Source organism: Aethalodelphis obliquidens, unplaced genomic scaffold, assembly GCF_003676395.1.
Source record: "Aethalodelphis obliquidens isolate GAN/ISIS:26980383/991018 unplaced genomic scaffold, ASM367639v1 scaffold38, whole genome shotgun sequence".
In the NCBI taxonomy this organism is placed as follows: Eukaryota; Metazoa; Chordata; class Mammalia; order Artiodactyla; family Delphinidae; genus Aethalodelphis; species Aethalodelphis obliquidens.
In genome coordinates, this window is record NW_020837982.1 from 9,799,015 (window position 1) to 9,922,981 (window position 123,967).

Consider the following 123,967-nt stretch of genomic DNA (forward strand, 5'->3'; position numbering starts at 1 on the left):
GACTTTAACATTTCAGGGGTAATATTCGAGGGGTCAACTCTGTCATTCCTAGGAAGTGGTGGAATCATGTTCCTCCATTTTTCCTGAACAGTAACAATTTGGGCTAGATGGCCAGTAAAGACCCCTAATGTTATGTGATCCACTAGTGGGGAGGAAGGAAGGAAAGGAAAAAGGGATAGTGGAGAATTAAGGCCTGAAACAGCTTTTATGATTTAACTCAGTACACTGAAACTTCTCAATGAATAGTTCATAAAAGTGCCTCATCCTTTTTGACCAACTGTTTAAATAAAAATCAGTAAAAGGACAGAGGAGGTTCTGTCCATTCATTTGATCTGAGAACTTGGGGTACAGACTGAGAACAATAAGTCTGACTTCAGCTTTTCCACAGAAGGCTTTCATGCTTTGCAGATCATTCCATACAGTGAACACTTTGATGTCGGAGGAGGTGAGAACTCCGACTAAAGGTCTTCTGACATTCTTGGCACTCGTAAGGCTTCTCTCCAGTGTGAATTCTCTGATGTATGATAAGTTGGGAATGCTGGCTGAATGTTTTCTCACACTCATTACATTCATAAGGTTTCTCTCCAATGTGAATTTTCTGGTGGAGAAGCAGCTCAGAGTTATCCCAAAAGGTTCTGGCACATTCATTACACTGATGAGATTTCTCTCCAGTATGAATTCTCTGGTGGACAATAAGGTGAGAGGTCCGCCTAAAAGCCTTTCCACACTCAAAGCATTCATAGGGTTTCTCTCCAGTGTGAATTCTCTCATGTCTAAGAAGTTCTGAGTTTCCCCTAAAGGCCTTCCCGCATTCCTTACATACGTAGGGCTTCTCACCAGTATGAATTCTAATATGTCTAATAATCTCTGAGTTCTGGCCAAAAGTTTTCCCACATTCATTACATTCATACGGTTTGTCTCCTGTATGAATTCTTTGATGCCGGATGAGCTCAGAACTCTGACCGAAGCCTTTCCCACATTCATTACACAGATAGGGTTTTTCTCCAGTATGAATTTTCTGGTGTCTAATGAGGCCTGAGCTATGCTTGAAGGCTTTGCCACACTCATTGCATTCATGATATCTTTCTTCAGTATGAATTCTCTGATGCTGAATAAGCTGTGAGCTAACCCTAAAGGTCTTCCCACATTCATTACATTCATATGGTTTCTCCCCAGTGTGGATTCTCTGATGTAGAATAAGGGCTGAATTCTGACTGAAGGCTTTACCACATTCTTCACATTTATAAGGTCTCTCTCCAGTGTGAATTCTGTGATGGTGGATGAGATGTGAACTCTGAATGAAGGCCTTTCCACATTCATTACAAGCAAAGGGCTTCTCTCCAGCATGAATTCTCAGGTGCCTTCGAAGGCTTGAGTTAGTTCCAAATGTTTTTCCACATTCTTTGCATTCAAAGGGTTTCTCTCCACTATGAACTCTCATATGCTGAATAAGATGTGAGTTTTGATTAAAGGCTTTCCCACATTCTTTACATGTATGAGGCTTTTCTCCCAGAGAATTTCTATGTGTTTTATTAGGTCCTAAATTCTCTATGAAGTTTTGGCCAGAAGCAGCAAATGTGCTAACTGCCTCTGCTGTAGTATCTCCCTGGTACGTGATCAGGTTTGAGCTAGGATTGTAGGCTCGCTCACTTTCATTATTCTCATGGTCTTTCTCACTTGAGGGTGATTTCTTAAAGATAATCAACCCTGATGCAAAGTCTCTCTCCTCAGGGGACACCTGCTCCAGAACCTCTTCTGTGGACTCTCTGGAATGCTCCTCCAATATGTCTTCTTCACATGCTGCTCCAAACTCGTGACCCTGATAAACCACCTTTGGAAGTTTTTCTAATATTGCCCCATGTGGTTCAGATTCTTCAGAAATTTCTTCCTTGGGAATTACCTCCTTGTTCTCAGTCCCCATCTCACAATCTGAAATGAGAGAGGGTAAGTCTGTGAAGTGGCTGTATCACAGCTAAATGAAGCCAATACTAGGAAGTATGGAGCTTGACATGGTTCTGACAGCACCCAAAAGCACTCTCTGTATCTGGTGAGATTACAGGACGCTGCTGAAGAGAAGAGAAAGATTTAGGATTATGGTGGACATGCTACACAAAGAGCAGACGCTGACTGAGAAGAGAGGGAAATTATCAGAGGAAGAGATTTAAGGAGAGAATAGGAAATGGATGGTAAGAAGATGCTGATAAAAGTTCCATAATATTAACAGTGAATTGAGGCAGAACCTGAGGTTGGTAATAAAAACATTTAAGGAAAATTGTGGCCATATTAATAGATGGTATATGGAAAAGGTTGGGAAAGGGACAAAAATGACTAATATAACCTTTGGGTTTATAGAGGAAGAAACCAGAAATAAGTAGCAAGAAGAAATATCTTTAGCCCAGTTCTGTGGTGCTCACCAGCTCTAGAGAATAGGGGATTGTATATGTTGTAGGCATTACGTATTCAAAAGGTTAATGTGACTTAGCTATAACAGGGACAGAAGGAACCACCCTTGGCTCCCGTATATTTGGATAAAGTATGGTTCTAGCTTAATTTTCTCCAGATGGTTACTAAATTGTATCAATACCTAATTTTCCCTACTAATTTGAAATGCCTCCTATACCACAGTCTAAAGTTCCATATATATCTGGGTCAATTTCCAGGCTCCATTCAGTTCTATTGATCTATTCCCTCTCTAACACCAAACTGTTCAACCTACTGTAGCTTTAAATTTTTTAATATGTTAGAGAAAGTGCTCACTTGTTAATCTTCTTTTCAAATATTCCTGTCTATTCTATTTTTCCAAATAAATTTTAGTATAATTTTGTAAAATTTCCAAACTTACCCTGATGTTTTTATATCCATCACGTTTCTGTATGTCTTCTCTTTTAGTGAGTTTTTCTTATATTTTCTAACTGGTTGTTATTATGTGTGTGTGTGTGTGTGTGTGTGTGTGTGTGTGTGTGTGTGTGTGTATACACATATATATACACATACATATAGCAATGCTGTTGATTTTTACTTATTAATATTGTAATTGGTCCCTTTATACAATTTTCTTAGCACTTTTTTTTTTAGTTTTTTAAAAATTTATTTTATTTATTTTTGGCTGCACTGGGACTTCGTTGCTGTGCGTGGGCTTTCTCTAGTTGCGGCAAGCAGGGGCTACTCTTCGCTGCGGTGCGCAGGTTTCTCAATGCAGTGGCTTCTCTTGTTGCAGAGCACGGGCTCTAGGTGTGCGGGCTTCAGTAGTTGTGGCACGTGGGCTCAGTAGTTGTGGCTCGCAGGCTCTAGAGCACAGGCTCAGTAGTTGTGGCGCACGGCTTAGTTGCTCCGTGGCATGTGGGATCTTCCTGGACCAGGGCTCGAACCCGTGTCCCCTGCATTGGCAGGCGGATTCTTAACCACTGCGCCACCAAGGAAGCCCCTCTTAGCACTTTTATAAATCTTAAAGCCTATACTTTTTTAAAACTTCTAAAAGGCTGTGGCAAGGATTTTTAGTTGTCTATCCCAATCTCCACTCTTCCCCACGTCATCAGCAACAGAATAATGAATTTATTTTTGTAGCAATGAGGCTGCCTAAAGAAATATATTCTCAGCCTTCTTTGCAGCTAGATTTGGCCATGTAACTAGCTTCTGGCCAATGAGACAGTAAAATGCAAATGACAGCATGAGGGACTTCTGGGATATCTCCTTAAAAGTAAGGGGATACATTTCTTCACCCTCTTCTGTGCTGTGCCTGGGGCATGAAGTGACAGCTGAAGTGCCCTCCTGGACCATGAGTTCACCAGCATACCTTACAGTGGGACAAGAACAGGAAGGCACCTGGGTCCCTGATGACTCTGTGGAGCTGCCATACTTGCCCTGGAACGCCTGCCTCTGGACTTCTTTTATCTAACAGAGAAAAAAGCTTTTTCCTTGCTTAAGCTATTATGGTTTTTTAATTTATGAAGCCAAACTTGCTCCTAATTGGTACAATGGCCCCAAGGATTTAGCTGTCCCCTCACAGAAGATCCAAATGCTGGGGAAATGAGCCCAGCTTCTGTTCAGGTATTAAGCAACCGGGAGCTAATATTGAAGAGGAGAGGCCCTTTGCCTAGAGCAGTGCATCTGTGCACCACAGCAAATCTGAGCAACACAATCCTCCCATCAATAAAAGTGTTAATTGCAGAAGGTGATTCTCAAGGGGGAATGGGGCAGCTATGGGACTTCATCCTTACATTGCAGGGTCATGGAATGGTTTTTAAGCCAAGGAATGACACAGTTCATGGTCAGATTAGCATTTCAGGTAGACATACACAAGTGGCCATTTAGTGGCTGAACCAGAAAGCAGCAGACAAGGACATAAAGGAGATCAGTTAGAAGTCTGATGCAGTCATCAAGGCAAAGGGTGATGAGATCTAACTAGGGTAATAGTGGTAGTGTGAATGAAGAGGAAACAGACTAGAGAAGTGCTTGAGAGGACAAATTGTCTAAGACTTGGGGTATGATTGGATATAGGTGTAAGGAAGGTGTAATTAGATGGAGAGTGATACCACCAAGGTTGGGTATATTGAGGAGCAGCTACGTTAGGGGAAAGATGATAAATGAGCTGTGTTTTGGACAAGATGAGTTTCAACACATCCATACAGAAGTACCAAGGAATCAGTCAAAATATATTGGTCTAAAGCTTAGAGCAGTCAGGACTAAAGATACAGACTTGAGAGTACTCAGCATAGACAATAATGACTATAGTTGTGACAACTGTCAGATACTGAAGACAGAAACCTAGAAAGCCAAGGCCAACATTGAAGAGTACTCCAGTTAACTTCCATGTTCCCCTCCAGATCTTTCAACTTTTCTTCACCCTGTTCTCTGCCCCAGAAGGTAACCTATATAGCACTCATCAAGGGGCCCTCTGGCTTCCAGTTGTGTTCCACCAATGGGGAGCCCTAGCAGGAGGCTGGAAGGAGGGAGGACAGTGAGGTCAGAGTATTTATCCTCCTGGTTCCTTCCTATGAGATCACCTTGGGTTCATGGTGTCCCTCAATTGAAGTTCATTACTCCTCTCAAGGAATCATCCTACCCAGTTGTCTCTGTGGGCTCCAGGCCCTCCCCTACCTCTTGCCTCTTCTGGCCTAGGGCTGGTGACTACTCTGCTATTGCCAATCCCAGCTTTCCTCAGTATCCTGCCTACACCTACATCTTTTATATTAACTTCTTTGCAAATAAACCCTTCTCAAATTATCCTAATTTGAGCGAAGTACCTGTTTCCTGTTAGGACCCTAATGATAAAGGGGTAGGTAGAGGAAGAGAAGCCTGCCAAGAAGAGAAAGAATGGTTAGTGAAGTAGGAGAAGAACCAGAAAAAGTGTCATATAAGTCACCAAGGCAATGGCAGAGGGAATTACAAAGCGTCACACACAGTTGATAGATCCAGTAGGATAAGAACTGGAAAACGTCTGCTGGGACAATTAGATGGTCACAGATGACATGTAAAAACAGAGTCAATGGAATGACAGAAGCAGAAGCCAGGTGGCAGTGGACTGATTAATTAATTTGCTGCTTCTTTCAAAAAATCTGGGTGAAAGGAGAGGACCAAGATGGGCAGTAGTGTAAAAGGTCAAAGAAAGTCAAAGAAGAATTTTCTCTGATGGTAGAGATTTGAACATGTTTATATTAGAAAGGATGGTGCCAGTAGAGAGAAAGGTTAAGAGGGAAGAAAAGATGAGATTACTGAAGAAATGAAGATCCTGAGAGGCAGGAGAGACTGGGGTCAAGTGGTGAGGGAAGGGGAAAGGGGTGATTTTGGGGTGCCCTTTGTACTGCCCCTTTTCTCTGCCCAGCCTCCAGTCATCCACAGGATCATACCCTCTGGCCTCCCTAATCACTCAGGGGTGCAGCCCTGGTAAGCCCTCTTTCCTGACACCTGGAAGGAACCTGATCTCCTACTGAAATCCTGAAGTGTTGGAAGCTCTTTGCGCTACCCCTAAAAATGACCTGGAATCTTCTTCAACTTTCCCCCACTCAGTGCCTTCTCTAATTTTCCCCTGGAATAAGGGCAGGCACACAAAAACTGGATTTCTCCTTTTCACTGAAATTTTTGAAAATTATAGATAATGTGTACCTATGTAACTGTAAGAATCCATTGTAGAGAATTCAGCTATCTTCATCCATGGTACTATTTGAGTTAGAAAGCACTGTCTTAAATAAATTTCTCTCTAATGCTCGGCCAGGAACAAGTTCTACAAGCTGGTACTTCAGTCCCTATCTACTTCTGACCCCCTCGCTGGCCTTTCCTTTTCACCAGCATCTCTCCTATAGTTACTTCTTTTCCAACATCAAGCTCCGTACAAAGTCAGCATTCATAAAACCCACATCTGTCCCACACCATATGGAAAATCACGTGTCCACAGTAAAACAAGATGCAAGACATAGAAGTTAGGTATGTATATCTATCCCCAACTTCAACACCTGGTTCAAAATTCTAGTCCAGAAAGTCTTCCCCAACTAAAATTTGCCCCCTCTGACTATTCTTTTACTTTGCATTCCACCAGTGACACGATATTAATGCCATTTGTTAAATATTGTTTTGTTTAATAGACACCTTCTCATACACAAATCAATGCCATCCTCCTTTTTATTTTCTTTGGATGCACTGTGCGGCATGCAGGATCTTAGTTCCCTGACCAGAGATCAAACCCATGCCCCCTACAGTGGAATCACAGAGTTCTAACCACTGGACCACCAGGGAAGTCCCAAAGCCATTCTCCTTTTGGTTGATTTTCCAGAGGCACAGATACACATTAGACCTCATCCTCATATGGAAACACTCTATTACTCATAGCATAAATTTAAATTTCCAAACATAATTTCTTATGTTTGTCATTTCTTCACTTTTCTAAATTTGAAATTAGTTGTTTCTGGAGAGAGATAAGATGGATGTGCCATCTTAGGAGTAGGATGACCACTCTTGGTCCTCAGTCTGGGGGATGACAAGCATCTACTGGGTCTCCATAGTTCAGAATAGGGTCTTCAACTCTGCAGATCTGGAATTTTTTTTTCAATGCACTCAGAAATCCTCATTCACAAAATACTGATGCATAAACCAAATATCCACCTATTAATTAACCATGAGAAATAAAACTTCAAAAGGACCATACTGTCTACATGAGAAGCCACCACATAAAACCCAAAAAATTGTTTAGTTGGCTTACAATCACAGCAGGAAGATTTTTTTTTTTTTAATGAATGATGCTTAAATAATGATTCTTGGCCTGGAATTAGGTTAGATGAAGAAACGTCAACTGGAAAATCTCTAAAAATACTAACTTCCAGGTCCCACATCAGACCTCTCAGAGTCAGAATCTCCAGGAGTAGGCAAAGGAATGTGTATTTTTAACAAGTGCCCAGGTGATTCTGATGCCCTATCAGGTTTGGGAACCACTGTGTTAGACAGTCTGAGTGACTGGAGTTATCTAACTCTCAGTCTGGTGCATCCATCTCTACCAAGGTCTGGTCCACCAAGCAGATCAACACATGTGCAAAGCAGCAGGATTACAGATAACACTGCCAGTTCTTGCTCTGCATTCTTTTTTCCTGCCCTCCAACTTGACCCCTCCCCCAACCCTACCCTGAACTTCTGGGAGCAGACAGGGAATATAATACAACTGATTAGGTCACATTTCCATTACGCTTATCAGACTGACCCTAGTTACTGTGACTGGACCTGAGTTTGCCCAAACTGCCTAAATCAGAGTTTACAGCAATCTCTTAGGATAGCAATATCACTTAGTCCTCTAAACTTATCTGCCAAAAACATATTGTGATTTTTAGTAAAAAATCATTGAATAATCTATCAGCTGACAGCCTGATTAGGTCTTTTTTAAATGTTGTTAAAAGCAAAGATTGGAAAAAATTAAAAAATTTAAAAAAAGCAAAGATTGGGACTTGAGGTATAAAAGGTCCAAGAATCATTTACTCCCTCAGTAAATTGTCCCCCTGTGTGGCACTCCAGAGGTTTTCCCACCCCAGAGTGATATGCTATAGTAAAATTAAGGAGGGCATGGGTGAGAGGTATGTCTTTCTTCTGTAAAGGAGGAAAAGAGCAATTGTGAAAAAGGAGGTGGAAAAGAGAAATCTATAGGCCACAGGTCCACTCTCAAGCACACTGGTGGTAGGCAAGGGTACAGACTTAAGTCAAGGATCTAGAGACTGATGTCCTTTCAACAATCCACGCACTTACAGATGTTACAGAAAATGTTTGTGGACTCCCTCAATATATGTCATTTGAAGACTACTGCACTTAACAGCATTCTGGGCAGAGCATGGGGTGAGCAAAGCCTCAGAGACTTAGGAAGTACAGGAGGAATAAGAAAAGGAACAGAAAGAACATTCTGACCTCAATGTAGCATGTGCAGAGTTGGGGTAAAGAAGGAGAGAAGATAAGTGAGGACGCACTAAACTTCTGGGGAGTAATGAAAGCTCTTACTATGTGCCAAGCAACTTACACACATTCTCTTGTTACACCCTTACAACCTCTTGCTGAGACAAGTATGCTGGAGGCATCAGTGTAGAGAGGAGTGAAATCAGCCCATCGGAGTGCTTTCCTGACTTTCTCCATCAACACTTTTGACAGCCCCAGAGCAGGCTGGGAATCTGGGGACACGTGTGGTGGAAGAATGAGAAAGTGAGGGACTTGAGGTTGTTAGCCAGGACACAGTTGAGATGACCAAGTGAGACAAGGAGACAAATGAAGTGGGGGAAGGAGGGAAGAGTGGAGGTTACAGACAGGGTGAAGGATGTGGTGAGCATACGGATCCAAGGGCAGGAATCCTGCCAACTGGCATGACGTTTAATTTTGAAATGTCAAAATTTATAACATACCAAAAGTAACATCCTTTGCAACTATTCAAATTCATGATGAAAAAATGATGAAACATTTTGGATGTCAACTTACAAACACGTAAGGGGATACACAAAGCTTTTCAAATTATTTTATGGGATATTTGAGCAAAAAAGTTTGCAGTGGCCTCGCACTCTTTGCAGGAGATCTGACCTCACCCAAGAGCTCCAGGAGTGAGCTCCAAATGAGTTAACCCAGTTAAGTTAATACCATTCCCCTTGCCAGTAACTGTTCAGAACAGTAGGGATTGTTTCAGGAATGGACAAATGCTTTCATCTGGGTCAATGATACTCTGAGGAAGTTTGCTGGGAACTTCTGGGAATAGTTTCCTGCCGTCCTGAGAGAACCACAGTAGAGACTTCTACATATTGTTGCCTGGAACCGCTGCTGCCATTTCACTACCAGCTGTGGATGAAGGCAGGACAAGCTGAGACAATTGAGGGGAAATGGAGCCAGCAGGGCCACTAGATTCAGTCATTCCTGAAACCACTTTACCTCTTGACTTCCAATTATGAGAGCTTATACACTAGTATTTTTTAGGCCAGCTTGAATTGTATCCTGTGACTTATAGACAAAAGCATCTTAATTCATAAAAATACTTTCCCTTAACTTCTGAAAGGTCAGATCCTACTAAATACTCAGTATCCAGTACAAGGATCACCTCCTCCCCAAAGTCTTCACTTACACCTGCAGGAAGGAGGTTATCTCTTGGTCCTCTGAATCAGCATTTCACTCACCTCTTTCTTTGTACTACAGTTATCATGTCGCTTCCTGTTCACTGCTCTCCAATGGCTACAGAATAAAAACTTCTTAACATGGCTCATCATGCCTTCCTGGTCAGGTCCCTGTCTCCCTTCCCATCTCCTGTCCCATGCTCTCCAATGACAGGTGGGAGCTGCAGTCATGCTCAGGGTGCTGCAGTTCAAACACTTCTTATTCTTTAAAGATTCTCTGCCTTTGAGAACAGGTTATTCCCACTTCCTGGAATACTACTGCCCACCTTTTACACTTAACAAACATCTACAAGACTCAGCTCAGACACAGAGAGTCCTCTCTGTCTTCTTCTCTGTCCCTAAGACTCCTTCACCTTGTTGCAGCTACCTCATTGTACTGTTACTCTATTTTCATCTCTGCTTCCTTCTTCAGACCATGAACAAGGATGATGTTCTATTCATCTTGATATTCCCAGCGCCAAGCACATTTCGGGTACCTGCTAAATATCTGTTAAATGAATTTGTGTAAATATCTTATTTACATAACTAATCTGTGACACCCTTGAGGACTATCTGGATAGTTCATTCATTTTGTATCTAAAGAGCCTAGATCGGTGTCTGACACATAGCTGACGTCAATAACTATTTGTAAAAATAAGTTCCTTCTGCCAATCTGGATGACACTTAATTTAAAGCACTGTTATCCTCTTTTCCTCTGTCCTCCTGGTTTCCACAATCAAAAGGCTCTATTAACTCTGCACTGAAATCTGTCTCCTTTCCGTAACTAACCCTCTTAAACCAATATCCGGCCCTGGGCACAGTCTGCCAGGAGGCCTGAAGTTTATGACACTGCCCGCCATTTCGTCCCCGCAGCTTACTTGGGGATGGAATGTCAGAGGAAACCACAGCTCCCATCATCCCCCACGTAAGGACACCCCCGCGGAAGGGGGTGTCCCTGCTGCTCCTGTGCCCGCGGCTGACAGGCAGGGAACCAGGACGGAGACGGACCCTGGCCGCGTCCAGGGTATGTGCCGGTGGGGACCCGGTGCGGGGTGGGGAGACCATAAAGTCCAAGGTCACAGAGCGAACCCGAGTCAGGCACGGGCCTAAACGTCGGGTTTTCGCGGGGCTCGTGGGCCAGGGGTTCGGGAGCGCAGCACCCTCCACCCCCGGCTGGGACAGAATGAGGTCTCACCTCAGGCAGCTACCGCCCCACACACGCTCCCCTCAGGCTCCCCGCGCTGCTCCGCCCGCTGCCTCAGAACCCGCAGCTGTTGTCTGGGTTTCACTGGCTATGGGCATCAGCCACTTCCGGTACCCGGGCGGCACTCCAGCCAATCAACGCGCGCCGCACTCCCAGGAGGAACAGGTGGTCGGCAGGCCGGGGTCTCCTCACCCTTTCCAGGCTTGCTTTGCGCCGGTTCTCGCGCTCACCCTAGCCCCATCTCGCCGCTGCCCTGCCACACCACCTCTCTGAAATGGCCCTGTGCGCCTGGCGATGCCCCACTTCAGCCCCAGGATCACTGACGAGCTAGGTCCTCCGAGTTTCCTAGAAAGGCTCCAAGGACGCACTTCCGCCCTGGGATCGGCCGCTCTGCGCGCTGCTGTCGCTCCCCAAGCATTGATCTGTACTTGAGAAATTGAAAGTTGGCTTCGCTTTCTCACCGGGCAGAGATCACGCGCCCCCCTGCATCCCTTATCCCGTCACTCCCTCCCTTGAACTACACGAGTCTGGTAAACACAGACCCCTACATCCTAGGAACAGGCCAGTCATCTGCTGGGGGCGAAGGGAGACCCGCTCTTGAAGTCAAGGAGGGCTTACTGGAGGGAGTGATGTCTGGGCTGAAATCTGAAGGTTGAGCGGGAATTACCCGGGTCAAGAGTGAAGGGGACAGCGGTTCCGGCAATGGGAACGGCATTCTCCCCTAGCCTCCTTATTTCTTGAACAGCTTGACCCTTCTCAACTCAGCACCTTTGTGCTTGTTACTTCCTCTGCTTCTTGTTATTCAGGTCTCACTTCAAAGGTAACTCCATAGGAGAAGCCTTCCATCCTATCTAATGTTGCCTCAAACTATGATACCCCTCCCAAATATCAGTTACAGGGAAGGACTATGATTGGCCTTGTTTAGGTCTGGTGCTCACCCCTGGACTAATCATTGTATTCAGGGGAAAGGGATAGTAGGTTTAGCCAAATCTGGGTCACTTGTCTGCCTCAATTGTGGGGGCAGTCTTCTGTGTTTGCCTCACCATAATCCTATGGAACGGGGAAGGGAGTGACTACTCACAGAAAGTGATATTAGGTATATATCTAGTACACAACCTATCAGGAAAAAAAAGAAAAAAGAAAGAAAGGGGAAAAGAAAGCTTTTGCTTGAGTTCATGGGATTAGGCCCTAGACTATAGAGTCCATCACTTTAGCCATTCTCACACCAATATCCTTAACTCCTTTGCCCTACTGTCTGCAACTGCATTGGAAGTTTGTTAACCCTGGATCAGTTGAAATGTCCATTTTCCTTGCCCAGGCCGCTGACAGCTGGTGGGGAAAATCGTACATTTTGGAGAAGAACCCCAAAATAAATTTATGGTCTCCACTTCCCAGAGGTCTTTCACTTCTGCCTAGAAATCATCTTGTTTCCCTAGTCAGCTTGTCTACCATTTTCATGATTGCTGTTTCAGCCTTCTTCATTCTGCTTGAACCTCTGTCCAAGCCATGACCCACCATCACAATCACTGCCACCTGCATTCATCCCAAGGAAAGATGTCCATACTACGAGAGTATCCTGCCACAGACCAAGAATGGGAGACATTTGGTTCTACTGTATTTGTCTAGTACACCTACATTAACAGTCTTCTGTCTCAAGAACCTAGATCAGTAATTCTCAATCTTGGCTGCACATTGGAATCACCTGGGGAGCTTTTTTTTAAGTATGTTTTTATTAGTGAGCAGTATTCAATTATTTGAATACACCACATTTTTTTAATCTATTCACTTATTAATGTTCAGGTGGTTTCTTGTTTATGGCTATTACAAAGTTGCTAAGAACATTCATGTACACTTCTTTATATGCACAGATGCATAAGCTTTTATTTCTCTTGGATAGCTGCCTAGGAGTGGAATGGCTGTATCATATGGTAAGCACATATTTAACTCTTAAAGAATCCAGCAAACCATTTTCTAAAGTGGATGCACATTTTACATTTTCACCAGCAGTGTATGAGTCTTTTTCCTCCACATCCTCGCCAACACTTGATCTGATCAGTTCTTTTTTTCTTTTTCTTTTTAAATTGAGCATTACAATAGAGATCTAGTGGCCTCTTATAGTGGTTTTACTTTGTGTTTCCTTACTGACTAATTCACCTGGGGATCTTTAAAAATATTGATGTCTGGTGCCACCCACACAGATTCTGTTGAAAATGATATGAGATATAGTCTGGGCTTTATTGTTTTGTTTATTTCCCAAGCAATTCCAATATGCAGCCAGCAAGGTTGGAAACCAATAGCTTAGGTCAGTGATTCAAAAAGTGTGGTGTCTGAATCAGCAGCATCTGGAATGATGGTTAGAAATGCAAATTCTCAGGCCCCACCCACAGATCTCCTGAATGAGAAACTCTGGAATTAGAGCTGAACAATCTGTGTTTTAACAAGCATTTCAGGAGTTCTAATGCACTCTAAAGTTTGGGTATCACTGGTGCAGACATTAACAGTGCTTCATTTGATCAGCCCCTGTACGTGGGTTAAACAGGAAAAAGATAGGCTGTATCCTCCTGGATATTCCCCTGCCTACCATCTGCTTCATTACACTAGCCAATTTAGGGGCCATCTGGAGTAATGGGGACCTACCAAGGGAAGGAGGCCAAGGCATATGGTCCACAAATACCATTCTCATGCCCAGTGTGTATGAGGATGTGTATGACTAGGTAGGGGCTGATGTTTCACTGTCTCCTAACAGGTTCAGGACTTCCATCGAATTGAGTCTTATTACAGGTAAGTATGAGAAGTTTTGCTCCTTTTGAAAAAAATGGCAGGTAGGAACGTTGGCCGCCCTCTTGAATTCACACAGAGACAGGTACATGGAAAATAAAAGCCATACTGCTCTTGCTCGACCTTGTCCCTTCTATCCGTGGAAGATGTGGGAAGGAGGGCTACCAGTACTGGCTACTCTCCTATCTTATACTTCAAAACCGTGTCATTTCTCAGATTAGTTTACAGCTCTGATGTGGACCTAAGTACTGATCATAATTATATTTTCTGTTGTCTATGGACCATATTCCAAACTACTACCAAAATATTAGTAACAGCACTCAGTGTCCCCTGAGATTTAAATAACATTGTGAATGTAAGTCATTGTTAGGATTCTGGAAGAAATGACCAAAAGCACCAACCCTGCAAACTTTCAGGTCTTTCAAAACCCTTCTCTCCCAGGTGAATAACCCTGGGCCAGGACACAAGGACACTGGCTTGGATAGCTTTCTCTTCCTGTAAACTTCTCTTACCAACTCCCCACATCACCTCTCTCCTTGATCCTGCCTTCCTTTCCTTTCAACTGCACCAACCTCATAGTACATCCTACAGACCAAAATCTCACTCAGCATGACACAAATGCATCTAGCCTTATGTGACCTAACCATTTCCTACAAACATACCTTTCCCCCCATATAGACAGAGCGTTCCTTGAGAGCCAGCACTCTGTTACATGTCCCAGAGAGGTGCTGGCTGTGCTGGGCCCATGTTTAGTAGAAACAGGCTGACCTGAAATATTCATATCTCACCTCCACACACTAAAGCAACTGGCTGAAGCTGAGTCGAGGCTCAGTTAAGTCTTCAGGGAATCCCCTGGCAGTCCAGCGGTTCGGACTCCACGCTTCCACTGCAGGAGGCACAGGTTAGATCCCTGGTGGGGGAACTAAGATCCCTCAAGCTTTGCAGCAAGACAAAAAAAACACAAAGTCTTCAGTGTTCCCCTTGCACCTCCAGCTATGAAGATGCAAGGAAGTAAAACAAAAAGGCAACTTCCTTTTCTAGAGTTACAATTACCCCAAGGAGCTCAGGGCAACCGATTCTGAGCCTGATCCAGCAAGGTCATGTTATCACTGAGCCAAGACAGCAGATCCTTCTTGGGCAAGTTCTAAACCTAAGAGCGTCCTCCAGGGTCCTTGTAAGGTCCATGTCTCTCTCTCAGGTGAAACCATGGCCCCTTTCACATGGGATAAAATGCAGCAACACCTGAAAACCTTACTCTCCCAGTACCTGCTCCATGGTTCAGTGCCAGGTGGAGAGACAGAGAAGAGAAGGCTGCCCTGGCAGAGGGGTCAGTGCTGGGCTTTGAGGAAGGCAAGCCGGAGGTGGTGGGAGGGGATGCACTGGAAATAGACAACAGCAGAATGTACAAGGGAGCAAGTGATCAGAGGACAAACCAGGAGCCCCAGGGTACAAGGTTCCTCCCCAGGGCTCTGGAGTCTTCACAAGGTCAGCAAGATAATGAGCCCACTGCCACCAGGGTTAAGACATGACTGAGCCCTGACAGTGCCCCTGCCCACCGAGCCTGCCTAGAGCCTGCTTATCACAACACTTCAGGAAACTGCTACTAAGTAGTCTGAATTCCCATATGAGTAGAAATTATTTGCCATCCAGGCCAAGGCAGTCCTACATGAATATTTCTGAGGCTCTATTTTGAGAAACAACATGGGAGGAAAATCAAGTCCAAGTGTCTCCCACCATCACAGGGACATATAAGTTTCCAATGTGACTAGTGAACCTGAAGGAGGCCAGAATGACTCCTCACTCTGTCTTCATGGTTTTGTTTTCCCAGCTCAAGATACAACCCCTAAAAATCATGGATGATATTCGGAAAAGATGAAAACTCTAACTCGAAAAGATACATGCACCCCAACGTTCATAGCAACACTATTTGCAATAGCCAAGACATGGAAGCAACCTAAATGTCCATCAACAGATGAATGGGTAAAGAAGATGTGGTGTATAAGAGACATTGGAATACTTCTCAGTCATAAAAAAGAATGAAATAATGCCATTTGCAGCAACATGGATGGACCTCGAGATTATCATTCTAAGTGAAGTAAGTCAGAGAAAGACAAATCTCATATGATATCACTTATATGTGGAATCTAAAAAAATGATATAAATGAACTTATTTACAAAACGGAAAGGCTCACAGACACAGGAAACAACTTATGGTTACCAAAGGGGGAAGGTGGGTGGGGAGGGATAAATTAGGAGTTTAGGATTCACAGATACATACTGCTATATATAAAATAAACAAAAAGGACCTACTGTATAGCACAGGGAACTATATTTAGTATCTTGTCATAATCTATAATGGAAACAAATTTGAAAGAGAATATATATATATATATATATCTGAATCACTTTGCTGTACACTGGAAACTAACACAACACTGTAAACCAACTATACTTCAATTTTAACAAAATCTTGGATGCAATATTCAGTCCTTCAGCAAGATCCCTTCTCTATGATGCAACCTTTCTCTCAGGCTAATGCAATCCATTTGCCATCTCCCATGCTCTGTTTATTTGCTGTTCATAGTGTATTTTCTCTTACGCCACATGCCTACCCACAATGCTGCCCTTGGGTCCACTGCCACTGAAATCCATAGCTGTGATGACACCTCAGGGTCTTTCTCAAGCAAAAGGATCCCTCTGTCTCTGAGGCTTAATTCTGCTGCCAACACCCACACGTCTTCTCTCTAGATTTATCTCGGGCTTGTTGCCTTCCTCCCTCGTTCAAACTCTCTCTGCAGTAGTGAGTCATTCAAATGATCCTTAACCTCACTACATTAATGCCATCCGTATATGATATCATGGTGTACAGATCTTATTCAAGTGGGCAAAATACAAGCTTTGAGGCATGGTTTAAAAGAACGATAAATCCAAACCTTACAAATACCTAACAGTTTACAAAGCCCTCTCATATAAACTAGCCATGATCAGGGTCTCTGGAAGCTTAGGCTATCTATGGCAACTGTAGAAAAGTCTTTCACAGGTGATGGTGACCCAAAGGATTCAGCGACTTGTCCAGGTTTACTCAGGTCAGAAGAGGGGAGGGGGCTTCCCTGGTGGCACAGTGGTTAAGAATCCGCCTGCCAATGCAGGGGACATGGGTTTGAGCCCTGGTCCAGGAAGATCCCACATGCCGCGCAGCAACTAAGCCCATGTGCCACAACTACTGAGCCTGCGCTCTAGGGCCCGTGAGCCACAACTACTGAGCCCATGTGCCTAGAGCCCATGCTCCGCAACGAGCCCCTACTCCGCAATGAGCAGCCACTGCAATGAGAAGCCCGTGCGCTGCAACGAAGAGTAGCCCCTGCTGGCCACGCAACTAGAGAAAGCCCACACGCACTCAGCAACGAAGATCCAACGCAGCCAAAAATAAATAAATTAAAAAAAAAAAAAAGACGAGGGGAGACTAGATTAGCACCCACATCTTCAGACTCTCCTCACTCCAATCTGGCTGCCCTCCTAAAGTCCCACTGAATACACATCTACCTCCATCTCTTCATGGGGCTCGGTTTTGTCCAGGCCTGTTTTGGCACTATTTTGACCAAGAGTCAGCTGCAGAGAGGAAATTTCAAATGTGACATCCAGAAAAATCCACATCTGCCTTACATGTACATAAAGTATCTCCCATCTACTGGAATAAAATCCTGCATGATGAGGGTGTTTGGGTTACTTATCTGGCTTCCCTACTTCAAGACCCGGTTCCAAAAAATCACATCCACAAAGACTTCCCTGATTCCTCTCTTCTCATTTCAGTCGCTCCTCCACTGTCCTCCTGACCCCTGGCATTTGGGCTAATTTGACCTTTTGGATCTTGTATTCTCTTGTAAGACTATTTGTCATCTCCCCACCTAGTGATAAAAACCCAACCTGCCCTCTGGGATTTTGCCCAGAGCACAGCGCTGAGCAGAGACAGTCTGTACATGTTGACTGAGAAATGTTTACCTGGAAAAGTCTTCTGTGATTAAACTGAATTTTAACAATGGCCTCAAGGAGCAGTACCTTAACCCAGAAGAGTAATGGCAGGAACTGGGGGCACAGGATAAAGCTGGTTACAAGAGCAAATATAGCCAGCTGGCTTTGCAAAGCTCCTTATATCCCACTAGATCAGTAGTTATCATGGGATTGGTAACTTTTTCACAGGGTGATAAGGAACATTAGCTGACCCTAGCGTCCACAAGTTCTACCGAATATAGGAGGGTCAGTGAACCAAAATGTAGCAACCAGATGGATCAACCATAAAGCTTTGTTAATTTCATTCTTTAATTTTGGATAGGGCCACCCCTGGATAAGCAACAATCAATCTTATAAAATTATACATTCTAGATAGTCAAACTAGACCTTTCCTTAATCATGATTGAGTATGTAATTTGACCTACCGTGCTGGACCCCAAGGGAGGACACACTGATTCAGGCAGTATCTTTGGTGCCAAGATGTTGAAAGAATCTGGGATTGTTTCCAGCACTAGAGGGCAACTGTTGAAAGTCTCCAGAGCCCAGAGGGAAAAGCAGCATCCCTGGAGGAGATGGACAAACAACCTTAAATTAGGCAAATACGTCACACCTCCCATCATCCTAACAAATACTGCTTAATATGAGATGTGGGTTGTTAGGATGAAAGAAGAAAGGGGCTGAACCTGGAGGAGACTGGGATTCATGGAGAGGGACATAAATGATTATATTAGGTCTCATCAAAATCGGGGGATTCCCTTCCCTTGACAAGGCCTAAGTGTGAAATTACGTGAGACAATGTACATTTCAACCCCTCAGAGACCAGTCAAAGGTCTATCCTGCTCCTTTAGAATAGCACGCTCAACAACAGTGCGCTATGTCCAGGTATGGCTACATTTGTTTCAGCCCTCAGCTTGTGGGACTAGCCTTCCACCCTAACACCATCCAACAGATGAATTGTTTTATATCCTGAGATATAGAACGTCTACCTTGTGGGGAGGAGAGCCAAAGAGCTTTGCCTAAAGCCAGGCATTTGCTTCAAAGGGGGAGGTGTTCTGACTTCTGAGATCAGCAGCAGAAACCACATCCATGCAAAGCTCCATGACCTCCTTTGAAGCAGGTTTAATGAGCAGATCCTTTCCTATTCTTTGGTAGCAACATTAAACCACAAAATGTCATAATTTTAGGGAATAAAAAAAAATCCCAGGCTGCTCTGTAGACCAAATATTTCAGAATTTCTGGAGGTGAGGTGGAAACGTCAGCAAAGCTCCCTTGGGGGGATTCCAAAGTGCCCCAACTTAAGAATCCCTGGTTAGACTATTGGGGAGCCACCTGGATCTGGGACCAAGTTGGCTTCTCTGGAGTTCAGGTGCTCCAGGCAGGTGTAGATGCCTGAGTGAAAGTGGCCTCCTGACAGGAAGGAGGAAGAGGGGCAGGCGTGCCCTTTAAAGGGTCAGGTCCCAGCTCCTGCTTTGGAGAGGTGAAAAGAGTATTGGATTAAGCATCACAAGACCTGGATTCCGGTTCTGGCTCTGCCATTTAGCATTTCCGGGACCTCCATAAGTGACTTAACCTCTTGGCTTCCTTATCTGAAAATGGGCAGACGTGCCACGTCTGCCCGTGATATGCCTGATGAGAAAACCACCAAGTACAGAGCTGACAGTTTTAGGCAAGAAATTAGTTTCTGGAGACATCACATAATTTAAGGCAATTTCCCCAAAAGGAATAAAGATAAAGTGAGCTGGTGTCATCACGTAGCTCATAAACCTATAATCAATGAATATGTTTTGCTTTAAGGCTATGTTTATGATGTATACAATTTCACAAGGTACTCTCTCCTAAACATATAGGATCAAGTGGCATAGCAGTTCTTGAAACTTTTCTACGGAGTTTTATTACATTTCACTTTCATTTTTCAATGCTAACATTAGCACCATTACACAATAAGTACAAGGGTGAGGTTACAGAATGCAAAAACATTTAAAATTATAACAGTACATTTTTGCCACCTTTGTAATTCTTTGTTTTACCTTTTTTTTTTTTTTTTTTTGGCCGCACTGTGTGGCTTGCAGGTATCTTATTTCCCAGACCAAGGATCGAACCCAGGCCCCCACAGTGAAAGCAGCAAGTCCTAACCACTGGACCACCAGGGAATTTCTTTGTTTTATTTATTTTAAATAAACTTTTTAAAATATAAATTTATTTATTTTTGGCTGTGTTGGATCTTCGTTGCTGTGCGTGGGCTTTCTCTAGTTGCGACGAGCGGGGGCTACTTTTTGTTGCAGTGTGCAGGCTTCTCATTGCGGTGGCTTCTCTTGTTGTGGAGCACGGTCTCTAGGCATGCGAGCTTCAGTAGTTGTGGCGCGTGGGCTCAGTAGTTGTGGCACACGGACTTAGTTGCTCCGCGGCATATGGGATATTCCCGGACCAGGGCTCCAACCGGTGTCCCCTGCATCGGCAGGTGGATTCTTAACCACTGCGCCACCAGGGAAGCCCTTAAATAAACTTTCAACTTTAGAACAGTTTTAGATTTATAGAAAAATTGCAGAGGTATTACAGAGAGTCCCATATGCCCCACACCCAAGTTCCCATATTAACATCTTTTTATGTATTATTTATTTATTCATTTATTTATTTTTGGCTGTGTTGGGTCTTCGTTGCTGCACTGGGCCTTTTCTCTAGTTGCGGCGAGCAGGGGCTACTCTTCGTTGCGGTGCTCGGGCTTCTCACTGCTGTGGCTTCTCTTGTTGAGGAGCACAGGCTCTAGGCACGTGGGCTCAGTAGTTGTGGCACACGGGCTTAGTTGCTCCACAGCATGTGGGATCTTCCTGGACCAGGGCTTGAACCCATGTCCCCACATTGGCAGGAAGATTCTTAACCAGTGCACCACCAGGGAAGTCCTCCCACATTAACATCTTACCTGAGAATGGTACATATGTTACAATTAAGGAACCAGTTGAGCCACTGTTATTAACTAACATCCATATCTTATTCATATTTCCCTAGTTTTTACCTAACGTCCTTTTCCCATGCCAGGATCCCATCCAGAACACCACATTGCTTTTATTTATCATGCCTCTGTAGGCTCCTCTTGGCTGTGCAGTACATTTAAAAATAACAGCTCAATCCACATCACCACAGGAGGTGCAGAAGCAAATCAAAACAACTGCCAAGTTCTCATAATACTCACAAAGGAGGCGGTCATTTGTTTACCGGTTCATTAGTGTGAACAGTATCCAATTTCCTTCATGAGCTTTCAAATTGTGAATCCCAAAATTTTGTTTTAATTGGAGGGGATTGGCTTTATTTTGCTCTTTGTGTATTAAATGGATTTTATATCACATGCTTTCAAATTACTCAACATCTCATAAAATGCATCCAATAACACCACACAGATATAAGGCAGTTCCCTTACTGAGCAGAAGACAGATTCCATATTGTGGGGCCCACCTCAGGAGACTGTGCTTTTGAACGCCTAGGACGGGGTCAGAGCTATCTGTATTTTAATTCCAAGGTGGTTAAGTCTCCACGTTCCCAACGTAGGGGGCTCGGGTTCAATCCCTAGTTAGGGAGCTAAGATCGCACATGCCTCATGGACAAAAAAAAAAAGAAAAAGAAAAAGAAAAAAAAAGTCACCTTAATCCTAAGGAACATCCTTTCGATTTTTTTTTTTTTTTTTTTTTTTTTTTTGGCTGCATCGCGCGCTTGTGGGATCTTGGTTCCCCGACCAGGGATCAAACCCGTGCCAGGGAATTCCCAGCCTTTCAATTTAAATTCAGTATCCGAGTAACACAGCCAGCCTGGACGCTAAAATTCACACTCAAGAGAATGAATGATGAATATTTCAGTGAACATGTGCCAAGACACATAAGTATACAGGCATCCTTCAGCCTACATGCAGGAGCTGCTCCTAAATTTCATTTTTAGATTAGTTATTGAAACCAGAAATACATTTATTTACCTTCAGAACATTGTTATGACTATTGGATAAGTTTTCCTAACAACCCACAAAAATGTATTTATCCATTAACACAATGATACATTTAAAAGTGCTTTCCAGGGACTTCCCTGGTGGCTCAGTGGATAAGACTCCACACGCCCAGTGCAGGGGGCCTGGGTTCAATTGCTGGTCAGGGAACTAGACCCCACATACCACAACTAAGGAGCCCGCATGCTGCAACTAAGGAGCCCGCGAGCCACAACTAAGGAGCCAGCCTGCTGAAACTAAGACCCAGTGCAACCAAATAAATTAAATAAATAAATATTAAAAGTGCTTTCCAGGGCTTCCCTGGTGGCGCAGTGGCTGAGAGTCCGCCTGCCGACGCAGGGAACACGGGTTCGTGCCCCGGTCCGGGAGGATTCCACATGCCGCGGAGCGGCTGGGCCCGTAAGCCATGGCCGCTGAGCCTGCGCGTCCGGAGCCTCTGCTCCCCAGCGGGAGAGGCCACAAGGGTGAGAGGCCCGCGTACTGCAAAAAAAAAAAAAAAAAAAGTGCTTTCCAGGGTTCAGAACGACTGGTAAAGCATGGACTTAGAGAGAGCCCTGCACTCTACTTACTGGCTCTGCATACTTGGGAAAATGACTTCAGCTTTGCACCTCAGTGACCTCACCTGTAAAATGGGATAATATTAGTACATAGGGCTCTTGGGAGAATTAAGTGAGATAATGCACAAAAAACACTTAGCATATGCCAGGCACTAGAACGTATGCAATGGCAGTTACCAATGCAGCAACTGCTGGTGCAAATAAAGAGAGGAGAGATTTTCGGGGATGAAGACGCAGTGTCCTCAATGGGCGTCAGGTGGCGCCACAAGCCTAAAAACCAAGTCCAGCCGTGCCTGGGAAAGTAGATGAGTGAAAAAGTTGAATCTCAGAGCACCTGTCAACCTGACATAGCTGCCACTTTGAATAGATGTGGTGTCTTAAGTCAGGTGTTAACATTTTAATGGACCCATAAAATTCAAAACATAGACCGTTCCCCTCATCCAGATTCTTTCGAGTTATTCCTATATCAAGGGACATGTTGAAACATGCATTACTGTATGTATATTACTTAATATAAAAGTAATATCATAACCGGCATCCCGAATAAGACAAGCCATTTCTGTTGGCAAATATGGCATTGAAACAATGGCCCTGGTGGAGAAAGAAAAGAGGAGAATGTAACAAACATTCGTGACAACTGTGGCGGAGATGGGAGGTTGCCTATCCCAATATCACCCACCCCTCCTAGAACCCCGCAGATTTAGCGGGGCGCATAGCTTCTTGCAATAAAGGGTACAATTCCTAGTTCTCCTTGAGCTGGTGTGGACGTGTGGCTAAGCCCTGGCCTGTGGGACGTGAATGGGAAGGGCAGCTTGTAGGAAATTTCCTTGAGAGACAGATGGCAAGTACCTTCCTCCATTCCCTGCCTGCAACATGGTTTTGATGCCAGCAACTCCACCTTGTACCTGAAGCCTGGGGCTGCACCCTACGGATGATCCCAAGAGACTATGAGGGCTCCATAGGAACTCTGAATTGTCTATCTCTGGCCTTTTATGTGAGAGAAAAATAAATTTAAATCACGAGTAAGCCATTTTATTTGGGGTCTTTGGTACTCATAGCCAAACACCATCCAACTGATACTCCATGTAAGAACCCTGGTTTTGTTTTTAAAGAATACTTTCGTATTTTAAAAATATATGGATAAGGGACTTCCCTCGTGGAGCAGTGGTTAAGAATCCGCCTGCCAATATAGGGGACACAGGTTCGATCTCTGGTCTGGGAAGATCCCACATGCCGTGGAGCAACTAAGCCCATGTGCCACAACTGCTGAGCCTGCGCTCTAGAGCCCATGAGTCACAACTACTGAAGCCCGCGCACCTTAGAGCCCACACTGCACAACAAGAGAAGCCACCGCAAGGAGAAGCCTGCGCACCTCAACGAAGAGTAGCCCCCACTCACCACAACTAGAGAATAAAGACTGCATGCAGCAACGAAGACCCAATGCAGCCATAAATAAATAAATAAGCAAACAAAAGATGGGGGAACAACCTAGCATAAAATATATATATATATGGATAAAAAGAATGGAAGATGAATGGAGAAGACGGTGACAGAGATGTGAAGACAACTCTCAAACTTTTAAGACTGAGAAAGAGAAGGGGAAATGTGGACAATAATAAAGTAACAAATATCACTGATTTGAGTCTTCTTTCCGTGCAGTCTGAGAAGGAGAAGGGAAAATCCAGAGTGGGAAGACTAAGTGAAGACCCGCAAAGCTCCTGCTGTTGAAACAGCTGGGCTCTCCCACTAGCTGTTTGAATTAGTCACCAAACTAGTAACCAGTGGGGCTTAATCAAGGCCAAAGGTTTCTGAGATGAGAGAGTAACAAGTGGAGGTGAAGTTTAAGGTACTAATCACTCAATAAATCCTTATTGAGTCACCATGGACAGGCACTTTTCCAACAAGTAGTTGGAAAATATATATTTACAGAGACTTTCTGGGATGGTGGTAAGGACTATTAGATAATACACCGTACTTACGTATTTAGTAGTAGTCATTTCCCCTGGGAAAAGGGATGCTTTGAGAGTAAAGACCAGAAGCCCATTAAATGGAGAAGTCACAGATGGGTTCCTCCAGATAGCCAAAAACAAACAAGGCCCGTTGCCTTGCCTCTAGTCCAGAGACATCTTTTGTTTGATATTTGGTGGAATTCGTCTTGGGCTGCTAGATTTAGCAACATATAGACAACTATAGCTGCTTGTGCTCTTTTTGATTTGCTTTTTTTTTTTGGAACCTTTATCTTTGGGTACTTATAATTGGTTTAAAAATAAAGTTCTGTGACTGAGTTGTTTTTGTTTTTTTGGCAACGCACCATGCGGGATCTTATTTCCCAGACCAGGGATCGATCCTGCGCCCCCTGCAGTGGAAGCATGGAGTCTTAACCACTGAGCCACCGGGGAAGTCCCTGAGAATTTTTTTGAAAAAGTAGAAGTCCTTCAAGCTGCCTTGGATCCAAAACAATCTGAAGTCTTCCTGTTCTGCTCTTCCTGGGTTCTCCTACAAGAATATCTATGTTAGGAGTCCCCAAGACCACCTTCAGATTTGATGATTTGCTAGAATGACTCACCAAACTCAGAAAGCTGGTTTATTACAGTGAAAGGATGCAGATTAAAATTAGCAAAGAGGAAAAGGGCATAGGGTGGAGTTCAGGAGAGAGCGGACACAAACTTGTTTCTCCTTTTCCTGGGGAATCACATGGACAGTGCTTAATTCTCCCAGCAACAATGTGTGACAACCCATACAAAGTGTTGCCAACCAGGGAAGCTCATCCAAGCACTGGAGTTCAGGATTTCTGTTGGGGGGTCAGTCATGTAAGCATGGAAATCCTATGTGACTGACCTTAGCTGTTCAGTCTCCAGCCCAGATGTGGCCCAAAGCCTCTAGGCATACAAAAACAGGTGTTCACCATGCATCACATTGTTAGCATAAACTATCTGGTATGGCCCAAGGCCTCAGATATACGAAGATACTTTTAGCAGGCAAGATATTCTAGGCTCAAAGGTTATCCCCCCAGGAGCTGGTTAAGGGTCAGTCGTGAAAATCTTGGGAATGTGCAGAGTTTGTGCAGCCCAGATCTGCTGAGTTCTCCCTCTATTTTTACAATAAAGCCATAAAAATTAATAATAATAATAATCCACCTAACATCTTTATAATAAAGAACCATTACATGAGCTAGCTTCTGAAAACCTCCTTGGAAAGAGACCAATCAAAGCATATTTCTAACAGCAATGTGTCTAGCGTGGCAGCACTCAGTAAGTGAGTCAATGAATATAGGGAGGGCCAATACCGGTGCCTCTGGAGATGTGAGATCTGTGTCTTAGAGCTGCCCAGTTTTTCCAGCTGTGGCTCTGTGCCTAAGCCCACTCCTACAGCTCTTTCCCTTGGCTAGCTTCCTCCCAAGTGTTTCCTTCATTTTTCCTTCCATCCCTTTCTCTCTCCTCCAGCTGTTCCAAGACCCCCAAGATCCAGATTTCCATTCAGTCCCCTCCAACCAACGCATCCAGGCTCTAGGGCTTCCCTCCAGGGCCAGGAGTAGGCTGAGGCAAGTGAGGCACAAGGCCACAGTATTTAAGGTGGCATCACTCTTAGGGTCATGCAAGAGAGCAAGTGCCTTTGTAAATTCTGTACCCCAGGCATTCGCTCTCGTCCTGGCACCACATTTTGTCTTGAAAGAGTCTCTGCACGGGAACCTGTATCCCTCAGTTTTGTGTGGGCAGGTATGAGAAGAAACACAGAAACCAGGCCCTGGGAAAGAGTCAAGCATTAATTCATATGAGCATGAATGCATCTTCATTTCCTCCTCTTTAATATACACCATCCCAATGGGTAATTCAATCAACATTAAATACCAGAAAATAACTTTAATGCCAGTATCCACTTGTCTCATCTTTACCAGGGCCCCTCTACTCTTCAACAGTTTCAAAGGCATAAGGGCTCTTTTACCACAGCACCCTGGAATCTTTCTTCCCAGTATAAACTACTTGGTAGGAGAAAATTTGCCAGGACCCTTCAATTCAAGGCCTTCTTGCATTTCCCTGATTCCAGGTAGGAAATTACTACAAGAGCTATCAGGAGCTTTGACCCTTATTGACAAGGACGTCTGAGCTACTTACATGGCATGACAAGTCAGAATGTTTCCATTAATTTCCAAGAATTGCAACCAGTGCTTTTCCAACTGATGTGGCACTTCTGATGATATAGAAAGAGGAACTGTAGACAAACTTACTTCCAGGTTTACCGTTTGATCCATTATTCGCATAAGAAATACATGAACCACGGCAGTGCATACAGAAATCAGCTAGCAGCTTCGTGTCACAAAATAAATACACAGAGACATTCCAATTGCTCAAGTTTTTATCATCTCTTTTTTTCACAAAGCAGATTCTCAGGTACAAGTCTAGCTGAGGGTATCCTCACATTCATTGCATTCATAGGATTCTTCCCTGAAATGAATTCTTAGATGTTGCTGTAAAGCTTGACCTAGGTCAGAGAACATTTCCACATTTATTACAGCCAGTTTCTCTCCCATATGAATTCTCCGGGTTTCAACTATAACCGAAGGCCTTCCAGCACTTATGATGTTATTCACAGGGTTTCTCTCCAGAATGAATTCTTTGATGTTGAATAAGACTCAAGAGCTGATTAAAGGTTTTACCACATTCAATAAATTATAGGGTTTCTCTCATGAGTAGACTCAGTGATGCAGAATAAGATGTGGGCTCTGAGGAATGGCTTTCCTGCAGTCATTACATTTACAAGGTTTCTCTCCTAACATGAAGTCTCTGAACTGGTAAGGCTGAATTATATCTAAATGTTTCCCCACACTCCTTACATTCGTAAGATTTTTTTCCAGTGTGAATTCATTGATGTTCAATGAGACCTAAGCTGTAGCTGAGGGTTCTTCCACACTCAGTGTACTCATAGGGGTTTCTCTCAAATGAATTTTCTGATGATGAACAATGTATGAACTCTTCCAGAAACTTTCCCCACACTCACTACATTCCTATGGCGTATTTCCACTGTGAATTCTCTTGATGTTGAGCAAGTCAAGATAGCCACCTAAAAAAGTTTCCCCACATTCCTTACATTCCTAAGGTTTTTTCCACTATGAATTCAATAATACCTAACGAATTCCATTTTCCCTTTGAAAACTCTGGTATTCATTAGGCTTATATGATTTTTCTCCAGTATGAATTACTCTATATGGAGTATGGTGTACATTTTTCAGCCACTCATGTCACATTTTCACCTAACTCATTGGTAAAGATTAAAAACAAAACCCTCATAAAACTTTGTTGGTGAGGCGGGGTGGGGACATGAGCCCTTGTTCACTGCTGGAAGAATGCCAATTGGTACAAATTCCAGGGAGAGCAAATTTTCCCGAATGAAAAATGCATGCACCTTTGACTGAACAATTCTAAGAATGTGTTCTACAGATAGGCTTTATTGTGTGTAAAATCACAATTGTACAAAGTTATTCAGTGCAACATTGTTCATAATAGCAAATGGTTTGAAACAGTCTAAATGGATCCACAGGGAAGTGGTTAAACAAATTATGATACATACATAAAATGGGATACCTTGTAGCCACGACTAAGAATGAGGAAGCTCTTTATAAACCAATATGAAACTATCTTAAAAATAAGGTTCCGAATAGTCTTTACTGAACATTACCATTTGTGTAACCAAAAACACAAACAAAAACAAAGGAAGGAGGCTTCCCTGGTGGCGCAGTGGTTGAGGGTCCGCCTGCCGATGCAGGGGACGCAGGTTCGTGCCCCAGTCTGGGAAGATCCCACATGCCACGGAGCAGCTGGGCCCGTGAGCCATGGCCGCTGAGCCTGCGCGTCTGGAGCCTGTGCTCCGCAACGGGAGAGGCCACAGCAGTGAGAGGCCCGCGTACCGCAAAAAAAAAAAAAAAAACAAAGGAAGGAAAACCCCACAAACCTGATTGTATATGCACAGCCTATCTCTAAAAGGATGGAGATCCTTATTCTAGGGAGAAAAATTTCATTCTGATGCCCTTTTGTTTTGTTTTCTGTACCACACAAATGTACTGGTTATTTTAAAAATTAAATTGAAAAAACCCTGGAATCTAGAAAAGAGACAGATGAAGAGATGTGAATTCAGGCGGGCGATAAGGTTATGATAGAACAAGGAAGTCAAGAGAGTTCATTATTTAAAACTGTAATCTGTTGCAGTTTCTAGTTCCACATGTACAAAGCTTGGAAATTGCCACTCCATCCTAACAACAAGTAAAAAGCTAAACAAGCTGAAAAATCAAAAACTCTCCTAAGATCCATAAGAGAAGTGAGTTCACAGGGCAAACAACTGCCCCCCAAAATTGGAGAGACAGGCAAATACAGAGAATCAAAACATACTGGAGCAGAAACCTCCACTGGAACCATTGCTGGGCTAGGGAAGCCGCAACTGAAATTGATGAATTACTGGAGGCAATTCTGAGAGTGTGAACAAGTCTTAAGGGTTAAAAACTCTAGGGGTGGGACTTCCCTGATGGCGCAGTTGTTAAGAATCCGCTTGCCAATGCAGGGGACATGGGTTCAAACCCTGGTCCAGGAAAATCCCACATGCCGCGGAGCACACAACTACTGAGCCTGCACCACAACTACTGAAGCCCACGCGTCTAGAACCCATGCTCTGCAACAAGAGAAGCCACTGCAATGAGAAGCCCGTGCACCGCAACAAAGAGTAGCCCCTGCTCATCGCAACTAGAGAAAGCCCGCACACAGCAATGAAGACCCAACACAGCCAAAAGTAAATAAATAAAATTAATAAATTTTAAAAAAAAAGAAAGAAAAAAATCTCAAGAGAATTTTAAAAATATTTTGAACTGAATGAAAATTAAAACACAACTTATCAAAATTTATAGGATGCAGTGAAAGCAGTGCTTAGAGGGAAATTTATAGCATTGAACGAATATATTAGAAAAGAAGATCTAAAATCAATCATCTAAGCTTCCACCTTAGAAAACTAGAAAAAGAAGAGCAAATTAAATCTAAAGTAAGAGAAGAAATGAACTAATAAAAATTAGAGCAGAGGGACTTCCTTGGTGGTCCCGTGGTTAAGAATCTGCCTTCCAATGCAGGGGACATGGGTTCAATCTCTGGTCGGGGAACTAAGATCCCACACACCTTGGGGCAACTAAGCCCGCGTGCCACAAACTACAGAGCCCACATGCTCTGGAGCCTGTGCACCACAACTAGACAGAAGCCTGCACACCGCAACAAAGAGCCTGCCTGCTGAACGAAGATCCCAAATGATGCAACTAAGACCTGACGCAGCCATAAATAAATTAATTAATTAAATATTTTTTAAAAAATTAGAGCAGAGGGACTTCCCTGGTGGTGCAGTGTTTAAGAATCCACCTGCCAGTGCAGGGGACATGGGTTCGATCCCTGATCAGGGAAGATCCCACATGCCATGAAGCAACTAAGCCTGTGCACCACAGCTACTGAGTCCACGTGCCTAGAGCCCATGCTCTGCAACAAGAGAAGTCACCACAATGAGAAGCCCACGCACCACAACGAAGAATAGCCCCCGCTGGCCACAACTAGAGAAAGCCCACATGCAATAACAAAGGCCCAACACAGTCAAAAAAAAAAAAAAATTAGAGCAGATATCAATAAAATTGAAAACAGGAAATCAATAGAGAAAATCAATGAAACAAAAGCTGATTCTTTTTTTTTTAATTTAATTAATTAATTAATTTACTTATTTATTTTGGCTGCTTTGCGTCTGCATTGCTGCACCCGGGCTTTTCTCTAGTTGTGGCAAGCAGGGGCTACTCTTCATTGTGGTGCACAGGCTCTAGGTATGCGGGCTTCAGTAGTTGTGGCACAAGGGCTCAGTAGTTGTGGCTCGCGGGCTCTAGAGCACAGGCCCGGTAGTTGTTGCACATAGGCTTAGTTGATCTGTGGCATGTGGGATCTTCCTGGACCAGGGCTCGAACCTGTGTCCCCTGCATTGGCAGGTGGATTCTTAACCACTGCACCACCAGGGAAGCCCCTGATTCTTTAAAAAGATCAATAAAGGGAAATCCCTGGTGGTCTAGTGGTTAGGGCTCTGCACTTCCACTGCAGGGGGCATAGGTTCTACCTCTGGTCAGGGTACTATGATTCTGCATGCCACGTGGCACAGCCAAAAAAAATTAAAAAGTAAAAAATAAAAAACAGTAAAAAGATCAATAAAATTGACAAGGCTCTAGCCAGGCTGACTAAGAAAAAAAGAGTGTTCTGCTAATAACAGAAGTAAAAAAGGGGACATCACTACAAAGCTTATGGACATTAAAAGGATAAGAAAGGAATACTATGTACAACCCTATTCCCACAAATTTGATAACTTAGATAAAATGAATCAATTTCTTGAAAGGCACAATATGCCAAAACTCACCCAAGAAGAACAGAAATAGGCCTGTTTCTATTAAAGAAATTGAATCAATAATTAATAACCTTCCAAAACAGAAAGTAGTTTGGGTTCATTGGTGAATTCTACCAAATATTTAAGGAAGAGCTTACACCAGTTCTCCACAATTTCTTTCAAAAGATAGAAGCAGAGGGAATACTTCCTATCTCATTCTATGAGGCCAGAATCACGTTAATAGCAAAAACAGACAAAGAAAAGAGAACTACAGACCAATTTTTCTCATAAACATAGATGCAAAAATCCTCAACAAAATATTAGCAAATAGAATCCAACAATGTATAAAAAGAATCATATGCCATGACTAAGTGGGTTTATTCCAGTATGCAAATCTGGTTCAACATTTGAAAATCAATTAATATAATCCATCACATGAGCAGGTTAAGGAAGAAAAATCACATGATCATATTAATATCAAATTCAGAAAAAGCATTTGACAAAATCCAACATGCATTCATGATAAAAAAAAAAAACCCTCAGCAAACTAGAAATAGAGGGAACTTCCTCTACTTAATAAAGAATACCTGGGACTTCCCTGGTGGTGCAGTGGTTAAGAATCCAACTGCCAGTGCAGGGGACAGGGGTTCGAGCCCTGGTCTGGGAAGATCCCACATGCTGCAGAGCAACTAAGCCCATGCGCCACAACTACTGAGCCTGCACTCTAGAGCCCGTGAGCCACAACTACTGAAGCCCACGTGCCACAACTACTGAAGCCTGCACGCCTAGAGCCCACGCTCTGCAACAAGAGAAGCCACTGCAGTGAGAAACCCATGCACCACAACAAAGAATAGTCCCCGTTCACCACAACTAGAGAAAGCCCGTGCACAGCAAGGAAGACCCAGTGCAGCCAAAAATTTAAAAATTATTTAATTAATTAATTAAAAAAATATATATCTAAACAACAACAACAACCCTGCAGCTAACATCATACTTAATGGAGAGAAACTTGAAGCTTTCCCACTAAGATCAGGAACAAGGCAAAGATGTCCTCTCTCACTACTCCTTTTTAACATTGTAATGGAAATCTAATGCAATAAGACAAGAAAAGGAAATAAAACATATACCACTTGGGAAGGAAGAAATAAAACTGTCCTTATTCACAGATGACATGATCTTTTAATGTAGAAAAATCTGAAAGAATTGACCAAAAAAGCTCCTGGAACTAATAAGTTATTATTGCAAGGTTGCAGGATACAAGGTTAACATAAAAAAGTCAATCACTTTCCTATATACCAGCAATGAACAAGCAGAATTTGAAATTAAAAGCACAATACCATTTACATTAGCACCTCAAAAATTAAATACTTAGATATAAATCTAAAAATATACATACAAGATCTGTATGAGGAAAACTGCATACATACTGTTCAAAGAAATCAAGGAAAAACTAAATAATCAGAGAGGTATTCCATGATCCTGGATAAGAAGACAATATAGTCAAGATGTCAGTTCTTCTCAACTTGATCTATAGATTCAATGCAAACCTGATCAAAATCCCAGCAAGTTATTTTATAAAGATTGACAAGCTGATTCTAAAGAGGCAAAAGGCCCAGAAGAGCCAATAAATATTGAAGGAGAAGAAAAAATTTGGAGGACCGACACCACGTGACTTCAAGACTTACTATAACGCTAAGTAATCAAGACACTGTGGCATTGATAAATGAATAGACAAATAGATCAATGGAACAGAGTGCCCAGATAGAACCATATAAATATAGTCAACCAATCTTTGACAAAGAAGCAAAGGAATACAATGGAGAAAATATAGTTTTTTTCAAGTGATGCTCAAACAATTGGATATTCACATGTAAAACATAATGAATTTAGAATCTATAAACCTTACACTCTTCACAAAAATTAACTCAAAATAGATCACAGACCTAAATATAAAATGCAAAACTATAAAATTTCTAGAAGGTAACATACGAGAAAATCTAGATGACCTTGGCTTTGGTCATGATTTTAAAGATATGACACTGAAGGCATGAGCCATGAAAGAAAGTATTGATTACCTGGAATTTACTAAAATTAAGATCTTCTGCTCTGTGAAAGGTACTGTCAAGAGACTGAAAGAACAAATGACAGAATGTGAGAAAATCAAAAGATATATGTGATAAAGGACTGTTAAAATATACAAAGAACTCTTAAAACTCAAGAATAAGACCTGATTAAAAAATGGGCTAAAGAGCTTAGCAGACACCTCACCAAAGAATATACACAAGTGACAAACATATGAAAAAATGCTCCATGTCATATGTCATCAGAGAAATGCAAATTAAAGCAACAATGAGATACCACTAACATACCTATTAGAATGCCCCAAATCCAGAACACTGACAACACCAAATGCTGGCAAGAATGTGGAGCAAAAGGAACTCTCACTCACTGTTGATAGGAATGCAAAATGGTACAGCCACTTTGGAAGACAGTTGGCAGTTGGCAGTTCTTACAAAACTAAACCTACCCTTACCATATGATCCATCAATCATGTTCTCAGTATTTACCCAAAGGAGTTGAAAACTTATGTCCACACAAAAACTTGCACATGGGTGCTTGAAGCAAATTTATCAACAATTGCCAAAACTTGGAAGCAACCAAGGTGTCCTCCAGTAGGTGAATGGATAGACTGTGGCACATCCAGACGATGGAATATTATTTATTGCTAGGAAGAAATGAGCTATCAAGCCATGAAAAGACATGAGGAAAACTTAAATGCATATTATTAAGTGAAAGAAGCCAATCTGAAAAGGCTACATACTGTATGATTCCAACTCTATGACAGGCTGGAAAAGGCAAAACTATGGAGGCAGTAAAAAGATCAGCGGTTGCCAGGGGTTAGGAGGAAGGGCGGGATGAATAAGCAGAGCACAGAGGATTTTTCTGGCAGTGAAAATGCTCTTGTGTGGCTGAACCACACCACAGTGACTCCATTCTGTCAGCTCCATCTTAGGACCGCAATTCTATTCCCTTGCCTTTCTGTGTTCACAAAGAATGCGCCCAAGCCAGATAAGTTCCCTATCAACTTTCACCCTTACCTTCATCTGATATGACAGCTGGAAGAATGTCTTTTGCTGGTGCAGATAGTTAATGGTCATGATACCCCTCGGGGGGAGGAAAAACCCAGGTTCCAGTCTGTGCAGCCATGCTTCTCACTTGGTAGTCAGATTCTATTTTTAGCTTTGGCCACTTTACATCCCCTTGTACCCTCTGGATTGTCCATCTGCCCAAGCCTTCCTACGCATATGTAAGTTCTCCACAATAAACTTCATAATTGTACTTCGGAGTTGCCTGCTTCATTTTTCTGTCTCAAAGTTCCTTCTCAGTTTGGAGGATATTATTAAATACCTCCTCCTCCCTGTATCAAGTCGGTATGACACTATGGTGGATACAGGTCATCATACATTTGGCCAAATGCACAGAATATACAACACCAAGAGTGAGCCCTCAGGGATTCCCTGGTGGCGCAGTGGTTGAGGGTCCGCCTGCCGATGCGGGGGACGCGGGTTCGTGCCCCGGTCCGGGAGGATCCCACGTGCCGTGGAGCGTCTGGGCCTGTGGGCCGTGGCCGCTGGGCCTGCGTGTCCGGGGCCTGTGCTCCACGGCGGGTGGGGCCGCAGCAGCGAGAGGCCCGCGTACCGCAAAAAAAAAAAAAAAAAAAGAGTGAGCCCTCATGTAAACTATGTACTTTGGAACATGTTAATGATGTGTCAATGTAGGTTCATCAATTGTAACAAAGGTACCAAGCTGATGGGGGATGCTGTTAATGTGGGAGGCTTGGCATGGGATATCTCTGTACCTTCTTCTCAACTTTGCTGTTAACCTATAACTGCTCTAAAAAATTTTTAAATTGTGTACTTCCCTGGTGGCACAGTGGTTAAGAATCCACCTGCCAATGCAGGGGACACGGGTTCGAGCTCTGGTCCGTGAAGATCCCACATGCTGCGGAGCAACTAAGCCTGTGCGCCATAACTACCGAGACTGCGTGCCATAACTACTGAGCCTGCGTGCCACAACTACTGAATCCCGTGTGCCTAGAGCCCGTGCTCCGCAACAAGAGAAGCCACCGCAATAAGCCTGCGCACCACAACAAGGAGCAGCCCCCATTCGCTGCAACTAGAGAAAGCCCACGCGCAGCAACGAAGACCCAATGCAGCCAAAAATAAATTAATTTTTTAAAATAAAAATTGTGATCTTTCCCACAGCTCCCTCATTTTCTTTCTTTGCTTTTTCTCCATAGAATTTGTCACCATCTGACATACTATTTATTTCACTTATTTGCTTTCTTTATTGCTTTTTCCTTCCATGAGAATGTCCATTGAGGGAAAGGCTTTTTTTCTTACTGCTAAATATTTAGAGCCTAGGACAGTGCCTGGCACAGAACAAGTGTTCTATAAATAATTGTTGACTAAAAGTACAGTTAGGACATACCTAATCAATATGCTTGCTCTTCTGTCTTCAGTAGCAGATCTTGCCTCTACCTCACAATGTGGACCCACAAATCCAGGCTAAGTGCTCCCCCAGGTAATTGTGGGGGTCCCCAATGGAGGTCTTACATGTACCAATGGACAAGGCTGGTCATCCACAGACTGACATCAGACATTTCATGCACTTTTCCTGCTCAGGACTCCTTCCACTGGGTATCAACTTGTCCTGGCTCCTAGAAACAATGTCAGCTATTATTCCTCTGTTAAATGCTCCAAACCTTTGAAAGCTGTATAGAAACTGCTATTATAGAGTTATAAAATTTTTTAAAGATTTTTTTTGATGTGGACCATTTTTAAAGTCTTTATTGAATTTGTTACAATATTGCTTCTATTTTATGTTTTAGTGTTTTGGCCACAAGGAATGTGGGATCTTAGCTCCCCAACCAGGGGTCAAACCCACACCCCCTGTATTGGAAAGTGAAGTCTTAACCACTGGACCGCCAGGGAAGTCCCTAGAGGTATAAAATATTAATGCTGCAAGAGACTTTTGAAATCAGCTAGTCCAAGACTCTCTTTTAGTACTTGCACAAGATGAGACACAAAAAGCAGGAGTTTTGCTCACAGCTCAGTTTGGGGTCCAAGCCAAGCCCAGAATCCAGAGCCAGAACTAGACTCCCTGAGATTCCCAAGCACTCAACAGTTTGCTTAGATATAGTCATAGTTGTTATACTTTTTCACTTGGTTCATAGGTTATTTTATCTTTAATTTTCAAAGCTTGGTTTTCTCCTGTACTAATGGGAGGATAAATCAGCATCATTTGGGAAAGAAACAAGAGCCTTAAATGTGTCCATACCCTTTCACCCAATAATTGTATTTCTGGGAATTTACCCAGAAAAAAAAAAAAAGACCAGAATTTGAAAACTTTTGCAATGGGCCCTTGCTGTTTTTACCTACCCAGTGTTTCTTTTCCTTTTGTTGGTAACTATATCCTTCTTTCATCTCCCAATTTATGCCAGCAGGGTTTGAGACTCTCCCTGAATTCTAACTAACCAAAAATACTTATAGAATATGTTCTCCTTTGTCTTTCTTTGATACCTATTCAGAGAGAGCACTTTTTCCATATGCTTACTGGTCACTTGTACTTCCCATTTATTTATTGAATAATCCTTCCACTCTCCCCCTTCCCACAATTTTGTAATACGACCTTTGTCATTCTCATACTACTAGGGGATATCTCTGAGGTATGTCTCTTCTCTTATTAACCTCTCTGTGCTTGCAGGCGTGGCATTCTGAGCTGAGACTGGATGATGAGAATTTCCACGAACAGGAATGGGCAAGGAGGGCAGTCTGTAGGAACAGGGTGGACAGGCTGTGTTGACAAAGGGGCTCACTGTATGACAACATGGTGCTTCCCAACATTTTTATTCTCAATTTTACTACCCGGGAAATCTAAATGTGGAGTCCAACATATATTTTAGAACATTTTTCTAATATAAATACTTGTGTTTTAATTTTGTCAATAAAGATATTTGGCAAGGGGAACACTATCAACATCATTTTATTCAAAAAAAAAGGAAGAAAACAAGGAAGGAAATAATTTCAGAATGAAGGAAAAGCCTTCCCAACAAAGGTAACCTTCTCATACACATTGCACACACACGGTCCGGGGTACCCAAGCACTTCCTTCGGGTCCAGGGCAAACCCCAGCGTTCGGGTTGTGTTTGGAAACTCCTGCAGTAATAGAGGAGAAGTAGGGTCTACAACACTCAGAAATGGATCAGGACTTTTCCCCACGGGTTCAAAGGTGCCTCGGCGGGGAGAACACAAGACTGTGGACAGTCAGACTAAGAGCACGGAGCCTGACTCTGATCTGACTGCCCCACGCTCCTTGATGTCTTTCCTTCTTTCTTCTCCCGGTCCTGCCTCCAGACCTGATTTCAGACCTACTGGGGGCCTATGATTCTTTCATGAAAGGCAAAGGGAGAATTGCCCTTTGCCTGACTTAGAGATTTATTTTGCTGTAGGTCTGAGACTTCTCTTTGGTCACTGAAAATCACCATCTAACTTGTGGGGTGCAAGGGGGATATTTTAGTGATATTTTAAAAGTGACCAGGGACTTCCCTGGCGGTCCAGTGGTTAAGATTCTGCGCTTCCACTGCAGTGGGCGCGGGTTTGATACCTGGTTGGGGAAGTTCCGCGTGCCGCGTGGTGCAGCCAAAAAAAAAAAAAAATGTGACCATCGTTTCCTTTAAAATAAACTAAGTGAAAAAAAGCAAGGTGCAAAAGAATACATACATACATACGCGCGCACACACACACACACACACACACACACACACACACAGAGGTTTACCTCATTTTATTGTGATTCTCTTTATTGTGCTTGCATTTTTAACAAATTGAAGGCTTGCAGCAACCCTGCTTCGAGCAAGTCTATTGACACCATTTTCCAAGAGCATTTGCTTGCTTTGTGTCTCTGAGCCACATTTTGGTAATTCTCCCAATATTTTAAACCTTCCACCAGCAAAAAGATTATGACTCATTGAAAGCTCAGATGATGGTTAGTATTTTTTAGCAATAAAGTATTTTAAAATTAAGATATGTATATTCCTTTTTTAGTCATAATGCTATTGCACATTAAATAAACTACAGTATAGTGTAAAAACAACTTTTATATGCACTGGGAAACCGAAAAATTCATGTGACTTGCTTTATTGTGATATTCGCTTTACTGCTATGTTCTAGAACTGAACCCACAATATCTCCGAGGTATACCTTATATATACATATATTCATATATATAAGAAAAAAGGTAAGTGTGTATGTGTATACCTGTATGCGCGTGTGCACAAGCGCACACACAAACACACACATTCTGCATTTATAAGAACTGCTGGTGGTTTGGCGATTGTCTCTGGGGAATAAAACTTGAGGCCCTACATCAACTATACTTCAATAAAAAAAGATTAAAAAAAAAAAAAAAAAACTTGAGGTCCACCATGGGAAGGAGACCTACTTTTCCTTATACATATCCTTTCATATTCACATGAATTTTTTTTTTTTACCGTGCTGTTTTCAGAGTGATTGTTTTAAAATCTTTATTTCGTCTCAAAAAAGGTAACAGATTATTTTCACTTTGGCATTCTCTTGCCCAGCCATTCTCTAGCCTATTTTTTGGTATCTATAAAATAAAACTTGAATAAAGATAAGAAAAACTAGTGACGATGCAAATTATCAGCTATGGACCTTCTAGATTTCTTTTTTGGTCGGCCAGGTTCTCAATGCCTACAACAGAACCTGCTCTCTTCACGTTTCCCTGACACGTGAGATAACCCTTCTTTAGGTGGTAACTGTGGGATTCAGCTTTTACCATCGCCCATTTTCTGTCCTTTCATTTCTCACAGCATTTTAGGTGGTCTGTGTGTGTTTTAGTTTTTAAAAATTCATTTGACTTGTTACTATTGAAATTTTCAAACACATACCAAAGTCGAGAGAATAACATAAGGAACCTCCAAGTACTCATCACCCTCATTCAGCAAACATCAGCTCACAGTCAATCTTATTTCATCTATAACCCCATCCTCAGTGGGGACATGTGCCTCCTTAACTATAGTTAGATTTGGAATTTGCTTTTCTTGGGGGACAGGGTAGGGGAAGCTTTTATTTAATAGCTTTATTGAGATATAATTCACATACTGTAAATTTCACTCCTTAAAGTGTACAATTCAGTGGTTTTACAGAGTTGTGCAATCATCATCATAACTTAATTTTGGAACATTTTTTTCATCCCCAAAAGAAACTTTGTATGTACCCATTAGCAGTCACTCTCCATCCTATACCTCGCCCCAGCCCTAGGCATCCACTGGTCTGCTTTGTCTCTAGAAATTTAACTGTTCTGAATAGTTCATAGAAATGGGACCAGAGAATATGTTGGGATTGCTTCTTTATGCCTCTCATAACCTCAGTGACTCAACGATTTAGTCCAACATCTGAAGCTCAAATAAGTCCAACCTCTGAACCTCCTGAGGCTGTTAGTCTTCTTCAATCTGGATTCAGCATTCCAACACCGGAACGCTGCTTTTGGGAGTGCCGTGTCTCCATGGTTACTGTCCTGAACTCCCTCTCAGCTGCAGGGGAGCACTCAGTGCGTGATGATGGTAAACTGCAGTGTTCTTTTAATGGAAATATAAAACCTGCTCAGGATGCAGTTAAGCTTTCTAAGGTCTCTTCCCCCTTCTCCTTCCGTTCCCCCTTGCATAGCTATACAGAAGCAGGAACACGCCCCCTGCCTCGAAGTTCCTCTGATTGTCCAGTCCTCCATGGAAAATCTTATTATTTGTTTGTCAGAGCAGAGACAAAACAAATGTCCTTAAAAGGAAACAAGCAACTGCAGAGGAGGACAATGCTCGCCCAGGCAGCCTCCTCCTTTCCCCACTCCAGCCTGTACGGAGCAGGGGACAGGCAGACAAGCTTGGGTCCATGCCAGGGCAGATCCCAAAGAAGGGTGTCTGTAGTCTGTCCCCTCCTTGAAAGAAAGCAGGGCTTGAAAAGGCTCCCTTTCCCTGCAGGCCTCCCCCTGGTGCCAGATGCAGGTACTGTGAAAAGCACCGCTCCAACCCAGGCCTTACAACAGGAAAAGCTTCTGAAACAAGTTATTTGTGGTGGAGGGCAGCAAAACAGGCTGAGGGCCAGCAGGACTTCGCCGTGCTTAACAGCAGAGAATCTCAATCAGAGCAACATGTTTCTTTTCCCTTTCCCTCCACTACTTACGTTATCTCACCTCTTCTCCCTGTAGCATCTCAACCTCTTTCATCTGATAATCCAAACTTAGCCGGTGGAATTAAAAAACCTGTAACACCAAATACTTTTGGTGTAGATAGAAGTGCTTAAGAAAGGCAAGCCCTGGGCTAGCCATTAACCTTGGTTTTCCAGAAATATAAGAAATAGGTGAGAAAATATTTACGTACTAGGGACCACAAAATGTAAGTTAAATCTTTACTTATTCTGTATCCTGTCCTGCAAAAACTGGGGTTCAGGATCTTTTAGTTTTCTTTTTCTTTTTAACCTTCCCATTTTATTTATTTACTTATTTTTACAGTTTATTTACAACGTTTCAGGTATACAGCAAAGTGACTCAGTTATCAGGACTTCCCTGGTAGGGCAGTGATTAAGACTCTGCGCTCCCAATGCAGGGGGCCTGGTTTCGGTCCCTGGTCAGGGAACTAGATCCCACATGCATGCTGCAACTAAGGAGCCCGCCTGCCACAACTAAGACCAGGCACAACCTAATTAATTAATTTTTTAAAAAGTGATTCAGTTATTTATATATATATATATATATATATATATATATATTCTTTTTCAGATCATTTTCCCTTACATGTTATTACAAAATACTGAGTATAGTTCCCTGTACTATACAGTAGGTCCTTCCTTTAGTTTTTCTAAAGGGTCGAAGAGCTTTTTCCATCAATATTAGAAGGGTTGTTTTCATGATTCTAAGAATCATTTGTCTGTAGCCTCGAGCCTGTGAATGTTACAGGAATCTTCATTTGTTTGAGTGTTTGGTATAGAAAGCTGTCTTTGTTCACTTAAGATGTAAACTGTGTTAATCATCACAAGACGTTGACTTTGCTCAGGGACCTGGTCACTATTAACCCTCTGGGACATCACTGCTCTATCTCTAATTAATTCCACTAATAGAGAAACCTCTGTGTGTTCTCAGGAACCTATCTAAAGGCACTCCTTCTTGTAAAAACAAAACAAATGCAAATTAACAAATAAATCTATAAGATTAACCGGAAAACACAATGCAGAATCTTACTTTCCCAAACTCACTTGTACACCCAAACCAAGGAATCCATGCAAATATCTAGAACAATGTAAAGCCGTCTGGGAGGATTTTACAACTCACCAGTGGTTCGGTCACAGCAGATTTGGGGATGGGGGAAGAAGTCACTAAGTCAGGGAGGGAAAAATTCAAATTACCTGTTGGTGTTTCCATACTGGTGACAGCATTTCCTGCTCTGACACTCTTCGAAGGAGGACTGGACTAATGCTTAACACAGTATTCCAGGCTAAGTGCTCACTGACTCCTTAACACAGCCTCATGAAGTAGGTACTACTATTCCCATCTACTGTCGGGGAAGCTGATGCACAGAAAGCTTAAGTAACTTGCCCAGAGTCACACAGCTTGTGAGTGGCTCAGAGTCCATGCCACTGGCCACGACTCTTTACTGAATAAAAGGGAATCTTTCTCTCAGTCGACAAATATTTGAGCATCTACCATAAATTAGGTAATAAAATAAGGGAGCTCCACAAATATGATCTTTGCTCTCAAGGAGGGGAAAATTAATGGGGGTAATTTAGTAGGAGAAACAAGAGAAGTTCATAAGTAAATAGTGAAGCAGAACAAGATTAAGTTTCCTAAAAGAGGTATATACATTTTTCCATAGGGGTTCAGAGCAAAGAGGAGACACCCTCACGTCATATCTGGTTTGGAAGATGAAGGCTTCACTCAGGAGACGGGATATGAGCTGGATCTTAAAGGAGAGCAGTATCCTGACCAGAAGACAGTTGCAGAAGGACAGAAGTTGTTCTAGGCCGAGGAAAAGATATGACATGTTGGGGAGTCCCATTTGGCCAGTGGGCTCTCATGTGGAACAAAGTATGAACCAGAACCAGGTCTCCTGACACCCCATCTTGGGCTCCTTCCCCTACTCTTCACCGCCTTGTCAATCAGAGCATTCACCTGTTGATGACTCGGGCTTCTACGCTTGATAGAACCTCCCCAGGACTCAAGGTCTTTAGTTTAGAAGGAAGTGACTCCTTCCCGGGCTACTTCCTTCAGCTGGAGGTGGACCTCTAGCTCTGGCCTACTGCCAAGAAGCCGATAGTGACGTAATGCTACTCTGTTACTGTTCTCGTGATATCTGCCACGCCCACCTTGATATACTCCTTTTATAAGCCTCATGATGGCTTCTCTCTCCTGCCAGTCTTTGCTCAAGGAGAATCTGGGTCTGACTCAAAGATAAACAGGTTCAGTCCCTAACCTCAAAGAGTCCACAGTCAAGGGGAGATGACAAAATTCACAATTGCATCGTCACATGGTACATGTAGTGACAGAGATGTGTCCAGGATAAGCTGGAAAAGAAAAGGATCCCCAACCCAGACTGAGGGAATTGACGTTTCCTGAGATGACAGCAGCTAAGCTGAGACTCCTGGGTGACAGGAGGAAGCCAGTCGAAGGGGGCTATCAGGGGCGGAGGACCTTCTAGGAAAAACAAAGAGGCAGAAGAGTGTGAGGTCTGTAAAGAACAATTTGGTGGGAGGCAGAGAGCTCTCCAGAAAGAAGGCAGGAGAGGAAGATAGAGATATTTAATATGACTTTTGTGTCATCCAAAACACATAGGAAAATGCGTCCTAAGCAGTAGACCCTCCATAGTTTTTTTTTTTAAATAAATACAATAAGATGACAGATTAAATGTTCTCTAAAGTTCCTTGCAGTCTCCCAAAGTCAATGCTGCTGCTCAAGGCCTCTTTGAGATTTGAGTTCCAAAGACTGCGAGTTTCTAATGGGAGATATCAAACCTCATCTATGGGCTTATTTTCCAGAAAGTGTGCTCCATAGAAGTATCTATTTGGGTGAGGGGGAAGGATGTGAAACCTACCTTAAAGGTAAGCTATACTGTTTGCTGGGTTTGCTCTGCCCTTGGGTGAGTTGTCAAAACAAGGCCCTGGACTGGGGACAATCACACGGGAGGGGTAAGAACTGTGACCCTTTGAAACCACCACGTTGAAGCAGAGGTAATAAGCAAGATAATTCCATATATATGTGTTAGCATACGGTATTTGTCTTTTTCTTTCTGACTTACTTCACTCTGTATGACAGACTCTAGGTCCATCCACCTCATTACAAATAGCTCAATTTCGTTTCTTTTTATGGCTGAGTAATATTCCATTGTATATATGTGCCACATCTTCTTTAAGGATCAGGCTGATTTTGGCTTATCTCCTCTGACCTCTGAGGCCAGTGTTCCTGAGATAGAGGGGAGGGGACGGGGGCGCTGTGCTGCCGGAGCAGAAGGCAAACAGCAGGAAGGCGGCAGCACTCACCTATGATCTCCTTCTTATGCGACTCAGACGTGGGATAAATCACCAAAATCAGTACGAAGGGTTTACCCCACGCACAATGGCGCACGAATTAAGGGCCTTCACAGTGCCCACCCCAAGGCCAGTCTTCACAAGACGATGAGGATTTTGTGTCCACCCTTCCTACCCACCCACAATATTAGAATGTTAAATGCTGCTGTGAGGTCTTCACAATAGGAACCCTAATAATTGTCTAGGATCCCAGGTGCAGTAAGTCCCCTACGTACGAACCTTCAAGTTGTGAACTTTCAAAGATGCGAACGTGCGTTCAGGCATGAGTGAAACTGCAGCTCGCCCTCCGTCTCCTGTTGCTGACGATCCTTCAGCTCTACCATCTCCCACCTCCTCTCCCTCCTCCAGTCAGTAACTCTTCTTGCCTGTTCACTCGATGCCAGCCCCTGTATGCCAGCTGTCGTACTGTACTACTGTCCTTTTCAAGGTACTGTACTGTAAGATTAAAAATGGTTTATTTTTTGTGTTTGTTTTTAATGTATTATTTGTGTGAGAAGTATTATAAACCTATTACAGTACAGTCCTATATAGCCGATTGTGTTAGTTGGGTACCTAGGCTAACTCTGTTGGACTTACGAATAAATTGGACTTACAAACACACTCTTGGAACAGAACTCGTTTGTATGTAGGGGACTTACTGTACTTTGTGGCTAATAGGTAAGGAAATTACAGGAAAGGAAAAGTCAGGGGATGGAGAATCCTTACCACTTGCCCCTCCCAGCCATCTGGACTGGATATTATGAGGGACCACAAGGAACCATCATCTTTCTTGGCTGCAGAATGAAAACAGTGTTAGGTCCCCCTAACTCACTGACTCCCTATCTAAGAAGTGCTATTCAAAAAAAAAAAAAAATCTTTCAAACTAGAAAAAAAAGAAAACTGCTATTCCACCTGGCAGGTAAGAGCCTTAGGGCTGTTTAGGCACCGTGAGGCCGTCCGCCAAGAAGCACAGGGATTCTCCAGGTGAGATGGGCATGTTAGACCCCTGCTCCCCTTGGTCATTCCCCCGCCCCCATCCCCTCCCCAGGGCCACCACTCCTATGCCTTGTCCCCCAGCTTCTACTCTTCTGTGAAAATTCATGGTGAATCCCAGGTCTGAAGCACTTCCCACTGAGACCTATGGTGACCTTCCTTCCATTTACGTCCACCCTCTCACCCGAGACGTGAACAAGTGAAACCGAGGGTGGTTTTCAGTCAGATCCATGAAACTCTAACTTCCTTAATAAATAATACGCTGTAACCTACCTTCACTGATCAGGCTCACCTTGTTTTTACAAAACTTCCATGTCCTCTAAGCTTCACGTAGCCTAAACGATAAGAAGTTCGCCTGAGCTGTCGTCCGGTCAGCTGTGTCCAGTTTTAGCTCTAGCCGGTTAAGACTGGTTGAGACCGCGGGCCTTCCATCTGGGCATGCGCAAGTGTCCCCGCGGTGACCTTTTGACGTCAGCGGGCCCCCAAGTCCACCCTCAGAACGTGCTAATGGCGCCATTTTCTCAACACCCGGCCCATGAAGAACCCTGTAGCTTAGCTGCACCTGCGCAGAACAGAACGTGGATTACCTCGCCTTTTCTTATTCCCATCACCTTTCCCCACGCTCCCCAGGCCTCAGACGGCCTTGCTTCTTTATCCCATAAACACTCCAACCCCTCTCATTCCTGGAGGCGGATCTGAGATTTGTTCCCCTGTCTCCTCGCCTGCCTTGTGAATAACACTTTGCTGTAAACCTCGGGGTCTCTGCGTTTGGCTCACTGCAGGTGCCCAGTGATATTCTTCCTTAAGGAATATTCCACTTCCTACTTCAAGTATCCATTCCTCCCTGGGCTCCAAACAAGAGGTGCTCTTATAATCCTACAAGCCATGAGCACCCCAGGCACACTTAACTTCTTTTTTTTCTTTCTTTTTTAATTTTTGGCTGCCTCGGGTCTTCGTTGCTACACACGGGCTTTCTCTCTAGTTGCGGCGAGTGGGGCTACTCTTCGTTGTGGTGCCTGGGCTTATTGCGGTGACTTATCTTGTTGCGGAGCACAGGCTCTAGGCGCGTGAGCTTCAGTAGTTGCAGCACGTGGGCTCAGTAGTTGTGGCTCACGGGCTTAGTTGTGCCGTGGCATGTGGGATCTTCCCGGACCAGGGATCAAACCCATGTCCCTTGCACTGGCAGGCGGATTCTTAACCACTGCGCCACCAGGGAAGTCCCCAGGCACACTTATTTCTGATAATACCTGTTCAAAGCCCACTCCTTGACCCCCATCTTGTGGGTCTTGCCTCTCCTGTAGTCTTTCTAGCATCTGCTTCTCTTCAGTTACAGAGCTTCATTTCTAAGACACAGAGGTTTCTTTAGTCTCAAACTCATTCCCAGAAAAGCATCTGCACTTAATTATTTTCCTTTCCCCGCTCTGCAAGGCCCCTATCACATAGGCGACTTTGTCTATACATTGTCGTGATTCTTCTCATTTTTTCCAGCCATTTAAAAATGTAAAAACTGCCCTTAGCTCTCCGGCCATACAAAAACAGGCAGCGGGTACTTCCCTGGTGCCGCAGTGGTTAAGAATGCACCTGCCAATGCAAGGGACACGGGTTCGAGCCCTGGTCCAGGAAGATCCCACATGCCGCTGAGCAACAAAGCCCATGCACCTCAACTACTGAGCCTGCGCTCTAGAGCGCATGAGCCACAACTACTGGGCCCGCCTGCCGCAACTACTGAAGCCTGCGTGCTGCAATTACTGAAGCCCGTGTACCGCAACTACTGAAGCCCGTGTGCCTAGAGCCCACACTCCGCAACAAGAGAAGACACCACAATAAGAAGCCCACGCACTGCAACGAAGAGTAGCCCCTGCTCACTGCCACTAGAGAAAGCCTGCGCGCAGCAAGGAAGACCCAATGCAGCCAAAAATTAAATTAAATAAATTTTTTTAAAAAAAGGTGGTGGGCCAGAGAGACCCCTGAGATGGACAATAAACAAGTGAAGAAGTACAAAGTAGCCTTTCAAAGAGAGAGGAAGGCTATGTGGAAAATAAAACAGGGTGAAATACACTAGAGAGTGTGGGTGTCTCTGGGTAACATGATGGGAAATCAAAGAAGGTTCTCTTAGAAAACACGATTCAGTTGAGACATAAATGATACACAAAGATGGGGAAAGAAAGTGCTTAGACACTCAGAGATAAAGTGAGAAAGGTGGGTGAAGACCAGATCCTGTGGGCCTCATGAGCCATGGTAAGGAGACTGGCTCTCAATCTAAGTGTCCTGGGATTTGAAAGAGGAGAGAGGCTGTGAGGTTGGGCCCCAGAAGCTTTACTTCTAAGAAGCTTCATATGTGATTCTGATGTACAACCAAATTAAGAACTCTATAGCATCCTAAACATTTCCCCTCAAAGGTCTGACTCTGGATCTTCTGTCTAGAATCTTTTCAAAAGGATATTTCCAAAGGCCTTCTTTCCCCTACCATGTAGTGTGCAGTAAGGGCTTCTAGCTGGGTCCTGGTCTCACAGTCCCACATCCTGCCCATTTCATGGCTGAAGAATGATCAAGATGTTCTCAATCATAGAGAAAGCAAGCTGGGTGGTTCCTCCATCATGGGAGTGACAGCCACCTGCCTGGTTCTGCACAAACTTTCACAGGAGCTAATTCAAGTGTGAATGCCCTGCCCTGGAAATTAACAAGGATAAGAATCCATCTGACTTTTTACCATATTAAATGTATTTAGTTACTCTCCAATACAGCTCCTGCTGTCTACTACAAATTATGATATAGCCAAAAGCTATTCATTATGTTTACAGACCATCTCCTTAGTGAGAATTATCCAAGAACTAATTATTATCTGAGAACTCAAGCTTTGATTAAATTTGTAGACTTTTTCCCTCCAGGATGAATTCTCTGAAACTCAATAATGTGAGAAATTCATTTAAAGCCAGAACCACATTTGCCTATTATGATACAACAGAAACAGTACCAGCCTGGAAATCTGAGATCTGGTCCCAGACTTACTGGATTCTAAGCAAGTTAGTTAGAATTTCTGGGCCTCATTTCCCTCATGAGTATTAAAATTCTGATAGTGTTTACAATTTTGTATACAATTAACATGCATTATTTTGTGACTTAAAGTCAAATAAAAACCTTACAAGAGGGCTTCCCTGGTGGTGCAGTGGTTGGGAGTCCGCCTGCCAATGCAGGGGATACGGGTTCGGGCCCTGGTCCGGGAGGATCCCACATGCCGCGGAGCAGCTAGGCCCGTGGGCCACAACTGCTGAGCCTGCGCTCTAGAGTCCGGGAGCCACAATTACTGAGCCCGCGCGACTACAGCCCGTGCTCCGCAGCAGGAGAGGCCACCACAGTGGGAGGCCCGCGCACTGCAATGAAGAGTAGACCCCGCTCACCACAACTAGAGAAAGCCTGTGCACAGCAACAAAGACCCAACATAGCCCAAAATAAATAAATAAATACATAAAATTTATAAAAAAAAAAAAAAAAAAAAAAAACCTTACAAGAAAAAAATCAGAGAATTGGGCTAAATAATTTTCCCATATATATTCTCTCATGTGCAATTCAATTCAAATACAGGTTGTAATGCCTTTATCATTTTCACAGCTTCTCTCTTCTGTGGGTTTTCTTGTGTGTGTGTGGAGGGGGGGTTGGTTTTGTTTGTTTTGTTGCTGCTTTGTTTTGTTTTTGTCCCCCCCCTCCCCCGCCCCTCCCTGCAGGGCTTGCAGAATCTGTTCCCAGATCAGTGGATAGAACCCATGCCCGCAGCAGTTAAAGCACATAGTCCTAACCACTGGACCACCAGGGAATTCCCTCTGTGGGTTTTCTTCTCTGAAATCTTCCTAAGGTGATTGCCTCGCTTTTGCTATGGGAATTTCCCTTTAAGACACTAACACACACTCATTTGCAGATTTCTGAAAATCCTGTTTCCTGGTCATCATTCTTTTTCCTCTGCAGTCCCACACAACCTAACATGCTAAGCACATAGCTGGTGGGTGTTCAATAAATACTTGTTGAACAAACATTTTAGGGTACATTTATGGGAGACAACAAGAGATCCTTTGTGGTGAGGAAATGTGGATTATTTCCATTTTCTTCCTTCTACTTTTCTGTAGTTACCAAATTTCGAACAAAGCAAACCCCAATCCAAAAGCTCCTCTAGTATGGGGGCATCGTTGCCCCTAAGGTTGGTCCACTTCCCTTGCACCGTCCCTATGTCAGAGGGTGCCCAATGAACGTCCCTTCTCTTTCCCTTCTTTGGAATTCCTGATCATCCATGATGGGGAAGAAAATACTAACTCTGAAGGGAGTCAGGTCGTTCCCTCTGGAAAACGAAGATGATACCTGGTCTCGGAAGAAGAAATGCCCGCAGAGCTCCAGGCCCTACACTCCACACCCGTGCCGCTCTCCTCGGGCCCCCGAGTCCCCCAGCCTCAACCTTGGGCAGCTCCAAGCACGCGGGAAAACGAAGCCCAACCTAGCGCCGCGTCACGCCCAGCCTCTTGCGCGTGCACGCCCCCCGGAGACTCAGGAGCGCGCAAGGCCGCACTCTCTCAAGGCTCTGTGAACGCGCTAGCGAAAGCTACCCGCAAGCGAACGTGCGCCCTTTCTCCCCCTGGCGGACAACAGTGGAACAACAGGGCTTGGGGGCGAGGCTTTGGTGGATACGGGGTAACGGGCATCGTGGAGGGTTGAGCTGGAGAACGCCTCTGACATTTTGGGGGACCCGACCTCATTTTGCGACACCTCTCTTCTTTTTCCAGTCTTCATTTCCAGTTCATAACAAGGGAAAAGGGAAGGCACCAACCTTGAGCTCCCAATATGTGCCAGACCCTTTTCCTGTATTATCTCATTAAATCTTCCCATTGATTAGTCCTATTTACAAAGAAGGAAACTGAGGCCCAGAGGGGGTGACTTACCCAGAGTAACACAGCTAACTAGTGATGAGTCTGGAACCCAGGTCTGTGTGCTCCAAAGTTTGACTGCAGCCCTATCCTTCTGGAGATGGGGTCCTGGGCTTTAAGAACGAGACCCTGCTTCTCCTCTCTGGCTGAGAAGTCACTCCGTAAGGACAGCCAGAACTGTTTCCATGGTCATTTTAAAGAAGCTTAGCTCATTAGGTATGAGAACTTTTCAGGCTGGTCCATGTGCCTGGGGCATCAGGCAGGATCCCAGCTGCAGCCTAAGAGCTACGGGAGCTCAGGGCAAGACCTTCCCAGGTTATCGGAACACACAGTCCTTCTCCAGGTTCGGGGGCAGAGGGAGCATAAGAAAGGACCTGGAGGAGTCGAGATGGAAATCCTCATTGATGAGGCTATTGGGGCACTGCATTGTTTAGGGATGAGAGAAGCAGCTTCTACAACATCCATCTGGTGACCAGATCTTTAGGAGAGACATACTATCCAGATGATGCCACAGTCTCCTCTTGCCTTTCAAGAGAGACAGAAGTGGGTGGGAGGAGTGAGAATGTGTATAATGAGGCAGAGGCCGTTGGCCTGAATTTCCAAGGAAACCAAGGGTAAAATTGAGGGAGCTAGAAAGCTGGCAGGTTGTCTGCCATGACTTTTGTCCACGATCCTGGAGGAGGCTTACAAATAGTGGTTCTCATTTCTTCTCAGGGCAGCTTTGGAAGAGACCAGAAACTAGAGGCAGACTCACGTGAGGAGAAGGCAACGTGGTTTCTAGAAGGAAAGATGATCGTCCTAGAGGCATGAGACAGTCTGAGCTTCAGTCAAGTTGACCTGAGCTGGAATCCTAAGTTTGCCTCTTAGGAACTGTATCACATTGGGCAACTCATTAATCTATTCAAACCTCAGTCTTCCCATCTGAAAAATGGAGACAAAAAGAGTCCTTTACAGTTTTAAGGCTGATATGCATAAGGGATGCTAGCATGTGTAGAACAGATAAGAGATTAGTGGGCAATTCTCTGAATAAAATCTAAAATTCATCACATTTTAAAAGACTGAGCTGAGGGCTTCCCTGGTAGCACAGTGGTTAAGAATCCGCCTGCCAATGCAGGGGACATGGGTTCGAGCCCTGGTCCGGGAAGATCCCACATGCTGCGGAGCAACTAATCCATGAGCCACAACTACTGAGCTTGCGCTCTAGAGCTCGCAAGCCAAAACTACTGAGTCTGCATGCCACAATTACTGAAGCCCGCACACCTAGAGCCCGTGCTCTGCAATAAGAGAAGCCACCGCAATGAGAAGCCCCTGCACCGCAACGAAGAGTAGTCCCCGCTCGCCACAACTAGAGAAAGCCCGCACGCAGCAACGAAGACCCAACACAGCCAAAAAAAAAAAAAAAAAAGATTGAGCTGGAAGAGAGAAATGGATAAAAATGGTAGAAAACATTTATACAAGGTAGTCTTGAGGGGAAAATAATCCCACTGTATTTTAAATTAGCGAGCTATCTCTCCCATCTCAAATCCTACAAACTGTCTGTGCCACTCAGCTTGCTCTGACGTGCAGAGAACTTTGCAGTCTATCATTTTCTTGCTCACATTTAGTCTCTTTGACCAGATTATAAACTGCTCAAATAAACACAGTCGACGAACCATGCATTACATTCCAAATCTTGGGTCACTGTCAACGGATCCCTGAAGACCTGGCATTCAAAGTTGCCAAAATAAAGGTAGCCAGCATAAGGGTGCAGAAACCAAGAGTAAACAGTTGTAGCCTTGCCCAGGGCTGCGGTTTGGCTGCAACTGGGATAATGTCTATGGTTTTGGCTGCTTGCACCTCAAGACTGACATCAGGAAGCTGTGGGCAAGCAGCTCAAATTTTCAAATGGGTGGAAGTGTGTTCCTAAGGTTGAAAACATGGGGATTCTGGGGTTTGGCCTGGTGCAGGCAGAACAGTGTTGCAATTTAACCTGCAAAACGTGTACAATACGGCACTGCCATGGACGGGCTCCTCCAAGCTAGAACGTTAAAACAAGCAGGCAGCATCCTCCTTGAAAGCAATCTTAAGACAAAATACTATTTGGAATACTGAATGTGCCCTGATAAAAGGCAGGAAACACGAACGGGATGAAATAATCAGGTGGGTGCAGTAAGCTTGATTAACACGTTCATTGTAAAACACACCCAAGACAGAACAGAACCTGGGGAAGTCGTGGCTGCTTGGGAGAACTTTCAAATAACTAAGTGATTCAAAGACGCAGAAACACCACCCCCCACCGCCCTGTCCCCCAAATGCCTCTATTTCCTGTTAGGAACAGCCACTTGGGCGTTGCCAGGCTGAGACTCCCTCTTCCTCCCCTCTCATCCCTCCCTCACCTCCCTCCAGGACAATGACAGCAGTTTTGGGGGCAGAGATGGAGACACTGGGTAAGCAAAAATGAAAGGGATATAAGGAATGGGTTACACACTCAAAGAGGAGACGTGATGCTGAACATTCCAGAAACCATGATGGAAACATTCTTCTACCTTGACCTGAGTGGTGACCTATGCAAAAATTCACCGAGCCGCACTTGAGATCTGCACACTTTACTTTCATATAATCTAAACCTCCATTGAAAACCAAAACCAAATGACCACCAGCCACAAGCTCCCTCTGTTTTCCGTCCTTTATTGAAAGGTCCCACATCCTCAGGGACCCCAGGCAAACCAGACGCCAGACAGGTCCCCCAAATATAGCAGGAGGCCTGAAAGGGGAGAGGAATGACTTATGATCCCACCACACCTCCCTGGAAACAGAAACCCACCACAGACGGACAGACAGACAGGGCCAGGAGCGGGGAGACCTTACCCCCCTCTAGGTTCTCTCCCCTTTGCCCCCACTTGAAAAGAAAGTCAAACACCGACTACGCGGCACCCCAGCCCCCCACCCACCCTAGCAGCGTTTGTGGGACCCCCCCCCCCACAAGGGGCAGCCCCGAGGCAGCTTCCCGTCACTCTCCTTCACTTTGGTTCGCTCCTGGCAGCTCCGTGCCCTATTCCTTCCTCCCTCAGCCTCCGGCCCAGTTACCCCTACATCTTCTATCACCTACTCGGACCTTCTCTCTGGTCTCTAGGGCCTCCTGCCCCAGGGCTTCTGGGGAAGCAGCATCTCCTCCCAGCGAGGGGCTCCGCCAGGACCTCTCTGGCCAAGATGTGGGACTCACACGGCCGCCCCACTCTCCTTGAGGTCAGGGGCTGAGCGCTGCCGTCTCATCCGCGGGGGCGTAGTGTATGGGGGGTAGCGGGGCCCTGGGGGCCTCTGGGCTGGGTATGGTTGGGGCTGCTGGGGATAATAGTTGTGCTTTTTGGGCTGGAAGTGCTGGGGTTCGGGCTGTGCAGAACCCCCTCCCCGGGACCGGCCCCCTCCGTCCAGGGAATTCCTGCGGGGACGGTGGGACCTGCGGGGACTTGGGGGCCTGCGGGCAGGGGTGGCCAGAGAGGGGGTGAGCTCCTCAGGGGGCTGGGGTGGCATTGGAGACTCCCCGGCCCCCGCCCCCGGCCAGGACTCGCGGTGCTGGGGGTTGCTCTTGAAGGGGAAGCGCAGCTTGCAGTCGTGAGGAGGCACGAAGCGGGCGGGGGGTCTGCGCAGCCCCCCGCCCCGGCCCCCGGAGCCCTGCAGTCCCTGCAGCCGCAGCTGCTCCTGCTTGAGCCAGCGAAGGCGCCCCCGACGGAAGGCGGGGTCCTCCTCCATCAGCCTCGACACCCGCTCCCAGCTCGACAAGGGCGGCGAGGAGGGCCGCGCGGGAGGTGCTCGGTCACTGGGGGCTTCCTGCTCCGCTGCCTCAGACCCTTGGGGCTGAGCCCACGTGGCCTCACCGGCTTCTTCATTCTCATCCTCGTGATCCTGGGAGGGAGAGGGGGTGAGAGAAAAGGGGGCACGTGAGGAGAGTGGAGTCCTGAGGACGTGCAGATTCGGGAGGACAAGCTGGAAGGCCCTGGAGCAGCTAGACGTCCGGGGTCCTGAGAGAGAGAGGCATGGAGATGAGGAAGCTGGAGGGACACTGGTTTAGGAGCCCGGACCCAGAGTCGGGTGGCCGACGCAGTCCAGGTGTGCCACCTCCTAGCTGTGGGTCTGGATCTCCGGCTTGTAGCCTCTGTGCCTCAGTGTCCTCACATGTAAGATGACATCAACAATGACAGTACCTATCACATAGGGCCGTTGTAAGATTACCTGAGAAATTCTACCATGCCTCACCTAGTAGGCACTCAGCAAATATTGCTGAATAAATGATGTGCCCTGGGGATACAGCAGTCAACAAAGAGGGAAGAAAAATACCTGCCATCATTTTAGTGGACGGACACAGTTGATAAATAAATAAGAAAAGTATATGGTATGGTACATAAGCTGTACTTCCATGAAATGTTAAATATAAATATATGTATTTAAGTTATTTAATATATATTATTTATATTATATGTAAGTACCATGTTATATATTTTATATATATTTTATATAAATGCATATATGTGTATATATTTTATACACATATAAAAATATATATTCACATGGAAAAGACCAGAGCAAGGAAAAGGACAGGAGGCCAGGGTGGGGGTAGATGCAGTGAAAGGACAGGAAGAGATTCACAGAGAAGTTACCATTTTAGGGAACACCCAAAGGAACTGTGGGACGAGCTCTATGGCTCTGAGAGGGAAGGGCGTTCTGGGCAGAAGGAACAGCAGGTGCAAAGGCCTTGAAGCAGGAATGCACCCAGCAAGTTCAAGGAACAGCAAGGAAGCCCAAGGGTCTGGAGAGGGGAGAGTGAGGAGAGGCATAAGAGCTGCATTTGGAGCCGTAAGCCTTCAACACCATGACTACTGCTATAACTGGCTGCCTGTCATCCCCCTTTAGAAGGCAAGCGGGAGCGCGGCAGAAATTCTGTCTGTTGTGAGTAACCCCAGTAGCTAGCACGATGCCTGGCACACAGTAAACACTCAACTATTTACTTGTTGAGTGAATACATGGAAAACGGGTAGGTGATAACACTCCCACTCGCAGGGCCACTGTGAAGGTTTACACGGTGACACAGGAGAAGCACTCAGCACAGCGGCTACCAAAGGAAGGGTCACCCAGGAGAGGGGTGGTTCTAAGAGTGGTCACCTATGGGAACACTCATTAAGTGGTAACTTAAGGACTGTACCCTTTATATCAGTGGTTCTCAAACTTCACTGTATTTCAGAACCACCCGGGGTACTTACTATAAATGCAGATGTGTCCCCAAAGATGCTGATTCAGTAGGTCTGGGGCAGAACCCAGGAATCTGCGTTTTCAGTTAGTGCCCTGGTGATTGTGAGGCAGGTGATTCACAAACTATGCTGTGTTAAACTTCGATAAGATTTTTTAAAGGAAGAGGAGGAAGGAGGCTGGACTCTGAGGTGGGAGGTTCAGGTTGCTACAGGGGAGAGATGCAGGCGGGGACAAGCCGGGCCGGGCCCGTCCTACCTGGGTCAGGGGGATGACCCTCTCCATGCGAAGCATGCGGTCCCTCAGGGCCTGCAGCTCGCGGTCCTTGCTGCTGTTCTGCAGCTTCACCTCCTGCAGGATCCCCGTGAGCTTGTCGATGTGAGCCCGGAGGTCCTCCACCTCTGCGCCGCGGGCTCCCTCCTCACTGCCGCCACCTCCACCTCCGCTGCCTTCCTCCTCGCCCACCGTGTCCCAGACATCCCGGGCCACGGCCCTCCAGGCGTCCCCGGGCCCCTCAGGCTTGCCGTAGGTGCGGCACAGCTCCCGCATCTTGAGGGCAGCCAGGGCCTCGATCTCGGCCCGCCCGTGGCGGAAGTCGGCCAGGGCCACCTCGTAGCAGATCTCCTTCACTGCCTGCATCTTCAGGTCGGCCATGGTGGCCCAGCGGGGGTCTTTGCCCTGCAGCCGCCGTCGCTGGGGGATCTGGTACACCCTGCGGGGGGCCCTGCGCTTGCCGCTGCTGGGCAGGCCGCAGCGCTTGACGATAGTCTGGACCGTGGTGGGCGGCAGCTGCTCACGCAAGGACGAGATGAGCCGCCAGCTCTCTTCGCAGGAGCGCTTGTCAGAGTCGTCCCCGCTGTCAGAGTCCGCGTACTGGGGCCACAGAGAGGGAAGACAGACGGGGAGAGGGCTAAGGGCACCCCAGAGCCATGTGTCCCAGCGACATGGAAACACCGTGGTCAGAGCGGCTCGGTGCTGGGTGCACGGCTTAACCTCTGCTCGTCTGCACAGTGGAGGTAATGACGGCACCTCCTCACAGATACGTTTTGAGGATTAATGTGCTCAGAGCGTGTGGCACAGAGAAAGCGAGTATTAGCTGTAGCCATACCAAGTATGGGTTTCGTGTGTATATATCGCTCAGGATGCGGTTAAAGATTTAAAAGTAAGTCCATTCAAAGAACAATCTTTTTTTTTTTTTAATATTTATTTATTGATTTATTTGGTTGGCTGCGCCGGGTCTTAGTTGCGGCATGCGGGATCTAGTTCCCTGACCAGGGATCGAACCCAGGCCCCCTGCATTGGCAGCATGGAGTCTTAACCACTGGACCACCAGCGAAGTCCCCAAAGAACAATCTTAAGTAAATAACAACACGGGCGGTACTTGGATTTGGTAAAAATCATAAAGGTGGCACAGGTTCAGCTAGAGTCCAGGAAGCCCCAGTCACCTGGGAGGAACCCTGCATGGGTTCCTCCCTGGGTCACATTTCTCTCCTGTCTCCTCCTAGATGCCACCTCTACCCCCTAGCCCCGGGCCCACTCCCCACTCTGGCTCAGGCAGGGTGACCAAGCTCAGAGTCAGGCTGAAGCTCTGCCAGGCCGGCTGCTCCAGTGCCCACCAGCCCACCTCCCGCCTCTGCCTGCCCCACCGCACCCCTGGCCAGCCCCTCACCAGCCGCTGCTGCTCCAACAGAAGATCAGCCTCCTCCTTTTCTTTTCGGTACTGGTTCTCCAGATCCTGCAGCCTGGGTTGGGTGAGGAGGGGAGGAAGAGCTCTGAGGTTCTGAAGCCACCTCAATAGGGCGTCTGACAGCAGGAGGGTGCTGGGGGCTGGGCACCCGGGAGGGACGGTCAGCAGGGCCCTGGGGCGCAAGCACCCTCCCCACGCACCTCTTCTCCATCTCCAGCTTGATATCAATGCCTTGCTGCTCCAGCAGTTCCTTCTGGGCAAAGTTCCAGTCGACGGGCTCGAAGGGCGGTCCTGGGGGCGGGGGGACCCCTCGCTCCCGCTCTAGCCGCGCCTGCTCCGGGTGATTGAAGCGGAAAACGTGGTTCTTGCCCATCACAATCCTATTCCCTGGAGATAGGAGGATGGAGAAGTGGACTCACTCGCCCACGGCAGCACACCCCTCCGCATGCCCGAGGTGCACAGGGCCTTGCCCACAAATCCCAGGAGCCCCAACACAATCTCTTCCATCACCCCAAATCCAAGAGCGGCTGGAGCTGAGGCTCCCCTAGCTGGCCCCAGGAACCGCCCTGTCCCTGACAGCCAAAGGAAATCAGGAGCTTGGCATCCTCTTCCTGTTGCCCTGAGGCAGTGAGACAAACCAAAACCTGACTCCCTCTCTCTTCCCTTCCCAGTTCCGTCTTCACATTCCCACGCTGTTTCCTATTTGTTTCTGGGTCCTGCCCAGGAGTCACCCAAGAAGCTCCTCCTTGCACAGCCAGGGCCCAGGACCCTCACTGCCCCCTCCTCTACCTGACTTCAGCACCACAGGCTCAGTCACAAGTTTCCCGTTGACATAGGTCTCGGCTCCTTCACAAGGCTCCAGGGTGACCACCACTGAGGCAGGGAGAGAGGAGAGGGAGCGATCAGACCCTGGGGGTGGGGAGGGGTATGGTCACAGATTCCCACCCTGCATTCCCCCCAAAACACACATACACCCCCAGTCCCACCACCCAGTACCTGTCAGGGGTGCCATGGCCCCTCTGGTGGCAGGCAGCACGGGAAAGGAAGAGCAGAAGGAGGGTTAGAGCCCCAGCTACAATTCCCAGGAGCCTCTGAGGGGGCTCCCTTCTCACCCTCTGCCATCCTCCCCAGCAGCGGCTTAGCAAGCCCAGAATCCTCAGAGGGCGTGGCCTCGCAGGTCCAGCTGGTCGGCAGGCCCTGTCATTTCTGCCTTCCAGATGACCACTCCTTCCTTCCCAAACAACACTGCTACTGGCCAGGTCTGGCTTCCTACAGCAGGCTCCTAGCCCCACTTCTGTCTGATGCATCTTGCACACTGCGACCTAACTAATCTTCTCAAGCCACTGTCAACTATCTTCAGTCAATATCACTATTTTCACGGGAGGAGATGAAGCCAACCCAACCCAAACATCTCTCAAGGTGCTCCTTGTACAAATCACCAAGCCTGCTGCTTGCTGGGACATGAGGATGCCTGAGGCACTTCCCTGTCCTTGAGGACCAGTGCCCCGTTGTCACAGAGGGGCCCCCGTATTCCAAAGACCCAGACTCTATGACTCCTTAGCTGAGGGACATTAAGCAAGTCACCTGATTTCTGTGAGCTATAAAATGGGATAACAAAGTCTTTCTTTACAGAGTGGCTGAAAGGCTCAAATAAAGTGATGTGGGAAAGAGAGTTCTTATTTACCTTACAAGGAACAGAGAAACCAGAATGAATGGTAACGTAAGGCAGAGACAAGCCTACGGACGCTGTAGGAGTACAAAAATAGCAAAGAGTAACTCGGCTTAGGGGCAGAGGACTGGGAATGATTATGGGAAAGTGGTAACTCCTGAGCTGATGCTAAAGGGAAACTTGGATGAAGGGGCAGAAACGATGGAGAAGATGTCAGACACAGCTAAAGCATCACCACGCCAGTGACCAGCAATGCAAGAAGGTGGCAGAGAAGAGGATGAGGTGGCTAGAAGGGTACCAGTCTATCCCCGCCCTTATTTCCCACCACGCCCCCAATTCATCCATCCATTCCACAAATATATTGCACCCCTATGATACGCCAGGCACTATTTTAGGTCCTGGAAATACAGGAGAGATAAAAACCAAAATGCCTGGTCTTACCGAGCTAACTTCCACTTGGTAAGAAAGATGATAAACAAGTAATTGAGCAAGTAATCTAAAGGCAGGGTTGGGCGGGGATGGTTGTTATGGAGGGAAATGGGGCTAGGTGAGAACCCACACGAACCCACAGCGATCTGAACCGAGGCAGCCCAGGACTCACAGCACAGGCCCTAGAGTCTGCCATGCTGCATCCCAATTCAGTTCTGCCATCCTCTAGCTGTGCAGTCTCGGGCAAATTCCCTAACCCCTGGGAACCTCAGCTCCCTCACCTGTGAGCTACATGTGAAAATGCAAAGGCACAAAGTAGATGGTAAGTAATAACTATTTTTCTGTGTTCACACCTCTATCCGTGCTGCCTGCTCTTAGGTGTCTTTGGTCAAGTATTAAATCTTAAAGGCCCAAACGGACTAACCCTTTATACAGCCCCCATCATTTGGGGCACAGAACCATCTGCTGCTTCCACGGTGATGTAACCTATTCGGGCCTGTCACCTCCCCAAACACACCCTGAGCTCCCGAGGGTGGGCTGCCTCCACAGGCCTTGTGTGGTTTTGGTATCACCCCAGTACATGGCTTGAGGGAACCGCAGAACAGGAACTCGGTAATAACTCACTGGGCTGAACGGATTCAATAGCTCGCAGCCCACAGGGCCGGAAGCGTTTGCTGCTGCTAGAGACTTGAACGAGACCAGAACAACTGCATTAATCCACTGACCAGAAAATGGAACTGAGGTCCACCGGGCAGGTCTTCAACCTGAGCTGCAGGCCACACGAGAGCATCTTTTCTTATTTTAAGACACACGCTGACCACGGGCACCCTGTCTCCTGTCCCCCAGAAGCATCAGACCTGAGGCACATAGCACGGGCTCCAGGTGAGGGAGAGCTCAGGTGTGACACGGCCAACCTCCCTGCCCTACTCACTTCCCAGACCTTAACTTCACTTGGGCACAACTGAACCCAAATCAGTCCATTAAAAAAAAAAAAATGACCTGGACTTCCCTGGTGGCGCAGTGGTTAAGACTCCACGCTCCCAATGCAGGGGACCTGGGTTCGATCCCTGGTCCAGGAACTAGATCCCACGTGCCGCAACTAAGAGTTTGCATGCCACAACTAAGGAGCCAGCGAGCCACAACTAAGGAGCCCGTGAGCCACAACTAAGGAGCCGCCTGCTGCAACTAAGCAGCCCACGTGCCACAACTAAGGAGCTGGTGAGCCACAACTAAAGGAACCCTTGAGCCACAACTAAGGAGCCCGCCTGCTGCAACTAAGGAGCCCATGTGCCACAACTAAGAAACCGGCGAGCCACAACTAAGAAGCCTGCCTGCCGCAACTAAGGAGCCCATGTGCCACAACTAAGAAACCAGCAAGCCGCAACTAAGGCACCCGTGAGCCACAACTAAGGAGCCACCTGCTGCAACTAAGGAGCCCACGTGCCGCAACTAAGGAGCCCACCTGCCACAACTAAGACCTAATGCAACCAAATAAATAAACATTAAAAAAAGACCCAACCAGAACAAAACGGTGACCTCAGAATATGTCCTAAGTGGTACTTAACCACGAACATTGTTTTGTTACCTGTCAGACAGACTACTACCTACACCCTGAGGGCTTGTGATTCCTAAAAGCTTTTGCTGCTGTGGCCAAAAACAGCTAAAAACTTCTGAAAGTTTTGGAACCACAGGGAGACATGGGCTGACTAACTGCCTGAAACTTTCGTAGTCATAGCTACATAGATAATCAGGTTTTCAGAGATAAATTCAGATATCCCACTGAAAAACCTACAGGTTTTCATAAAAAACGACTAGGGTGCTATTTGAGGCTAAAAAATCAAGGAAGAGGGCAGGATCTCCTCTTCCCAAAACCTCACCCTCTGAAGCCACAGTCTTCTGTTTCTGCCTTGGGGACCCTCACCACTCCCAGCTCATAACAAGAGTCTGCGCCCTGAGGGCAGGTGCAAATAGCAGGGCCCCCACTGCTGACCAGGAGTTCGAAGCCCCCTCTCAGGGAGAGGACACACCCTGTCACGTGGCGGCTGCACTCCCAGGGCCCGAGCCAGGGCTCGGTATTCAGTGAGGAACCTGTCTCTCTCTGTCTGGTCACTCCAGTCTCGCCCCCTTAGCCATTACCTTCTCCGTCTGGCTGAGGGATGCTCCGGAACAGACAGTGCTGCTCCCGAATGAACTGCCCAGTCAGCTTGATGTCCACATCGACCTGGCCGACCCTGGGGAAGCAATGGCCAACAATTTCTGAGCACGTGCCAGTCATACATACACCAAGCCCCTTCTGAACACAAGTTCAACCAACTCAGTAAGCCAAGTATAATTATTCCCATTTCACAGATGAGGAAGCTGAGGCTCAGAGAGGTAAGTAACTTGCCCAAGGTCATGCAGCCCGGCAGTGGTGAAGCTGGGATGTGAGCCCAGATCTGCCTGGCTCCAAAGCCCACATCCTCACTGTTATACAGCAAAGGGGGAAGGGAACCTGGAGTGGGGTGGGTGCCCTCAGCCTTGGTTCCTGCATCCTTCCCATGATGATCACCAAGGACAGCTGAACAGCCTGTGTCAGGAGAGGAAGGAGCACCCTCACCCCTTTAACTCCAGGAGGTGACCTTGGAGGCGCTGAGCCCCAGGGGTTCATTAGCATTAGCCAGTGAAGTTACCTGTCATATAGGTACTGCCCTCAACAGCATTGGGCCAGGGTTATGTTTCCCTTCTCTCTCCCACCCCAAGGGAGGGTCCCACTAAGCGATGCCCAGGCAGTGGTGCTGGGGGCCAAGAACGCAGCAGTCCAAGCTCCCACCCACTCTCTGCCCCAGTAGATCAGGACCTATCCCTGCCAGTGCTGGTTTGGTTTGGTCCCAGGAGGGGTGTCACCCACTCCAAAGCGGTGGGTGGAGGCAGGCTCAGCAAGTTCTCAGGAAGCCTGGAGCTAAGAGGGCTGCAGAGGAGCTGTCCTGAGACGTGGGGTGTCCCCAAGAGATCATTAGAGAAGGGAGTCGCCAGCGTGGCCCTCCCTCTGCAACCACACCCTAAAAGGAGAGGCTGCCCCACGGGCCCAAGCAAACACTACCTGGTGACACCATCTTTGATGTGGTAGAGCAGACATTCAGACATCAGGGGGTCTTCATTCAGGTTCACCAGGTGTGGAGTCTGAGGGGGAAGGGGCGGCAGTCAGGGGAGAGCCGCCAGGGGTGCGGCCAAGAGGGAGGGAAGGCGCTTGGCAGACATCCCTGCAGGCTCCCCGCTGCGCCCCTCCCCCTCACCCGGAGGGTGAGCTCTCCCACCCCCTGCTCCCACTCACCCCAATGCCTTCGGGGCAGCCTGACCCACCCCCTCCCGGCACACAAGATGCCCCCACCCTTCCGGCCCCTCCCCAGGCCCCATTTCTTCAGAGGCACCTGGACACTCCAGTCTCCCTGACCCGAAACCTTAGAAGCCACCTGCCCTCTCTCTGCTTTCCCTGTATTCCCTCTGGCCCCAGGGCTCATCACTTCTTCCCTCAAAATATATCTTGCCACTTCGAGAGGGGACTGCTCAGACCTCTCTGGCCCATGCAACGCATGCCTGCCTGACTTGAGTCTGCTTTTCATGCCGGTACTCCTGGGCGTCCTCCACGGCAGGACCCCAGCCCACTTATCCAAGCCCCTTTGCGGGGCCCCCTCTCCCCTTCTGTGCTCGCACCCAGTGGGCTCTGAGCACTCACTCCAAAAAGCCGGGCTCATCCCTGCCCATCCCCTCGCCTGCAACAGCCTCCCTCCTGGCCCCACCCCCACCTGTCAAAATCATTCACTTCCGGTCCCTCAAGGTCTGTCTCAAACGCCACTTCTTCCACAAAGCCTTCCCAGGCCTTCCACCCGAACACAAGATCCCCTGCCTCTGTTCCGCAAGGATATACCGTGGCCTTTCTATGTGCAAGACCCCACTGTGGTGCCAGGCAGGACAGAGATGAGTCACACCTAGAGGCTGCTGCCCCGTTGGTCAGGAAATCAGAGCCAACTTGGGGAGATAAGACTTGTCGTGGAAACACCATTGCAGGTAAAAAACACATGCCTCATAATAGACTTCCTGAACTTTTCACGCCCTCACTTAGCTCATTCATTCATTCATTCATTCATCCCACTGTATCCTGGGAGGGGCTCATACACAAAAATGAATAAAATGAAGACCAATGGGAGCTCATGGGGGTCAGGGGAGCTTCATGCAAAAGGCAGTATGGGAGCTGGTCTCTGATGATAAGGAGGACGTGGACATGAACAAGGAAGAGTGTTTCAGGTGAAAGAGGAGTCTGAACAAAGGCACGGAGGCAGGGGAGCACAGGGTGTAGGGGAAGACAGCCAGCAGTCAAGGCCCCATCTTTCTGTGGGAGTCCCCGAACAGGAAGCCCAAGGCTACGTCCACAGTGGATGCGTTGTGTATTTGTGCATCGGCCCCTCCAACGATGACTCTGCAACACTTCCTCTTCTCCTGAGGGATGACCACGCCCCTCCCGACACTGCAGTGTCAGGCCTGCTTGGGAATGGCAAACACGGATGGGTCCTGGAAGCAGAAAGCGATCTATCCCTCGGGAGAGGGGACATGATTTAGGGCAGTGCTTTTCAATCTTTATTCAGCCCTGGAACCCTTTGTTCACAGGAAACCTTACCTAGAAGCCTAACACGTCAAGCAGATAAGCAGAGAGCTGCTCAGGCCGAGGTGGGGGCAGGGGACCCAGAGTCCAGTCCTGCCCCCGCCTCCCCATTCCCTGTGAAGGAAGCTCCGAGCCAGGTTTGAAAATTACTGACTTAGGAAGTCCTTAGGCCTGGTGGCGAGGTCTCAGGAAAGATGGGGCTTTCCCTAAGGCCCTTGGCTCTCTCCAGGACAAACTGGAGCTTCTGCCCCAAGGACCCAATTCTCCACTCGACGTTTCCTAGGTTGGAGTCACCCCCACCAAACCCGTTTCTCCTGTGAGCCTAACAGCTTTCTCTCTGAAGTCCACATGACTTTTAAACTTACGAGAATGTCTCGCCACCTGGAGAAAATGCCGAAGTTACCTCCCCTAAGATGCTTTTTTTTTACCAATCAGATGGGCAAAGATCAAGAAGTTGAAGAGGATGAGGGAACACGGGCTGTCTTGTATGATGCTCTTGGGAGTGTAAGTGGGCATGGTTAAAATCTCTGGAGGCACGCTGGCAAAAGAGATCAAAGTTTTACCTGGCTACTGGTGGCCCCCAAATCTCCACTTCTAGGAATATGTTCTACAGACAGCAGACCATTAGTAAGACTATCTTCTGTAACGTTGTTTATAGTATCAAAGAATGGGAAACGACCTAAATGTCCATCAGTAGGAAGCTGGTTAAAAAAAATTGTCCTACGTCTATACAATAGAATATTCTGACACTGTGGGGGGAAAAAAAAAAAAACGGACAGAACTGCGATACACTGATACGTGAAAAAGTAACATGTCAAGTGTGGAACCAGCACCACGGCAAAGAGGGGCGATGTGTGCATGCGTACGTGGATGATTATAACACACGCCTGTACGTGCAGAGACTACCTCTAGAAGAACACGTCAGGAGCCAGCAACAGGACTCGCCTCTGGGAGGGGAACCCGAGGGTGGGAAGGAAGGAGATTTCCTTTGCACCTCACTGTACAAAGTAAACGTTCCCGGTGGGGCGTGCCACCTTCACAAAAACAACTAAGAACAAAACAGAACAGAAGTCCCTCCTGTTGGTCCCAAGCTCTAGCAGGTGGCACCTTGCACAGTGTGAGCCTCTCCAGGAAAGAAAAACCCATCCATCAGCCTGTCCATCCCTTTCTACCTTTCCCTAGCCCTGCAGCTGTGGCAGAAGCTCCACAGGTACCTGGCACCCCCAGGTGGCTGGCAAGCCATGCCGAGAGCCCCCTGCAGTCCCTCCTCCCAGATGTGCGCCTCTGGGGGATCCCAAAGCCCTGGGTGCCCAGCCCCGGACCTGACCCCTCAGCCCTGCCTGCCACCCTCAATCACCCACTGACAGCTCTCTCGCCCCTGGCCGTGCCTCAGGCCAGGCAAACCCCTCTCCTCTGTCTGGATCCCTGTTCAATGGTCCCTGCTTGCTCAGTCACCCAGACACCATATCCGTATGAAAATCGGAGGGGTCTCCTTCCAGTAACCCACTGCCTGGAAGAGGTGTATCTCACTTAGAGCCTGATCCTATGATGCTTCATACCACAGCCCTGACAGGCGTGGCTGGCTCCATTCCAGGGCTGGGACTGGAAGTTCCTGCTTTGCCCAAACTGGCCTCTGCATCACTGCTTCACCAGTGTGCACCACTACAGCTGTGCTGGCGGTCGGAAGCCAGCGTCCACTCTGACTGGTTGGTCCCCATGCTGTGCTGGTTGCTAAAGGTTTTGAATAACATTCCTGCCTCCAACTGAGCCTGATCACTCCTGCCCTGCTTCTTTCCTTCCTTCCTCTCCACAAAGCCTTACTGAGCGCTTACTACACAGCGGGCACGTGACAGGTGCTGGTGCGCCCCACTCGGCCGACAATACCCCACATTTGCTCGGCCCGATGTTCTAGAGAGAACATCCTCTCCACCACGCCCCCCGTCCATCTTTCAGGCTCCACTTTCCAAACCACCTTCTCCAGGAAACCAGTTTCCATACACCTCCAGGCCGCACTGACGCTTCCATCTTTAAACCTCTCGCTGCGTTTACAAGCAACATCCTACAGGTTAGTGCTTACTCTTCTATTCCTTTTCTAGTCTTGTCTTCCCAAGTTATCCTTTCGAAACGTACTTTTTAGGTTTTTTTGCATTTGTTTGCTTGTTTTTGAATAGCTAACACATACACAAGTTACAAAATCCAAATGATACAGAAGTGTACACGGTGGACAAGTCGCTATCCCAACCAACCTGCAATCTCCCAGGGTTCTCTCCCTTCCCCCTGGGGTAACCACCGTAACCAGTTTCTTATGAATCCAGAGATACGTTCTACGCGTGAACTCATACGCGCACGTGTGTGGGTGTCTATTTATAAATACCTAGATTCTAAGCAGCTCTTGAAATCCCCCTAAGGGCAGGGACCCTGGCATCCTGTGGTCCCTAGATGGAGGCAGAAGACAGGGACGGCCGGACAACAGAGAGGGGAGGAGCAGGAGTGGGGACAGAGGTGATGGAGGGACAATTCAGAGACCTGAGATCAGAGTTAAAACTCATGACCCTGCCACCCCAACCCTCTTCTTTCTGCATCCAGAGTCTCTGAGGCCTCCTCACTCACCTTCTTTGGAGAGAAGACGCCCACGGTTCCCCCATCTTCCCGGACAGCCACCCCCATCTCAGCCAGCAACGCTTCTCTGTAGGCAAAGGAGAGATGGTCTTGTCATCGGTACCCACGAACCCCTCCCCTGCAGGGCCTGACCTTCCCTCCCCACCTCACTCCTTCCAGGGCTCCAGCTGTCGGCCCCACCCTCACACCTCTCCATCCTCAAGGCCTCCGTCTTACGTAGCTTCTCCTCCCAGGTCTCATTCAGCTCAGCTATAATCTTCTCTGTCTCCTGGGGGCACAAGACGGGCAGGGGTCAGGACAGACAGGGACAAGCACCTCCCGGGGGTGATTCCCAGCAGCCCCCAGAGCCCCACCCCTTGCCAGCTCCAGCTTCCCACCTGCAGTCTCTCCATGGCCTCCTCAGGCCCAATCTGGGGCTCGGCACTGGGGGAGAACGATGGCTCCAGTTCCCCGTTGTGTGCTGCGGGGGACGAGGGCGAAGCTGGGGCAGAGGGAGACGATACAGCTGGCAGAGCACCTCCGGGACTCCCCTCATCCACCTTCAGGCCTAGGAGGGAGAAGAAGGTAAAAGAAGGAGGCCAAGGAAAGATGGAACTGATCGGAAACAGAGAAGGTCTCACAGGGGACCAGCTTGGAAGGACTGCAGAAGACCCATGGTCCACCTCCACAAAGTAGGGAGCCCTCCTACTGCAGCCTTGACAAATGGACACCGAGTCTCTGCTTGTTCCCCCCCAGGGATGGAAAGCTGATTACTGAACAAGGTAGCCAGTTCCTTCCACTGCAGGATGACTTGTACCATCAGAAAGTTCTTAGCTGAGAACTTTTCTTAGCTGAAATCTACCCCATGTTACATGTAGCTCTGTTTCTAGTTCTGCCCTCTGGGATGAGAAAGACTACACTGCTTTTTTCTTTTGCAAGACTACCCTTCAAATGTACAGAGGTGAACATCGTGTCTACCTTCTCTTCCCAAGAACCCTTATTCTCCCCACCGTGCCCCTTAGCACCCCAACTCCTCAATGGGATGGACCCCAAGACTGAATGCACAGTCCACACCGGACACAGCCAACACGGATCATAGACTATCTAATACAGATGCCATTTCACAGTAAGGAGGCTGAGCCTTACGTTTCAGAAATTAGTCCACTGTTGACTATTATTAAGCTTACGGTCAATTTAATTCCCAATGTTTCACAAGAACTTCTGTCAAGGCAGGTGCCCAGCAGCCTATTCTTAATGACTTACTGTTCAAACCATAAACGCATGACTTGCCATTTACTCCTGCTCCTGTCGTTTCAGTAGTTCCAGGAGCCTGTCAAGGTCCCTCTGAATCCTGCCTGCCTCTCCCCAGGAGGATCAGTCCCTCCCAGCTCTGTAACACCTAAAGGCGTGACCTGTCCCCTCTCCACATCTGCATCTAAGTCAAGGGGCACTTGCTGGGCTTTCTGGGCAGTGGTCCCTCCCTGGTCCCAGGCCTGGGCAAAGGCAAATGAGGAGGGATGAGCTGGGCCAAGGAGCCTCCCTGAGCTGACCCTCCCGGAGTCCCACCTCCCAGGGCAGAGGCGGAGAGCCCCTGGGCCATCAGCAGTTCGCGCAGCCGGGCCACCTCCTCCTGCAGCTCGCGGATCAGCCGGGCATTAGGGTCCTCGTTGATGATGGCATTGCAGCGAATCTGCTTGGTGCGGTCGGCGTACCTGGATGAGGAGGGAGGAGCGGGACCGGTGAGGCCTAGACACGGGTGACCTTGGTCTGCTGCCCGATTCCCTCTCCCTCCCAGGTTTCATCATAGTGCAGTAAAGCTGAGGGTCAACCCTATCTCATGGGGAGGGTCCTGAGCTACCAGCCGCTGAGCTCCTGGCACTTTTCATGTCCCACCCCACCCCTACTAGAGCCCCACCTGAGGGTGCTAAGAGTCTCCTCGTAATTGATGTCCGCGGGGCTCAGGGCCGCAATCATTGCTGTGCGTGAATTCCCACCTATGAATGAAAGGAGGGGAAAGCTTGAGCTGGGCAGGGTCCTAAGAAAAGTCAGACTGGGTCACAGGGTCAGGGGGGCCTCATTGCTCAGGCAGGGGTCCAATAGGGTCACTGTCCAAGGGTAAAGCTAAGAGTTGTGGAGCTAATCGTGAAATCTGGTGGTCAGAGGAAGTGGGGGTGAGGTCAGGGAGACATCAGACATCTGTGGGACAATCAGCGATCAGTGGGCGGAGGATGAAGTCAAAGGCGGGTGTGAGGTCAGAGAGCAGTCAGGGGGAGCCAAGTCAGTGAGGCCCTTGGCTCGGCAGGGAGCGTGTGGCCTTGATCCCAGCATCAGGACACTTTCAAAGGATGCCCCTGGGGATCAGGGGGAAAGTCAACGGACCACTGGAAGATTTGAGGTTCCAGGGGTGTCAATGGGACTGGTATCAAAAGGGGGTTGGCAGGAATGGCAGCAGGGTCGCCATAGAGAGACAGAGAGGAGAAGCCCCTCACCCAGATTCTCCTTGAGCAGCCAGGTGAGCACAGAGTCCCTGTAAGGGATAAAATCCGACTTCCGCTTCTTTGATTGCTGAGGGACAGAAGGAGGAAGGGGGTTACGGTGGGCCACCCTCTTTGTCCGCTTTCCCAGAGCCCCGTCTCTTCCCACGCCCAGGTCTTACCATATCCGCAAGGGCCGAGATCACCTTCCCTAGAGTGGTCAGGGACTTATTGATGTTGGCGCCTTCCTGGCAAGAGGAACGTGGGGAATGAGGCCTTCTTCTCCCACTCCGATCCCCTTCCCCCGCTCCCCCCACAGCCAGAGTCCCAGTTATGATTTGAGACCACTGCACACAGCCCCCAACACTGCCCTGTCCGACCCTCCCAAGCCCCTCACCTTCAGGCGCATGCCCCGGGCCCCGGAGGAGTCAGCCCGCTCACTGCCAGCAAGGTCCACCAAACTGATCTTACTGACCTGGGTCAGAGGAAAGAGACAGGAGGTGACTGGGTCAGTGCGGGGCAGGCATATCAAGGGAACACCCAGCAAGGGGACTAGGCAGTTGGCAAGGGATGGAGAAAGCCAGGAGTGGGGGACGGAAGGGGGATACATAAGGTAACAGTGAGGGTTTTGTTAGTTGTCCTTTTCTTCATTTATTCAATCACAGATATTCACATGCCCACTGTGTGCCGGGACAAGGCACACAGTGGGCTCCAAGGCCTGCCCCAAGGAGCCTAGCTAGAAGAACAAACATGCAAAAGGAGACTATCCCACTGATCTGATAGGGGAAGCACGGGGGGCTATGGAAGCTCAGAGGAGGCACTCAACCAAGCCTGGACAGGGAGGGAGGACGCAAGGCCCGCTGATCACATCTCTGTCTCTGTTACCAAGTAGGATGGGGTTGCAGCGGGTGGAGGGGGGGGCCTACTTTCTCTGAGTCCAGTCCAGTGAGCTGATCGTGGCAGCGCTGCGTGAAGACAATGGTGAAGACGGCGTGGGAACGGCTGCTGGTCTCATTCATGTTGGTGGCGGCCACAGTCCTGGGGGGGAGGGAATGGTCAGTGGGTCCGGCCCCTCATCTTCCTAACCCCGTCTGCCTTGCCCTCCACCCCATCAGCCTGCCTCACCGCGCTTTATTTCCACAGTCCATGAGGTCAGCAATGTCTGCGTAAGAGGTCACAGCCAATTTAGACAGGTCCTGCACGTAGGGGCCCAGGATGGGGTGCTCTCGGACCCTCAGAGAGCCCCGACTCTTGGGGTTCAAGAGGTCTCGTACCCTCTCACAGTAGATCTCCATGTAGCTCACCTGAGCGGGAGAAGCAAATAAAAAGTAATAAAGGTGGGCTTCCCTGGTGGCGCAGTGGTTAAGAATTCGCCTGCCAATGCAGGGGACACGGGTTCGAGCCCTGGTCCAGGAAGATCCCACATGCCGCAGAGCAACTAAGCCCGTGCGCCACAACTACTGAGCCTGCGCTCTGGAGCCCACGAGCCACAACTACTGAAGCCCGCGTGCCTAGAGCCCGAGCTCCTCAACAAGAGAAGCCACCGCAACGAGAAGCCCGTGCACCGCAACGAAGAATAGCTCCCGCTCGACGCAACTAGAGAAAGCCGCGCGCAGCAACAAAGACCCAATGCAGCCAAAGATAAATAATTAATAAATAAATTTCTTAAAAAAAGTAAAAAAGGTAACAACCACACCCAATGGGAAACTTAACCTGGACTCCACTGGATACAATACAGGTAACCTACACTTAGTGTTTACTATGTGTCACTAAGCATTTTACATGTGCAAGCTCATTGAGCCTTCCAACAACCCTAGAAGGGGACCCCTGATCATTATCATTTCAGATAAAAACGCTCTGGAGCCGAGAGAGAAGTCGTTTGCCCAAAGCCACAGTTACTAACTGGTAAAGCCTAGAGCAGATCCCAGGCTGCCTGACTCCAGAGACTGCACTTGGTCTTAATCGCTCTGCTCACCTCCTCCCTACCCAGGGGACACTGTAGCTCCCCTCCCAGCCCCCTCCCAAGACCTGGGCTTACCTCCACAGAATAGGATAGCTGAGCACTCTGGTTCTTACTAACACGAGAGAAGAGGTCCTCACAGAGCTGGAGGGGGACACAGAGAAGCACAAAGATGCTGCTGTTCATGGCACACCTGTGGCGCCCAGCACCCAGGCCAGGCCAGGTCTCAAGTGACCCTGTTTAACCCTTACCACAGCCCCAAGGGAGGGATGGGATCGTTCCCATTTTACAGATGGGAAAGCAACCTCTGAGAGGTTCACACTTGCCCAGGGTCAGAGGCTAGTATTCAGTGAGCCAAAATGCAAGCCCGGAGCCTGTATGCAAGGTCACTATGCTGCAGTCAGAGAGATTATGGTCAACTCTCAGTTATCCACAACTGGCTTTTCCTACAGTAAACACCTTGACTACGGTACACAAGCCTACATGGGAACTACACTCACAAGTAATTACGAGACAAGGTAAGACAGCAGCAAGTGGTAGAAACAAAGTTCAAACCCTGGGCGCTCTGCCACCAAAGGTGTGGCTGTTCTCATTGAGCTTTCTTGGCCCTGATGTCCAGGTTGGAGCCATCCTCATCCCCCATCACCTTCCCTATTACTAACAACCAGAGAGCCAGGTCTCTGCTCCACAACGCTTAGAACCCAGCCTACTCCCCTAGGGGCAGCTGAAGAGGCTTCAGCCCTGGCCGCCCTGCCAGGCCCCGAGTGTACCTGGGGCACGATGCCCTGCTGCCCTGGCTCCTGCCGCCCCATCATGGTGTAGGATTTCCCAGCCCCCGTCTGCCCATAGGCAAAGATGCACACGTTGTAGCCTTCAAAGGCATGGAGCAGCATCTCTTCTCCAATATCCCGATACACCTGTTGCTGAGATGCAAACTGGGGGTCCTCGGCCTAGGTAAAAGGGGGGCAAGAAAGACAGCAGGAACCCTAGATGACTTTGTCCTTGGTATCTAGGTGCCCAAAGGTCTTGTGTGCCCCCACCTCGATCACGGTCCTAATCATCCCTGAGGATCCTATCTAGTCTCCTGCCAGCCCTAAATTATCCCAGGGATTCTGCCTCCCCCTTCCTGGTCCTAGTCACAAGTTCAGGGTCCTACCCACCCCCACCCAAGGGTCCTGGTCCTCCCAACCAATTCCCTGGAGGTCCTATTTCCCAGCAATGCTCCCCCCCCAGGACCTGAATCCCCCGTCCCTCTTTGCTTAGCTCTTCCCCCAACCTAACAACCTCACCGAAGTGTGTGACCAGTAGGAGTAATCGAAAGTGAAGCTTTTGGGGGCATCCTTGCTCTGTCTGGGATTGATGATGGCTGAGAAAGCAAAGGAATGAAGGCCAAGGTCAGGTACTCCCGACCGCTGCCCACTCCCCACAAGCCCTCAGAAGCCGGGCATCCCACTCCCCTCCTCTATCCTAGTTCATCTCTCCCCTTTAATACTCCCCACCCCCTCCAGCCACCAAAGCTAATTTTGGCTTCCCAGGACCCGCCCCCCTCCCGGCTGCCTCCCTGGATTGGGCAATGGAGGGCTCCAGGCCAACATTCCCCCTCCCAGGGACTGGGAGCATGGAAAGGCCAGCCTGTCCCAGCCTCCTTCCTTACAATTAGCACCTGCTCCGTGCCCAGCACAGCCCTCCTCCTGGTTCGGCCCGCCAGGACTGGCCCGTACAGTGGGCCCGGGCTGCCCTGCCTGTGCCCAGACGGGCCCCTGGGACTCACTCACAGGTGGTGCTGCCCTGCATGCTGACCACACACTTGGCATCCTGGCTGGTCTCACGGGCGTTGAAGGGCCGAACCCTCACTGCCACTTTCACCGAGGCGCCAGCCATGGCTCCAGATACTCCCACCCTCCTCAGCTGGAGGACAGAGATAGAAAAGAAGGTCAGAGCTGTTGGGAGGCAATGTCTGGGGTACCCAGACATTGCCTCCCAACTTCTCCGAGGAACCAGTCTCTCCACACCCCCTTCTCCGGTGACCCAGCCCCTCAAGGACCCAGTTTCTGTTTCCTTGGCCTTCCTCCCCAATGGCAGTCTCCTCAGGGACTCCCGGAGGTGTTCCTGCCTCTCTCCCCAGCCTTTTCCCAGCAGGCAGGGACCTGGGATGTCACCCCAGAGTTACCTGGTGTCCTGGCCCCAGACCAGGGGGGCTGTATCAGTTCTGGCTGCCACCGGCCCTCGTAGGAGGAGCCCCATCCTACACTGGGGGCCTGGCCACGCCAGCTGGGGCTGTAGGGGAAACCCTGGTTGTGGGGGAAGAGTGGTTAGGAGGCACCCGTGGCTCCAGAGGTGTGTCTGGGGTTCCAGGGTTGGAGGACAAGGGGTGGGGGGTAATGTTAGGAAAGGTGAGGATGTGTGTTCCTCTGGAGTGGTCGAACGCAATGTGAATCCAAGGGCAGGGACGGTGATATTTTTATTCCTCGTCACTCACAAGTGCACTGAACGTTCAGAGAGAGAAGAGAGAAAGAGGCTGGACAGAGAGCAATTCAGAGAGAGGGACACATGGGCAGAGACACTGAGGGTGGTGGGAAGCGGGGAGAGGAGAGGCAGAAAGTCCCCAAGACCAAGAAAATGAGAGAGACAAGAAGACTGAGGTCATGCTACGAAGAAACGTAAGGGGACACACAGAGGACAGCAAACACAGAAATGTTAAACAGGTAGGGGAAAAGCACAAATTGGAAGCCCAGAAGAGAAACAAGATGCAAGAAAATCCCAAACATAAGACCTGCCCTAAAATTCCCCCACAGGGTCAGCCAGGGAGAAGTAGAAACCAGCTCCCACCTAGGGTCCATAACCTCCACACAGAGGGAGAGACTGCTGATGGGCAAAATCCAATGGCTGGAGGTACAGCCCAGAACTGGGATCCACAGGGCCTGCCTATAAGCCCCAAATCCCTTGACCAGCCCCCAGCACTTCCTCCTTAGGATCCAGGACAATGGGCAGGAGAGGGTGGGGTCATCCTGTAACCATCCTACCAACCACCAGGGTCCTCTGTTGGAGAATCCAGAATACCTGTGTTTATGGGAAGGGAGGCTAGCAGTAGGGTCCCCCTGAAGAGGGAGAGAAGGGAAAGGAAGCAGGCAGGTCCCAGCTCCAGCCTGGGGCTAGTGCTATGGCATCCACTGCCCTGGGGAAAGTGCCAGTCTGGAGCCCAGGAATGTGGGTGACCCGGTGCCCACACCCTGGGAGGAGAGGCTGAGCAGCCCACACCCACGGACAACAGGGTGGGAGGGTTGTGAAGAGAGATCAGAGGTGTTGAGCCTCCTTCTGTGGCCCCAAAGGGCCTCAAACCCCTGTCCTGCTGGGCCTCACCACACCAGCCTTTCTGGCCAGGGCATGGGAAGGGTGAGAGGGCTGGTCTGTCCCAGGACAGGAAGGGAGTAGCTGAAACCACAGAGGCTGTCTCAGGAAGAACAGCCCTGACCCCCAGACCCTGATCAGGGGAGGGAAAGGACACTGATGGAGACACGCAATTGTAACGCCGTTATGGCTAACGGGGCAGGGAATGAGATGGCACTGCTGGTGGATGGCGGGGTAATGGGCCAGGAGAGAGGTACAGGGGTCGGCTGGTGCAGCGTAATGGGTCAGTGGGGTACAGACAGTAGCCGCGGCTGGGGTGAGGCCGAGCGACCCGAAAGGGGGCCTAGGGCCACCTGCACCTTGCTCACCCAGAAGTTTTCACACAGGCCCCCGTCCCGGCCTTTCTGGGCGGCCATGCGGACAGTGTCCTCCGGTCCAGCCAACCGACGGCCGCCCCGGGCCTGGCACCTCTCTGCGCCTCCGCGGGACAAATAGCACATGATCCCGGCTCCCGCGGCCAGCCGGCCCCCGCCGGGTGGTGCAAACCGGGACCCCGGCTCCCCGCCCCCCAGCCCGGCACATTCCTCCGCGGGCGTCCCCTCCCTCACCCCCCCTCTCCCACAGCTCTCACCTCGTCGCGGCGGGGCTCCCGGAGCGGCTGGGCAGAGTGCAAAGGGACAAACTTCCCGTGAAGCGTGAGGCGGGAGCGGGGGCAATCCGGGGCCGCTTCGGGGCTGCCCCCGCCCCTCGCCGGGTCCCCGGGCGGCGGGCGGCGGACTCGCGCCCCGGGGGCGGCAGCAGTAGCGGCGCCAGCGGCCGGCGCCCGCCCGGGCAGCACGAGCTGGGGCGGGAGCGAGGGGCGGGGGACCGGCGGGCGCGCGCGCGCGGTTGGGCGGGCGGGCGCGCGCCGTCCCGAGAAGGGCTAGGCAGCGACCCGGACAGCTGTTAAAGGGGCAATGTCCCCAGAACTGCGGGGCCCACCGGGCGGAGACGGGGTAACCGAGCTGCGGACACGGGAGGGCGAGCAGGACGCAGGCACTCGGGAGGGTGACCAGCGCCCAGAAAGCCGGGAAGAGTTGAGGCCAACCCCGGTAGGAGACCCAGGACCCGGACCCGCGCACGTCGCCGCCGTCGGAGGCGCGCTTAGGGGGCGGACCCGCGCGCAGGGCCCCGCCCAGGAGGTGGCTCGGCGCAGGCCCCGCCCCAGGCGCGCGGTGCCGGCCGGCTCCGCCCTCGGCTCCCGACGCTGCCTTGCTCCTCCTCAGGGCCCGGCGTAGAGTTCTAGAACTGGCCGCGCAGCTGCCTCAGGTACCGTGGCCAAATGTAGTCGGCGGCGGCACGGCCACCCGGGCGCTGGGTCCGTGCCTGGCTCTCACGTTCGACAGACCCCGCAGGCCCGGGTCGTCCCCTCAGACTTGGGTGCCTTCTCAGGCCCAGGCCACCCCTGCCTACCCAGCCTGGCCCCCCATGGTCCTCAGGCAGTCCTTCAGGCGCGGGCGCACCACCTGGGGGCCCATCGACTCCTCAGGCCCCCAATTGTGCCTTCGGGCTTAGCTGTTCCCCACGCCCCAGTCTACCTACCAAGGGTCCCCTGAGCCCGCTAAGGCCTGGCCTTCCCTCCAGGCAGGGACCCACCCCCCCCAGACCCCCAGGCTCTGGCCAACTCCTCAGACCAGCCGGACCCCTCAGGTCCTCAGCTGCCTCGTCAGGCTCAGGTTGCCCTCACAGCCTTGGCTGCCCCCGGGCCAACTGTCCAGTCCTCTGTCTAGCTTCCTTAGGCCCATTCTCCTCATAGATCTGGGTCACCCACCTAGACCCAATGACCTGAGGTCTGAATGCCCCTCAGCTTCCACCTGCCCTCTAGTCCAGCTTCCCCTGCTCTGGGCCAAGACATCCAATGTAGACCCCATCTGCCCTTTCAGCCAGATTTTAACTACGGCATTTGCCACCTCAGCTCTAAATACTCCTCTCTCCATTCTTCACTTCGCCTAACTCCTTTCTCAGCCCATCCTTAGTTGCCTTTGGATAAATACTTATTCACCTGCAACAGTTTCCAATTTTCTGACATTTATGCTGCCTACAGTCACTCTTCTAACTCATCTAACATTCTTATCTGCCTTTTCTGCCAACCCCCCACTGGCTGTCAGGTCACCTTTGGCTGTCCCGAATTCTGGCTCTGTATAACTGACCTCTCTGCTCACCTTCTTCACCTGTAGACATTCCCAACTGTCTCCTCCTTCCTTGTCACCAACCGACCACTCTTACCTTTTTTTTTTTTGCGGTACGCGGGCCTCTCACTGTCGTGGCCTCTCCCGTTGCGGAGCACAGGCTCCGGACGCGCAGGCCCAGCGGCCATGGCCCACGGGCCCAGCCGCTCCGCGGTACGTGAGATCTTCCCGGACCGGGGCACGAACCCGCGTCCCCTGCATCGGCAGGCGGACTCTCAACCACTGCGCCACCAGGGAAGCCCCACACTTACCTTTTATTAACCCCTCATACCTGGTTTATTTACCAACCCTGAATTCTCTGACCCCAGCCACCAGTTCTGTACCAACTATCCCCAAATGCCTCTGCCCTATCTAGTCCACCAGTCACCCTTTTTCGTTTCATTATCCCATGTTGCCAGTTAATTCACTCCACTGCCATTTGTAAATTTCACTTACTCTGTATGTTTGGCTTCACAACATTTATTTTTCTCTTTTCTCTTTTACCACATCCACATTTCCTGTGTCTGCCATCTTGAAATTGTATGTTCAGCTAATAGAAATGTTCGGTACTTGAAATACCTTTTCAGCTCTCTTTCTTCTTTTCTGGCCCCATACATCTTCTTTCCAATCTCTAGACCTGCTACAGGTTCATTCCTACAGCCATTACATGAGTGAATGATTCATTTTCCATTATCCCCCCAGCACCAATGAGGAGACTCAGTCCAGCCACCCAGCCCAGTCCAGTCATGCAAGCGCAGGAGGATGGAGAAAACCTTATCCCGTTTGTCAAGTGAGTCCTCTCCACCCAGTGGGGAGGAGGGAAGATTGCATGCCTGGGTTCTTCCCTAAGAGGAGTAGGAAATAAGGAACAAAAAGCTCAGTGCCTGGTCTCAGGGGATTGGTGATTTATTAATTTATTCGGCAAATTGCTTTTGAACACTACAATGTTCTAGGCACTGTATATTAGGCATTGAGAATTCAGCAATTAGAACATAGGGGTCCTGCTCATAGAGCTTACCTTCTAGGGGGAGGAGATAGAAAGTGCATACAAATAAATATAATTTCAAATAGTAATAAGTACACGAGGAAAATAAAATAGACGTACAACATAATGTAAAACAGACTGTCTTGGAGACACAAGTTTATATAGGGTGATTGTGGAAGAGGAGGAGGAAGTGAGTTTGAATTGAGATCTGAAAAATGAGAAGGAGCCAGTCTGATAAGAACCAGGAAGCAAAAGTAGGAATAGTAGGTTTAAAAAAAAAGCCCAAGAAAGAAATTAGCTTGCTGTCTTCTAGGACCAGGAAGCAGGTTAGCGTAACTGAAACTTAGTGATTAAGGGAAAAGTGGAGTAAAGTCAGACAGGCAGAGGCCAGATCATATAGGATCTATCGGATCTTATAGGCCATTGAAAAGAGTTTGAATTTTATTCTAAGGACAGTAGAAAGGTTCTAAGTAAGGAAATGACATAAGCAGACCTTTTATTTTCTTCAACTTTTTTATTATGGAAAATTTCAAACAACTGCAGAAGTAGAGAAAATAGTAATCATGAACCTGGAGTATCCTTTTTAGTCAGGTACAGTAATTATCATTACATAGATAATCTTTTTATTGATACACCCATTCAGCCTCTTGCTACTCAGACTATATTGAAGCAAATCTTAAACCATATATCATTTCACATAAGCATTTTTAAAAGATTATTCTTGGGACTTTCCTGGTGCTGCAGTGGGTAAGACTCCATGCTCCCAATGCAGGGGGCCCGGTTTCGATCCCTGGTGGGGGAACTAGATGCTGCATGCATGCCGCAACTAAAGATCCCACATGCTGCAACTAAGATCTTGTGCAGCCAATATAAATAAATTTAAAAGAAAAGATTATTCTGTGCAGAATAGATTATTGAGGGATTCAGATGGAAGCAGGGAATGGAGGAGGAGGCTATCTCTGTAGTCCAGAGAGGGGAAGATAAGCTGGAATATGATGGTGGGAATGGAAATAGTGAGGAGTAGTCAAATTTGAGTGTATTTTATGGGGGAACTCCTGGGCAGTCCAGTGGTTAGGACTCCGTGCTTTCACTGCCAAGGGCCTGGGTTTGATCCCTGGTTGGGGAACTGAGATCCCACAAGCTGTGTGGAGCAGCCAAAAGAAAAAATGATTTTTTTCTTTTTTTTTTTAGTGTATTTTAGATGTAGAACTCACAGAACTTGCTGATAGATTGGTTATCGTAGGTGAGGGAAGTAAGGCATACCAGATTTTTGGCTCTAGCAACTGGGCATTTGGGGTGCTTTTCAGCGAGATGGGGAAGGCTAGGGAGGAGATGTTGAGTGGACAGTTGAACCTGCAAGTCTGGAGTCTAGGGGAGGAGCCAGAGCAAGAAATGCAGATTTGGGAGTCGTCAGCACACTGGTGGTTTAAAATCATGGCCTGAAACAACAAGGTCCTACTGTGTAGCACAGAGAACTATATTCAATATCCTGTGATACACCATGATGGAAAAGAATATTTAAAAAAGAGAATGTGTATAACTGAGTCACTTTGCTGTGCAGCAGAGATTGGCACAGCATTGTAAATCAATTATACTTCAATTAAAAAAGATGAAAATAGGGCTTCCCTGGTGGCGCAGTGGTTGAGAGTCCGCCTGCCGATGCAGGGGACGCGGGTTCATGCCCCTGTCCGGGAAGATCCCACATGCCGCGGCGCGGCTGGGCCCGTGAGCCATGGCTGCTGAGCCTGCGCGTCCAGAGCCTGTGCTCCGCAACGGGAGAGGCCACAACAGAGAGAGGCCCGCGTACCGAAAAAAAAAAAAAAGATAATAAATAAAGTCATGGCCTGGGTGAGATCACCTAAGGAGGAATGGAGATAAAGAAGATAAAGTGCCGAGGACGAAGCCCTAGGACACTCTTCTAGAGAGCAGGAGAGCAGACATCAGTCAGTCTGGGGGCTTTAGGAGTGATGAGAACTGTTCTCAAACAGCTTTGCACACCCCTCCCTACCTAAAGGATATTAGTATTTCTGAGATGGGGAGATAAAGCAGGGGTGAACAGAGGCCCTGCTCTCCTGGATACTTGCATTGACTAAAAGGAACCTGTCGCATCACTTGAGTAGTCGGGGCCTTCGTCTTTGACAGCCCTGCTTGCTCAATATGATGTTCCCTGGTTGTGAGGTGTACTTATTTGAGATTCAGTGAGATCTGAAGCTCAAACAGTTGCTAATCTCCATGCTCACTCCAGCTCCAATCTCCTTTCAAATCAAAGGCCTCACCACCTTCCTCAGCTAAAATGGATAAGGGAGGACAAGGCCTGAGGGAGCCTGGGCAGCTGTATGGTCCCGTAGTAAGATAAGACTCCTAAATTCCTGGAGTGAGTAGATGCTGTAAGGGAAGAGCCAGACCTGAGCCTACCTTGTCCTCACCTCAGGTGTTCCAGGGTGGTCAGCCGATCTCCACCACCCAGCTTGCCTTCCCAGAGCCTCAGACTGACGCCCCAGCGCTATGGAGACACCTTCTGGGAGAACCTTAGTCAAAGGCCCAGGTGGGTAGAAATGGAGAAAATGGGGATTAACTGGAGGTAGGGAGGGGAAGCTCTACAATTTTAAACTACCATAAAGCCTTATGGTAGCAATAAGCTTTAGTCTGGGGATAATTGCCCCACCAGCTGATGGACATTTTAGCTCCTAATGCCAAGTAGGTGGTTGGGAGAGGTTGTTAGAGAAACAGTATGGATGGGGGTGTTCTCTCTGTACTTAGCCCCCTTTTTGTGCTTCACAGCCCCACCTGGATGGAGGAACAGTACATCCCACCCCTGCTGGTATGACAAACTTTCTGCCCTTTGACACCTCTCGGTTAAAGTTGCACCCACTGCTATCCTAGCCCCAGCTCTCCTTATTACCCCTTCCCTCTGGTGTCCCCCAGCCAGTGCACTGACCAGGCCCTCCTTCCTATGAATCAGTCATCAGGTTTTCCAGATCACAGCTATGTTTTTGTGATCTGGGCTTCCCAAGACCCCTGACTCCCTATTTCAGTCCCAGCTCCCCTGAGAGACTCAGTTCTGCCTTCTAGCTCCTTTTCCCCATTCTCTGGCACAGAGAGCCACTGGTTGCTCCCTGCCTGGCCTGTACCCCCCTGAGGGGCTCCCACCCCCTGAGGTGCTCTGCAGAAGAAAGAGAAGGAGGCCATATTTGGCGGGAATGCAGCAAGGATCTGGGGGCATCCCAGCCCGGGTAAGGGCTGTCACTTATCACCTGGAGGATCTAAGGAGGCGACACAGAATCATCAATGAGTAAGGAGAGACATTTGGGCTCTGGGAGCCAAACAGGGTATGGGGACAGGACGGTTTGAACTAAAGAAGAGGTGGAAAGCTTTGAAGGAATTGGAGGTTGTTTGGGAATGTGCCACGGTCTTGGTGAGATTGAAGCAAAATTTCTATAATATGGGAAGGAGGAGGGAACTAAGGGATGGGGGATGAGCCACATGAGCCGAAAGGAGTGGAAACCAGGTCACTGAAGACAGGAAAGCACTCCATACAACTGGACGATAGTGCAGAGCTAGAGGTCACCTCTTGAGCCCCTGAACTGAAAATACTTCAGTCTGAGGGGAGCAGAAAGTTGGGAGTGGAGAGTTGGAAGTCAGATGACAACACTCCTGGGTCCCAGCAGGAAGTATTTCAGGGCAGGAAGGTGAAGAATGGAGAGACAGGAAGCCTGGCCTCCAGGCACCTCTTTCCTAAGTCTGAAGTCTCCACAGACTGAGGAAGGCCCAGTGGGGCAGCTCTAGGGCTCCGTCTGAGCCCCTGGTGCTTGACGACGACGGCTGTGGACTCCCCAACTCCACCGAACACCCTGGTCTGGAAGAGGAGAGGGCAAACTCTCTACGGGAAGAGGAGCACTTCCTCGCTCCTGGCAGGGCCCAGGTATGGTTGAACAGGAACTTGGTGGGGCGGTGGAGGGTGATGCGGATGCCTGGTCTTGCATGGAGAGACAGCGGGAGCCAAGAGGCACGTTGGATAGCTGGATTTGAGAGGAACAAGAATAAAGTAGGCGAGAGCCAGAGACTTGGGAGTGCCTGGGTTTGGGGACTAGGAAATCTGGAGAGAGACCTATTTTCTGATTCTTCCTTTTTTTCCCTTCAATTTCTCATCCTTACAGCTGCTTTGGTCTCCCTGGAGTCCCCTGGGCCAGGAGGGGTCTTGTCTCTCCGGACGGCCGAGCTCTCTGGGCTCCTTCAGCACGGCCACAGCCAGTAGGGACCCCCTTTACAATCCCTGGGGGGTGGAGTGGCAGTCTGAGGAGTAAGGAGAAACCGCCCACGCCCAAGATGCTAGCGTGCTCCAGGACCCACGACTAGTTCTGGGCGCTGGAATCTCCAGCATTTCTGACATCAAGGCATTCCCCCTTTCCCTGACCTTTCTCACTTTCCTCTCCCATCCTCTGAACTAGGCACGAACGGGGCTCCCTTGGCCTCCCATCTCTACCCGCCCGTCTCACAGGAGCTCCCCAAGGCCTGTCGTCCCGCAGGCCGGCTCCCTGCCACTGTGTTCTCTTTTTGTTCTGTTATTAAAAAGCAAGCATGTTGAGCCCGGAGTTGTCTTTCTCTCCGCGAAGTAGTGATGGAGAGGCTCGTGGGGCGGGAGGGCTCCTTTCACCTTCGTGAGGACCCCGCTAAAATGAAGTCGGGCTGTGTCCCCCAAATTCAAGGAGCTGTGCCCGAAAAAAGTCCTGCCGGCTCCAGAGTCCCCCGCCCAGCGCTGTCGGCCGCCCGCGCCCCACTCCCCCGGCCGAGGTCACGTCGATCGGCCCAGCTTCCGCCTCCGGGACCCCGCATCCTGCCCCTCAGCGCTGCTGCCCCTTCCGGGACTTCCCGGCAGTCCGTCCCTCCGCCTGGCTCGGGGCCCTGGAAGACGAGTCCCTCCAGCCAGCGCCCCACCCAGAGCCCCACGTGTGCTGACCCCAGGTTCTCGTCCCGACCCCCATCCCCTTAATTGGGAGGCCCCGCCCCGTGCGCAGTGACGTCGGACGCCGCTGTCAGCCGGCGCTGGGGGGGGTCGGTGTGGGGTAGAATGGCCGCTGCCGCCGTCACCCGCGGGACCCCGGGAGGTAAGAGCCGGGGCCTCTCGCCCGCCTCTCCGCCCCGCGCCAGGGGGCGCAGCTCCACCGGCCCGGACGTTGCGCGCCGCGCCGGGGACCACCGGCCCTCTCCCAGTTCGCCCCCACTCCCCGCTTCCGTCCTCCTTCCCCGCGCCAGGGGGCGCAGCTCGGCGCAGGGCCCCACGGCGGACCTGCCGGGCAGGACCGTCCCGGGGACCCCCGCACCCCGGCACCCGCACTGTCCCTTGCCCGCCACGCGTCCGCGGACTTTGCTCCGCATCTCCTGCAGGACATCCCTCCGTGCGGGAGGGAGGCGGGACCCTCCCACCTCGAAGCGTCTCCGGGGACCACCGCCCCGCCGTGGGGGGGCCGCCCCCGGGCCCGCTTCGCACCCTGACCGGCTCCCCATCCAGGACTGCGCACCTGCGCCCTAGGGCGGAGTCCTTACCACAACCCAGGCTCCAGTGCTCACAGCCGAGCTCGGACGGGCCTCTTCCTCCTCCCCATCCCCGGACACCTGGTGGAGCCCGCGCTGAGAGCATCCTCCAGCCTCCATCTGTTCCCCCAGGAGGGTGGGGGCTCAGGCTGGAGCCAGAGTGGTAGATGGGCTAGAGTAGGCCTGGAGGCCGAGGGAGGCAGAGGCTTTGGGGAGAGAGGTGCGGCGGGGTGCACAGGGCGGTCAGCCTCAGAATGGAGGATGGGTTGTCCTGAGGGTGGGTAGCTGGGTCCTGGTGTCTAGCCCACATTCTACCAGGCCCTGACCAATCTGGAGGGAAGGGTGTAGGTTAAGATCAGTTGTCAGATCTGCCCTTCACCTTCGAAAAAATCAAATAGAGAAGTAACTCAGGGTGTGTCTTCTAAGGCCTAGCTCTCCACCCGGACTTAGATCTCCTGCCCTCCCCCCAGCATCCAGGCTCTCATTTGCCAAAGCATCCTCCAAGAACCGGATGCTCTGAGTCCCAGCCCCAGGACCTGACCTCACCGTAGCCCCAGACCCGCAAGAGCCCAACGCCAGCCCCGCCGGCCTTCTCCCCTCCCCCACCCTGCCGGTCTCTTCCTGATTACTCTGTTGTGTTGTGTCTCCAGCTCGTGTTGGTTCCTGGCACCATGTCTGGGTTCGCCCTCTCCTCCATTCCCTGGCTGTACTCTGACATCATAGTCCAGCCCCTTCCTCTCGCTTCCTCATCTTTCTTAGATATCACGACCCAGTTCTGTACCTGGTCTCCTACCTCATCCTCCTCATCCTGGATAGTGTGGAGGCTTCTGCCATGACCTTGTTCTCTCCCTTCCCAGCACAGACTCCCCCTCCCCCCGGCCCCTCAGGCCGGGGGTGACCTTGCCCCCTGGAGCCCTCACCATGAATACCAAGGACACCACCGAGGTTGCTGGTGAGTTCACAATCCAGGTTCCCAGTTTGGGCACAGCCTTTTTTCCTCCCCAAGTGGTGGTGACCTAATTCTTGGATCCCTGCTCTCCTTGTCATCATTTCATCCCACCCTCCCACCCTGCCCCGCCCCATGCTCTGGATTTGGCCCTTCTCCCCTGGGTTATCACAGGGATATCAGGAGCAGCGCCCTAAGTCCTCCCTTCTCATCCCCTCTAGAGAACAGCCACCACCTGAAGATCTTTCTACCCAAGAAGCTGCTGGAGTGTCTTCCTCGCTGTGCGCTGCTGCCTCCAGAGCGGCTCCGGTGGAATACAAATGAGGTTTTCTAGGGAGCCTGGGGGATTAGGGCGTAGCAGGGCCTGGTGGGCTGGAGGAGTGTGAATGGGGGTCTTGCTGTGCCTGTCGACATTCTCTAGGCTCTTTGAGGGTCATAGGAGAGGTATAAAGCCCTGCATCTTGTAGTAGCTCGCTTCTCCTTGGCATATCCACCTGTGTAAAGATACTATCTACCACTTACAAAGTATTTCCTACAAACCAAGCACTGTGCTCAGTACTTGTCCTGCATTATCTCATTCAGTCCTCCAAGGACGCTGTAGAGCAGACGCTGTTGTTATCCCCGAGGTATAGATGGGAAAGACCAAGAGACCAGCCTGAGACTTTGGAAAGGGGACACCCACCTGAGTGCCTCTTCTCCTGCAGGAGATTGCATCCTACTTGATCACCTTCGAGAAGCATGATGAGTGGCTATCCTGTGCACCCAAGACAAGGTGAGAACTTTTGTGAAGGTGGGGAGTGGCAGGGATCCTGGGTTCTGTACACAGAACTCGAGGCCAATCCTTCCCTTCTCAGGCCTCAGAATGGCTCTATTATCCTCTACAACCGCAAGAAGGTGAAATACCGGAAGGATGGTTACCTCTGGAAGAAGCGGAAGGACGGGAAGACCACCCGAGAGGACCACATGAAGCTGAAGGTCCAGGGCATGGAGGTAAGCGAGGCCTCCAGCTCACCTGCCCTGGTCCACCTTCTCCCCACTAGCTGGGTTCCAGCCCTGCCAGGGCTTGGTGACATTCTCTGTCTACCACCCTCCCAGTCACTCTTCCCTTCTCACTCACTTTGGATCCGCTAGGTGGTTGCTTAGCCTACTCTCTGCTTCCCATTTCCTTCCGTGACCCAATTCTCCAGGACTTAGGCCACACCTCCCTCTGGAGGACACAGATGCCCAATCCCCTTACTTCTCTTGCATTTCCCGCAGGGGTCCGAGTACTGACCCTCTAAGCACAGGTTTCTCTTCCCTCAAATCATTGCTCCTCATCTTGGATGCGTTGTTGCCATGCCCTCTGATTTTTGGATGGTCCCATATGGCAAATCTGGTCCTTGTTGTAAGGCCCTGGCCCCACTGTTCCCTCCTCTCCGTCCTGGGGTGACTTGGGGTACTGGGATTTGAAAGGTGTGGGGAATAGGTGGGGGTGGGTGAGGGTGAAAGAGGAACTGGTGGAAAGATTGGGATTCCTGCAAAGGGACTGAACAGAGGAAGAGTTGGGGAGCAGACTAGCCCTCCCCCCACCCCAGCCTGTCTCCTGGCAGTGTCTCTATGGCTGCTACGTTCACTCTTCCATCGTCCCCACATTCCATCGGCGCTGCTACTGGCTGCTCCAGGTGAGGATGGAAGAGCTCAGGGAGACAGAGTCTGCCTGGCTCTTTGAGGGAGGTGGGGGCCTGCAAGAATGAAGTGGAAGGATGACTAGGTTCTGAGTGGGAAAAGGAGACTGGGAAGAAGAGAAAGGGGTTTGGGGATGGAGAGAGCCAGAACTTGGGGGGTGAGGTTGGGGGTGCCTGGGAAGAAAGTGAGGACTAGGAGGCTGAACCCCTGGGCGGCAGGACCCCCCCCCATAGCACTCTGCATGTACCCTTGTGCTCTCAGAACCCTGACATCGTCCTTGTGCACTACCTGAACGTCCCAGCCCTGGAGGATTGTGGAAAGGGCTGCAGCCCCATCTTTTGTTCCATCAGCAGCGACCGTCGAGAGTGGCTCAAGTGGTCCCGGGAGGAGCTGTTGGGACAGCTGAAGCCCATGTGTAAGGCAGCAGGGCTAGGACAGCTCTCAATGGGGAAAGTGGACGTAGGGAGCTCCCAAAGGGGCCAGGGTTCTATACTCAGGAGTCTGTGGGGTGACCATTTCCCCCCAAGCCAGGAGGGGTCTTCCCTGGGTGGGTGGGTGGGTACCAGGGTCCCTGGTGTGATCTAAGGTGTTGGAATATGGAGGGCAGCTGTGAGCTATGGGAGCTGTCTTGAGGCTGCTGGCCTCTGTTCACCTGGCCAGAAGTCTTAGAGCATCTCAGGTGCTTGGAAGAGCCATCAGGATTCCCTGGTGACTATTTTATGGGGGTCCCATAGCACTTCCCGCCAACTCTCCTCTAGTTCATGGCATCAAGTGGAGCTGTGGGAACGGGACAGAGGAGTTCTCTGTAGAGCAGCTGGTGCAGCAGATCCTGGACACCCACCCGACCAAGCCTGCACCCCGAACTCACGCCTGTCTCTGCAGTGGAGGCCTTGGTTAGTGACCCCTGACCTTGGAACCCTCCTCCCTCCTAGTGTGCTGCCCTTACTCACACCAGGGGGATAGCTGGGATTTGCATGCTTATTTGCATGTCTTTTGCATGTTCCAGAAAGATGGGCCAGATGAGCAGAGGCCTTCCCATCTGCACACGGCCCAGTTCCTTTTACTTGATTCCTGGCAGCCCAGGCTCTCTATTTGCTTTCTTCATAAAGCAGCTCCTGGCCACCCCAGCACTACCACTTACACACAGGCTCAGCTTTATTCTTAGTTGGTACCCACTTGGTTCTGTTCTTTTGTCCTTTTTCTATGCCTTTACCTATTTCTCTCAGCTATTCCGCCAAGCCCTCTATCCTCTCCTGCAGTGCTCCTCCAGGGGGAGCGAGGGGGAGGAGAAATATTTCTGCCGCCTCCCAGTGGCCATAATCAGTATGACACCTCTGGTATTTAGTGACATCTCAGGAAATGCATGAAAGCTTTCCAGTAAGGGAAGGCTGGAGAAAGATGTGTCGTATCCCTTCTCTCCCCACCACCCCTTCCACTGCAGGTTCTGGGAGCCTTACCCACAAATGCAGCAGCACGAAACACCGCATCATCTCTCCCAAAGTGGAGCCCCGAGCTTTAACCCTGACCTCTGTCCCCCATCCCCATCCCCCTGAACCCCCTCCACTGATAGCCCCACTTCCCCCAGAGCTCCCCAAGGCACATACCTCCCCATCTTCTTCTTCCTCTTCCTCCTCTTCTTCCGGCTTTGCGGAACCCCTAGAGATCAGACCTAGCCCTCCCACCTCCCGAGGGAGTTCTTCGACAGGAGGCACCGCTATCCTCCTCCTGACGGGACTGGAGCAGCGAACTGGGGGCTTGACGCCCACCAGGCACTTGGCTTCCCAGGCCGATCCTAGGCCTTCCATGAGCTTGGCTGTAGTCGTAGGCTCTGAGCCCTCTGCCCCGCCAGCTCCTCCCAGCCCTGCCTTTGACCCGGATCGTTTTCTCAACAGCCCACAGAGGGGCCAGACGTATGGAGGAGGGCAGGGGGTAAGCCCAGACTTCCCTGAGACAGAGGCTGCCCATACCCCTTGTCCTGCCCTAGAGCCCGCTGCTGCCCTGGAGCCCCAGGCAGCTGCTCGGGGTCCCGCTCCACAGCCCAGAGCAGGCGGGAGAAGAGGAAACTGCTTCTTCATTCAAGATGATGACAGTGGGGAGGAGCGCAAGGCCCAGGGGGCTGCCCCACCTGTACCTTCACCCCCTCCTTCACCCACACCCTCACCTGCCCCCTTGGAGCCATCAGGCAGAGTAGGAAGAGGGGAGGCCTTGTTTGGAGGAGCTGGTGGGGCCAGTGAACTGGAGCCCTTCAGTCTTTCATCATTCCCTGAGCTCATGGGAGAACTCATCAGTGACGAAGCTCCGAGTGGCCCTGCCCCAGCCCCCCAGCTCTCTCCTGCTCTTAGCACCATCACAGACTTCTCCCCAGAGTGGTCCTACCCTGAGGTGAGTCTCAGGCTTCTCTCCTCCCTCCTGCATCCCTCTTACCCTGTGGTCTGTGACCTAGTTTCCCTCAGTTCCCACGGCTGCTTAGTTCTCTTCCCAACCTCATAGAGTGTAGCTCGTTTCCTGTTTTCATAGGCCCTCTGACTAACCCTTTCTCCCTCCCTCCTCCTTCTACCTGTGAATTGTGATTGTGTGAGTCCCTCAAGTGCCCCAGGGGACTTCATTCCTTGGTGACTGTTTCATGGGGGGTGGTGGGGCCGGGGAGGGACTGGGACAGCTCAGCCTGGAGAAGAGAAAATACAACTGGGATGTGATTGCAGACTTTGGGAAGCTGAAAGACTGTGGTCAGCAGTGGAGAAGTTCTGCTTTTTGCTGCTCCAGGGAGGGAAAGCAGGAACTACAGTGGGGGTCCAGAGGGGGCCTGAGAAAAGGACTTCCTTCCAGTGACAGCTATCTGCAAATGGGTTGGTAGCCTTGGGGGAGGCAATCAGTTCCCCATTTCTGGCAGATTCAGGTAGAGGACAGGAGTGTGGGGAGAAGGGACAGTGGGTTGAGTTCACTCTCCTGGGTCCTGTCCAATCCCTGTACCCCAGACCCAAGGGTGTACAGAGGACAGTAGATCCTCTCTCAGGGTCTGAATGAATGAATGAGTGACTGAGTGAAGGGACAATCAACAGAGAGAGCTCCAGTCACACTGCTCTCTGACTTCCGTCTGCAGGGTGGGGTCAAGGTGCTCATCACAGGACCTTGGACAGAGGCCGCCGAGCATTACTCCTGCGTCTTCGATCACATCGCAGTGCCAGCCTCACTTGTCCAGCCTGGTGTCTTACGCTGCTACTGTCCTGGTATGGGGACTGGGAATGGTAGGGGAAGGGACTAAGATAGGACAGTTAGGACTTCCAGGAAGACCTGGGAACAAATGTGTTGGGTTGTTCCTGAGAGTGGAAAGACCTCATCCAGTCCTGGGGCTGAGCCCTGTGGTCCACCAGCAGGCAGATGACTCTGAGCTTAGGTGTCAGAAGGTCTAGTTCTGGTCTAAGAAATCTACTTCTTAGCTGACTGGTGACCTTGGGTAAGTCTGTTTCTTTTTTAGGTCCTTGGCCTCCCCTCCTATAAGGTCAGGCATTTGACCCAAGGAGTCTCTAATGTCTGTCCAGGCCCTCTGGCTCCAGTCCAGGGAGTTCTTAGGAGAATGAGAAAGGAGAGATGTTGGTCTCCTCCAACCAGTCTTGGGACTGAAGGACATTGGCTTCTAGACCTGTGCTGTCCAATATGGTGGCCATTAGCCACATGTGCCTATTGAAATGAATTAAAATTAAATAAAATTTAAAATTCACTTCTTTTTTTTTTAATTAATTTTTTTTTCCTTTGGCTGTGTTGGGTCTTCATTGCTGTGCGCGGGCTTTCTCTAGTTGCGGTGAGAGGGGGCTACGCTTCGTTGTGGTGCGCGGGCTTCTCATTGTCATGGCTTTCTCTCGTTGTGGAGCACGGACTCTAGGTGCGCAGGCTTCAGTAGTTGTGGCACGTGGGCTCAGTAGTTGTGGCTTGCGGGCTGTAGACCTCAGGCTCGGTAGTTGTGGCGCACGGGCTTAGTTGCTCCGTGGCATGTGGGATGCCCTTCCCGGGCCAGGGCTCGAACCTGTCCCTTGCATTGGTAGGTAGATTTTTAACCACTGTGCCACCAGGGAAGCCCTAAAATTCACTTCTTCCATCACACTAACCATATTTTAGGTGCTCAGTGGCCACATGTGCTAGTGCTACCCTATTGGACAGTGCAGATGCAGAATGTTTCTATCACTGAGGAAAAGTTCTTTTGGACAGCCCCGGTCTAGATGTCATTGCCAAGGCTCATCTCTGCCCTTTTGCCACCAACTTTGCCCCTTACCCGGCACTCAGCAATGTTGCTGTGGGACCCTAAGGACCACTAGAGTGACAGGTTGACAGCTTTGCTGTCTATGAGTGTGTCCTCCCCCAGTCTCAACAGCCCTGTTTAATGGTGGATTGCAGGAGAGGGGCTGAGACCAGAGAAGCTAGGAATTGGGAGTCTCAGCTTCTGGTCTTGGGGCCAGGGCCTGGTGGTTTCATTCTCAAGGCTATAGACATTGAGACCCTGGGAAAGAGCTCTTATTAGGCCCTGTTGGTGAGCAGCTAATTCCTTTCCCGCATCTTAGTAACAGGGTTATGACCTCTGGACCTTGATCTTGGGGAATCAAGAGATTTCACCATCATCAAATTGTTTATAAGTATAGGTGTTTCTTGATCCTCTGCTTCTATACCTTGGTGCTGCACAACAACATCCTTAAGTACAGGGTCTAGAATCCAAGGGGTCTCTGGCCTATAGTAGGTATTAAGTTCTCAAATGAAAGGAATCCCTCCCCAGTTAGTGCCAAGGCCACTGAAGCCAGGAGCCTCTGGGACCCACAGCAGGGGGAGTAGGGGAGGTAGATGTGAAATGATCACCTGTGACCCTGACACAGGGGGTCAGAGAAAGAGCCCAGGAAAGATAGCCCCTTCGCTGATCCTTGCCCTCCCCAGCCCATGAGGTTGGGCTGGTGTCTTTGCAGGTGGCAGGGAGGGAGGGACCCCTTTCTGCTTCTGTGCTCTTTGAGTATCGAGCCCGCCGATTCCTGTCACTGCCTAGTACTCAGCTTGACTGGTTGTCACTGGACGGTGAGTACCCAGCCCTCTGACCCCACAACCTTTGAGCATGTCATGCTCCTAGACCCCTCAGGACTCAGGCAGCCACTGCCTTGCCCCTACTTACTGCTCTTCCCAGTTCCTGCTTCATTGGTCATTTCTGAATGAGGCAGCAAGCTTCCTTCATCTCCTCTTCCCTGTAAATCTTGGAGCCACCTTTGTCCCAGTGCTTGTCCTGTCCTCTGCATCTCAGAGGATGGGAGGGGCAGCGACAGGGTGTAGAGCAACATACATGGGATACACATGAGTGTATATATGTACCTAAACACGTATTTAAACTTTCTTACCATTTTTCCCTCTAATTATAAAGATAGGCGTTTATTATAGGAAATTTTGAAATTACAGAAAAGCACAAAGTAGAAAATGAAAATTGACTATAACATTGCTCAGTAACATACAGCACCTTTAATATATTTTTTTATACAGAGGTGCACATACATACACATGTATGTGTGTACGTGTGTGTATTTGTTTAAATTCAGAACTGTGTTTGTCCCTTTTACTGGTTATCCCTCCTGTGGCTTTCAGAATTGTTTCTCTCCACATCTGCTTCTTTCTCAAGGTTTGCTTTTCTCCGTCTCCTCCTGTCCCTATCTAATCTGTGCTTTACCGTCTCTCCTGTGGGTCTCCTGCCTCCCTCTTCTTTCCATTTCTCCTAGGACCCTTGTCTTCACTTCCCCTCTTCCTTATCGCCTGTTTGGTACGTCCCCCAGATCTCCTTTGTGCTTTCTCTCCTTTCCTTGTTTATCTTTTCCACACTCTCCTGTCACACCTGAGTCTCTGCTCATGCCTCTCCACCTCCTCCCCACTGTCCCCTCTCTACCTTCATGCCCTTCTGTCCTGGCATCTCAGAACATCCCCAGCCTGCACCGGTTTCTCTGTTTCCCCATGGCTCTGACCCTCTCCTGCCTCCCCTCCTTGTCCTTGTGTGATCTCAGGAGGGAACAGATATAGCTTGGGATGTGTGCATGTGCGTTTGTGCATGGGGTGGGGGAGGAGGAGGAGGAATGGATGTGACCATCCATCTCTGTTGCCTCCCCTCCCCGCCATCCTCTTTGTGGACAGCTGTGGGGGGCCAGGAGGAGGGGGCGGTGCTTTTCAAATCACAGTCTCTGAGCTCTTTGGGGCAGTGGTTAACAGAGAGGAGGGACCCTGGAGGCTTTGAGCCCCAGCCCACTACAGAGGTAGTGTCTGGAGCAAGAAGGGACAGAACCGTCACCTGGGAGAAGGCTGGGAACGTGTGTGTGTGTGTGCGTGTGTGTGTGTGTGTGTGTGTGTGTGTAAGAGAGAGATCTGGTGCAGCTAGGGCTGGATTCCCTATGGGGAGTCCTACTGTCTGTGTGTCTTGAAGGACACAGTCTTGGTTCTGGATTCAGGTCCTAGGTCGATGGATAGTATGAAGACCCCTAGTTTGAGGACTGGTCATGGGGGGCTGTATTCAGAAGGTGGGTGGGTAAAGGGCCGTTGTTTGGAGAGGAGGAAAGGATATGATTGTGTCTTCACCACCCAGACTCTGGAACAGGGTCCAGTTTTGGTGTCCAGGGCATCCCCTAGACTCTGCCCAATGAGCCCCCATGTCCACTCCCTCTCAGACAACCAGTTCCGGATGTCCATCCTGGAGCGACTGGAGCAGATGGAGAAGCGGATGGCAGAGATTGCAGCAGCTGGCCAGGCCCCCTACCGGGGTCCTGATGCCCCTCCGATTCAGGTACCTCCACGAGGAGGGCACTCGACGGTAGGGAGCAGGGGGAGGGTCTTCCTTAGAAATAGGCTCTAGTGTGTGACTCCCCTAGCTCTCCGGCCCCAGCCAGCCCTCCTCCCTGTCCCTGACGCCATCCTGCTCCCACCCCCGCCCCGCGGCAAGAGTGGCTATTCTGGGCACCCTCTTGGCATGACAGGCTTCAGACTATTTCTGGCCTGAAGGAGGGTGGAGGTGAGGGAGAGGGTGGGGGAGGGGATCCAGGGAGTTGGGGCTCAGTGCTCTGGGGGTCCCAGGTCTCGGAGGGAAGAAGGCTGGGAGGGGACTCTGAGTTCTGAGTGGAGGAAGTCATCTGTGGATATGGCACTGATCTGAGTCAGAGTGAAGGCACAACATGGGCAAGTGGGTGTGAGGTCTGGCCTGGAGGAAGCTGCCTGTGGGCGGGGGGGGGGGGACACCCAGGAACTTGAACTGGGAGGACTGATGGGCCATCAGAGATCCGAGTGGTGGGAACCTAGACTGGGACGTGTGGGGAGAGGGCAGAACTGGAAGCTGAGAGGACAGGCGTGGGGTGGCTAAGGCCATCCCAGGCTGGGGATGCTCACGTCTCTACCTAAGGGTGTGTGCACCACAGGATGAAGGCCAGGGACCCGGGTTCGAGGCACGGGTGGTAGTCCTGGTAGAGAGCATGATCCCACGCTCCACCTGGAGGGGTCCTGAACGTCTAGCCCATGGAAGCCCCTTCCGGGGCATGAGCCTTCTGCACCTGGCCGCTGCCCAGGGCTACGCCCGCCTCATCGAGACCCTGAGCCAGTGGCGGTGAGCCGGGGCCAGCGGGTGTACGGCGGGGGTGCCCAGGGACTGAGGAGGAACTGGAGCTCTGCCATGGGAGCTGGGGTCACTGTGGAAAGGAAGAGGGGCTGGAAGAGGGTTTGCACTTGGCGGAGTTTTAATGTCCCCTGACTTACAACGCTGACCTCTTGACCTCCTTACATTCATTAATCTCTTTGACTGCTTATCCCACTGACCTTAGTGCTTCCCAGTCCCTTCGATTCTGAAGTTCCTACCGGGCGCCCTTTCTCCCTGACTGGACCCTGTTGTCCCTTTCCCAAACCCTCCAGGAGTGTGGAGACCGGAAGCTTAGACTTAGAGCAAGAGGTTGACCCACTCAACGTGGACCATTTCTCTTGCACTCCTCTGGTGAGGATGCTGGGTTCCTGAGTGCACGTGGGCAATGGGAAACGGGAATGGTTCTTCAAAGGGAAGATCCTCTGAGGGATACAGGGGAGGAGTTAGGACGGGCCCCAGGCCTCACCTCCACCTCCACCCTCTTCTTCTCAGATGTGGGCTTGTGCCCTGGGCCACCTGGAGGCTGCCGTGCTCCTTTTCCGTTGGAACAGACAGGCACTGAGCATTCCCGACTCTCTGGGCCGCCTGCCCCTGTCCGTGGCTCATTCCCGGGGTCACGTGCGCCTCGCCCGCTGCCTTGAGGAACTGCAGAGACAGGAAGCTTCAGCTGAGCCCCCGTTTGCCCTGTCGCCGCCCTCCTCCAGCCCAGACACTGGTGAGGGTTTAAGAGGGGACTGCGGGTGGGAGGACACGCCAGGGGAAAGCCAGAGGGTGGGAGACAGAGTGCGAGAGGAGGCAGCGGGGATGGGGAGGTAAGAGCAGCAAGGGGGCAGGTGGCGCCTTCTGCCCTCACCCCCTTCCCTCACCTCGCAGGTCTGAGCAGCGTCTCCTCGCCTTCGGAGCTATCGGATGGCACTTTCTCCGTCACATCAGCCTATTCTAGTGCCCCGGATGGGAGTCCTCCCCCTGCTCCTCTGCCAACCTCTGAGATTACTATGGAGATGGTCCCAGGCCAGCTCTCCTCTGGTGCTCCAGAGGCCCCCCTACTCCTCATGGACTATGAAGCCACCAACCCCAAAGGGCCCCCACCCTCACCGCCTCCTCTCCCACCGGCCCCAGATGGTAGGGCTGCTCCAGCGGAAACTGACAGCCCACCAGCTGTGGACGTGATCCCGGTACCGCTTATGTCGATGGAATTATGAGGGCTCGAAGTAGTGTGGGGCACGGGGTGGGGTGATGCCGACCATTCCATAAAACAGAATCAGTCTGGCTGCAGTTTGGGAAGAAGGGGCCATTTACTCTCATTTAGGGACAAGCAAGTTTATTCTCTGCTTAGCTCCTGTCAGAGCTTGTGACTCAGAAGTCATGAGGCATCAGGGGTTAAAAATTCTGGGGAATATCTTCAGTTAGAGCCAGGTTGTAGGGGTTACTTGTTGATCCACGAAGGGACAAGGTTCTTGGGGAATGAGAGCAATGGCAGGAAGTTGGGAGGAGTGAGGAGCAGAGAGGTTGGCAAGGTGGAAGCATCTGGCAATGACCTGGGGCAAGGGGGCGGGGTGGTGGGAGGCTTGCACAGGGTAAGAGCTAAGAGAGTCTTGTGGAATGAATGAACACATGAGAGAGTGGATCTTCAAGTGCAGCAGCGTACTCCTCCGCTAGGACTGGGGACATATCTGCTTTAGAGAGGCTAATGGATTAACTGGGTAGCACTGGAGTACAAAAAATGTGGACAGCTCCACAAGGTAGGCTGCTTTACGTGTGGCCAGCAGGAAGTGCTGCAGGCTTCAGGCCTGGAGCAAAGGCAAGGCTGGAGCCATTCAATAAGGTGTCGTGTGATTGGCAGGCTCTGAGCTGATTCTTGGAGAGTGGGATGGGGTGGCGGGCATGGCCAGGTCTGTGGGAGCTGGCATGGGGCAGGCCGGGTGGGACAGTGGGCAGCCAGCCTGGAAGGGTAAGCCCTTCATTTGCCCAGCTCCTGAATCCCCATGTGGTATATGTCCTTCCTAGCCCATGTTTCCCATGCCTCAACAAAGAGGGCTGTACTCCTGAGTGGGACCTCAAGAAGTGTAAATGAATCTGGAACACTGGCGGAGAAAGACAGGGTTAGCAGGGACAGCCGTCCCTGAGGCCTCATCGTCTGGTGCTGAGAGGAGGAACAAGATAGGAAGTGGACTGACGCTACGGCCTTGGCCGGAACAGGCCGGAACAGCTGGTAGTCAGGGCTCCTCAAGGCTCACCCAGCTTCTCCTCCATCCAGGTGGACATGATCTCACTGGCCAAGCAGATCATCGAAGCCACACCAGAGCGGATTAAACGGGAGGACTTTGTCGGGCTGCCTGAGGCCGGAGCCCCCATGCGGGAGCGGACAGGGGCCGTGGGGCTCAGCGAGACCATGTCCTGGTTGGCCAGCTACCTGGAGAATGTGGACCATTTCCCCAGCTCAGCCCCTCCCAGGTGACCAGCTCAGGACAAAGCCTCCAGATCCTTCTTCAGAGGAACATGGGAGGGAGGGAGGAAACTTCCTCATGGCCAGAGCTCCATCCTGGCTCAGGCCCCAGGGCCTTTGAAAAGGGGATTGGCACTGGCTGCTGAGTTCTGAAGTCACTCTGCAGGCTCTGTTGCTGGGGCTGTGCCTTCACAGCAGTCTCCAGGTGGGAGAAGAGAGACTGCAGATGCCCCATGGCCTCCCTTCTCCCTGTCCCTGCAGCGAACTGCCCTTTGAGCGGGGTCGCCTGGCTATCCCTCCGGCACCTTCCTGGGCAGAGTTTCTCTCTGCGTCCGCCAGTGGCAAGATGGAGAGTGATTTTGCCCTGCTGACCCTATCGGATCATGAGCAGCGGGAACTGTACGAGGCAGCCCGAGTCATCCAGACAGCCTTCCGAAAGTACAAGGTCAGGGGGCTGGGTGTTTCAGGGGATGAATTACACAATCTTGAGTGGGGAGATTACAGGTTCCCAGGACTTTAGGAGGGACGACAGTCATCCACACAGGCCTGGGATGGGGTGAAGGGTCGGGGACCCCAGGCAAGTCGGAAGGTTAGGTCACACGTCTGTTAGGTGGGCAGCTAAGTGCTGAGACCTCCTTCTCTCCCCTTAGGGCCGGCGGCTGAAGGAGCAGCAGGAGGTAGCAGCAGCTGTGATCCAGCGCTGTTACCGGAAGTACAAGCAGGTGAGACCGTCCTCTCTTGAAAGCATACCCACCAACCCACACCCACACACACCCATTCCAGCCCAGAGCATCCAGAATGCTGCTGGAGCCCTAACTCCCCTTCTCTCTCCACAAGCTGACCTGGATTGCACTTAAGGTATTAGGCGTGGGACCTGGGTGTGAGGTTGTCTGTGATGATTCAGCCTTTCCATGAGTGTGTGGATTAGAGAAATAGAGTTGCATCAACTGAACTTGGGGGTGACCCTCAGGGGTTTGGGTCTCTGTCCATTTCAGCCCCTGCCCCTCCTCCCCACTCCTGCAGTTTGCACTCTATAAGAAGATGACCCAGGCGGCCATCCTGATCCAGAGCAAGTTCCGAAGCTACTATGAACAGAAGCGGTTTCAGCAGAGCCGCAGGGCGGCGGTGCTCATCCAGCAGCACTACCGTTCCTACCGCCGCCGGCCCGGGCCTCCCCACCGGCCCACGGGCACCCTGCCTGCCCGCAACAAGTATGGCGTTAGCCCTCTGGCCCTTCGGCCCTCTCTGCCCACCCACTGTGTCCATGCCCACTGTCCGTGGACTCCCGACTCATCAGCCTGCCCCCCTGCCTTTCCTTGCCAGGGTCCCTAAGGGGCGGAGGGCAGAGGATGCCTGAGTGTCCTGTGAGGTCTCATCTTTTCTTTCTTCCACCAGAGGCTCCTTTCTCACCAAGAAGCAGGACCAGGCAGCCCGGAAGATCATGAGATTCCTGCGGCGCTGCCGGCACAGGTGCTGTCCTTTCCCTCACTGGATTTGGGCCTGCCACCTCCCCCACCCGACCTCCCCGATCTGCGGGTCTCCTCTGACTCCTTCCTTGTTTCTCCGCAGGATGAGGGAATTGAAGCAGAACCAGGAGCTGGAAGGGCTTCCCCAGCCCGGACTGGCCACCTGACCTCTCCACTGCCTTTCTCATCACCCTGGGGGCCGCTTCTTGCAGTCTTAACAGGGACAGGGCTCTCTGGGGGAGGGGGAGCCCCCTGTCGGCAGCTTTCCCGTCACTTCTCTTGGAGCCCGTCCTCGGTCTCCACCCCCTCCCCCTCCGAAGTGCTGAACTCCCTTTCCCACCCCCGGCTCCTTCTCCTCTTCCCTCCGGGTCGTGCCCCTCCTCTTTTAGTCCCTGGCTCCAGAAGACCCACGCCCCACATACCTGCATCTTCAGCTGTGACCTCCGGAGCCCTGCCTGCCCCTTCTCCACAGCTCCCTCCCTGCCTGTACCCACCTCGGCCCCTTCCTGACTTGCCTTATTTATTTGTTCGATGCGTCTCTGAATGTATCCGCCTCGGTCCCACCTCTGCCTTCGCTACGCGCACGCCCCTCGTGTTTCAGGGCTGACCGTGCCCCCACCCCGACTCCGCATGTCTGCGTCTGTTTCCTCCCTTTCTGGCCCCGTCTTCCCCAGTCACCCCGACCGACTCTGGCCACCAACCTCCGGGCCAAAGGGGGGTGTATATAGGAACGCGTTGCGGAGTCCCGCCCCGTCCCCGAGGGGAGGGGGCTTGTACATAATGTAACATACAGAGTATAGTGAAGAATCTATTTAAGGCGCCGCAGGGAGGCCTGCACGGCCGGGCTTGTGGCTCCAGGCGCGGCGGGGGCCTCCTGCCGGCTCCACAAGCACTTTCTACTTGTGCATGGGCTTGGTTTCTACGAATTGCCATTAAACATCGCTGCACCAGCCAGCCTCCGGCCTCTGTCTGCGGGGGGCGGGGCCTCGGCCGGCGGGAGGCTGCGGGCGCGCTGGGCAGGGATCTAAGCCGCGCCGGGGCGGGTGCGTGGTTTACCGCCTCCGACGTGTTTCCGGCCTTAAAGGCATTTTGCCCTTCCCTTTAAGACGCGCCGCCCCCCTCTCAGTCACTCCCAAGATGGCGGACCTACTGGGCTCCATCCTGAGCTCCATGGAGAAGCCACCCAGCCTCGGTGACCAGGAGACTCGGCGCAAGGCCCGAGGTGAGGATCCCAAATTCACAACCGGCTTTCTTCGCCCGGTTCTCAGGACCGCACTCCTACCCCTTTGGACGACCCCGCCTTCTCAACCTTGAAAGACCCCTCACGGGCTCCTTCAGAGACCCCCCGAGTCCCTAAAAGGGGTGCCATCCCGCCCGCTGTTCTTAGCGGACGATGATTGGCTACCTGAAGCCCAGCGCCAGGCCCCTGGCTCTTTCTACCTTGGCCGTCCGCAGTCCTTGTTTTCAATTCGCCGATGGGCCCGCCTGTCCGCCGGTGGCGTGCTCTGATTGGTAGGCTGCCTTCAACCCCACCCAACCCCTTGGTTTTCCTCGGCCCGCCTTCGGATGGGGGGGGCGAGTTCGACCGCTCGGCCCCGCCCACCTCCCGGCGCTCGAGTCCCTGAGCCTCGTCCCCTTCCGATTGGATTCAGGACACGCCCATCCGCAGTCCTTTCTCCCCTATTGGCCACCTCAACTTAAAGGTCTACCTATTAAGTTTTGATCGACCTTCCTCTTAGCCCACCCTACCCTCAGCACCTCTAACTGGCTGCTGGGTGCTTTCGGCGCTCTTATGCCCCGCCTACTTGGGGCCGCCCTCCAACCTTTCTCTCATCTGTACCCTTAAATTCCCGAGCTCCCCGGGCGGGTCGTGAATGTTGATTGGAGGGATGAGAATGCCCCTACCCGGTCCGATTGGCCATGGTTTCCCCGCCTGTGTTCTCCGAGTAACTTCCCAGCAGGAGGCTCAAGTTGGGCTGCAAGCTTAGGGCGCGGCCCGCCGGGCGGTATAGGCCTCTCTTGCTCGCTTTGCGGAGTGTGAATGAGTCTGACAGAATGACTGACTACCTTGCGGAGGACACCGGCTCCCCACCCGTCCGAGGGAGGCCAGGGCAGCCTGGGTGCCTTCAGAGGGCTCAAGTGCTGCTTAATATCGAACTAACATCCATATTTACTGAATGGTTGCTAGGGGCCAGGGTACCCTCAAGGAGCCCACAGTCTGGAGTATCGATGAAATGCGCATTGATGAAACGATCACACAGGAGTTTAATAACCAACTTTATAAGTGCTCTGAAAGAAAAATAACTGTTATGAGAGGGGCTACCTAGGGGTCCTAACCTAGTCTGCAGTGAGCTGAGATGTGAAGAATAGGTAAGTCAGTAAGTGAGAGGGGAGCACAGTGCTCCAGGCAGAGATTTGAAAGCTCTGAGGAAGGAGGGAGCATAATGGGACCTGGGAACTGGAATTATTTAACACCATGACTGACGAGGTGGGTTCACCAGCGGCCGTTGACAGACTAGGAAGCTGAAGTTCAGAGTTTAGTCAGTTGCCTGCCGTTACACTTTTACTAAGTGGTGGGGTTTCAAACCCATGTGTGACTTTTAAGTCTATGTTCTTAACCATAATCTTACGCCACCTCCTCAGATGCAGAGAGATGACTCATAAGCCAGTTCGAGAACAGTCAGTGACCAATATAGGGTGTGCTGATGGTCAGAGTCCTTGAGGTGGGAGAGAGGGGAGCTCCTGAGCTGTCGGGGCCCTGGGGCCACAGAGAGTAACTGGAAGGAGATGAACAGGGTCTGTAGCTTCTGGGAGCTCACAGTGGGGTAGGGAGGACAAGAGTTACACTCTGTTAGCTCTCAGCACATGCTGTAGTGGGTGTCAGAACCGAATGTGCTTGGGCCCCAGAGGAGGAAGTGAGTAACTGACTCATGGTGGATCTCAAAGTTTGCAAGAGGAGGAAGAGCATTTCAAGCAGTAGGAACAACATGTGCAAAGACATGAAGTAATTAAGAAAATGGGAAGAGGTTCAGTGCAGCTGAAGGAATTCCAATCCTGTGGAAGAAGTGGGTCTTAAGGATATAAAGAATTTGAAATGGCGGAAGAGAGAAGAGGGGACAGTGAGACCCAAGGGTAGGGAGTTCCCTTTACAGCTCACCTCAGACACCTACACTCACAAAGGAGAAGAGTGTCAGACTGGCCATTTCAGCTTCATCTTGGCTGTAGAAGTAAAAAGTGGGGGTACGTGAGCCATGGCCGCTGGGCCTGCGCGTCCGGAACCTGTGCTCCGCAGCAGGAGAGGCCACAACAGTGAGAGGCCCGTGTACCGCAAAGAAAAAAAAAAAAAGTGGGGGTGTTACACAATATAGGAAGTTAAATAATTTCCCCTTCCCTATGCAGACAATGATATGATAAGCTCCTTGAGGCCAGGGCTCGGTTTTTTCTCGTTACCACCCCAAGTGCTTTATAGTTCTTGGTGTGTCGCAGGCATTAAATAAATGTTTGTTAGTTGGTTTCCCCAGTGGGTTGGGAAATGGGGTTGAGCATGATTCTAATCTTTGTTACTCCCACTAAACTGTGAGCTCCTAAAGGGCAAAGCTATGTCTTAATCCTCTTTGTACTCCAGGTCCTAGCACAGTGCCAGGTATAGAGGAACTATCAATAAATGCTTGGCAAATAAACAGTAATCCTACCTTCCTAGCCTGACACCCTCCCAGTGGACATGAGATCCCTTTTGAAGCCCTACAAACTCTCCCCACCCATGCTTCCACCCCTGGCCTCATGCTGCCATTTCTCACCCCCAGAGCAGGCAGCCCGCCTGAAGAAACTACAGGAGCAAGAGAAACAGCAGAAAGTGGAGTTTCGTAAAAGGGTGAGAACAACTGGAGAGATCAAAGGCAGCCTCAGAAAGGACTTCCAATAAGTTAGAATTGGAAGGTTGAAGAGTCAGTGTGTTTGGAAACTGTCTTGAGAGAGGTGAAACCCAGAAGCCAGTGGCACAGCGGCTGGGAAAGGCGTGGGAGGCCAAGGCCTGTTGGCCTGGCGGGGGAGAGGGATATTTGGGTGGGGCCATCATCTCATACCTTCTTCACTTTTCCCTTTACCAAGATGGAGAAAGAGGTGTCAGATTTCATCCAAGACAGTGGGCAGATCAAGAAAAAGTTTCAGCCGATGAACAAGATAGAGAGGAGCATACTGTGAGTGTCTCTGGGCTGGGGAGGCAAGAAATGGGTGACCAAGGAGGCATGAAAGGGCCAGACAGGAGAACCCTCCAGAGGAGGACGCTGGGCCCCCTTGTGGCTCTACATAGTCTTTCCCCTTCGCTCCCCCCTTCCCAGACACGATGTGGTGGAAGTGGCTGGCCTGACATCCTTCTCGTTTGGGGAAGATGACGAATGTCGCTATGTCATGATCTTCAAAAAGGTAAAAGGGGGACCTCCCTGGTGATCCAGTGGTTAGGACTCTGAGCTTCCACTGCAGGGGGCACGGGTTCGACCCTGGTCGGGGAACTAAGATCCTGCATGCCGTGCCGCACTGCCCCCCAAAAAAGGTAAAAGGCCTGAGTTCCCCGCTGTCTCCTCTCTCCTTTTCAGCCTGTGCCCCACGCTGGGGGAGAGGAATGAGATAAAACATGTATGTGGAACCTTGACCCCATCATCTCCTTCTTTCCCAGGAGTTTGCACCCTCCGATGAAGAGCTGGACTCCTACCGTCGTGGCGAGGAGTGGGACCCCCAGAAGGCTGAGGAGAAACGGAGGCTGAAGGTGAGTTATGCCTGGCAGTCCCTGGGGCCCTGCAGCCCCCCAGCTGGGAGGGGTTGGGGTCAGGCCCTGAGCTCTGGTGCCCCACCTTGGCACCCCTAGGAGCTGGCCCAGCGGCAGGAGGAGGAGGCAGCCCGGCAGGGACCTGTGGTGGTGAGCCCTGCCAGCGACTACAAGGACAAGTACAGCCACCTCATTGGGAAGGGGGCAGCCAAGGATGCGGCCCACATGCTGCAGGCCAACAAGACCTACGGCTGTGGTGAGGCCGCAGTGGGGGCTGGGAGGGCAGGGCAGAGGAGCACTGGATGGGGGGAGGGGAGGGAGGCTGAGGCACAGGGCTCCTAGGCCCTCCCACCCTCCCCTCTGCCCCCAGTGCCTGTGGCCAACAAGAGGGACACACGCTCCATTGAAGAGGCCATGAATGAGATCCGGGCCAAGAAGCGTCTGCGGCAGAGCGGGGAAGAGTTGCCACCTACCTCCTAGACACCCCAGCTCCCTGGGGCAGGGCAGAGGGCAGGGAGGGACGAGGCTGCTGCTATTAGAACCCATCCTGGAGCCCCACCTCTGAAGCACCTCCTAACAGCTGTCACTCAGGCTGGGGGAAGCAGGTGTTTGATTTGTCACTGTTGGAGCTTGGATGTGTGTGCGTGTGTGCGTGTGTGTGTGTGTGAATGTACAGGTGGGTATTTAATCTGTATTATTCTCTGTTCTCCCTGGAATTTTCTTCCCCATGGGGCTGGGGTTACTTTACATTCAGTAAACACTGTTTGACCCAATGTCTTGGTTTGTTTGAACAGAGAAAGGTGGGTTCTAGAGAGGAAGAGAAACAATTATAGATTGAACAGTGTAAGATTGTTTTTGTAGGCCAAAGATGGCGAAATATTGGCACTTTTGTAGAAATTTATGAGATAGTATTTTAAGAGCACAGTCACTACAGCCAAATGGCCTAGGTTTGGATCCTGGCTCTGCCACTTACTGTTACCTTGGTTAAAGTATTTTACCTTTTCGTGCCTCAGTTTCCTCACCAGTAAAATGGGGATAATAATGGTAACTATCTGATAGGACTGTTTCAAAGATTACATAGGCCGGTATATGTCAAATATTTAGAATAGTTTCACATCCTCCAAGCTCCATGGAAATGGTAGCTGCTCTGGTTACACTCTCATCCTCACCAAGCTCTTCGATTTCATAAGGATGAGCACTCAGACTTAACACTGCAGTGGCCTCTGCAGACTGTGCACTTCAACTTATGGGCAGGTCTGATCCAGCTTCCCCCTCATGGTGATGTCAGGCCTTGGCCCCCCACCCTGCTCCCCTTCTCTGGAGCTGGTTCAGTGTTCTGTCAGTTCCTCTTCAGCTGCATTTCACATAATACACCTGCTTCCCCCCCTCCTTCCATATTGTGAGCTTTGTGGTTCTAGATCCAGCCCAACTTTCTCTCTGGCCAGTCCCTCACTTCCTCCTTGTCCCAGCAGGTTCCATGTCCGTTTTCCCTTCCTGCCCCTACTTCTTCACCTCCTGCCTCATCCAGCCCAGAGACCAGCGTCTCCTCCCTCCCTCCCACAAACGAGCAGGCCACTGCCTTGGTTGGCACCAGTGTTTATTTCAGGAGGAAGGGCTTGAAGGCCTAGATCTGTCCCGTGGAACCCTGGGGCCTCCAGCTTCTCACTTGGCCTTTGGGTTACGGAACTTGTGTCCAGCAAAAACAGCCTTGTCCCCGAGAGCCTCCTCAATCCTGGAAAGCAGACAAAGTCAGGGCTGTGATATTCCAACCCAAGAGCCCTCAGCTCCTTACACCCAGACCTACTGCACCCACTGTACCTCATGAGCTGATTGTATTTGGCCAGACGCTCTGAGCGGCAGGGGGCACCAGTCTTGATCTGAAGAGGGAAGAGGAATTCCAGGAGTTGCATGAGACCAGGGACGAGGGATTGGGCCTGGCCCTGAGGGAGCAGCCTGTGGTGGCATGCAACTCCAGGGCAGGAGGCCAGGGATCCCAAGAAAACCCAGTCAGTCGGCAGAGGGGGGGCCACGAGTACCTGTCCTGTGCAGAGCCCAACCACGAGGTCAGCGATGAACGTGTCCTCGGTTTCCCCAGAGCGGTGGCTCACCATCACCCCCCAGCCGTTAGACTGAGCCAGTTTGCAGCTAGGTGGAGAGGACACTCAATAAGGTCCGGTGGGACCTCCTCAGTGGGAAAGCCAGGCGCTAGGTGGGGCTTTTCCTTTCTGTTTTGGGGAGTGGGAGATTTGAGGGGAGGGTGATGACTAAGTTCTTTGGGAAGCAGGAGAGAAGGGGAGATTCTTGATCTTGAATTTGGGCTCCTGAATGCTGGTGGGAAGAAGCAGAATCTGGGAGACAGGGATGGCATAGGGTCGGGGTGGGGATGAGGCATGGCAAGGCAACAATGGCAAAGCTCTTGGGGTGAGGTCAAGAGTTAAAGCCTTGAGGTCGAAAGGGTGGGGTGGGTCAGGAGCCAAGGGGAAGTCAGACTTGGAGTTAGTGGGCAATACTGTAGCTGGACTGGGTATGGGTGGAGGGATGCCATGATGCCCCAGGGCCAGAGGCACTCACGCCTGGATGGATTCGGTCACTGAGCCGATCTGGTTGACCTTCAGCAGCAGGCAGTTGCAGGCCTTCTTCTCAATGGCCTGGCTAATCCTCTTGGGGTTGGTGACTGTGAGGTCATCCCCCACGATCTGGATGTTGACCCCCGAGAGGAATGAGGTCCAGGTAGCCCAGTCATCCTGGTCAAAAGGGTCCTCGATGGAGACCACTGGTGGGAAAGGGGAGCAGATTCAGGTTAAAGGTCAGAAGGGCCTCACAGGGGAGTGACAGGTCAGAAGAGTGGGTGGAGATTGCAATGGCGCTAAGGATCGGAAAGACTGAGTTGGTGGCAGTGGAGATGCCGAAGCCAGTGTGTAGGGCAGCTGCTGGAGACTCAAGCAGGAGCGATGGAACACCCAGGGTCTCACCAGGATAGTTCTTGATGAAGCTTTTATACAGCTCCCCCAGCTTCTCCCCAGTGATGTGCCGTGCGGGGTCATCAGGTGACTTGAAGTCAAGATCATACTTTCCGTGGCGATAGAACTCAGACGCTGCCACATCCATGCCAATCACCACCTTGTCGGGGTAACCAGCCGCCTGGATGGCGGTCTTCAGCAGCTCCAGGGCTGGGGGAGGGAAAGAGAGGACCTGAGGCTCCGGTGCACCCCGTCTCCATGGGGACCCAGGGGTTCTGCACCTCCGAGTGCTCACACTGACCTTCATTGTTCTCCAGGATGTTGGGTGCAAAGCCGCCCTCATCACCCACATTGGTGGCGTCCTTCCCATACTTGGCCTTGATGACCCCCTTGAGGTGGTGGTAGACCTCGGCACCGATGCGCATGGCTTCCCTGAAGGATCGGGCTCCCACGGGCAGGATCATGAACTCCTGCATGGCCAGCTTGTTTCCAGCATGGGAGCCCCCGTTGATCACATTGAAGGCCTGAGATGGGGAGAGGGTGCTTAGACCTGGGCATCGATGTGGAATCTTGGATCCCCTACTTACTGAATGGTCTAGGATGAATAATTTTACTCCTCAGAGACTCCTTCCTCATTTCCATAACATGGGGACACCACCTGCTTACCTGCAGGATCTTATGTGTTAAATTAGAGCAACTGGATGTAAAGTTCTTCGCCTGTGCCTGGTGTGGCAGCTAACGCTGATATGGCATATGGCACTTATTACAGGCCAGGCACTGCTCTAAGTGCTTTACGTATATTTTATTGGCTCATTTCATTCTCAAAACTACTCTGTAACTAGGTACAATTTATTATCCCTCACTTTACAGCCAAGGAAACTGAGGCACAGAGAGATTAAATAAACTTGCCTAAAATCACACAACTAGTAAAGGGACAAAACCAGCATTCGAACCCAGCAGCTTGTCTCCAGAGCTCAGGCTCTTATACAATCTAGCCAGTAAGTAACAATAAATGGTAACATTATTATTGCAATGAAATTCAAAGGATTTCCATAAACAGCAAATTTGGTTTGATAAGTATTAAAGAAGATACAAAAATAAAATGCCAAGATCTTTGCCATGAAGAAGCTCTCGATCTGATTTGGGGTTGGGGCACAGGGCAGAATGAGAAATTGGAGTTACTGAGCCTGGGATTGGAATGTGAAGGAACCCGGTTACATCAAGGGAAAGAGGCAGAGAGAGGTTAAAGGGAAGGTTTGGATTGTGGGAAAGGGGGAGGGCTGGACCGCAGCAGGAGAGGTTCCATTTCAGAAAACCATTTCTTTGGAGCTGGGTCTGAAAGGTGGACTTTCCACGGGCTGCTTATGCCCTCCCTGCTGGGTGGGGTCACCGTGGGATGCGGCGGGGCAGCTGCACTCACAGGGACCGGGAGGATCAGGTCTGGGTTCCCGGCGAGATCTGCAATGTGTCGGTAGAGTGGGACCCCCTTCTCAGCTGCTCCGGCCTTGCACACGGCCAGGGACACACCCAGGATGGCATTGGCCCCAAACTTGGCTGGAGGAAGCAAGTACAAAGAAAGTGTGAGAGCGCCTCACACAGGGTTTAGGGTCAGCTCCTAGAACATCCCTTCTGGTCACCCCAGAAAGAATCCAGAACTCCAAACCACTGGGCACTGAGTTTGTTAACAGATCTCTCCCCAACAGCCTGAGGTGCTCTGGGAACACCCAGCCCAGGGGAATGTGTCGGCTTCACGGCTGTGTCCACAGCCTGGCCCAAGCCTCGCACAGGGCAGGCATCAGGAAATGCCTGTGCGATGAATACAAATCCAGCCAGCTACAGTGTGCCCCAAAATGCGAGACACAGAAATAATCCTAACCAGACCTCCGTCCGCGGTCTCTCCCCCGCCCCTCCCACAGCCCAGCCCAGCCCCTGTCCCTAGCCCTTCACTCACACTTATTCTCTGTCCCATCCAGCTCAATCATAAATTTGTCAACTTTTTCTTGATCCACCACGCTTAGTTTCTGGAAGGGCAGGTTTGAGGAGGGGAGAACAGAGGTTATATTTCTCAGGAGTCAGGGCATGTGCTGGAGGAAAGAGAAGTGCAGGTATTTGGGGCAGATGGGATGGTTGGCCAAGCCTGAGCTGCTTGGGACTAGGTAGCAGGTGAGGGGGAGAGAGGGTCCTCCACTTGCCTTTTCCAGCAGTGCGGGGCCTAGAGTCTTATTGATGTGTTCCACGGCCTTCAGGACCCCTAGAGGCCGAAGCAGGGGGTTCAGATCTTCTATTCAATTAGGTCTCTTCCCGTGGCCCCCAGCTCCTCAAGAGCTTTGGGTTCCCGTCCTCTACCCTGTGCAGACATCGCATACCACGTCCTGAAACCACCCCCTTGGTCTTTCCTCACCTTTCCCCAGGTAGCGAGATTTGTCTCCATCTCTTAGTTCCAGAGCTTCATAGATACCTGTGGAAGCTCCACTGGGCACAGCTGCTCGGAATCGGCCTGAGGTGGGAGGAATTGGAAGATCACAGAGAGTCAGTCCCATTCACCCCCGCAAAGGACAGATTGTCTCCTCTCTGAGCCCAGGGACAGGAGGCAGTGTAGAGAGACTCGTGCTGCTCCCTGCTGGGGAGCAGGCTGGGAGAGGGGATCCCAGAGAAAGGAGTGGATGTGGCATAGAGTTGGGGGGCAAAGGCAGATGGAGTTGGGGTCTTCCCAGGTAAACCCATTCAATGGGCCTGTGTTACCCTTGGCCGTGTGCAGGTCCACCTCCACTGTGGGGTTGCCCCTGGAGTCCAGGATTTCTCGGGCAAAGATTTTCTGCATGGCCATGGCTGCAGGGCGAGAGGTGTGAGTGAGTGCGGACCGTTGACCCCTTAAGAAACCCGAAATCCCTTGCCCTTTAAGAGTCTTCCCGCCCCAAGAAGGCAGGTGCTGGAGCTAAAAATATCCCACAAAAAGGTCACAGACCAAAGTGGCAGGCGCAGCCCCTCCCCCACTCAGAACAGCTCCCATTCCACTCTCCCGTCTTAAGAATCTGGAGGCCTCTCTTAAAACTCCACTACTTGCTCAACCCCACCTCCTGCAAAGCTGCACTTCTGCCTTCTCCCTCCACCCTCTGGCCAAGTACTCTGTTCTCCACGGATTCCTAGCCCTCGGATGCTCTCCTGTTAGTCTACCTCATTTTCCTGCTCCTCAGCCTTCTCCAAATCCTCAGGGGCCCCAGATTCCCCCACCTGGCTCCAACTGTAACCACGCTTCTCCATCGTCTCTGCCTGCCTCTCTTCACAGTCTCGTTTGTTTCCCTGTCCTTGGGCACCCCCATCCTGCTTGCTCCAACCCCTCCAGGCTTCTCAAGCACCCCCAGTCCCAGAAGGAAAAGAATGCTGACATTTCCCCCCCTTCTCCAAGCGGCAGCACCCTCACCTTTTACCACCCCTATCCCCCGGGACTGAAAGATTCACCAGACCTGGGATTTCTTCTCTGGGCTCCTGAGTCTAGGTGGCAGCTGGGACAGTGTCAGCTCACCCCCCTCTCAGGCTGGGCATTTATCCTCCAGCCACCCTGTACCCCAGCCAGCCCCGCCTCTCACCCTCTCCATCTTCCCCCTCCAGCCCAGCTGGCAGCCAAGTGCCCACTATAGCCTAAAACAGAAGCCTTTGGCCCTAGACACCTGCCCCCTTCCCAAAAGATCAATGACTACCCCTTCCTTTCTGTTCCCCAATAAAAGTCCTTATTTTTAATTCCACTCCTGGGTAGAAACAGGGGCGGGGCTTCAGAGTGGGGGGGGGGTTCTCCTCTCCCCAGGATTATATTCCTCTTTTGCAAAGGTTAAAGAGGAACTAGTGCCCTTTAGGAAAGGCCAGGGGTAACCTGAGTCCTGCAGGACTGGGGAGGGGGCCTGGAAGAGGGGCTGCAGGAACGACATCCACACGTGCACAGCTCACTTGGAGGGCGGGGGGCTGCCTCTGTCCTCAATGGGGGCAGGGGCAGGGGGTTCTGGGCAAGCTCTGAGCTCTAAAATTGAACTCCCCACTCAGAAGGTGAGAGAGTCTCACCTCTCAGGGTCCCCATTGCGGCATCCCTCGGCTCCACCCCACCCTACCCTGTCTCGGCCAGCAAGGGCAGTGGGGGAAGGGAGAGGCTGACGAATTTAGACAGGCCCTCAGAGTTGGCGCGGCGCCCTACTGATAGCGCTAGGACAGCACTTATCGCCCTGCGTGGAGAGTCAGGAGCCCTTTCCCCACCGACCGCGGGCGCTTCAGGTCGTGATCCCAGCCCATCAGTGAACGATGCTGAATCAAAAGTGAAAAAAATGAATGGACGAGAGGAGGGGGTGGCCCTTTCCGAGCGTCTGACCGCCGGGGGCCAGTCAGGTGGTCGGCTAGCAGCATTGAAGGGAAATGGGTCTCTGCACTCGGTGACTCTCTCCGCCTCGGCGGGCCTGGCGGGAGTGAGGTCTGCCCCGACTTTGGCTGCAGCCCTTGCCGGGAGCTGAGGGTACGTCCGGGCTCCGGCCGGCGAACGACGGTCATCGTCTTCCCTGCTCGTCGCCCCCGACTCGGAAGACCTTCCCGCCGGCGCCGCCCCGGCGCCCAGTGACTCAGCCCCGGGCTCTCTCCTGAGCTCCCCTCCCCGCCCTGCCTGCCCCACGGTGTGTCTCCCAGCCCCCACCTCAGGATCCCTACCCCCGGTCTTCCATCTCGCCCTCCCCCCCCTTATCTCTGGCCGCTCCCTCTCGGGAGATTTCCCCCCTGGGGAAGGGGGTGCGGCAGGCCAAGGGTCAGGAGACGGCGGGGGGGGGGGGAGCGCCGCCACGTGCCCGCATGAGGCCCCGCCCGAGCCGCCCAGTGACTCAGCCACCGCGGCTGTCGAGGAACACGGGTTCGGGGAGCGTGGATGCCCCTGGGGTTCGGAGTGGCCGCGAGGGCACCACGTCCGCTGGCGAGGACCCGAGAGGAGCAGAGCCCCTTCCCGCCCGGGAGGCGCCCCTCCCCCGAGGGACCGGAAGTGGCCAAGCCCCTCAGCTGCCCGGGCGGCCAGCAAGGGGTAGTTCACCTAAGCAGGCCGCCGGGTCTTGCCCCACCCTCTTCCCGGTGGGCGGTGAGTGAACTAATCGCACACAAGTTCTTACCATAAGTTTTACTGAAAAAGGAGAAAAAACTTAACGGGCCAACGTAGAAGGGACTTTCCCCTTCTTGAAAAAGTTGCAATCTTGAAACCGCTTAGTATTCTTCCGCCTTGAAAAATAAGCCCGCCCGTCTCGCCCCACGGTCGCTCCGTGACCTCTGCAGAGACGGGCCAAGGGGCACGGCCGGTGACCCAAACTGCTGACCGGGGGACGGGCGGAGCTGTGACGTGGGGGTGAGGCCTGAGGCTGGAGTTGATCCAGCGCGAGGGATAATCCCCCTGGAGTCGAGGTGGGCTCCAGCCAGTGCCACTTGTGCCGACCGGGTAGATGCTGGGGACAGAAGTGTCCCTGGTGGATGCCTTCAACTCTGAAAACGGCCGGGGTATTTTGCCAAATTTCCCTTTACTCCCTTATTTCTTGAATAAATAAAATCAAGGGGGGGGCAGAAGCGGTAATGCGCACGCCTCGCCCCCGCCCCTTCCGCCCGGCGGGAGACACGTCCCCGGCCGGCCTTCCTTCGCAGGGGGCCCAAATCCGTCCCGCCCGGTGCGCCCGGGCGTGCGCCCGCGAAGCCAGCCGCCAACCCTAACCGCGCCACGCGCTTTCCCTCCCGGCCCGGGCGCAGGCGCGGGCGCAGGCGCCGCCGCCGCCGCCGCCGCCGCCGCCCGCCGTTCCTTTCCCCCAACACCCCCCCCCGGCAGAGGTGGGGGAAGGGGGAGTCATTCCGTTTAACCCTGAGTTACCCGAACCCTCTTTAATTTGCTAAATTTGCAGTTTGCTAATTCTTTCTCTTTTCACTTTCCTTCCTCCCTCTGGCTCACTCCCTTTCCGTACACCGAAGTCTGACTGATATTCTATGCGAAGTGGAGGGAGCCCTAACCCTAACCCACCCCCGTCCCCCCATCCTTTTTGCGTCGCTTTCCATTGAACTCTGCAAATTTTGCAGTAGGGGGAGGGATTTTTAAAATTGCACTTGCAAAGTTCGCTATCTGGGCAGGCGAGGAGAGGGAGGGAGGGAATGGGGAGCAGGCCCCGCCCCCACCGCCCTTTGCAAATAAAAATCTAGGGGGGTGGGGAGGAGCAGGAAGTGGCGGTGCGAGGGCTGATGCACTGCTAGCAGAGCCGCGGTCCGGACAGCAGCGCGTGCCCCAAGCTCTCCGCCTTCCCCCGCCCGCCAGCCCGAGGCAGCCCGAGCCCAGCCCGTGGCCCCAGCAGCAGCCCCGAGAGCACCCCAGTAGCAGCGCCATGGCCGGCTGGAACGCCTACATCGAAAACCTCATGGCGGACGGGGTGTGTCAGGACGCGGCCATCGTGGGCTATAAGGACTCGCCCTCCGTCTGGGCCGCCGTCCCCGGGAAGACCTTCGTCAACATCACGGTACTGCGAGGCCTGCGCGGAGACTGGCCGGGCTTGCACCCTGAGGGAGGGACTTGGGTAGTGGCGGGCGCGGTCTGGGGAGGGCAGCGAAAGGCCGTGACCCGGTCCTTGCCCTGGAGGTGGCGCGAATGGCGGCTGCACGTGAGCGGGTCCCTCCGTGGCCTCCTGAGTCCTACGCCCCGGGCGGCGGCGCCCAGCCAGCCCGCCGCTCCGCTTTCCGCGACGGGGCGTTACATCCGGGACACAGGGCGGGGAGGGGCGCACCGCCCGGTGCGGCGGCCCACTTCCGCCTCCTCCAGGGTGGGTCGGGCACGCACCGCAATTTCCGCTCGGGACTGTGATTGAGAAGGGACTTGGGGACCCCTGGACCCCCTAGCTCTACTTCCAGCCGCCAGCTCGCGCCCCCTCCACCATTGTTCCTCCTTCTGGGGGAGGGAGCCCCAGTCGCATGGCCTGGGTCCCATGCCCGTCCTCCGTGAGCTCCCTGCCCCTCCCAACTCCGTAAGAGAGGGCTAGGCCGCCACACGACCTCCCCCCACCCCAAGTCGGCACGTTGGACTCAACATGCCTGTGAGGCCAGCCCCGGAAGTCTCCTCGCCCTCCTTTCCCGCCATCCGGCGGGGCCTGGAGCAGGGGAACTTTGTGAGAAGTTCTAGGACAGTATATAAGTGAAGCAATAAGGGACGACTACTGCTGTCCCCATCACCACCTCCTCTGTCCACACTGCCCGGAAGTGGGGAGGGGGAGCGGAAGTTCGAAATGGGGGGGAAGGGGATTTCCGGGCGGGAGGGGACCGGATGTGGGGATTTGGGGTGTTAAGGGGGAGGGGGAGATACGTTCCCTGGGGTATCTAGACCCGAGGGCTGGCTTGCCGGGTCTAGTCCCAGGGCCCCTCCAAAAGTTTTTCAACTTTCCCGGAAAGCCCCCAGGCATCTGCTTCCTCATCTTAGAGCATAAATACCTGGATCTAAACTCTAGGTTACTTGGAGACCCAGGCGTCCGGGCCCCTAACAACTCCTGCAGAACCTTTGACCAAATAAGGGCAAAGTTGCTTCGCCTGCTTTGCCCGCCCCCTCCCTTTCCCTCTTCGCTTCTGCTTTTCCTGAAGGAGTTATGAGCATCCAAAGGCTCCCCACTCCATTCCACTTCATTCTCTTAACTGCTTTTTGGCCCCCTTTATTTCCCGGGTTTGCTTTCCTTATTAAACAACATCTAAGCCTTCAGAGGAATATGTTGTCCCTTCTTATTACCGTTCTCTAGGTTTGAAGATCATGATATTTTTGTGTACTAACTTCCAACAGTCCTGAGTCTCTCAAATTTCACGGATGTGTACAAAGCACATAACATACACATCTCCCCCCAAGGGGGTTTAGCTTCCCGGAGAAATGGAAGGCAGGTGGGTCCTTGGAGAAGAAGGTGGGAACCTTGGTGTACTGACTAACTTGATGGGTGCTTGATTCCCCTTCCAGCCAGCTGAGGTTGGTACCCTGGTTGGCAAAGACCGGTCAAGTTTTTTCGTGAATGGGCTAACGCTTGGGGGCCAGAAATGTTCTGTGATCCGGGACTCACTGATGCAGGAAGGGGAATTTACCATGGATCTTCGTACCAAGAGCACCTCCGGAGCCCCCACCTTCAATATCACTGTCACCCTGACTTCCAAGAGTGAGTTTGAGTCTTACCCTTTCTCTAGCTCCAAAATCTCTAATATACTTCCATCTATTAATTTTTTGGGTTCTTCTGTGTGGATCACCCAGTATGAAGGGACCAGACCAGGTTTCTACTCCCAGCCTGCTGGATGCTGGGACATTGGATTGTCCCTTCAGTTCTCAGTTCCTCATCTTACAATGTAAAGAAGTTGAACTGTATTACCTCTTAAGTTCCTTCTTGCCTTGAGCCTTTTCACATGAGAAACTTCTTATTTTCTTGGAGGAGGTAGGCTGTTAGTCATAAACCAGCACTTAGCTCTTGTGTTTTGAGCTCTTTTCTTAAAACTTGGAGGTGGCAGGCTCATCCACAGCCGTTTCTAGCCTGAACACAGGAGTCAACACATTGTCCACAAGCCTTTGACCCCTAAATTTTACTGTGTTCCTTTCCAGCCTTTAAGCTTGATTTTCCTCTTTTGAAAAGCCCTATTGTTTCAGGGTGACTGACAGCCTGCCTGTGTGGGGGGGGGTTGGGAGAGATGAGGTTGGGTTACAGCCCCCAGGGCTGGACAGCTGCTGAACAGCTGGCCGGGGGTGGGATTGTGACACCTGGGTCCTAGCCTCCTTTCTCTTTCCTCCAGCGCTAGTCCTGCTGATGGGCAAAGAAGGTATCCACGGTGGTACGATCAACAAGAAATGTCATGAAATGGCCTCCCACCTGCGGCGTTCCCAGTACTGACCTCGTCTGTCACTCCCCACTGCTTTTGCACCCCTCTCCTTCCCACACACACACACACCATTTTTATTTTTTGGGCCATTACCCCACACCCCTTATTGCTGCCAAAACCACATGGGCTGGGGGCCTGGGCTGGATGGACAGACACCCTTCCCCCAACCCATACCCCTCCTGTGTGTGGTTGGAAAACTTTTTTTTTTGTTTTTTTTTTCCTGAATAAAAAAGATTATACTGAAAAGGTGCTGTGTGGTTTTAGCCTGGGTGTCAGGATGGAGGACAGCCACTGTGATCTGCCTCCATCCTGGCTTGGGGTCAGAAGCAGCAGAAGGGTTGAGGCACTACAAAGTCTAGGGTTTTGAGCTTGCTTTCATGTCCAGGATTAAAACCTGCTTCAGGCCTACCTGGCCAGGTGGGCCAGCCCTACCTAGGTCCTCAGTGTGCTAACTGAATTGGTGGATAATGGAATAGAGCCATCCAGACCAAGAGAATGGGTCCAGGCCTGCGGGCAAGGCAGAGGCCAGTTGAGTCATCCTCACACGTGGGTGGGGCTCCCCTTCTCAGAGTCACAACAGATACCTATTGGGGCTGCCCTTAAGACTACAGGTTAGGGCTTCCCTGGTGGCACAGTGGTTGGGAGTCCGCCTGCCGATGCAGGGGACACGGGTTCGTGCCCCGGTCCGGGAGGGTCCCACATGCCACAGAGCGGCTGGGCCCGTGAGCCATGGTCACTGAGCCTGCGCTCCGCAACGGGAGAGGCCACAACAGCGAGAGAGGCTGGCATACGGCAAAAAAAGAAAAAACAAAAAACTACAGGTTAGCCTCCCAGCACTCCCTTGCCCATGTATGGCAGAAAGGGACAATACCCCAAAAGGATAAGAAGTTTACCTGTGTGAGAATGATCTCACCCTTAGTCCACAAAAACAATTTTATTAACCCAATAAATGAAAACCCCATCCCTTTGTACCCCCAACCTCTTCAAGAGGATAGAGTTGGGTAAGGGAGAAACCTGGGGTGGAAACGACTCCTATCCCTCGTCTCCTATCCCTCAGCGTAGAAGACAGTAGAGAGGAAGAGGAGCTGTGCAAATAGGTCATCAGAGATGGAGGAGAAAGGGGACTACTAGACCAGGATGGCAGCTGCAGAGGTAGAGGGTGAGGGATCTGTGGAAGACCCAGGAAGGACTAGGGGAGCTGGGGCTAGAGAACCAAAGGAGGTGGGAGGGGTGGGGGTGCAGCCCAGAAGTGGGGTCCGTTCGGAAGCAGGGTGGTCCCTTGGCTCCCCTTCCTCGTCACCCTCTTGCCCCTGGGTTTCTTCCTCCTGCTCCTCATCCCCAGGACCCCGATAGACAGGCTGCTTGCAGATGGGGCAGGTCTTCCGGGTCTGAGTGAGCCAGGGGTCCACACAGCGGATGTGATAAGCTGCCAAGAGGAATGAGGTGAAGCGCGTGGTGCCTGCTGGTGGCGGGGGGGGGGGGGGCACAGGAAGTGAGGGCCTCACCGTGAGCACAGGGGAGCACCCTCAGCTTGTCCCCATCCTCATATTCATCCAGGCAGATGGCACACACATCATACTGGTCTCCTGGTGGAAGAAGAAAGGAGTTCTTTTACTGAGCCATCCTGGACCAGGGCCCACAAGAACTCACTGTGAGAGGCCTGTGGTGGAGCTAAACCCCGCAAAAGTTATTTTCTCTGGTTCTACAGAGCCAGTGGAAGAGCTGAGACGAGCAGGGTAGAACGTGAGGAATCCGGGGTTAGAACAAATAAAAAGAAACAGAGGTAAGAAGGGAAGTGGTTTTTTTGGGGGAGGTGTGAGGCTGGAGAGAGAGGGGGTGGGAGGAGCAGAAATGGGGCAGCGCTTCTGCCATAGCCTTATATGGGCACTGGAGGCTCCAGTGCCTAAGACCCAGCCCCTCCTTACCTGTGTCTGCCTTCTCTGGCGGAATCTTCCCCACTCCTTCCATTTTTCTGCTTTCTCCACCTTCTCTCTTATGAGCAAGGTCCTCCACCCCCCTCCAACCCCAACTATTACATTTAATCATTTTTGCTTTCCATTTCCTGCTCTAATCCTGTCCTGTCCTCATTTTACGTATGCGTAAAAAGAGGAGCAAAGGTGGTGTCTCAAGCTGACACCTCCCTGCCATCTCTGCTGCTTTCCTCCTGGGCTCCAGCTCCTTCAGAACCAGGGAAATAGTGGGAAAGGCCTGCTCTCCTCCATCCTCCTCACCCTTCTGATAGTCATGTGTAGGAATCTGTTTCAGTTGCTCTTTGGTCAGTCGATTCCTCTGGAGCCGTTTCCTGTGCTGGATACAACGAACTATCTGGTGAAAGCGGAGGGGGGGGTGGGTGGATGGATCAGTCTTAGAGAACAAATCTGGACAATCCCATACAAACCAGCCCTATCTTGCAACCCCAGAGCCAGTCTGGCTTTAAAGGCCTCAGCTCTTCCCGTCTTGGTCCCTGAACTACTCACCATCACTGCTCCCATGGCCAAAACCAGCAGTCCCACGATCCCTGTGAAAGGGATGAGGTAATAGCCCAAGGGGAAGCTATTGTCTGGGACCAGAAGCACCCGAGCCCTGGGAAAAGGAAGACGAATATCAGAGGGGCAGGAAAGGCAAAGGGACAAAGGAAGAGGGACAAAGTAACTGGCTCTGGACAGGGCCCACGGAGGGGGAAGGGGATGGGAAGAAAGTACCAAGAGGCAGAGCATGATGGGCCTGAGGCTGGATGGTTGGGACACGGGCTTGGACTCCAGGTTGGCATGGAAGTGCTGAAGGAAGAGTGGGAAGGAGGGACACGTCCTACCCCTTCTCGTAGACAAAGAGGGCACGCAGGTACTCGGAGCTTCTCTCCCCAATAAACACAGACGGGATCCAGATCTGCTGCTGGATTTCCTCTGCAGGGATTAGGGCATTACACTGGGGACCCAACCTTCCACATGAATCCTTTGGTAACTCTGGCATTTGACTCTCTTGCCCCATTCCACCTAAAGGACTGATTTCTTTTCCCTAAGGCTTCAGCCCTCCCGCCATCTCTCAGTCTAAGCTCTACTGAAAACCCAGCTGTCCAGATCCTCCAACCTTACCACTATTCCACACCATATTCAGAAGTTCATTGGAATTCACATTGTGTACCACAGCTGCACCATACCCAGCCTTCTGAGCATTTAGGACCTAGGGAGACAAGGCAGATAAGGAGCCATCATGGGCCTTGCCACCTTTCATTCCTGGTGCCTTTTTTACCCTCAGCCTCCCAGCTCCCACTCCACATTCAGCAACCTTGAGGTCAAAGTTGCAGTCGAATCTTCGAAGCAGTGCAATAAAGACTGACCCGTTGACCGGGGCTGGGGGTGGTGGGGCAATGGGACTGCAGGCATTGTCTGGGTGAGCCTCCACAAGGAAGCCCTGGAGAAGAGAAGCAAACAACAGCTGGATTTCATCTCCCTAGGTGCTGCTCCCCACAGGTCCCACCAAGCACAATGGCCCCCACAGGTCAGTGGGGTCTGAGCCCACTGGGGTCTGAGCTCATTCCTGGGGTCTGAGCATCCCACCAAAGTCGGACATCTACCTCTTCTCTTAGCCTCCTGAAGATGCAATCACATCAAACAACATCCCTTTCCCACACCCTCCATCATCCCTCTCCCTTTCCCAGATGAGCTAATATATACTCCACATTGCTAGCTAATTGTTTTGCCTTCCAGTTTCCCACTGATTGTAATTCAATTCTCCATTCATCCACATCACTTTCTCAAGTTGTTTCACATTCCCTGCTCTAATACATACTCTTAGGGAACATATTCCCCTGTTTAAAAAAAACACAAGACCAAACACAAATGGAGTTACTTGTGCTGACTCCCATGTCACCAAACTCAATACTTAATTATAATTTTAGCCTCCCCCAGGAATGGAATCTTAAACCACTGTATCTGGAATTACTTGGTCAGCACTAGTGAGGTAATCTGCCTGGTAGACCCCTGCAGTCCCCTAAAGAAAGGAGATCTTTGCTACTAGCAAAGACAATCAAATCTTTGCTAGTATAACTTCCTTGCCCAACCCCCTTCTGGCTATAAGTCTTTCATTTTGTATAGTTTTCAGAGATCCTTTCTATCTGCTAGGTGGAATGCTGCCTGATTCATGGGTCATTAAATAAAAGCCAGTAAGAGCTTTGAAATTTACTCAGTTGAATTTTTTTTAACACCTCCTTTAATTTTCCAATTACTCATCTCACAAACAACTATACTGATATCTATGGCCCAACTGAGTTCTTGCTATGTGGCAGTCTTTGTGAAAAACTACTACAAAACTGCTTATCTAATTCTCACAATAATACATCTAATAACTTCTATTATTATCCCATTTTACAGTAAAACAAAGGCTCAGGTAATTTGCCCAAGGTCATAAAACCAGTAACTGGCTCTAGAGACCCTATTGATAGGCACCACTCGTCCTGCCTTTTATCTTAGTCCATTTTCAGTCTCCCTTCTAAGGCTCAGAGTTCTAGAAGTAGACTTTGTATTCTCCCTTCAGATTCTGGATTCCACCACACGAGATGTGTTCTTGCACTTAGTTCCTAACTTGACTCTCTTCCTACCTCCAGCTTCCCCCAAGAAAGGCTCCTCAACCCCTACCCAGCAGGGAGAATTCAGGGAAACAGGAAAGAGGGAAGAAAATCACCTGAAGTCCCTCCTGGCTCAAGGCAGCCCCAAAGAGAGCTGGGAGGTCTGCAAAGTCCATGCTGGCATTGTGGTCCGAGATCTGCGGACAAAAGAGTCCATGTTTGTCCTTCAGCCTGCAACCTCTCCCTTCAGCGCCCTTCCCCTAACGTCCCCTCAGACTCACCGCTCGAATGAGCCCCCGGGTGGGGGCCGCTCCCCACAGCACAGTGGCCACAACCACAGGAAGCGGGAAGGCCGCAGGGTGCATGGCAGCGGGAGGGGAGAGGCGGAGGAGGCCGCGTCCCGATAACAGGAGCAGAAACGGAGTTCTGCGCCCTCTCTTGCCCTCCTTCAGGATCCCAGGGGTCCAACCACCCCCAGGTCCCACTTCCCAGCTACATGGGGGCGCGGGGAAGGACCCCCGACTCGGGGATTGAGACAGCCAACCCGTTTAATGGAGCTGGGAGGGAGACACCAAAAATATCCCTTTCTGGTACAGGAATAATACGGGGAAAGGGAACGGAGGCAAGCACAGGTGACAGAAAAACTTCTGGAAGGGTGGGGGAGCTCAAGGAGGTGGGACTTCCGGCCAGGTGGGCCGTCTTTCCATCCCCTGGAAGAGGATTTCCGGCAAAGACAGTCAGGCCGCTTCCAGCAATGGACGCTCAAGATGAAGGACTTCCGGTCCTAAAAGGCCGATTAAAAGAAAGGTTAGAGGTGGAGAGAGTGCCTGTGGAGATGAAAGGAGCACCGAGGCCCCAGAAGACGACTTAGTCTCTTCTCCGCGCTAGTGCCCGGGATCCCTCAGCTGCCCGGTTTACAAACCTCTCTTCCTCTCTCTGGCCGCCGCCGCACCTTCAAGTCTCGCGAGACACTCCCTCCCACCTGCTGACAGCTTCCTGTATCTATCGCGAGAAACCGCCTAACTCTGGCTAGTCTAACTCACTCGATCTCGCGAGATCTTCAAATACCCTCCTCTCGATTTTCCCGCGACTCCAATTCGGTAAAAATTGCACCTATGCTCTTGCTGCCTAAATAGCTGCACCCCGTCCCCTCACCCATTCTTGAAGCTCCTCCTTCAGCTCCGCCTTACTCCCGGACGCCTTTGCGCTCGCGCCTGCGCCTGCGCCAACTTCCAGCTGGCGCTGGCCCTGAGCGCCGGGGCGTGCGCGCGCGCCCTCGCCCCTGTTGCGCGCGCGGTGTCACCTTGGGCGCGAGCGGGGCCGCGCGCGCACGGGTCCGGGAGCCGAGGGCCATTGAGTGGCGATGGCGGCGACGGCGAGTCCCGGGGCTAGTGGGGTGAACGGGAAGCCCCGTACCTCCCCTAAGTCCGTCAAGTTCCTGTTTGGGGGCCTGGCCGGGTAAGCTCAGGCCCCAGGGATGGGACAGGAGGAGGCAGGGACGGGTGCCAGGAACCGGGCCCTGTTCTTTGGGTGTGTTGCAGTGAACCGAGGTGACACGGGGTCATTGCTGTCCCCATCGTATTACGAGGTCCTTGATGGGCTGCTAGGATCTTTTCACCCATCGCAGGGCCCCTTCTGGGCTGCATACACGGCCCCCACCGGGCCACCAGAGTTTCCCAACCCATTGCTTGGCTCTGCGGGGCTGTTTGGGGTTTCAGGTCATTGCATGGCTCCTGCTGGACTACGTGGAGTCCCAGGTCATGAATGCCCACCTCTCCTCCTTGGGTCGGACTGCATGCAATCTCTCGGTCACTGCTTGACACCCTGGGAGCTGCATGGAACACTCATTGCATGGCACCTACTGTACCCCTGGACTTTTCAGACCCATTGCTCTTGGTACACGCAGAGACTCTTGTACACATGCCCACCAGCCTCCTGAACATGTAGTCAATCGCATGGCAGGCCCTGCCCTTTGTGATCTCTTGTTGCCGGGCTCCAGGGGGCTTTGGTAGATCTGGGACACCTAGCTCTTGACTCCACCCCTGTCTTCCCCCAGGATGGGAGCTACAGTTTTTGTGCAGCCCCTGGACCTAGTGAAGAACCGGATGCAGCTGAGTGGGGAAGGAGCCAAGACACGAGAGTACAAAACCAGCTTCCATGCTCTCACCAGCATTCTGAGGGCAGAAGGGCTGAGGGGCATTTACACCGGGTACTGGGGCCAAAGGATGGGGGTAGCGTGTGGGTTGACAGCTCTAGACTTTGGCTTGATGCACTGACTCCTTCGCTCCCCAGGCTGTCAGCTGGCCTGCTGCGCCAGGCCACCTATACCACTACTCGCCTTGGTATCTATACTGTGCTATTTGAGCGCCTGACTGGGGCTGATGGTACACCCCCTGGCTTTCTGCTGAAGGCCCTGATTGGCATGACTGCAGGTGCAACTGGTGCCTTTGTGGGAACACCAGCTGAGGTGGCTCTTATCCGCATGACCGCTGACGGCCGGTGAGTTCCAGGTCTGAGCCTGTCCCCAGCCCCATTCCCTGGAATCTAGAATGAAAGAACTGATTTCTTATTCTAGATGAGCACAGCATTCACCTGTTCACAGCATGCTGGCCTCCATTTCTTTGCTCCTGTGGGAGCAGGGTGGTCTATCCCAAACTTGGCCTCTCCCTACCTTCCCACCAGGCTTCCAGCTGACCAGCGCCGTGGCTACAAAAACGTGTTTAATGCCCTGATTCGAATTGCCCGGGAAGAGGGCGTCCCTACACTATGGAGGGTGAGTGAAGGGGCTGGAGACTGGGGATGTGGGGTCAGGTCTTGGGCATTTCTGACTTCTCCCCCATCCCCCCCACCCCAGGGCTGCATCCCTACCATGGCTCGGGCCGTCGTCGTCAATGCTGCCCAGCTCGCCTCCTACTCCCAGTCCAAGCAGTTTTTACTGGACACAGGTGAGACCCAGAGCTGGGGCCTCAGCTCCCAGCCTAGCCTGGGCCAGCTCTGAGCTGACTGCCACCCCCTGCTCTGCCTCCTCCAGGCTACTTCTCTGACAACATCCTGTGCCACTTCTGTGCCAGCATGATCAGTGGCCTGGTCACCACTGCTGCCTCTATGCCTGTGGACATTGTCAAGACCCGGTGAGTATGCAGACCTGGGCCTGGAGAAGGACGGGAGAGCCCTCTTTATGTCTCTCATGCCCCTGCCTCCTCTCCTTCAGGATCCAGAACATGCGAATGATTGACGGGAAGCCGGAATACAAGAACGGGCTGGTGAGGAAGAAGGGCTAGGGGCTTGGGCTGCCGGATTGGATGCCCTGGGAGTGGGGGTGGGGGATAGCTGGGTAAGAGGAAGAGGGTCCCAGAGGCCAGGTCCCAACCTCAGTGCCGTGCCTGCCTGGCTGTCTAGGATGTGCTGGTGAAGGTCGTCCGCTACGAGGGCTTCTTCAGTCTGTGGAAGGGCTTTACACCATACTATGCCCGCCTGGGTCCCCACACTGTCCTCACTTTCATCTTCTTGGAGCAGATGAACAAGGCCTACAAGCGTCTCTTCCTCAGTGGCTGAGGCGAGCGAGGGGCCTGGAGCTGCTGTGCCGGGGCTCCCACTCGCCCGCTGCTCCTACAGTCAGTGTGCCCCCCGGGGGACCTAGACTCTGCTGCCCTGGGCCCCGCTATTTATTTTCCCTCCACAGTATGGTTCCCTCCTCTGTGATAAGGGACTTGTGGTCTGTCCTGCCCCTGCTCCAGCTCGCCCTCCTTGCCCTAATCATCATGATCTCTCTGTCCCTGCCTGTGCCCTGCACAGAGGTGGGAAGCTCCCTGCAGATTCCTGGTCTCCTCTTGGGTATTAGTTTCAGGGCACATAGTACAGCAGAAGGCCCCCCCTTCTCAGTGGGGAAACCAAGGCAGAGCTGAGGGGACAGGAGAGAGCCGAAGCTGTCAAGATGATCAAAGGTCTGCAGTGGGAGGACATGGCCCTTCCTTCCTCCACCTCACTGAGGACGTAATCAATAAATTGGATTGATGACACCACCCCCAAATCTGGAGAGCTGTGGGCACAGGAGGGGGAGGAGACTGGACAAAGAAGCGGATGCCCCTGGAGAACAGGAACTGGAGTTTTTAAAAAAAGTTATTAAAGAAAAAGTACCCGCTGTTTTTATGCAAATGTTATGTAAGTCAGTCGTGTTGCAGCAGCTGAAGGGTGAGAAAAACCCAAGCTCCAGGCCCTGTGTGTTGCTTCCTAGCCCCTCGTTCAAGAATACAACAGACGCCCAGGTCATCTCATGTAATCCCCAGGAAAAATCTCTGGGGTCTGGTGACTGTTTCTGCAGCCTGAAGAGGGAGGGAATAGAGTCTGAGAGGGGAAAGCTGACCTGTCGGGGGCAGAGTGGGCATGGAGCCGGGCCCCCAGAGCCTGGAGGCTTGATGTGGGCTGTACGCTGGGGAGAGTGACTGCCTTCTCCATTTCTTTAGGAGATGTGTGGCTCCCAGGCCCTGCCCTCATGGAGCTTAGGAACCTCTTGGGGCATAAAAGGGCATAGGAAGGTCAATTGGAAGGAGGGCTGGGCGGCACGAGGCCTGAAGGTTTCTCCTGAGCCAGGACAGGGGACAGGCAGGCCAGGGGACAGGCAGACGGCAGGTGGGAACTGTCACCTTGGCAGAACCTCGTCAGTAGAAGAAGTTGAGCTCAGCAGCCTGGCGGTGCAGCCGGGCCCTCCCACCTCTGCCTCTTTTCTTACCCTCTCCATGCACATGCTGGCCTGGGCCACAGGGGCCGCTTTGAGACACTTGAAGCCTGGACCTTGTCCTTAAGGAGTGCCAAGTCCAGACGGGAGGATGACACAGGGAAACTGGGAGTCAGCAACAGACCGCTGCAGGGGGATGTGGGGCACCCGGGCCAGCCTGGGCGAGGGGAGACAGTGCACAGTACCCAACTGGCCAGGGAAGTGGGGCGGGGCAGCACTCCTGGCCCACTGAGAGCAAAGGCTTAGAGGAGAAACGCGGGGGAGCAGGTGATCTCTGCAAAGTTTGTAATAGCTGGAGCACAGGCTGTGAAGTGTCTGCTGTGGGAGGGGAAGCTGCACTGTTAGGTGGGTTGGTGCACGGAAATCCTCGATCGCCAAGCTCAGGAGTTGTCCTCTATTGGAAATAGTTCAGAGCAGGAGAAAGATGCGGTCAGGGTTTCAGGTTAGGAGGATTCTTTCTGCACCATCTGGAGGAAGGGGTCTCCATGGAGCCAGAAAGGCTCAGCCCTCACTCCCATTCTCTGGGCCCTAAGTGCTGGCTTGGGCTGGAGGCAGGAGAGAAAGCTCTGCCCAACGTGGTCAGGTGAATGGCAGAATTCATGGCACCAGGGGAGAGAACTGGGCTCCATCTGCCTTCCTCCTGGCTTGACAGCAGGAAACTGAGAGTAGTTCAGTAAAACCCACCAAGATGGTACTCACTGCCAGGCCCTCCCCTCCCCTGTCCTGCTGCCCTGGGCAAAGCAGGAGAGCTGCGTTTCTGAGGCCACAGGTGCCAGGAGGCACCCACCTGTCCTAGTACTGCAGGTTGCAGGCAGATAGCCTCAGTAGTACCACTGAGCTCCCAGGAAACTTCTGGATCTTGAGCTGGAACTTGCTTGTGGTTGGCCTGGTGGGTGGTTACCCTTGGAGGAGGGAAAAGGCGGCCCAGGCAGGGGAAGTGCAGGCCAAGACTAGAGCTTTTGGGGGTGAGCAGTGCAACTAGGGTGGGGCAGCTGGGGCCTTGGGAATGCTGGTGACGGTGCCCCAGCCTCGTTTCCCTCTCCAAAAGAACGAACATTCTATTTTTAAATTATTTTTATGATACAAATAATATATGATGGTGGAAAACCAGAAAATGCTAAGCAGAGAAATAGAAAATAAAACCACCCGTATTTATACCACCCAGAGACAATCAGGGCTCACATCGTGACATCTCTTCCCAAGTTTCCTTCAATACACGGATACATGTGAGAACTGTGCTATATTCTGTTTGTTGTTTGCTTTTTCCTAAAACTTCCCCAAAGTGATGGTAATAACCTAGTGTAGTGGTCTGGGAACCCCGCCATCCATGCAGCATTAGGAGCTCTCTTTGTTCTGTGACCCACCCAACTTCTCCATCTCACTACCTCTCCAGATATGCTGGGTCTGGGATTGTGTGCCCGGGGTGTGCAGAGGAGGCTCCTGACAAAGAAGCAGTAACGAAGCCCTCCCCCGACCCTCTACTCTGTACCCACCCGCCCCCAGCTAGATCCCAATAGGAAAGCCCATCAGAGTCTCTCTCGAGGTCCCCAAACCACCCCCCCCCTCAGAGGCTGTGGCCAGAGTACCTAACAGCCACTGTCCCCAGCAGGTCCTGACCACGACCCATGCTCAGGGCTGAGGGCCGCCGTCCTGCCAGCAGAGGCCCCACACGGCCATTAGGCCGCACCCACAGGAAGAGGCTAGAGCGGAAAGTGGGGAGCGAGCCTTGGAGGAAAAGCAGCCAGGCCCGGGCCACTGTCACTTGCCTTCCCCTCTGCAGCTCTAGATGCGAGGTGTGTGTGACTGTGGCCAGGGCCTGTGGTTTCACGTGCTGGACCCAGAACAGCAGCAGGATGAGGACCACAGAGGCAAACAGGAGCCAGAGGAGACCCAAGATATAGAAGCCCAGGAAGAGGCAGCAAAAGTCAGAGTTGAGAAAAGGGTCGTTTCTGGAACTCTCCACATTCCACTGAGCCACCCCCTGGGCCTTCAGGAGATTGACAAATTCAGAGATGGTGGCTGTGGTGGATTCTAAGATAGTGGGAAGTGAAGTGGGTTCAGTGGAGGTTAAGGATACGGTGGGTTCTGAGGTCTTGCTTGTGGGCTCTGGGGTGCTCGGGGCTGTGGGCTCTGGGGTGCTCGGGGCT

At 50.9% G+C, this 123,967-nt stretch overlaps 10 protein-coding genes, 1 long non-coding RNA gene and 1 pseudogene across 31 annotated transcripts in view; 6 read left to right on the plus strand and 6 right to left on the minus strand.

The window, feature by feature from the left end:
• Nucleotides 1–12,393, minus strand: part of ZFP3 (ZFP3 zinc finger protein) — a 19,105-nt gene extending 6,712 nt beyond the window's left edge. The window contains exons 1-2 of one of the 2 annotated variants that reach the window (XR_003437932.1): nucleotides 10,789–12,393; nucleotides 1,901–1,929 (exon numbers count right to left, since the gene is read on the minus strand). Coding sequence is in view for 1 of the 2 variants with exons in the window: in XM_027130205.1 (XP_026986006.1) it covers nucleotides 410–1,921 (1,512 nt within the window). In the remaining variant the exon portion in view is untranslated. Of the gene's footprint in view, nucleotides 1–186; nucleotides 1,930–10,788 lie in introns of those variants that run through there. The other variant, XM_027130205.1, reaches the window with a different exon arrangement.
• On the plus strand, nucleotides 9,624–15,536 carry LOC113632732 (uncharacterized). Its single transcript, XR_003437937.1, has 3 exons — nucleotides 9,624–10,617; nucleotides 13,544–13,578; nucleotides 15,404–15,536. It is a non-coding gene; the product is annotated as an uncharacterized LOC113632732 (long non-coding RNA).
• A 36,141-nt stretch (nucleotides 15,537–51,677) lies between these two features.
• KIF1C (kinesin family member 1C) lies at nucleotides 51,678–74,151 on the minus strand. 6 transcript variants are annotated; one of them, XM_027130173.1, is made up of 24 exons: nucleotides 73,683–74,150; nucleotides 73,420–73,523; nucleotides 71,874–71,994; nucleotides 71,479–71,611; nucleotides 70,993–71,069; nucleotides 70,474–70,653; nucleotides 69,782–69,847; nucleotides 68,869–69,047; nucleotides 68,670–68,781; nucleotides 68,141–68,218; nucleotides 67,926–67,991; nucleotides 67,759–67,834; nucleotides 67,185–67,263; nucleotides 66,836–66,981; nucleotides 65,668–65,837; nucleotides 65,479–65,558; nucleotides 65,282–65,357; nucleotides 61,115–61,194; nucleotides 60,172–60,266; nucleotides 56,727–56,810; nucleotides 56,138–56,324; nucleotides 55,920–55,992; nucleotides 54,509–55,123; nucleotides 51,678–52,912 (listed from the first exon to the last, which is right to left on the minus strand). In XM_027130173.1, the coding sequence occupies exons 4-24, from the start codon at nucleotides 71,582–71,584 to the stop codon at nucleotides 52,229–52,231; spliced, it is 3,309 nt and encodes a 1,102-aa protein (XP_026985974.1). In that variant the 5' UTR covers nucleotides 71,585–71,611; nucleotides 71,874–71,994; nucleotides 73,420–73,523; nucleotides 73,683–74,150; the 3' UTR covers nucleotides 51,678–52,228. The 6 variants fall into 6 exon arrangements, with proteins under 6 accessions (XP_026985974.1, XP_026985976.1, XP_026985972.1 ...); XM_027130175.1 differs by lacking the exon at nucleotides 73,420–73,523 and having other exon boundaries at nucleotides 71,475–71,611; nucleotides 73,683–74,151; XM_027130171.1 differs by lacking the exon at nucleotides 73,420–73,523.
• INCA1 (inhibitor of CDK, cyclin A1 interacting protein 1) lies at nucleotides 73,173–80,828 on the plus strand. Its single transcript, XM_027130238.1, has 7 exons — nucleotides 73,173–73,304; nucleotides 75,961–76,048; nucleotides 78,675–78,788; nucleotides 79,025–79,064; nucleotides 79,342–79,535; nucleotides 80,000–80,165; nucleotides 80,401–80,828. Exons 1-7 carry the CDS (start codon nucleotides 73,211–73,213, stop codon nucleotides 80,545–80,547), a joined length of 843 nt encoding a protein of 280 aa, XP_026986039.1. The 5' UTR covers nucleotides 73,173–73,210; the 3' UTR covers nucleotides 80,548–80,828.
• An 86-nt stretch (nucleotides 80,829–80,914) lies between these two features.
• LOC113632716 (collagen alpha-2(VIII) chain-like) lies at nucleotides 80,915–81,941 on the minus strand (annotated as a pseudogene).
• CAMTA2 (calmodulin binding transcription activator 2) lies at nucleotides 81,219–96,875 on the plus strand. 11 transcript variants are annotated; one of them, XM_027130150.1, is made up of 22 exons: nucleotides 81,219–81,348; nucleotides 82,633–82,727; nucleotides 82,943–83,046; nucleotides 83,426–83,493; nucleotides 83,576–83,711; nucleotides 84,296–84,382; nucleotides 84,648–84,801; nucleotides 85,145–85,279; nucleotides 85,828–86,768; nucleotides 87,487–87,613; nucleotides 89,304–89,438; nucleotides 91,058–91,173; nucleotides 91,799–91,983; nucleotides 92,286–92,364; nucleotides 92,506–92,728; nucleotides 92,887–93,188; nucleotides 94,271–94,467; nucleotides 94,721–94,904; nucleotides 95,110–95,181; nucleotides 95,483–95,670; nucleotides 95,855–95,929; nucleotides 96,029–96,875. In XM_027130150.1, exons 2-22 carry the CDS (start codon nucleotides 82,697–82,699, stop codon nucleotides 96,090–96,092), a joined length of 3,603 nt encoding a protein of 1,200 aa, XP_026985951.1. In that variant the 5' UTR covers nucleotides 81,219–81,348; nucleotides 82,633–82,696; the 3' UTR covers nucleotides 96,093–96,875. The 11 variants fall into 11 exon arrangements, with proteins under 11 accessions (XP_026985951.1, XP_026985958.1, XP_026985953.1 ...); XM_027130157.1 differs by lacking the exon at nucleotides 81,219–81,348 and having other exon boundaries at nucleotides 81,933–82,727; nucleotides 84,737–84,801; nucleotides 86,279–86,768; XM_027130152.1 differs by lacking the exon at nucleotides 81,219–81,348 and having other exon boundaries at nucleotides 81,933–82,727; nucleotides 84,311–84,382.
• SPAG7 (sperm associated antigen 7) lies at nucleotides 96,149–101,460 on the plus strand. Its single transcript, XM_027130244.1, has 7 exons — nucleotides 96,149–97,147; nucleotides 99,729–99,796; nucleotides 100,033–100,121; nucleotides 100,263–100,347; nucleotides 100,598–100,687; nucleotides 100,787–100,943; nucleotides 101,058–101,460. The coding sequence occupies exons 1-7, from the start codon at nucleotides 97,063–97,065 to the stop codon at nucleotides 101,165–101,167; spliced, it is 684 nt and encodes a 227-aa protein (XP_026986045.1). The 5' UTR covers nucleotides 96,149–97,062; the 3' UTR covers nucleotides 101,168–101,460.
• Nucleotides 101,461–102,266: 806 nt separating this feature from the next.
• On the minus strand, nucleotides 102,267–109,790 carry ENO3 (enolase 3). Of its 3 annotated transcripts, none has more exons than XM_027130223.1 (12): nucleotides 108,777–109,790; nucleotides 106,390–106,476; nucleotides 106,049–106,144; nucleotides 105,840–105,898; nucleotides 105,599–105,668; nucleotides 105,068–105,201; nucleotides 103,949–104,171; nucleotides 103,660–103,857; nucleotides 103,259–103,460; nucleotides 102,724–102,832; nucleotides 102,506–102,564; nucleotides 102,267–102,419 (listed from the first exon to the last, which is right to left on the minus strand). In XM_027130223.1, the coding sequence occupies exons 2-12, from the start codon at nucleotides 106,472–106,474 to the stop codon at nucleotides 102,350–102,352; spliced, it is 1,305 nt and encodes a 434-aa protein (XP_026986024.1). In that variant the 5' UTR covers nucleotides 106,475–106,476; nucleotides 108,777–109,790; the 3' UTR covers nucleotides 102,267–102,349. The 3 variants fall into 3 exon arrangements, with proteins under 3 accessions (XP_026986024.1, XP_026986025.1, XP_026986026.1); XM_027130224.1 differs by lacking the exon at nucleotides 108,777–109,790 and adding an exon at nucleotides 107,112–107,295; XM_027130225.1 differs by lacking the exon at nucleotides 102,724–102,832.
• PFN1 (profilin 1) lies at nucleotides 108,728–112,767 on the plus strand. The gene is made up of 4 exons (XM_027130255.1): nucleotides 108,728–108,745; nucleotides 109,952–110,150; nucleotides 111,620–111,812; nucleotides 112,435–112,767. The coding sequence occupies exons 2-4, from the start codon at nucleotides 110,019–110,021 to the stop codon at nucleotides 112,530–112,532; spliced, it is 423 nt and encodes a 140-aa protein (XP_026986056.1). The 5' UTR covers nucleotides 108,728–108,745; nucleotides 109,952–110,018; the 3' UTR covers nucleotides 112,533–112,767.
• Nucleotides 112,768–113,440: 673 nt separating this feature from the next.
• On the minus strand, nucleotides 113,441–118,343 carry RNF167 (ring finger protein 167). 2 transcript variants are annotated; one of them, XM_027130234.1, is made up of 10 exons: nucleotides 118,008–118,343; nucleotides 117,367–117,869; nucleotides 117,202–117,282; nucleotides 115,807–115,932; nucleotides 115,614–115,701; nucleotides 115,334–115,424; nucleotides 114,999–115,104; nucleotides 114,753–114,846; nucleotides 114,027–114,107; nucleotides 113,441–113,947 (listed from the first exon to the last, which is right to left on the minus strand). In XM_027130234.1, the coding sequence occupies exons 2-10, from the start codon at nucleotides 117,448–117,450 to the stop codon at nucleotides 113,649–113,651; spliced, it is 1,050 nt and encodes a 349-aa protein (XP_026986035.1). In that variant the 5' UTR covers nucleotides 117,451–117,869; nucleotides 118,008–118,343; the 3' UTR covers nucleotides 113,441–113,648. The 2 variants fall into 2 exon arrangements, with proteins under 2 accessions (XP_026986035.1, XP_026986036.1); XM_027130235.1 differs by lacking the exons at nucleotides 115,807–115,932; nucleotides 118,008–118,343 and having other exon boundaries at nucleotides 117,367–117,696.
• Nucleotides 117,811–121,240, plus strand: SLC25A11 (solute carrier family 25 member 11). Of its 2 annotated transcripts, none has more exons than XM_027130237.1 (8): nucleotides 117,811–117,892; nucleotides 119,142–119,294; nucleotides 119,378–119,584; nucleotides 119,768–119,858; nucleotides 119,940–120,030; nucleotides 120,117–120,216; nucleotides 120,297–120,348; nucleotides 120,485–121,240. In XM_027130237.1, the coding sequence occupies exons 1-8, from the start codon at nucleotides 117,840–117,842 to the stop codon at nucleotides 120,638–120,640; spliced, it is 903 nt and encodes a 300-aa protein (XP_026986038.1). In that variant the 5' UTR covers nucleotides 117,811–117,839; the 3' UTR covers nucleotides 120,641–121,240. The 2 variants fall into 2 exon arrangements, with proteins under 2 accessions (XP_026986038.1, XP_026986037.1); XM_027130236.1 differs by lacking the exon at nucleotides 117,811–117,892 and adding an exon at nucleotides 118,200–118,543.
• A 1,686-nt stretch (nucleotides 121,241–122,926) lies between these two features.
• GP1BA (glycoprotein Ib platelet subunit alpha) overlaps nucleotides 122,927–123,967 on the minus strand; it is a 3,250-nt gene continuing 2,209 nt past the window's right edge. Inside the window, exon 2 of the mRNA XM_027130197.1 lies at nucleotides 122,927–123,967. This exon is cut by the window's right edge and continues 1,190 nt beyond it. Within this exon, the coding sequence (XP_026985998.1) occupies nucleotides 123,385–123,967 (583 nt within the window). The 3' untranslated portion in view covers nucleotides 122,927–123,384.

Bases quoted from the DNA above. Each gene is read 5' to 3' on its own strand.
- KIF1C (XM_027130174.1), bottom strand. From the start codon at position 71,584: ATGGCTGGCGCCTCGGTGAAAGTGGCAGTGAGGGTTCGGCCCTTCAAC. The intron at 70,654-70,992 runs GTGAGGTTGTTA...CCTTTTACCTAG, and splicing joins CCTACTGGTCACACACTTCG to GCCGAGGACCCCCAGTTTGC. The intron at 69,048-69,781 runs GTAAGCCCAGGT...TCTCCCGCTCAG, and splicing joins AGCTATCCTATTCTGTGGAG to GTGAGCTACATGGAGATCTA.
- INCA1 (XM_027130238.1), top strand. From the start codon at position 73,211: ATGGAGACACGCAATTGTAACGCCGTTATGGCTAACGGGGCAGGGAAT. The intron at 76,049-78,674 runs GTGAGTCCTCTC...TCCTCACCTCAG, and splicing joins AACCTTATCCCGTTTGTCAA to GTGTTCCAGGGTGGTCAGCC. The intron at 79,536-79,999 runs GTAAGGAGAGAC...AAGTCTCCACAG, and splicing joins CGACACAGAATCATCAATGA to ACTGAGGAAGGCCCAGTGGG.
- CAMTA2 (XM_027130150.1), top strand. From the start codon at position 82,697: ATGAATACCAAGGACACCACCGAGGTTGCTG. The intron at 83,494-83,575 runs GTGAGAACTTTT...TTCCCTTCTCAG, and splicing joins TCCTGTGCACCCAAGACAAG to GCCTCAGAATGGCTCTATTA. The intron at 84,383-84,647 runs GTGAGGATGGAA...TTGTGCTCTCAG, and splicing joins GCTGCTACTGGCTGCTCCAG to AACCCTGACATCGTCCTTGT.
- SPAG7 (XM_027130244.1), top strand. From the start codon at position 97,063: ATGGCGGACCTACTGGGCTCCATCCTGAGCTCCATGGAGAAGCCACCC. The intron at 100,348-100,597 runs GTAAAAGGGGGA...CTTCTTTCCCAG, and splicing joins ATGTCATGATCTTCAAAAAG to GAGTTTGCACCCTCCGATGA. The intron at 100,944-101,057 runs GTGAGGCCGCAG...CTCTGCCCCCAG, and splicing joins CAACAAGACCTACGGCTGTG to TGCCTGTGGCCAACAAGAGG.
- ENO3 (XM_027130223.1), bottom strand. From the start codon at position 106,474: ATGGCCATGCAGAAAATCTTTGCCCGAGAAATCCTGGACTCCAGGGGC. The intron at 102,833-103,258 runs GTGAGTGCCTCT...CTCTCCACCTAG, and splicing joins GTGACCGAATCCATCCAGGC to CTGCAAACTGGCTCAGTCTA. The intron at 102,565-102,723 runs GTACTCGTGGCC...TTCCCTCTTCAG, and splicing joins TTGGGCTCTGCACAGGACAG to ATCAAGACTGGTGCCCCCTG.
- PFN1 (XM_027130255.1), top strand. From the start codon at position 110,019: ATGGCCGGCTGGAACGCCTACATCGAAAACCTCATGGCGGACGGGGTG. The intron at 110,151-111,619 runs GTACTGCGAGGC...TTCCCCTTCCAG, and splicing joins AGACCTTCGTCAACATCACG to CCAGCTGAGGTTGGTACCCT. The intron at 111,813-112,434 runs GTGAGTTTGAGT...TCTTTCCTCCAG, and splicing joins TGTCACCCTGACTTCCAAGA to CGCTAGTCCTGCTGATGGGC.
- RNF167 (XM_027130234.1), bottom strand. From the start codon at position 117,450: ATGCACCCTGCGGCCTTCCCGCTTCCTGTGGTTGTGGCCACTGTGCTG. The intron at 115,105-115,333 runs GTAGGACGTGTC...TCCTTTTCCCAG, and splicing joins CTCTTTGTCTACGAGAAGGG to GGCTCGGGTGCTTCTGGTCC. The intron at 113,948-114,026 runs GTGAGGCCCTCA...TCCTCTTGGCAG, and splicing joins GGTGCTCCCCTGTGCTCACG to CTTATCACATCCGCTGTGTG.
- SLC25A11 (XM_027130236.1), top strand. From the start codon at position 118,449: ATGGCGGCGACGGCGAGTCCCGGGGCTAGTGGGGTGAACGGGAAGCCC. The intron at 119,295-119,377 runs GTACTGGGGCCA...TTCGCTCCCCAG, and splicing joins CTGAGGGGCATTTACACCGG to GCTGTCAGCTGGCCTGCTGC. The intron at 119,585-119,767 runs GTGAGTTCCAGG...CCTTCCCACCAG, and splicing joins CGCATGACCGCTGACGGCCG to GCTTCCAGCTGACCAGCGCC.